This window comes from Telmatherina bonti (genome assembly GCF_933228915.1).
Source record: "Telmatherina bonti genome assembly, chromosome: 2".
Classification (NCBI taxonomy): Eukaryota; Metazoa; Chordata; class Actinopteri; order Atheriniformes; family Telmatherinidae; genus Telmatherina; species Telmatherina bonti.
Genome location: NC_136620.1, coordinates 35,894,238 through 36,038,416, shown reverse-complemented (window position 1 = coordinate 36,038,416; position 144,179 = coordinate 35,894,238). Strand labels below are relative to the sequence as shown.

Here is a 144,179-nt window from a genome sequence, read left to right as displayed (position 1 = left end):
CATCGACTCTGGCTCTCAGATAACCAGTATTACGCATAGTTACTGGCGCAACCACCCCATCCTTAGGAGACAAAAGCTCCAGCCCTCCAGAATTCCTATCGAGGGTGCAGCCGGCCAACGGGTGGGACATCATGGGGTCCTGCGCATTAACTTAAATGTGCTAGGGAAAGAGTTCAAGGATGTGCCAGTCTTTGTTGTGACTGACTCCGAGTACCGTGCCTCTGTCCCTCTACTGGTGGGTACTAATGTCCTCCGGGCCTCTAGGGGCCACCTCCAGGCAACCTATGGCCAGCAGTTTCTCCATCAAGTCAAGAAGAGTCATCCAGAGTGGTACGCATCTCTTTTGGAAATCGGAGACAAAGAACAATCTGACAGGGACGACATTGTGGGCCCCGCCATGTACGCCGGCCGTAAAATACACATTCCCGGAGGGAAAGAGATGGACCTCATGTGCAAAGTGAAAGCTGGCCCACAAAGAAAGACTTACACTGCCTTAATCGAGGGTGCCCCTTCCCTGCAGCTTCCCCAGGACCTCTTGGTGGCCAAGGTCCTTGCCAATGTAAAGGGAGGATGTGCCCCGGTGAGAGTGATGAACTTGTCCCAGCATGCTATTACAATCGAGCCTCACACACATCTGGCTAATGTTTCCCTGGTGAACACGGTGGTGGATTTTTCAAACAAATGGCAGAGCGAAGGCCACAGTGGCGTTGACAAAGACACATGCCTGAGCCTGAACCAGGTTGTGGCGAGCTGTGGAGTGGACTTGAGTGAGGCAGCAGTGGAGAACGAGCAGCAGCGCTCCCTCCTCAAAGATCTTGTGGAGAGAAACGTAGGTGTGTTTTCTCAACACTCCCTTGATTATGGACATACAAAGACTGTGCAACACGAAATCCCGCTGGTGGATTCGAGGCCCTTTCGGCTCCCCTATCGCAAGATCCCCCCCTCCCAGTGGCAAGATGTGAGACAGCTGTTGATCGAGATGGAGGCAGCAGGAGTCATCAGGGCCAGCAAGAGTCCATATGCTTCCCCTGTAGTCGTCGTGACCAAGAAAGACGGCTCTTTAAGGTTGTGTATCGACTACCGGAAACTCAATTCCTGCAGTACGAGAGATGCATTCCCCCTGCCCAGAATAGAGGAGGCCCTGGAAGCGCTTGGACAGGCCAAGTTCTTTTCTACACTCGACCTCACGTCAGGATATTGGCAAGTGGAGGTGGCGGAGCGCGATAAACCAAAGACGGCGTTCAGCACACCCATGGGACTGTTCGAGGCAAACCGAATGCCCTTTGGACTGCAGAATGCTCCCTCCACTTTCCAAAGACTCATGACCTGCTGTTTCGGAGACCTCAACTTCACTCATCTGCTGATATATCTGGATGATCTCATCATATTCTCCAAATCCTTTGACGAGCACCTGGAGAGACTGCAACTGGTGTTTGATAGACTCCAAGAGCACGGCTTGAAGCTGAAACCCTCCAAATGTCAGCTGATGAGGAGGGAAGTGCGATATTTGGGTCACTTGGTGTCTGCACAGGGCGTCCGGACGGACCCAGAGAAAATTAGCAAGGTCAGAGACTGGGCGAGACCTACAAACTGCAAGGAGGTGCTGCAGTTCCTGGGATTCGCCGGCTATTACAGGAGGTATGTGAATGGATACTCCGCGCTGGCTGCCCCCTTGTACCGCCTCACTACCGGTGACCCCAGAAGTAAGAAGCGAGGCAGAAAGAAGGGGTTGGCACCGGACCTGCCTTTTCTGTGGACTAATGATTGTGAGCATGCCTTCCAGACCTTGAAGGAGAGGCTCACAACTGCCCCAGTGCTGGGCTACCCAGACTATAGCCTGCCTTTTATCCTCCAGACCGATGCCTCAGGGGAGGGGCTTGGTGCTGTTCTGGTCCAGGTCCAAGGGGGTGCAGAGAGGGTCATTGCCTTCGCCAGCAGAGGTCTGAGTCCAGCTGAGACGAGATATCCAGCGCATAAGCTCGAATTCCTCGCTTTAAAGTGGGCGGTGACAGACAAGTTTTATGACCATCTCTACGGGCGTAAATTTTCAGTCCTGACTGACAATAACCCCCTGAAGTATGTCATGTCGTCTGCAAGGCTGGATGCTGCAGGGCAGCGGTGGGTGTCTCGGCTGGCCAGCTTTGAGTTTGATGTCCAGTATAGGAGAGGCCAGAACAACGCAAATGCCGATGCCCTCTCACGCATGTCCACCCAGGAGGTCACCAAGGCCCTGCACACATACCCCCATCGAGTGAGGTCCAGACAGTCCCGGCTTGACATGGGTCAGCCAACGCAGGGCCCAGTAGGCCCCACAGGCCAGAGCACAGCCTCCCCACGGGAACCCCTGTCTGAGCCCTTCGTATGCAATGAGCCCTATAGAGACGTGGGAATGGAGTCATTGCCTTCCTTGACGAAACAGGAGATCCGTGCAGGACAGAAAGAAGATCCTGTCGTTGGCCCCGTCTTACACTATAAGAGTCTGGACAGGAAGCCAAGTCGCAGTGAGAGGACCAGAGGGGGCGAACAGGTGTGTCTTCTCTTAAAAGAGTGGAGGAGGTTAGTAATAAGAGAGGGCATCCTGTACCGCCGCACCCGAGACAATCAGAGGGGGGTAGTGGAGCAGTTGGTCCTGCCAGAGAAGCTACGTGAATCGGTCAAGAGGGCCCTTCATGATGACTCAGGGCACCTGGGTTTTGACAGGACTGTGCAGCTAATAAGGGAGAGGTTTCACTGGCCACAGATGTTCCAGGAGGTTAAGGCCTGGTGTGAACAGTGTGAGAGGTGCTGTCTTAGAAAGACCCCAACCGCAGGTGCCAGAGCCCCCTTGGTCAGCATCCACAGCACTGCCCCCATGGAGCTAGTGTGTGTGGATTTTCTGACTCTGGAGAAGTCGAGGGGTGGCATAGAAAATGTCCTCATTGTCACTGACCACTTCTCACGCTATGCGCAAGCATACCCCACTAAAGACCAGAAGGCCAACACAGTCGCCAGAGTGCTGTGGAGAAACTTCTTCTGTCGGTTTGGTTTCCCAGCAAAATTGCACGCCGACCAGGGGCGCAATTTTGAAAGTGCCATCGTGAAGGAGTTGTGTAAATGTACTGGCATCACCAAGACCCACACAACCCCATATCACCCTCAGGGCAACGGGACCACGGAGAGGTTCAATCGCACCCTCATGAATATGCTTGGGACGTTGGAGCCTCACCTGAAGTCCCGGTGGCACGAGCATTTGGACGCAATGACGCATGCTTACAACTGCACACGCCATGATTCTACGGGATATGCACCATACTTCCTGATGTTCGGCAGGCACCCCAGGCTCCCGGTTGACCTGATCTTTGGGCTTCACACCACCAGTGAGGGAACGTGTGAATGCAAATATAGTGAGTACGTTCAGACTCTGCACGACTGTCTGTCACAGGCTTATTCTCAGGCTAACCAGGTCTCCCAGCAGGCTAAGGAACAACAAAGAAAATACTATGACCGGGGAGCACAGAGTCAAATCTTTAACCCAGGCGACAGAGTGTTGGTAAAAGTGTGTCACGTGGAGGGGCGGCAGAAACTGGGAGACAAATGGGAGTCTAGGCCATACATAGTAGTGAAGAAGCAGCCCGGCATACCGGTGTACGTGGTACGTTTGGAAGGGGCTGACACAGAGAGGGTGGTCCACCGCAACCTCCTTACCCAATGTATGTTTCTTCCGGTGGAGCAGGCTGGGAAGATTACAAGAGGAGAGGTTCAACAAGACGCAGAGAAGAGGATGGGGATGGAGGACGAGGAGGACATTGGAGAACCGGCCGTTGAAGTGACAACACAAAAGGACGAGTTTGACACAGGGGAAGACGACGTGGAGGAAAAGGTCGAGGAGTGTTTACTGGGAGCAACTGATGGACAGTTCAAATGGACAGAAGAGGGGCAGGGGGAGGCAGAAATGGGGCAAGCAGGTAAAGAAGGGGAGGCCTGGGTAGCAAGCAGGGGCGTAAAACCGCCTCGTACACCCGGTTCTCCAAGGAGGAATCCACTGAGAAATCGACGACTCCCTGAGAAACTCGCCTATGAGTCACGAGTGGTGGAATCTGAGGAGAACAGGCAGAAGATAGAACGAGGGTGGAGGTTGTGGCAGAGAGCCAAAGCAAGGAGAGCAGCCGGAAACCAGTAACTGATTGTCACGCCCTGCTACAGATGACAACACAGGTCCTACATTCACGCACGTCTATTTATTTTATTTCAAGTTTTTGGACTGCCTTTTCTTTTCCGTTGTCTTGTTTGCTTATGTCTAGTCTCTACTTAAATTGTTCTGATGGCGGGTACGCCATCCATTAAAGAAGGGGTGGATGTAGGGCAGTTGCCTAAGAAGGCCGGTAGATGGCGCGCTGATACTGTCTAGTCATTTGCCCTGACTGTTTAGTATGTTTCCGTAGCAGCGCCATCTTGAGTTAATGTGTATTGTGTCCCGTCATAAGGTGAGCAGCAGAAATAATGCTCTGTTAAAATGTGGATGTTTTGTGATGGGTAGCCTATCCTCCTGGCAGCCTGTTTGGCTGGGGTGTTTAAACACGCATATGCGATGTTCAGCGAGGTGTTCAGGGTTAAAAATGTTAATTTTATTTGTGTCCGCATAAATGTGTTAGCTGTGGATCTCGCTAGCTTCAGGTCGGCTACAACATTAGCTCTTGTAGGTTGCTGAGCTGCCGGCCCACTGTGAGTCTTTGTTATGATTACATTTTTGATCTTGAGTTAATGTGTATTGTGTCCCGTCATAAGGGTGAAGCCGCCGTTACGACGCGACGAATAAACGGCCCGGTCCGAGCCACAAATAGACAGCCGCCTGTGTCTGACTGGTCTCTCCGCCTTACGCCGCAACACCACAAACACAACGCAGAGTCACCGCGCGTGGAGAGGCGCGATTCCCACACAGGCGGGGTTACATAAACATTATAAATTTTTATGTGTGGTTTCTGTGTACGTGATTGCAGTAAAGAATTTGGGATCGGATCAGGGAAGAACCCATCATAAGCCATCATAATCAGCTGCTGTGCGGTTTCTTTGGGACAGATGAGCTCCTGACCCATGGCAGCCGCTGTGAAGATGAGAATCACATGAGGGTGAAATGTGATGTTTACCAGCCTCACTGCTTTCTGGATTAGATATTTTTAACTCTGCCTGAGACTGTGTAGACAATGCAAGCAGGTCAACATTGTTTGGAAAGTTTCTGACTTTTAAGGCAACTTAGACATTTTTTATTTTAGTTTTATTTCCAATAAATGCATGTTTTGTATTATGGAAATGTCCCCCTGGAAAACTTCATGAGATAAACGTAAAGTAATGGACACATTATAGCTCACACATTAAGACTAAATAAACACTGTAAACAAAATAGTTTCATATTTATTATGTGCTTCTTGGGCTGGGAACCATTTCATTTTTAGTGCCCAGCTCTTTATGTCCTGGCAAGATTTGTTGGCCTTCCAGTGTTGAGCGGGTCCAAGTATTTTAATTTAAAAAAAATAAAAAATAAAAAAATAATAATAGTGTAGTGATATTGATACACTGCAAATTTATGTATTATTTTTTAAGATAAAACACTGTCCCATTAGGATGCAACCACCAGACGACTGAGAGGCAAGTATATGGGAGCGGCTTTGACAAACCCTCTTAAAAGCCTCAGCCTTGTTTAAAAGGCTGCATTATTGATAGTACATCTGTGGGCTGAAATAGCGCCAGAGTGAGTGGAGTGGGACAAGGGGATAAATAATGCCAGAGCCTTTTTGCGTGCTTGTTTTATGTTTCAAATAAGAATGACTAAGAAATAGAAATGGCAAAATGCTGCATGTTAGAAACATGAAGTCTTCATTTGTGTTCAGTTGCAGGTAAAATGAAAAAGTAAACATTGGCTGCACTTTTTCAACCTTAAACAAACCAAATGTGCACATTGTTGGGTTCTTTTTGTGCACTGCAACATCAGAGCATTGAAAGCCCTGGAATGCCATTACAGATATGCTGTCAGACCACTCTAACGATGGAGTGAATCAATATCAAGCTACATCAAAGTCTTAGTAAATCCCACCGACCCGTCATTAAGTATCCTGAGTCATTAGGCGCGGGGCGGCTGGCCTGACGTATCATCTTGGGCACAGAAGAAATGAGTCAAATCCTTGGCTTGCAGCTTCTCATCAGAGCAAGCTGTACAGGGACAAACTCAATTACCATCCCTAACACACTGGACCCTGGCAAGACTAATACTTCTTGTCTAATGACCAACCCCTCTCTCTCTCTCTGCTCTCCTTCATTTCAACTTCCTCTTCCATTTGCCTTTTCATGTCCTCATTCTGACCTTCTCAATTAAAACAGGTAAAATATCTGAGGAAAATATTTGTTGCTTGCTATTGCTGAGGAGCAGAAACTCTCCTACGTCTTTGGTGTTCATTGAACAATTAAAGTAGTTCATTCATTCTGCGACCTCTGAGTCCTGGGGGGGGGGTGCAAATCCATGCTTGACAGCGAAGCAGCATTAAGGCAATTAGCATGGGCTTTGCATTTGGTTTGGCTGGCAAGGCTGCTTCTGTACACAACAAGCAGGATTGGGTGATTAGTTTCTGTGAAGATGAGCGCTTCGCCTCCTCTGGTACCTGTCCAAGAGAGGATTACCCTTTCCACATATTGCACCTTTCACATACTCTTGCACACATTTACCCCAGCTGAGCAGGAATGACGGCTGCAATGGAAGAAAGACAACTGCGGGGAAATCAAAGAGTGTATACACCTGAAGGGGCTGATGACTCATGGGGTTAAGCCATGTTTGTGAAATGGCAGAGATGGAATAATATCTATTTCACACATTAACTTCTAACTTCTGCTTCAAATCACCTTTACGTGCTCAGTCACTCGGGAAAACGATCCTTTGCTGTCTATTCTTTTATCCTCCATTTCAAAAAGAGACTCATTGAACTCAGCTTCATTTAATGAGCAGCTTTCCAGGTATGTAATGATGTAAGGTTCAATATCAAGGGGTCTCGAGTCAAGGCTTTGAAATTAATTGTGACAAATAGGCAATACTTTATACAGGCGAATTGAGACTGATTATATTTGTTCATGCGGGCACTTCCCTGTAGAAGTAACTTGAAGTCCATTATGTCGTTTATGCACATAGACAGGAATTTTACCTGAGAGGCTGCTAAATCAAATGTGGGTTCGTGTCAATGAGCATGCAGTAAAAACTGAGGATTCAACTGGCGGTGTCTTGAATGTGTCAGTCTAATCTAAAAAGAACTGCAGATCGCAACCTTCCAGCCAGAGTGACAGACATTTAACTGGTATTTTCCCTCACTTCATTATGCTTGGCAATGCGGGCTCCTGGAAGCATGTTACTTTTATATAAAGTCATGGTGGATCAGTGTAAAGATCAAACATAAAGGCTCAGCCTCTGTCTACAGCTGTAGAAGTTGTTGTTCTCCTCAACTTCTTATTCTGCTTCTTTTTCTTCTTTTTAATTCACAATTTCTTTGTCATATTATTCCTGTTCTTGCTCTTCTCTGTTTTGTCCTTTCCTCTGCCCATTTCCAGTGCTATTGCTCCGTTTTCTACTCCAAGTGACAGATAGTTTAACCCTTTCAGAACGGACCAAATAATGGATCCACAAGATGGACAAAACATCTTGTTTTGTCCATCTGGACAAATCTGTCCATCTGTTGGCGTATCCATATTCAGTGTTGAGCATAAATGGACCTTAAGCTTGTAAAACATCTCCATGACTTATATATGGCACATCACCCTCTCAGTTTAGTCTGGAAAAATAGACCGTCACACTGATATCAGTAATACATACCGCTATAGATCTATGGGGAAAGGAAATTTCAGCCACAGAACTCCAAATATATCAGAAAAAGGCTTATTTCATGAGCCAGGACAGCCTGCATGTTAGTCCCTGGGTTACAGTAGACCCCTGACTTACTGAACAAGCCAAATTCACTGGTTTTGTAATAGAAAGAATAAAGATTTCCTCTGCTGGTTTCCATAATCCTACAGATTAGTTCTAATGCTGCAGATGAATGCAAGAACACAAACAGTAAGATGTGTTCAGCTGATTTTTACACTTGCTTATGTTAGACACGGAAGAGAAAACATCTGAGCCACTGCAAAGTCTAAGTCGATTCAAAATGACTCATCTCCTGATGATTACATATTTGAAAAGAATGTAAAAAATGCATCTGATTACAGGTACAGGATCCAAATCTGCAGGATGAAATTGGGACAATCAACTGGATAATTAAACTGCTTGAGATAAATAAGGATTGCAAAACAACTACCAGGCTTAAGGTGCTTTTAAACAAAGATTTAGTTCTACAGAATTATCACCACAGGAATTTGGCTGCTGTTATGTGCAGTTCCCAGAAACAATTTTCATCGAGACTTTTTTCTGTGCCTGTTTCATTTGTGGCTTAAAAATGTGATAAATACATTTGTAAAACTCATTTCATTACTTTACTTTTCAATTTTTCCCTGAGAAAAATCAGCATCTAATTAAATAATAATAGGATTTTGTTACTGAAAAAGTAGCAGCCTAAAATAAACATTTTGCCTACAAACCTAAACTTATAGAGGTCAGGGATGCATTGATATGAAAACATTGAGCTGATACATGTATCATTATTATCAGGGATGCACCGATACCAATACCGGTATCGGTTTTGGCTCAATACCAAGCATGTGTACTCGTTCTTGGTATTAATAAAAGTGTACCAATACCACAACCGATACCAAACTAGTCAAGCTAGCGCAGATGTGTTTGATGAAATGCTTCGGACATGTTTTAAAGAAATAAATGCCTTGAATGTTAAAATGTGACATTTTTTGTGACACTAAAACAGTGATCCTCACTGTTAATAGAACAAGAGCCGCACTCAGTATTACTAAGACAACAGGAGAGCCGCCACCCCCTCCAAAAAAACATACCCACGCTACGCCTTGGCTACGTTGCCAAATCAGTAACATTCAGCCTTTTAGTAAGGAATCGTTATCCTAAATATTGCACAGAGTAATGGCATTCTTATGCAACAGTATATGGTGAAAATACAATAATGCCTCCGGAATGTGGGTGTTTTTCTTTTTCCAATATATATACGGAGCTACCAACGGAGCAGCTCTTTGGTGGTGTTCGATGCAGCTGAAATTAGTCAAAACTGTCAACTCTGACCGGGTCAGTTAGGGTCGTTACGACAGCAAAGTTTTTGCAAGCAGCCTACAGCTCGTTTGTGGAGAGAACTGCATCGTTGAGGGTCATCATGACTTATTTAGATAGCATTTTCAGAAAACCAGTGGCTGCTTCATGAGCCGCAAGTCAAGAGTCAGCGAGCCACATGCGGCTCGCGAGCCGCACAATGCGGAACAGGGCACTAAAAGCTAGATCTTTGTTTAAAAAACCAGACATTTATAGTTGTATTTAGGTAAAATGTGCCAAATCAGAATAAAACTTGTTGAAATTGTTAGATCTGTATTGTTATTATATTTGTATTGGTGAGGTAAAGGATGGGTACTTTATTACAACCTAATGAAATCTTACACAGTTATAACAGCAATAACCATAGTCACAACAATGTTTACATAAACAGATTTGGTATCTGCAAATATCGGTATTGGCAGATATTCAAATTTCAGATATTGGTATCTGATTGGAACTCCCAAAAAGTGGATTGGTGCATCCCTAATTATTATCACTATGGACAACTTTTTGAAAAATGAAAAATAACACCAGCAGCGTTAGCTTCTTGCCCTCATTTTGTACTTCAGGATGGTGGTTTTTCAGATGACACATCAAATTGGTGATGTAAACTGATTTGATGCGACATCCTCTTCATATTACTTCCACTTTGCAAAGAGAGCACACCGCTAGCTATAGCAATAGCGTCACGCCTCAGCAAATACTGCATAGCACACACATACATAAACAGCGGGAAAAAAGAAATATCGGTTGTTAATCAGCCCAGTTTTACTAATTGGATCGATAATAATATGTCAAAAAGACTAACATCCCCCAACACCAATATTAACGCTGATATATTGTGCAAAGATTGTAGATGTAATTTATTTCTATAAAATCTAGAGATTAAAGTGATTAGAAATTCCTCTATCAACAAGCTAAACAAAATGATCAATGAGTGTGTGAGGATGTAAAAATAGTTCATTTTTCCGGTCAGTTTAAAGCTGATAACCATCTCAGGATGACGAGTGAAAAAACAAAGTAGAGAATATATAAAACAATGGTCACACCACGTGAAATTTTACCCAGTTCTCCAAACAAACTGTGAAATCAGCAGCCCTGATATACTATCCATGCTCCTCTCTGGGTTTTTGTTGACCTTTAAGGTAGCGTTTGTTTGGACTGACAGAGGGATGCTGGAATTTCAGTCCAAAATAGCCTGTCAGTGTCCACACTGGCTGCCACAGTGACTGCGAGCCACAGCACAGCAAATGACTGCAAACCACAGGGGACTGTGGGGGAGCCAGCTGTCAGCATGCCAGGGTCCATTCTGAGTATGATGGCAGGCAAAGAAAGACAGGGGGCATGAACAACAGGTCGCTCTCTTCTCAGACAGGGCACCTAGGATGAGGATTAAAGGGGGGAAACAGAGGTGCCCGCAGTGCAACACTGAGCTCCTGGTAGCTCCTGATAAAACAACTATAGCTGAGCTCTGATGAGAGTTTGGTTTCCTTTGAGGTGCAAGCTACATTTTGAGGTTAAATACATTATTACAGGTGAACTCTGTGAATAACAACACATTTAAAGAGTCAGAAAAGATTTGGCCAAAAGCCAACAAGAGAACAACAAACCATGCTACTGCACATGTCTTAGTTTTGTACTGTGCTGCCTGCAAAACGAGCGAAGAGACGTTTCCCCCAAATGCAAAAAAAAACAACAAGATAATGACTTTAACAGTTAAGTCTGTTGTAACTGCTCAGTTAAATGAGCCATTTATTGTTTGTTCATCTTATCTTTAATGTTATCTATGATGTATTGTATTGTTTTAATTGCTTTATTCTTTTACAAATTCTGATCTACAATTTTTATTGTAATCCCAATTTTTTTTTTTTTTTTTTTTTAACTTGTGTTGCCATCTTCACCTTGGCACCTTTGTAAAAGACATATACTTTCTTCCTCACTTGTTTTGTATCCCTGGTGAAATAAAGTTTAAATAAATAACTATTTTTTTAAAAAAAGTTATCATTAATCATAATATTATGTAAACAGAAACTCAGCATCTGTTGCAAATTTAGTGGGGTTTTTTTTGTTAATGGGGGTCAAACTGCTTATTACTGATGACTACGGGGAGTATTTCAGAATGTGGAAGTGAAGCGCACTTCACAAATTTAACAGTTAACCTCATGTTAACTTATCCAGAGTGCAGTAGAGCGCTGTGCACAATGTACTTGGCAAAGCCTTGGCCAAATGCTGCATTTGTTATGAGCCAGAGTGCTGAATTTTCTGCTCAATAAAAGTAAAACTGTAATGGCAGGGGTTCTTGAATCAACTCTCCCAAGTAGAGAAGCCAATTCATCCAAGGTTTGATCTCGACAGCAAAGCCTGTCAATATGAGGCAACCATCAGGGAATCAAAAAAACCTCTGCATGGCTGCATGGTAATCTACTAGAGATCAATCCATAATCAATATGTAATGAGCTGTCTGCCAACTTTTTCCAGTTCATTTTACGCTTCTCTGTTTCACTCTGTGTCCTTTGATCTGCATATACTGGTCTCCATGAAATATTTAACATCATGACTTATTGATCAGAGATGCCAAAAGAGACGGGTCAGAGTACAAACACAGAGTGGTTAAAGACCCCAGTGTGTACAAATGTTTTATTTGTGAAAGCTATTAAAACATACATAATGTGCAGCAATGTTAGCCTGATGAATGATGATGATGATCCCGCTTATGGTAGTTAAAGCTGCTCTGAAACTGAAGACTGAAATGTGACTCCGGTCATGTGGCTTTGTTTAACAACTATGGGAACTGAAGCCACACTGGCCCACCTCAATCCCTCTTCTTCTCAATAACATGCACTTAATGGCTGGACATCCATTAGCCTGAGCAAAACACGTTTCCCTTTCTGTCCGTTTTTTTTTTTTTGTTATCCTTCAAAGACATGCAAACATGAACACAAACACGCAGAGGCAGATGGGTCCAACTGGCTTGTCTCACCGAAGCCACAAAGCAGAAATAAAAAACTCAATAAGCTGAACACAATGTGACTCTGTTATCCTGTTCACTGAGAGAAATGACCTAAAAAGTCTGTCTCTGGTTATCTATGAAATCATCCAACCATCTGGGCTGTGTGTGTGGCCTCATAACGAAGGGCAAGCATGGGAACTTGCGCAAGTCACATTTACCAAGTGATATTTAACAAATACCACTGGTCTGATTCTCAGCTTCAGAGTGAGGTTTAGAAAAAATCCCTGAGCCAGAAACGCCCACCGTATGCTCAGTTCTGGGCTCTGCATGAGTATGAATGGATGAATGAAAAATCTATCTGGAGAAGCCATTTAGGTTAATTTGGTTCTTTAAAAGTAAGGTCCATTTAGTTGAACTTATTGACTCTGTGATCAGGTTGCTGTATAACTGGAATGCCAAAGTCCAATCTGAGTCCAACTGTCCTGCAACTTTTAGATGCATCTTCTCCCCAACACACCTGCATCAAATGGCCAAATACCTTCTTCTGCATTTCATTCGGCTCCAAGGCCGGCGCTAGAGATGCATACATGAGGGGGCAGGCAGAAATGTGAACGGGGTATCATGTGTGAACTTCATGCTTCAATTCTTTCTATTGTTATTGTTTATAAGTGTTTTCCAACACTCTGAAGAAATATATTGCACTTTGTCAAGCCTCCAACCAAAGACCTGTGCAGCTTTGGTGTCGCACCAAAAACTAAAGCTCCTGCTGGTATAGCTATTTGGGTCACTGAGGCACGCAAACCCCCTGACCACAATAAGGTGGCAATCCATCAGGGGGGAGAAACAGAATATAAAAATTATGAATACATTAAAATAATTTAAAAAAAAAAAACAAAAATCAATCATCAAAGTTTTAAAAACCAACACTTTAACAAATGTCTCATTAGACTGTCAAATAACAGTAAACTAAAATATTAAACTAAGCTGAAAAATGGCCAGGGGTGTCCAGCTTCGGTCGTTGAAAGTCACAATCCTGCAGGTTTTCCATGTATCCCTGTTCCAACACACCTGACTCAAGCTAATAGTCATTGTGCACAGCTTCATTGGCCTTTAGATCTGTTTAATGGAAGTCAGGTGTGTTGGAGCTGGGATACATGGAAAACTTGCTGGACAGTGGTCCTCAAGGACCGAGTTTGGACCCCATGAGTTCGGCCAATCACAAACAACAAAAGCAGAACGAAAAATCAAACTCCAGAACACCATACGGTGGTAGTCCCTCAAACAATAACTTCAAATCTATGTAAAAATCAAGAACAAACACAGAGTAGAACATTGTTTTTCTAAATTTTGTTGAAATTTTTTTCCTTTTTTTTTTTTTTTGTTTAGAAACTCATTCCCAACTCTACAATAACAGTCTCCTGCTTTTCTGGCCCAAAACTCTGCAGGTGTTTACACACAGTGGACAGGTCAGTTTCATTTGGACATTTGTTGAGCAACATTTGCTTTGCCACAAGAATTTCATTTTTCAGAGAAAATGGATGCAGAAGCACACATGAAGCTATGAGCCACAGAAACCTTGGGGGGAGTTGGGGGGATAACGGCTTGTTACATACTCCATGAGAAGCGAGAATTTGTTCTTGCTCTCGAGGGTGCAATAACAAGAAAAAAATTATTTTTCGTCAGGTCCATTCATCCTCCACTAGAAGCTTCATCTGCAGAGGGGAGGGATGTCTGGTTTTATGTGCAATGAAGCTGGTTGTTTCATATTTAGCGAGTAACTTCTTCCACAGCAGGGCGGTTTGTGCAAGGGTCTTGGTCTTTGTGTTTTAATGCCACATGATGTTAAAATGTTCGGACTTTCTCACCACCTCAACCAGCTGTTTTACCAAAACAATCAGTTTTACTTGCAAACAGAAAAATTCGGAAGCTGCAGCTGCCCGCCTCATGCTTTTTCGTGTTAACCACGCCCACCTCAAATGTCCGATCAAGAGAGAAACCTGACACACAACAATCAGGCGACTTGTCAACTCATTTGCATACTAAACACTGATTGGTTGTTGACTAGGAAGACGAAGAGGGGGTCCTGCAATGTAATGCTGTAAAACCAGCACATAACTTGGTGCGGAGGGGAGAGAGAGGGAGTTTATGTATTTTTTGGTGGATTTGATTTGAGGGGGCAAAGTGTTTGTTTGAGGGGGCGTGGCCACCTCTTGCCCTTGCCTAAAACCGGCCTCGTTCAGCTCTGCAAAACGCAGAACTTCGTCATTTGCACATTTGAAGAAGAAAAAAAAAAAAACATTTACACAACAACAAAATGAAAAAAATTACTGTGCATCAAAAAAATGCAAATAGGACCAGAAATAATGTGGCGCACATGCTAGACTTCTATTTGAAGTAAAGCTTCAATTACACACCCAGGTGTATCATTAAAGAAGCGTTGCATGCGGCTATTTTCTTTATGAAAAAGAAAAAAAAAAGAAGCATTGCAGTGCTAACCACCATGCAGCCCTAAGAGCGCGTATTGTTGTTGGGAATTTTTATTTGAAAAAATATCAATAAAAACTACAGAAATAAGTATGACAATATGTTTTCTGTTGCATTTATAATTAGACTTTCCTGAATAAAGAACTGTCTTGGGGAAATTCTGATTGGCTGGAATCAGTCGGCCACAATAAATGGTGATCAAAAAATGAATTCAGAGCTCTGACTCTATATTACAGTAATACCAGCACATACAAGGTCTGGTGTGATTCAACCTCTAAAACTAACTTAAATGAAGTTTTCCAAATCAAAATGTTCTGTTACTGGAGACCAATTTAAACCAACTGGGTGTTGTGGGAAAATACAAAAAATGACTCAATCTGTGTCGTAGTAAAGCAGAATTGTTTGGGAGAGATTTACTATGAGGTACACAGAAAATTACTATAAAATGAAGAAGACGTGAAACCCTTATCTTGTTGCTGCACATATTTGGCTGAATTAGGAGACATAAAGTGACAGATTTGCTTACAAGTTAAAAAAAAATCCAGCTATTTTCATTTGTAGTCAGATGGAAAAGCTAGAATTTATCAAGTAGCACAAAACCTTTTTTTCTGTTTAGCAAACAATCAATATTATCATCCAGATGCCTATTAAATCTGGTTTCAGGAGGAAAAAAAAGGCCTGGAGTGTATTAAAAAAAAAAAAAAAAAGATGATTTTGTGATCAAAATGAAAGAAAACTATGATTCTCTGCTACTTTAAACGCTCCTGCTTCACAGTATTATGTGGGATGAGTGAGCAGAAAATATATGGGCTGTAGAATTTTATATTAGTATGTATGTACAGAAAGTTTTTTTTAAGTAAATCAGAACTTTTTCAATTGAGTTTTAAGTGAGAATTTTCTTTACGAAAGCATTACTATATGATGTCTGTTGGAGTTTTTAAAAATAAAGAAAGTTACTTCAAACAAGAGAAAGTCGTGGACTCAACCTTGAATATTGCAGTCATGCTTCTTTAGTTCCCAGGGAACACTGGGAAAAATGTCAATAACCACTGAGAAAAAGTCTTTTTAAAACAGAAGGTTTTGATGATTGTAATGAAGCAGGTCTGTTCAATTTCTCTGGTGGACTACAGCTGTTGTAACCATTGCCAAATCCTGACCATCCTGCCAAATCATGACCAACGTATTATAGTGTTTATTGATCCACAATGACCACCCAGCACTGCTGTCATAGAGCTGTAAAAAATATCAAGACTATATCGTCCACAGCTCTCAAAAGCCCCTTATTCAATATATACAGCAGATCTCGTTTGGTCCTCACACAACTCTCAGAATATTTATAGCAGTAACATGACTATAATATGTTCAGAAGTCACAAGTTATGAAACAAATATTTGTGAGGAGTTTTCTTAATTTACATAAAAACTTGGTTGGACTTCAGCTCTGAATTGGATGGAGGGTTGGGGTTAAAAAAAACTCATCATCATGCATTAAGTGTTAGAAATTATTCCAATTCTGCAGTGCACATACAAATAAACACCACAAATTGTGCACTCGGCACACATCATTCATCTTGCAGATTTCAGTTTATTAGAAGTATTTTTAGCACAGGAAAGAAATGCTGCCAGAATGATTTTCAGTTCTCATTTCATCAAATGTCAGTGTTGTCATTAACATTTTAATGGATAGTGTCCTGCCCCCATTCCCCAAAAACATTTATTTTGAATTTGCAGACCTTTTTTGAAAAAAAAAAAAAAAAAAATATATATTTCTGGGCTCAGTGTCCACCAATTTACACCTCGTATTACTGTGAATGAGGAGGAAAGATTATAGAAAACACAGCTGCAGCTATAAAAATGCAAGAAAACTGTGAAGTTACTACAGAGTGGTAAAAGTGAAACTCAACTCTAACACATGAACTTCCCTGAAAAACAAGACAAGTCAAACTAACAAACACATAAACATGGTCCAACTACTATTTACTGGATATTATTGTCACTGTCATATTACAAGCTATTAAAACACTAAAAGCTGACATGTGTGTAATATTAGGGAAAATATACTATAATTACAATCAAATACTGCAATTTCATAGAAAATATTGAAATCACCCCCTAACAGGGGATTAAGCTCCTATTGCAGCTTTATTGTTTTAAGATTCAGTCAACCATGACAGAAGCAATTCCCAACATCACAGATCTGACAGCTAAAAGACTTTCCTCCACTGGTGTGGATTGATTAACCAACCTCGTGCAACAGCTCTTATCTGTCACATTTTTGAAACTGACTTATTAACACTACAAAGTGTTAGTTGTAAATATTGTTAGCATGTGAACAGTAGCTGCATCCACGATGCATCGGTAAACATGAGAGTCTCCACTTCCCAGAATTACATGCTAACTGGGTTTACCACTGAGCAGCTTGCAAAACACGACTGACATGATGTTTCCCAAAGAAAGGACTGAATAAATGTTCTCACTTGTGCTGACATATTTCAATCTAAAACACCACTGCAACTCTTGGAGACGTTCTCTTATATTGGAAAACTACTCGTGAAGATGTCTCTATAAAATCCTATCAGGTGAGACCGGCTGCTGCTGACTCCTGAAGGTGAGTTTAGTAGTTTTTTTTATTTTTTTAATGCATATGAAAAGTTCAGCCCAGCATTCAACTAATAGCTTTTTGTATGATCGATAAATAGAGGCATCAAGTGACATCCTAAGCACATGTCCAATAAGGCCCAACAACAATTCAGGTATTAAATCGTGTTTAAACACACGTTAACAATGGTCTTATCATTGAATTCCCAGAAAAACTACATACTTACTAAGAAAAATCAAATATCTCATAAAACATTTGATTAAAAAATGTTAGACAACTAGATTGTGTGCATGATTCCTGCACAAACCTTTTGACAGCTTCGGAAATGCCGTTTTTATCATAACAGCAGGTGTAAATTACAATTTCTGTCAGTCACAAATAAGACTAAGCAAGATAAGGAAATCAAATCTAACCTAAAAGGATGCATCAGGTTTGCTCCATGTAGAATATTCTCCATGTTTCAGTAACTAATCCTGTTGACTTTTCAACTATAATCTGCACCAGTTTGTTTTTTTTTTTCCTTTGAGAATTTAATAATTCCAGTCAATTTGGCCTAGATTCCGAAAACAAACACTTTAAAAGTTTACTTTTAAGATTTAATTCCAAAACACAGTCTTCAAGAGGAAATCTGATCTTATTAGCCCAACCTGCATCATCAGCATCATCATCCACGTAGATACGTGTTATTATTAAGACACGTTCATGTATCAACTCTAGTCGATTATATGCACAAAAATATTAATATAAACAGCAGCTTAGAGAACATTTACGCGTTTATAAGGAGTTAAATTCCAGTTGGCTAACAATAAGCTCCTGTACAATGTTCTTCACCAGGAACCAGCTGCCATGACAGGACTGGAGGATCCGATAGACATGTCAACACCTTCCCCTGTCAGCAACCTCTCGGTCCTAAAGTCACCAGCCTCATCCAAAACACAGCATGGAGGGTGTCTCCAGCAAAAACATTCACACTCCAAGGTGAAGGACACACACGCACACATACATACACACAGAGTTCAATGCATTCGACTTGCAAGGAAAAGTCTGAAACTGCTGCGAACATTCTCAATTTGCAGACAAAAAAAAGCCAATTCAGTCGATGGAAGTGGAAAGTCTGGTCACTTATTTTCACAGAAGTGGCTCCAATAAGTCTGAGCCAATTCGTCGAAGTAAAGAAGGGGGGAAAAAGCAGCCTAACAACACGCTGAGAAAGTCTTCAGCAGATTGAACGTCGCCCACCCCCTCTCGGCTCTTTCCCACCCGCACTGAAGCGTGTCCGCGCCGTGATAACATTAGTTTCCCTGCGCTTTTGGAAAACTTACCTACAGTTCTTGAGCCTGACCCCGAACCAAGCAGAAAGTACCAGATCCACATCATACGGTCGCCTTTTTTCCCCGCTCCCCTCCCGGCCTGCTCTTGTTGTCCTGCCCCGCCACGGGGCCAGAAAAGTGGGGTAAAAAAGGGGAAAAGTTCTCCGATGCAGCGGTTCCTGCCAGTTGCACTTTTCACGTCTCACTTTGCGTTTATTTTCCAGTAAAAGAAGAAGTGTGGGTGGCTTGAGAGGAGTGTGTTCGCGTTGGGACAGCCGTGTCAGGTCCAGTTTGTGGTGGTGGAGGGGGGGAAGAAGGGAACGTTTCCAAGCTGAGGCTGGAGGGGCTTCGGGGTTGCGGGCAGGCAGGCTCTGGAGTCGGTCGCTCGACTGTTGGAGCAGGGAGGGAGGCGGAGCCGGAGGCAGAGAACCGGAGAGCAGAGGTCGGCCAGTCCGGGGCAGAGAGGTACTCACACGACAACTTTTATTTATATAACTGCTTTACGACAAAACTCATAAAAACAGAGCATTAAAATATAAAACATACCTCAGATGAAAACATTTAAATACATAACATTCAAATAAAGAGATGGAAGGATGAACTCCAGCAACACAAGTTTACTCAAAGGCAAGAGTGTCCTTAAAGCTGCCAGCAGATCTAATGCTGGAGGGAAAAGAACTCCAGAGTTTAGAGGGACTAGAATCCAAACCTCTGTTCCAACAGGTCTTCCGGCAAGTCCATTATTAGACACATATGGAGGTTATATTATTCTAAGGTCTGAGCGAGGGGAAAATGGTGAGAAGTTGGATGAAGATGACGTCTGTAGATATGTCGGTGCTTGTCCGTAGAGCCCTGTGATGGTGAGTATTTTGAACTGATCCCCAACCCTGGCCCTCAGGGCCCATTACATTAGATGTTTCCATGCTGCAACACACCTGATTTAAATCAAATAAAACTCTGACGAGCTCTGCACGTCTTCTATTGGGCTATTCATTTGAGTCAGTTTATTTGCAGCGGGGAAACATTGAAAGTGTGTAGGACAGCAGGAGGGAAAAGATCCGACAGGTGATCTCCTGTAGGTCACCTGTAGTGGTGGCCAGGATGAGATGACAGCATGTATAAGCAACTCCATCAGAGACAATAATCCTCAGTTTTACTGATGCTATGTACGTAGGCGGAGAAAAGCCCGATTTTTTCCTGCGGTTTCATCTGTGTATTGAATGATGATGATTAAATGGCACCCCAAGTTTCCTAACAGCTGAAACTGTGGATGACAAGGAGAAAAAAAAGCTTGATTCAGGAAACATGAAGCTGTAATGAGAACCCCAGTCTTGTCAGGATTTAAGTGTGGAAAGTTATCAGCCATCCAGCCTTTTAATGCTTCAACACAGTAAAAGAGGGTAGTGAGTTGAGCTGTCTTTCTTTTCTTAAAAGAGAAGTGAAGCTGTATTCCATCCATGTGAAAGTGATACATGATATATAAATATTTAGGGGGAAGAATACAGGGTAAATGGTATTTGTCCCATGACTGACCCCTGTGGATTGCCACAAGCCTAAGGTGATGGATCAGAGAAAGTCTGGGACAGAAGCAGCAACAAATCCTTGAGGTTGGACATAAACAAGTTTAGGATCACACCTGATCCTAAAGTAAAAAGGTAGTTTCAGCTGAATGGTTTTTTTTTTCTAAAGTTAGGCTTTTCACAGCAGGTTGAATTACGGCAGGGATCACCAACTCCAGCTTTGCCATTTAGTGTTTCCCTGCAACAACACACCCGACCCCAATCAATGGCTCAATAACAGGCAGGTGCAGAGGATGACAACAAATATGTTGGATCATTTGAATCAGGTGTGTTGTAGCAGGGAAAAACTAAAAATTGCATCCTCGAGGACCGGAGTTGGTGACCCCTGAATTACGGCATGGTAGAAATTGGAGGCGACCCAACTTGTAGAAAAAGAAGCTGATGATTGCAACTATAACAAGAGAGACCACGGATTGTCAAGATTTAGACACCTTTACTTTACAGGAGCTTATAAAACAGACAACAGAATCCTGTTATGAGAGTGGCATATTATTAATAGCTATATAATGTATTTCTATTTCTTTGACGATATTGTTCATCCTTATGTTTTCATTGAGATTTTTTGCTAACAACAAAACTAAATGGAAAGACCAGATGGCACAGTGGAAAACCATTTGGCTCCATCTCATCACAGATGGTTGGCCTTGATGAAAGTTAAAAGAGGAAACTACTTGAGGAAAATCAAAGCATGGAAGAATCTGTGATGTTGGCACAGAAGCTGAGCAAAACAATCGTAGAAAGACATTTCTCTTCCTCTACTGTATCTCTGGTGTCCCTATACAAACTAGGCTCTGACTTCCACACATTTTCAGGGATTTAATATTTTACAACACAACCAGTGCACTGTGCAGGCACAGATCATAGCTGTATATAATGTATATAGTCTCGTGTATGCCGGCTCTACTCGGAGACACAAGGCAGGAAGTCAGAGAAAGTCTTGCAGGGCTTTAAACTGTAATTGTGTTTGCATGTAATTTAAAGTTGGATTCAATTAAAGGGAGACAGGAGGAAGGATGGAAGGACAGGAAGCTTTGCCTATCAGACCTCTTTCCTCTTTATCATAGCACTGCAGCTGTGTGCAGGCACACAACCTCGTTTCAAACAAACCCCTCCTTTTGATAGCATGCTAACCTGAAGGCATATGATTGGGATGAGTCCCAATATCAGACTCCTGCAGCTCACTTTGTATTCATCCTCACACTCCCTTATCAACCAAAAGCCTTCGTGCAGGCTCAAATTCTAAGGGAAGGGTCTTGGCATGTCAGTTGGATCCACTGAAACTTTGTCAAAGATCTCAGTTTGATACCTTCTGCAGGAGCCTGTTGTCCTCCTCTCCTGCCATTGTTGACTGCCGGGCATTATGTTTTTCATAATGTCAGCATGAGTGCTGATGCAAGATGGAAGTACAAATACACTGTTTAACCACTCTCGAGAAGTCTTACAGTTGGCAGGCATGAATATTTTAATGATTACCCCAGTTAACAAAGGCAGACACAAGTCTCCTCGGCACAAATCCTGGATACAATCAACAGTAATAAAACTAAATGCCTGCTGAGGAGAAAGAAGATTTGTCAGTCAATGTTAAATGGATTTTATTCTGGTCCCCTGGAGTTATCATTAATGTTAATGCTGAGCTGTCTCAGAAATTATAAAGCCTGATCCATGAACCAGAACAGTATAAACTGTTTTGGGGGTGGGGTGGAGGGATGAGAGGTCTGCATAAGAGGACTGCAAGCTAAAAGCAGTGATGTGTCCAAATACATTACCGATTGACACAAAGTGTTTCGGCAATGCCCATCAAATAGTTAGGCTATCTATAAAGAGCACAGACATAATTAGCCACTGGCCAACAAATGGACTCATTAAGGGACACCAAACTCTCATATGAATGGTGTTATTGAGTTAATCGCAGGAGAAACCCAATTAGTGGTCGAATTTGGAAAATTACTCTGAGGCTGTGTGATGTTCTGATTGGCCAAAATGGGGAGATGGAGGACAGAAACCTGGAATGACTTTGCCTGCAGGAGAGCGGTGGCACAGAGAGAAAGGCTGAACATCAGATTAAATGAGAGGTAAAGCAGAGCAACGAAACTGTACAGAGAGTCTTTCAAAGTGTGTGGACTTGATGTTGATAGAGACGACTGGCCTTTCAGAGCAGCAGGGTAAATATGATGGCAGGAGCAAGAAAGTAATAAGATGTGGTTAAAAATAAAAAAGTGAGATGGAGACAAGTTGACAAAGAAAGTATGATAATGTAGCAGAGTGAAAATACAAAAGGAGGCAGGGAATAGAAGAAGAATTGTGCTTGACTGAACTTTTCTTCATTATTTAAGACATTGCCTGTAAAGAGAATGAAATGCAAGCCGCAGGCTATTTCTGAAAGAAAATATACTTAAACTTTGCCAGCAAGTGCAGCTGAGCCCCCTGTCGCTGAGAGGTTTGCTAATAATACATAATTTCATCTAATGGGAATAAGAGCTGAGTGCAAGGGAGCAATTATACAGCTCATGTGAGCTTCGGGATGGCATACCCTTGTCATGCCAGACAGCTGTCAAGGTAGCTGTGAAATGCCAAGGCCACTCAAGGACTAGCAAAGGCAGGTTCATTCTCTGGTGAGAGCCTCCTGACATTTGTCATCTAATAACCAGCATATCGATGGGGAAGGGTGTTTTTGTTAGTTATTGAATGACGACAAGAGAGACAGGACACACTGCAGAACAGTGCGTTAATGATTACTGTGAATTCATTGCTATTTAAAAAGTTCATTAAAGTGGTATATATTCACAGCAAAATACACAGGCATGCCACACACACATACACGCACAAATATGCAGGGTCATTCAAATGAAATATGCACACATAGCTACATCATAGAATGCTTGATGGAAAAATACTCCCCAGTGCTCATTACTAAGTTATCATCTATTTATGTGATCAATTTCTTTGACGTCATTTACACCGACTTCCTGCGTTTTGGTGTGAGCTAAGTCTCCCTCAGCAGCTGAATCAAGAGCATACAAGGTAGCTTGTGTGTGTGTGTGTGTGTGTGCGTTTGTGTGCAGCTGTCAATCTTTAAGGTGCAAGCAGAGAATCAAATAATGAACAGATATTGATTTGAGATCTCAGATGCAGGAGCTGATAACAGATTGTGTGAGCAATGCCTGAAGCGTTGATGATTACTTTCTTAATTAATCTTGAAATGATGCACACTGGGATGGGTTATGTATGAATCTTCAAAATGAAGGATGATGATGTACATAATAAATATAATTATGTTATGCTAATGCTATAACATAAAATGCAAGTGTCTGTTAAATAAATAAGATCGATCCCTGGGCTATTTAAGTAAATGTAAATAATTGTATTTTCTGGTGCTGTCTCTCATAATGGCATGTGCTCATTAAAAGCAATTTGGATAAAACAGTGGAAAAATGGCTTGTTAGGCTAATCATACCACTAATGGAGGGATACAATTTCATCCTTTAAATATCCACAAAAATTTGTTTCTTTTACGGTAAAAAGGACAGAAAGATTTGAGAGTGTTTTCCTCATATAATGACTATATTGTGATGCATTGTGCGGTGAAAAAGCTCTCAAGGCCACAGCCCTCTCATGTGGTCTTCAGACAAAGAGGCAGGGACATTTCTAAATAACAGCCTTAAACAAGGTCAATTATAGCTGAGCAATGGCCAATCTTCTTCTGCTTATATATAATTAGTAGACAGTTAACTCTGATCAGTCATCAAGATTTTGTTCCGCACATTTTGCCCTTCATTTTCAGAAAAAGATATGAGCTGAACTGACTCTTCTCCAACCTTCTATGTCACCCTAAATGATTAAATTATTGACAATTGAGTTTAAATGAGGGTTGATTAAAGAGAAAGATACACCAGGGGCAGCTTGTCAGACTCCAAATGTCCTCTGTGAGCATCTATTTTGGCACAGTGCTGCCTCGAGCTGAATGTTGTGTACAGCTGAGCCTGCTGGGAGTGATTTCAGCTTCAGTTCAGAAAACAAAGCATTGGTCAAACCCATGTTCCAATCTGACTTGGGTATTCTTAAAGAAGGATGAAGCTTTTCTAGCAAACAAGACTGTCCTAGCTGAGATGCAGATAAATAGTACTGCTACATGAAAAGACCAGACCCCCCCCCCTCCCCAACCTAAAAGACTGTCAATTCTGATCTACTTGATGATGCCATTGTTGATTATCAGGAATCAAAGGAATCAGTTTCTTGGGAATGTATACAGCGTTGTTTCAGTTCTTTAGAAATGACATAAAGTGTTACTGGCAGAAATGTCAAGGAAATAAAGATTCATGCCAGGGATACTGTCTGTACTGAGTTTGTTCAATAATTCATCAAGATATTTCAGGCTAACAGCCGCGGGGACCTGCTGTTAGCATGACTGAAACAAACGTGGTAATGGTTTATACAAAGACTTATGACATCTATTTATTTCCAGTTTGTGTAATCTTTTTTCTTCTAAAGCAACACAACTGAACCTGGGAAGATTTTTTTTTCACTTTGTTTATTCAGTTGCTGGTTGGTGACGAAGTGCCATGAAGCAAAATGCAACGCGATGCTGTGAGCTGAGGAAAAAAAAAAGTGAAGTGCAGTTTTGTTAGCTATGGGATGCTGCAGGGCAACAACAGCCCTGCTAATATGTATTATTAGTGTCAGTGTGCTATCACAGTGACTCAGAAGCACCTGGTTATAAAATAAAAAACATATGTAGTGTTGCTCTAACATGAACTTCTTCCTCGTGAGGGAATTTTCTTTTGTTATCCTTTACGTCAGGGGTGTCCAGCTCCGGCTCTTGAAGGCCACAATCCTTAATGATTCATTATGTAGAATTTCTTAGGCTGTTGCATCCATTTAATTTGATTTTGGTGCGTTGAAGCAGGAATACACTGAATACCTGCAGCCCTTGAGGACTGACTTTGGACACCCTGCTTTACATTATCTTATTTTCTTTTTAAACCACCCCCCAATAGTTATGTGGAAACACTTAAATTATAAAAACTAAACCTTTTCTAATTTGTTTCACTCCCCAGTGCACATAAGCCAGGGCATATCTGACTAAATGACCAGACAAAATCTAATAAAATATAGAACAGAGGGAATGGTTTCACCAAAGAGAAAAAGCGAGAGAGTGAAGAAAACCAGGCAGACAGCAGCTTCAGGGCTACAAGGTCATGTGATGAAGTTAGGCCAAAATGAAAAGCGGCACCAGCACTCCCAGCAGGCTTGGCCTGTTTTATAGCCTTCATTTTGACTTGGCCCACTGCTCACACTCGCCAGCTGCCTTCATTTAGAAGGCCACCAATTGTTTCAGGTGTTTTTTCTTTCTTTCTTTTTTTTTTTATTGGCCAAAGTGGGCCACTCATTCCCTGCCTCCTTGTGACAGGACCCTGTTTTACATTAGTGTTGGATAAAGAGATCTACATTTGCAAAAGAGTTTAACTTCAGTGTAACCTTAAGAAAATTACGTAATGCTGTATGTCTACAAAATAATGGAAAGAAAAGACATTTAGACAACTTGGAAGCGAGTGACACATCTAAGCTGTTGACGACTGAATCAGAATAGAGGGAACAGTGAACAGTTGATGCAAAAGAAAGTTGGATCAAGAGTAGATTTATGCCGAACATTCAGTGGTTAACGTCTGACATACAGCTGCATGTAAAGAGAGGTTTGGAGAAAATTATATAGAAACTATCTTAATTATACAGAAATGTGTTGTTGCTGCAAAGAGAGATTTGGTGAAGAGAGTGATGAGTGGATTGTGTGTGAAGCTCACAAGACAAAACACAGGGGAGGTAAGCAGTGTAACAGGATTGTGGCGGCATAAAGTAATCTAAATAGACCTCAACTCAAATCAGTACTTTGCATCTGGGTGCAGTTACAGGATGCAGGTTGACAATGAGAGGAGGAAATTGGGTTTGAAGGGGTAAGACTTAGCACAGTGAGGGGTTACCCGACGGGATAAGTAAAGATCTGCTAGACTCTGGGATAATAAGCAGCACAGCCACAGGGTTATAACTCACGCCTGGCTGCTCTTCACTGTGATTGGAGTAGCCAGGAAAGGGGAGGGAAAGGAAAATAGAGGGGACTATGAAAGAGGGTGGTAAGGGAGCTTGCTGAGAAGCGGGTCTTTGATCATAGGGTGAAGAATTATCAACTCAATGCCCACTACTGCTGGGTCCCAGCCCCAAAGCACCATGGGAAATGTTCACATTCAAACATCAGCCTTTCTCCCAACACTGATTCATTTATGGGCAGACTACCCACACAAATGCTGCACTAAACACGCACAAACAAATAAATCCCTTTGTTCTTGAGACTTGCTGTCGGCCAGCTCTCATTAGAGTCATTGCTGTGATGCAACGGGTCTATGACACATTTACACAGTTTTTTGTTTTTTTTTTCATGCAGAAACACACAATCATTTTTTGAATCTATAATGACATGCTGAAGCATTTATGTGTGCCAGTTGTCCCTCTGCTTGTCTGTTTGACTGTCTGGAAAACAGCACTGAAATTAGCTTAGGATACAGTTTCTCTTGAGGTGTAGGAAGTCAAGCTGCTATTCCAGGTGGCAACTTTATTTTTGCTAAGCAGTGTATGAGATACTTGCAAAGTGTTCTTCACAATAGATGACCACCATATTACCACTGTTGATGCGTCAACATTTAAAACATTTACTTCTAAATATATGAATGAAAGTCATAGGGTTTGGTTCATAAAGGCTGTGGGAACTATCAGCAATGAAAGAGTCTCTGCCTGGGTCACTTTGAGTTACCCAAGACAGAAAAAAAAATTAAACATACCCTAGAGACCCTGTCCAACTTTCTGCTCATTTGCTGGCATGACAACAAATAAGAAACACCTTCATCTATTGGTTAATTCAGAACAAATCAGAATTGTTACAGTTCTATTGGGTTTGACAGCAAACTATTTCTCCTTAAGCTCCTTGTTCCACACTTGTGTATATTTAGTTGTGTTTCCCGACAGTGCCAAGGTGTGAACCAATTTTGTTTTGTAGATCCTTCCTGTATTTGGCTCACATTCACAGAATGAGTCTGCCTCTAAGGTCTATATCAGAATTCTTTGGCACATTAATAATTCACAAAATAAAGCAGATTTTTCCAATAAAACCAACTAGCATTCGAATAAAACATGCTGGTGTGAATGCACCATTAAGCTCTTGGATTTAGCATGTATTCCAATCAGGATATTCTGCTAGACTCAGTCCAACTGGGGACTTGGCTTACTTCCCACCAGGGGTTGCGCTGCACTAGTATTAAGCAAAAAGGAAGGACAAGACCAGCGTGAAAAAGAAAACTGTTTTGTCCACTTGCGAGACGTAACATGGAGATGAAACTATTGCTGTTTTGAGTTTTTTGTTGTGTCTTATGCAAGTATACTGCAGAAATACACTGCAACAAAGACCACAGTATGAACAACAGATGAGGCAGAGGACTCTTAATGGCATCATTATGTACTTATTCACAATGCAATGCTACATCAAATGCAGGAAGTGACATTTTTTGTTGTCCGCTTTCTGTATTTGGTCCACTTGAAACGGACCGAGATCTGTGTTTGTAGGCGGACGAGTCTGCTTCTTTCATGTGAAGCAGAAATCATTTGGCCCATTCACATTTCCCAAAGCAAAGCGGATTTTCCAAGTAAACAGACTTGGATTCAAATCAAAAGGCTGATGTGGATGTGCCCTTAGTAAATCATCAAGAAAATACTTAATAGTCAATTAAGCTTCATTCTTTCTCTACAGATCTTTCTTGTGAAGAAACTTCCAGTAGACTCACCTGTTATCACCTTCCCCTGTATGCTCTTCATCATTTCCCCATCCTGACTGAGCATCTGCAACTCCAGCTGATTTGTGATTTAAATAATCTTTTAAATAAATTCTTTCCAAAGCACCACCTAAATTCACATCTCTGCTTTTTAGGTCCTTCCTCCAATACCAGTACTCGTCCATTTATGGTTTTCAAAAAGAGAGACCATGTCACAGAAGTATTCACAAGATTTTCTTAGTGACAGAACTAATGCTGATGCTGACACTGCACGGGTATGAGACACCGTATAAACTTGTCTTTCAGTGATGCAGTTATAAAGCAGTGATTCATCTCAACCAATGAGATGAAAGTAAACACACACACTTTCACACACAAAGAAAATAATAACTAGAAAAACTGCTGTTCTGTGTAAATGCTTTCATGTGGAAACACTTAAACTGTAATGCAAAAGGAAGTTTGAACTGTAATGCTAAAGAAGGCTGAAATGAAAAGAAGCTTGAAAAAGTGTTTAAAGCTAAAACTGCTGTAGAAACATGGATAAAATGGCTTAAAGCTGAACTGCTTGCTGACCGAACAGCTGAAGAAGTTGTACAGCTGAGGTCAACAGTAGAAAGATTTAAAACTCAAAATGGTGTTTCAAAGTGTTGAAATTTGTTGAAGGTTGCAAAATGAGTGAAAGATAGTTGAATATGGTTTAATTTTCTTCTTGAAGCACTTTGCTGAAGTGATTATAAAGCTTAAGGAAGTAGTACAAGTGTTGACGCTTAAAATAGTGTTTAAATCTAGTAAAAAGGGTTGAAAGTTTAACTTCAATGAGTGAAAGACAGTTGAACATGGCGGAAATATACTTGTAGAAGCCTTTTGCTGAACTAATTATAAAGCTGAAGGAAGTAGTACAAGTGTTAAAGCTTAAAATGGTGTGTAAATGTTATAAAAATAGTTTAAAGTTGAACTTAAATGAGAGCAAGACAGTTGAAGATGGGTAAAATCTGCTTGTTTAAACCTCAGGGGAAATTATCCCAAGGTTGAAGTTGTTGATAGAAAGATTTAAAGATCAAATTGGTGTGGGCTTGGAATGGTTTAATGGTCTTGAGAAAGAAAGAGACAAAGAGGAAGAAAGAAACCTGGAGGATCTGACAAAGACAGAGAGAGAGAGACACACACCTGAAAACCCAAGAAAGACAGAAGGAGAGAAATATCTGGTAGAACTAAGTAAAAAGGAGTTTTAATTTAATATTCCAAAACACTTGGAAAGGCATGTTTACCACTGTTACATTACTTTTCCTTTTAACAACACTCCGAGGAACTGAGGATCCCAATAAAGTTTATCAGTTTGAACATGAAATATTTTACCATTGTATTGTATTCAGTGGAATATAAGTTGACAATACAATGATTTGCAAGTCATTGTATTGTTTTTATTTACATTTTACACAATGTTGCTACTTCATTAGAATTTTTGTTGTACATGCTGTTTGTTGCGCAGTTTAATAACTAAACTGCAAACACATTTGCAACAATTTTGATGACCTTACTGATCATTTTTTTCATTGTTTAACCAAAGAAAAGAAGGAAAAACAAGAACAAGTAGAAAGATCAGTTTGGGTTTTATGGGAAACTCCTCCTGCTGAGAGCAGAAAAGACCCCATCTTTGTTTCCCTGTGGATTATTTAATGGAGAAAATCTCCATTAAACACCAATATTAGCATCTGAACTCACACACAAAAAAAGAGTAGTGAACATGACTGGATGGATGTTTAATCAGACGACCATTTTATTGTCATTAGCCTAATGACAACTCGTATATCATAGCTTTAGTCCAAGTCCAAATGAGGGCTTTCAGTGTGGTGAAGTGGCCACAGGGTTAAATGAAGACCGTGACTTGCTACGACAGACACTTCAAATGTAATCCTAAAGCACCCACAGGATGTAGAATGTTGATGTTAAATACAAGGCAGGAGAAAGATTTTTGTTAAATCCACTATTATTCTACTGAGACATAGACCAAGCTTTCATGAGAAAAAGATTTAGTATATGGTGAAATTATGACTCAAGAGCAGTGTGGATAAACAGATTTTGGTTTTTAAAAACAAGCCGCTTATTCATTTTCCTCTGAATTATTATCTTGTACCCTTAGTGAGTTTATTTGCGTACACATTGTTGACATCTTTTGGTCTTTAATTTGCAATGAAAGCCATTGTGAAGGTTGCAGAACAGCCACGTTTGAAATGATCATGCATTGAATGGTTTAGATCTTTGGAAATGGAGATATGTTTGCTGAAATGAGATGAAACACACACGTGCAAAAATAAATAAATAAAGGTAGTTATTGATGTAGCTGTTTTTCTCCATTTATTGGTGTCTTTTGTATTCTGCCCAGAGGTAGAGATCCCAAAGCCACTATGAAACAGGCCAAGCCTCTTTGGGACAGCTCCAGCCTTCATGTCACAGTCTCCCTATACGGTGAGATGTAGCAGGGCTCTCAGAGGGGTGGTGAAAACTGGAACACATTCCTCTCAATAGCCTGCCTACCAGCACTAATAGATACTAGCCTGTTTTGGAGAGACAATGAAACTGAAAAAAGACAGGATTTTGGGCTCCTGAGGACATGAATAAAAAACACAAATAGCCGTAATCGCTGCTCATGCATGTATAATATACCTGATTTCAATTAAACAACAGCTCTTGAATGCATACTGTTATTTAGCCTTTTTTAAGTTCTGAAAGCCAGCTGGTCGTAATTAGTTTGGAGCACGGCATGGCTCTTTATTCCCATCTATCTTTTCATCCGTTCTCCTATTTGTTTGAGTCCCATGCCCTATCTCCCCCTCACAGCTAAATGATTAAAAATTTAAAAAATAAAGGATTATTGAATTGAGATGTCTAGTTTAGGATGGAATATGTATTCTTTCTTAGTGGTGTGGGACATCTATATGTGTGCATTGAGCTTTGACTACACATAATAAGATATTTTCTGTCTGCAGTCACATTTACAACCAGGTGCAGAATCTGCTGCATGCCTTGTATTCTGATTTTGTTTCTGCACTTTCTGTTTCAAAATGCACCTCAGTTCAAATGCTATTTGTTAGGTTTCCATCTACTTGTAATGTAGTTCTGTCCCTTCCTGCAAGAACACATCTCCCTTGAGACGACATTCGGTCTCTTTCAAATAAGAAGCAAAATAAGAAAGTTTCAGATGTCAGTATCCGTTTTGCCAATTTACAGTTTAGAAATCCAGCAAAGATTCGAAGAAACTTGTTTATCAACCACTCTGTCCCAAAACAGCATTAGAATGACAAGGAATCCAAGGATTCTTCTGAAAGTTTGCATCATCCAGATTCCAGGCATTTGTTATAAAATAATCTCACAGGTGAAACTGCAAACATTTTTTTCAGATTCTATGCAGAGGAAAAGTATTACGTTGTTCATGATGCTGCAAAAATAAAAAATATACTTTCCTCCACTGACAAGATGTCATTAGCACATCTGCGACTTACCTACAAGTATTTCCTTTTCTTATTTATTTATATTTAATGGATTACAAGTGTTACAGCGCCAAGTGACAGACACATCAACAGCTAGCAGAAGTCAGAGGGATGAAACAGAATGCACAGTCGTTCATCTTCCCTCATTCTATCTACAAGAATCTTCTTTCACCTAAAACCTCCTCCACGATAAGTGTGTCGAACAGAAAAAGAAAAAGTTTTATCACAATGAGAAGTGTTTAGAAATGTTATCCTCCTTCCTTCCTGTCACACACTTTTACTCCTTATTGTGACTGCTTGTAATTAGGACCTGCTGTTTAACTGCCTGCAATGGACTGACGACCCGTCCAGGGTGTTGTCTGCCTCATGTCTAGAAGCGAGAGGAATAGGTGGGTGTGTAGACAATGGATGGATAGATGAATGGACACTTATTTTAAAATATTTAGCATATACTGCTGAAGCATCCAAACAGTGCTCACCTCTCCTTCATCTACTACCCATCCATCCATCCATTGATGGCAAACAATTCTACACGCACACACAATGATACTGAGCTGATTTTCTTTTCATAGTCACCATGTTATTGAAGAGGTGCAGTGCAGAGACGCTTCTTTTTTTTCCTCTCAGGTGCGCTGCACATGTGTCTGCTGCCTCAGTCTGCCTGATCCTGTTTATGTGTGTGTGTGTTGCTTGTCCACTCTTGGATGGGTTGTAGTGGAAGGAGATGTCTTTGTGCTGGGACATCGGTTCAATGACAATAAAGTCTTTATTCATTCATTTTGCAGATGAGAGCTAAATGGATGCGCTCGTTCTTGCATCTGTGTTGTGTTAGTTTTGCCTTTTAAGATCTGTGGTCATTCAATAAGAGGACTTTAAAAACACTTATTGCAAAATGGTGCCAGAATGGCCATTTTAAACTCCTCCCTTGAGCTAAAACCTTTAATTTTGTTTCGCATGACTTTATCAGAGTTGGCCTATGCAGAGTTAATGTTCATACACTTAAAACCAAACATGCCAGGTGAGAATAAAATTCTGGAAACAGTTTTGTCCTCAATTCTGTGCTTTAAATTTACTGAGAACGTTTTTTTTTTATTTACTAAATTGGGGTCAACTAGGTTGCTCTTACTTCACCCTCATGGTTCAATTCGACTAGATCAGAAGGGGGAAAATGGAGCATCTGAATTGATTTTTTGTGCCATTTTAACTTAAATTATAGAAGCATGAGGCACTTAATTTAATGGGATCGTTACAATTACTTTTAAATTAGTACAATAACGCAAATTAGTTGGCTGATCCAACAAACAATAAAAGTTAAATGTATTTATCAGAAATGCAATTTAAGGATTTGTTTGTTCCTAAGCTGGTGTCAAGTTTGGAAAAAAAAAACAACACACAGGGGAAATAAGACTTGCTGGATCCAGTGGAGTTGCCTTTGTTTGTCTCCATAGTCCAGCTGTGATCAGGCAGGACACACCAAGGACAGGTCACCAGCTCAAACACAGAGAAACAACAACCATTCCCACTCCAACTTGTTCTTAGGGGCTGAGAGTCCCTAAGACACTATGGAGAATGTCAAATCACCAGATGACTTAACAAGCATGTTTAACAGATTGTTGGAGGAAGCTGGAGTACCCAGACAGAACCAATGGATGGGCTTTGAACCTGTGATAGTACTAACCACCGCACCATGGTGCAGCCTTGTGAAATAATGATGGTCAAACACTGCTTTTTAACAATGAGCAGCTTTAAGTAAAAATAAAGATGATTTTCTGACATAAATGTCAGATTGTATGTAAAGAATACATGTTCTTTATAAACATCTCATCAACATTTGAACATTACAGAAGTTTAAAAAGTCTTTGTTGGTTCTGGTTCAGCTGCTAAACAATCCCATGAGATGTTAGAGTGAGCATGCTCTGGACACAGCTAAAGCTTTATCACCACTTTAAAATCCATGTCACATCTTGAAAAATCCTTAAACCAGCATCAAATGGCAAAAGCAGCTGATGTGCGCTGTGATAACCACTGGAATCCTGCCACCATCATGATACACCGCTTTGAAATGCACAAAATATTCAAGATAAACAGTCTCTGACCGAAAGCAGGCTTCAGTGCAATGAATAAGCCTTTCCTTGCTCACCAGGGAGATTTCAGGGGAGGCTGAACAGGTACGTGTAAATTCTAACATGCTGCTTCAAACCGGAGCGCTGATAAAACTGAACAGCAGAGTGTGAAACATAACTAAATATTTCTCTCTAACCTGCTAGATATTTCATTTCAGAGCCAGATCATTGTTTCAACCTTATTTATAAAACAAGATTTATTGAAAATACAGTTTGTCATTAAAATACTTTTGAAATATTACATACCATCACATTAAAAGCTGCCAAAAATCTTCAGTCTTACCAGCAACAAATAAAACTTTCCACAGAAAAACCAAGCAACACCTGATGCTTATCCATCCCTCTGACTGGATTTCACCGTAATGTTTCACTTTCACTGAAAACGTCACACTCTTAACAACAGTAAACAATTGTGTAGCAGTACCAAGGTAACAAGCCAGTTTGCACTGACAAAATGTGTTCTGCAGACTGACAGAAGGGTTTTCAGGTCAGGGTCAGACCTGGGAGCTGTATGTGTTCAGGTGTCCATGCTAACTATTTATCCACGCCCCTCAGATTTTGGCATGTTCCATTAATCATATTACAGTTCCATCTTCTTACTGGATGCTTTACATTTTATTTTTAGAATGATAAAGTTCTCCTTCATCTTTCTCTGCAGGAATAAAATTTTACCTGTCTCCACTTGGCAGCAGCTCCTGAGACAAAAAAAACCAAAACATTCAATTCAGCCTGAATACATTTTTAGTCAGGTAAGCATATTTTAAAGTGCCAATCCTTCCTTTTCAATCAGTCGAGACAACCTCATTTCAGAAGTTTTATATATAAACAGCTTTAACTTGTTCCCTTTCAAATGCTGCTTTTGATTTAGGAGCATTACTACTGTAGAATATCCAATCTCTTCAAGGATGGCATGATGAATGGGGGGCACTGACAGTAAGCTACAAACTGAGGGAAAGCTATTTGTGCAACAGCCAGCATTTCAGTCTGCCGTTCTTGTGCATGTGGGTCTACACATTTTGCATTTAATCTTGTTGCATTAGACTGACGAGAAACAAATAAACTGAAAAGATAACACTGTGCCCCTGCTGTAATATAAAGGCCAACGCAATATATGAAGATTTACAGCTACTCTGCTTATACTGTATATGTAAATTACCTGCACTCTGGTCCAGCATGCAGAAGTAAATAATAATCTGTTTTTTTTCCCATCTTTAATCCATTTAGCATTTTCTTTTCAGCACTTTTATTTGTCTGGTTGCTTATATTACTAAATCAGAGACTTTTCTTTCTAAACTGTGAAAAAATAGCCCATTTTTCCTTTAAATTGTTCCAAAATGCTAAAGGACCAAGGTTTATCAAAGTGACATTTTACTATATTTTTAATATTTAATGACAAAGCGATGTTTTTATTTTTATATACTCCAGCAAAAACCACTGCGTTCGTCTGGTATATTGTAATTCTGATGAGCTTTACATGCCTGTAAGACTCCTTGGCTGAATTAACCAAACATTTGAGTGAGGATGAATGCTTGCTTGAATAAAGCAGATTAAGAATAAGCTGCATACTGTATGTGATTATGCGCTGATGACTACTGAGTGAGTGCTCAGAAAAAGAAAACATTTAAACACTTAAATTCATACATGTACAACTATAGCACTCAAACCCAGTTGAAAGTGTCTGAAAGTGGTAATTCATGACTGGATGGTGAATATTTGTGTTACAAGACAGTTGTATTTAGCTTTCATATACCTGATGGAAAGACGCACCATCATTCAGCACGTTCTGCTTGAACGTAGTCCACGCTGCATAGTCGAAAAAGCCTAATAAAGACAGCAGGACACTTCAGGCAGTCCCTGATAAAACTGCTAATGCTGTCTACCTCATCAAACATGGAGGAATGCATCTAATCTCGTAGCCTTAGGGCCAACCTGGAGGCCAGATGGCTGCACCCTTCCTCCCCGCAAGCCAGACTAGAGCAATTACTACCGCTGCTTCACTCAGACTTGTGTCACCAACGCAATTAACAAGCTCCGGAGGAGTCTGGGCAACCAGAAAGAGGCAGACTGTGTACACAGCATGAATGACGAGGGGTCTGAAGATGGATAGAAAATGAAGGAGGAAAACCTGAGTGGATCACGACAAGCTGCCAGGCTTTAGTGGAACAATGTGGGCTGATCTCAATCTAAAAGTAGACTCACATCTTGAAAAAAACCCCAAAACAAACAAACAAAAAAAAACCAGTTTTCATATTAAAATGTAGGATATAGTGTTTCAGTTTAAAAGTCCCTTTAGGCTCACATATTGTAAAGCGGGTCTGCAAATGCTGTATTTTGCCTCCCACTTCTCTTCATTCTGCATTCATGCTTGTTGTGAGGATGATTCATCACAGATGTGGCAGAAAGGGTATAATGTGTTACAGCTCCCAAAAGGAAAGGTACTAGGTGTTATCAAGGTGGAATGTTCATTTTATTCAGAGGCATGTTTCATTATCAGCTGGAGCCTGCAGGCTCCTTTCCACTGCAGCCACGCCATCTCGATCATCACCATCTGTGTTACCTCGTTAGTGACCAGTCGGATTGTTTTACCCAAACGGAGCTCAAAATGAAGCAATACAAACAAACAGACAAAATAAAAAAAAAAACAAGCTTCATTAATGCTGCTCTGTTTTGGGCTAAATGGCTTATGGCTTGCCATCTATCAGGCTATATTTTTAATTGGACAGTAATGTGAATGAGGATATATTTTATTAGATAATCCCAAATTCATATATTTAACCACAAAATTACAAGACACCCGTAACACAAAACACAATCATTTAAATTCAAGTCATTATTTGGGCAAGTTGAAGTCATCGACCCAGTTTACTTGCAGTGTCTCCAATCCATTTGAAACTTTCATTCTCATTCTAAACCCCACTATGAACCCTCTCATCTGTTGGTCTTTTGATCACAATATCCCTTTAGTTCCACTCTTTCTTTTCCTACTCTACAATTCCCTTACTTGTCCAAGAAAGATGGCAGAAGAGCCTGCAGGGAGGTTAAAGAAAGAAGCCTAAAGGTATCCTCTCTGACTCGGGTGTGAAAGAGCGATGGAGGCTGTCTAGAAGGGAGATGGATTCCTTGGCCTGTCTCGTCTCCACCTGGTCATTGTTCATGAGCCTGAGCTGTCAGACAGCTGTCTGTACGTGCCACCTCTGACAGATGCCTACTGTCAGTCACTCGAAAATGGTCTACAATCTGCATCACCTTTTCACAGGCTGCTCCTCACACAAAAAGACAACTTATAAATCATGGATTCGCTCCAGTTTGGAGACATTATTTAGCCTTTCACTAAAAACATATACCTTTTTATCTTGAATTGGGATGTGAAGTCATTTCAGGGAGAAAAAGGGAAAACCTTTACAAGTTAAGGTGAAAGCAGTTTTCATTCTTCACAATCAAGCATTAGAGTGTGACAGATTCAGTTGATGGACTCGGGGAAAGCAGTGGACTAAGTAAAAAAAAAATCTGTGCAACACTTCCTACTGTAATGCCCATTTAATTTGTTTTGTGTGTGTGTGTGTGTGTGTGTGTGGAGAGGCCAAAAGGAAAGATGAATAAAAATACGCATTTACTATGAGACAAGCTATAGATTTCCTTGAATGGTGCAAGAACATGCAATGTGTGCACGAGTGGAGGTGTGGATCTTTGGAAATAAACTGCCATTTTTCACAGCCCAGTGCACATCCTCAAAAATGCTTGAAAACGCACGGATGCAGCGCACACACCCACACAGGCGGCATCCTATTGCAGTGTGGTCTTTTATTACAGAGATTTCTTGTTTCTCTACCAGCTCTTTTATACTAATGAGCAGAATTATTAAGGCATGTCATAGTGGGTTGGTTGATCTGCTCCATTACTGTGAAACCACCGACTTCAACCGGCTTTAAAATGATGGGAGAGAAGCGCTCTCCATTAAAGTCAGCAATCAAAGCCGCATCACCACTAGCAGGCATGTCACGTTGCTAATTTAATCTCACAAGCCATGAAGCAATTAATTCATGTCAATACAAATACACAAAAGCGCTTTTTTTTTTTTTTTTTTCCCCCACTGGGAAAGCAGAGATCTTATGTCTGTTTGTTTGTGACTCTGCCTATTTCTAGCATCTTGGTGCCTCTGTGTGAGCGTGCTCAGTGATGTGGACCTGAAAGAGCAGGTGTAATTGGGTGTGGAAAAAAAGGGGAATCTTGTGGTCTCAACGCCCAAATAAAATCAGACAATCTTCTCCTCTTTATTTCCTCCCCTGACAGCAGAGATCCTGTCCCCTCCACAGATTTGTTATTATTGCTCCAGGACATCCGATATGCACATAAATGGGTAAAGATTATTGTCTATTTGATAGCACATGAGCCTCTATGTAGTTATGCTCATGCTCGGCTAACTTACATCACGAACGAGATGAGAAAATCTCCAAAGGAGTTAAAAGTGAAATGGGGCTCGTTGAGCAGGAAATGCTGCACAGAATTTCAAATCAGATGTTAGCATCTTGCTTGCAAAGACTGGTGATGAAATGAGCATCCCTGAATCAATCCAGTCTCTCAGGTGTGATGCTAATGGGTGCTGAATTGTGTTGTTTGTGTGTGTGTGTGTGTGTGTGTGTGTGTGTGTGTGTGTGTGTGTGTGTGTGTGTGAAGAGACATGAGAATGAAATGGAGCTGCAGAGAAACAAAGGGTTTCAGACTGAGGATATAAGCTGATGAAAGTTTGTTCTGGCTTGTCTGGGTCTGGAGGCAGAGACCCTAAAGAGTTTTCCTCCTCTGCCCTTCATTCCCAAACCTCCTATTCCCCGCTCCATCTAGATGCGTTCCTGCTTTGAATTTTAATGAAGGAAAACTTTCCACTTTCTAAATTCTTCTTTAAAGGCACTTCGTCACTTTTCCTGTCTGCATCAATAATAAAAAAAAAAGATCTCTTTCCGCTCCTGTAAGATTATCTGATGCTAACTGGGTTAACTGACTTTTTTCTTCTGTTTTCTAAGTTTTTCAAGCAGCAGATATTATAGTGGTTCTTTAAATAGAGACAAACATGCCATCCAATTTAAGAAACAGACTCTTTATTCTTAGACTTAAGACAAAAATAGACAAAGAATAACAAGCGGAAACATCAGACAGTCAGACTCCTGTCTGTTGTCGCGGTAGAATACAAACTAAGCTCTTGCTGTTTTTTCAATAAGCTGTTGACACACCAACAATCCCCTTGGGAAGTTACACAGCTTTAGTGTATCCTTGTGCAGTGCTACAGTGAAGTTCTGTTGTTCCACATTCTATTTGTGAGATGCTCCTAATTCTGGATTTAAGGCAATGGAATCAATCACAATTAACAGAAACTGCTGATATGTGGACAGACTGGAGGCCGTACATCATCGGTGAAAGCTGTGTCTGAGCAGGTCGAAGTAGAAAACGCACACGCTATTCTAGACCGCAATCCGTCATATGCAGCAGATTGGCTGGGAGTAATGAGCCTTTACCTGACTGTACAAGGAGAGCTGATAAATGTAGGAGTGTTGATTTGCACAATCAAATTACAATTTGATTCGTATATAAAACAAAATTAGCAACAATCACCAAATCAATGAGTGTCTAAATGTCCCCCGATTCGGATTACAGATCTAAAAAGCACACGAGGAATTAAAACAAACACAGAAAGATTCAAAGACTCAGCAGGTAGGGCTGAGTATGCGGGGAAAGGAGAGATGAAGGTCGCAGGGTGATGGAGAGTGCAAAAGACACTTCTTCTGTTTTTTTTTTGTTTTTTTTAACACAACAAATAAAACCATCAGAATGCCTTTAAAATATGTTCTCCTGACAATGTAAGGCAATGCGGCATCTCAGAAATGTTCCCTTTTAATGTCCAAAGCATCTAAACAGCAGAGCTAAGTCATACTGCCGCTAAATGAGCAGTGTCAAGCAACATGTCACAGACTTTTTTTTTTTTTTTTTTTTTACATCTGTAGGGTTTAACAGATGCTGTTAAATCTGGGTTGGCTGTGCGAACCCAGGCTCCTCTTCGAATCAGCCAGCCTCACCAGCAGCCAAGGATCTGACTGCCTGTGGAAATTGAGCCTGATGGTAATTGATTGCACATGACTTGCATGCTTCAATTATAAAAAGTTAGTAGCAAGAGAGGAATTAAAAAAGTTTGAGAGTAGAAAAGATGTGGCCATCCATATTTGTCACAGCAGCCTTCTTCAAGGTCAGTTCTCTAGGAGAAGGGAGGTGGGGGAGGAAGAGAGGGAGATGACTGACGGAAAGGGGGCCGGCCTGACAGCTCAACAGTGCTGACGGCTGTCCAAAGCAGATCGCGAAGGACAGATGGATGTACGAGGGGTCTGCTTGGTTCAGATCAGGGGGCGTGGTCCATGGATGGTCCAGAATCGTTGTCCTCAAAGTCCTGGGGGTCCATGGGGTGTGCCCTCGGCTCTGGCAGCCTGGAAGAGGAAACAAATAAAACACATATCATATAGAAGGCAGTTGTCTAGCTCGACTTCTCCTTGTTTCACAACAACCTGCATGCAAACTGACAAACACACTCCCACCCTCCAACACATTTATTTTAGAAACATAATAAACCTTGGTGAAATGTAATCAGCTTCAATCAATCTAAACCTTAAGCAGAAATCATCCATTCTGTCTGGTTTATATTAGCAGCAGGTGTGACAGAGACAAAGTGATCACTAAATTGCAGGGACCTGGAGTAATCTGAGCCCAGCTGATGTATTCCACTGGAGACAGTCTACACTAATCATATGCTCTAATTGGACAGCGTCATGAGGGTGACAGAGCTCTCCCTGGGAGTCAACTCTCTTGTAACTTCCCCACATCCTCCCTCCATCTTTGCCCACAAAATCCATCGAACCACAATCTATTTTTAAAAGGCAAGGCGGGTTTATTTGTGCAGCACTTTTCATATCAAGGTCTTCTACATAAAACATTAAAATTATTATAGATGGTGTAAAAAAACAAAACATAAAAGAATAGCAAAATCACAATAAAATCATAAATTATATTAAAATAATTCAAAGCAAAAGTAATTAAAAGTTGCTGTTCAGATTTCATGCATAAACGCATGAAAAAAGAAATGTTTTTAACTTGAATTTCAAAGTTTCTACATTTGATGAAAGTTTAATCTCCACTGGCAGATTATTCCACTTGTTTGCAGCGTAACAACTAAATGCTGCTTCTCCATGTTTAGCCTGGACTCTGGTCTGGACTAGTTGACCAGAGTCTTTGGATCGAAGAGCTCTACTTGGTTTATATTCTCTGAACGTATCACAGATGTATTCTGGTCCATAACCATTCTGGGATTTGTAAACAATAAACAGGGTTTTGAAATCTCTCCTGTTCCTGACTGGAAACCAGTATAAAGTTTTAAAAACTGGTGTGATGTTTTCAGACCTCTTAGTCCTAGTTAAAGCTCCAGCAGCAGCATCTGGATGAGTTGCAGATGTTTAATGCTCTTTTTAGGAAGTCCTGTTAAAAGACTATTACAGTAATCCAGTCTACTGGAGATGAATGCATGGATGAGTTTCTCCTGGTCTTTCTGGGAGACTAAACTTTTAATCCTGTTTCTGTTTCTCAGTTGGTAAAAAGCTTCTTAGAGACAGCTTTTGTGTGGCTGCTGAGAGTCAGATCTGAGTCGATCAACACTCCAAGGTTACAGACTTGATTGGTGGTTTTAGGAGCTCGAGTCTCCAGGTGTTTGCCAGCGCTGACCCTCTTCTCTTTGCTACCAAACAGAATAATATTTTTTCTTCATTTAATTGAGGAAAATTCTTTCTCATCCAGGTGTTTATTTGCTCCAAACACTGGCACAGTAAGTCTATTGGACTGTGGTCATCTGGTGACAAAGACACATAAAGCTGTGTATCATCTGCTACACAGTTGATAGAAGAGATGAATAATTTGTAAGACAAGCACAGAATGCAACAACAAAACCCAAACAAATAAACGGAGTATGACTGGATGGGAGTCTTCTGTAAACAGCATCAAGGCAGTGAGTCATTTCAGAGTCGAACCAGTGTTTTACAGAAAAAATAAGATTTCAGCATTGTTTTTATTTCTTTCTGCAGACAGACTAAGTGTTCAGAGCTCCAGCTTTCCTCCTGTCGGTGAACACAAACTTTCCGCCATATCAAGATGGGGTCTTCGTCTGGGGCTGTCGATCCCACCGTTTAGTTTTGTTAAACTTGTCTGTCAGAAGGACATGTTTGATTATAAAATGAACAAAACCCGTTCTTCACAGGCATTCTCCTTCTCCATTTCTGAGTGTACACCCCCCCCACCCCCCCATCCACACCCACACACACACACACCGCAGCAGGCATACAAAGGTTTCTATCATAAAGAAAAGTGTTGCAGTTTTTTATTTATTAAAAAATTAATAAAAAAAAAAAAGGATCATATCTTGATGTAAATTTCATTAATGTCATTAGCTGTGGAAATAAGATCATTGGAATATGTTGGGGTGGGGTGTTGGGGGGTGGGGGGTTGTGGTCGACAATGTGAGTTGATGGTATTGAGCTCAGAGCTCACCAGAACATAAATCGTCATGCAGTTGCAAGGTGGATTTTTCTTTAACACTAGTGTTAGATGGGACAAGATGCTGGCCCTGAAGCTGTTCCTTTTATTATTATTATTATTATTATTATTATTATTATTTATTATTTTTAAAAAAAAAACTATTTTAATATTTTCTTCCCAAATTTTAAATACACTTTAACACGAGTCATATTGTAGTAAAAGGCTAAATGGAGGCTGAGGATGTCTTTCAGTTAGAACTGCACACATTCAGTGACAGACAGGGACTATCTGTTCACACATAGCACAAGACCAGCCACTTCAAGCCTCATTTTAACTTTGAAAGATGTTTAAAAAATGTTTGAAGTTTTCCAAAATCACAGATAAAAAGTTGCAATTGTCAATGCCATAAGTGTGACAACTCTGCCTTTTCATAGAACTCCCACACTGCCCCAGCTGTTGCAGGATTACGCTGCACGAGCCAAAACCTGAGCAGTAAACAGCCTGCTGATCTATAATGCAATAGAGACTTATGACAGCTGAATATGTTTCAGGACAAATAGTTTTTTTTCCCCCCCCAAAAGCAGATAAATGAATAAATATCCAATAAACCTGAGTTATTTCATTTTATTCTTTTATCTCCATCTCCAATCTCTCTGACAAGGACACATTTGTAAGCATGTCACGCTGCAGCCTACATTTGCTTCAGCACCGTTCCACATGTGCATCCTCCTTCCTCCTGCCCTTGTCATAAGAGGCAATATTGTGGAAATAAACTTGTAAATAAGCCCTTCTGAGCACTGCTCCCCATATTCCTGTCTGACATACTTCTGTTGGTGAAAGCAAAGACACATTTCCTGTCTGCCTACACCTGTTCAAACAAATTCAAACATGTAACGTCAAAGAATGACACACACGAGAGCGCCCAGTATTGTGCATGTTGGCCTGCAAGCAGAGCCTTTCATATCTTAATTTGCTAATTTAAAAATACACAACAGTCAAGTTCTGCAACCATTTTATGTGTTAAAGCAGCAGCAATATGTATTGCTGGACGACTGGACGACGGTCAGGCGGAAGCGTAGCCCCAAACCAAAACCCACTGGCCACCACCGACCTGTTCACGTTTCTAACAGATTTTCCCCGCTCGGCGACACACCCGCTGAGGCAGAAACCCTGATTATAGGTAGTTCCATAGTCAGAAACGTGGCTCTAGAGACACCGGGGACCATAGTCAAATGCATTCCTGGGGCCAGAGCGGGCGACGTCGAATCGTATTTGAAACTGCTGGCTAAGGCTAAACGTAAATACCGTAAGATTGTAATTCACGTCGGCGGTAACGACACCCGGTTACGCCAATCGGAGGTCACTAAAATTAATGTTGCTTCGGTGTGTAACTTTGCCAAGAGCATGTCGGACTCCGTAGTTTTCTCTGGTCCCTTGCCAAATTTAATCAGCGATGACATGTTTAGCCGCATGTCATCCTTCAACCGCTGGTTGTCTAGGTGGTGTCCCGATAACAACGTGGGTGTAATAGATAATTGGAGCGCTTTTTGGGGAAAGCCTGGTCTTATTAGGAGAGATGGCATCCATCCCACGTTGGATGGAGCCGCTCTCTTATCTAGCAATATGGACTCTTTTATTAGTCAGCTAAATTGACAAATCAGGGTTGGGACCAGGAGGCAGAATTGTAGTCCTACACACTTTTCTGCAGCTTCCCACCTGCCGCCGCCCACCCAAAACCCCATTCTGACCTTATACAACTTCCCAGCAGTAAGAATTAAACAACACAAAAACACTTCTGGGGTTAATCGTGAAAACCTCATAAAAATAAAAACAATGGATCTAATAAAATCTGAAAATAAGACAATAAAGTGTGGCCTACTGAATATTAGATCCCTCCCGAATAAGTCTTTATTAGTCAATGACTTGATAGGTGATCACCACATTGATTTATTCTGTCTTACAGAAACCTGGTTACAGCAAGAGGATTATGTTAGTATTAATGAAGCTACGCCAGCTAACTATTTAAACTTTCACATTCCTAGAACTACAGGCAGAGGAGGAGGTGTTGCAGCTATCTTTAAGTCAGAATTTTTAATTAATCCTAAGCACAAAACTAACTATAAATCCTTTGAATTCCTGACATTAAATTTATCTCATCCAAAATGGAATTCAGAGAAACCGCTCCTTTTAGCATTAGTGTATCGCCCACCTGGACCTTACTCCGAGTTTCTGACCGAATTCTCTGATCTCTTGTCTGAGTTAGTGCTGACTACTGATAAGGTCATTGTACTAGGTGATTTTAATATTCATGTTGACGTTGAAAATGATAGTTTAAACATTTCCTTTAGCTCTATTCTAAACTCAATTGGGTTTTCACAAAATGTCAATGGAGCCACTCACTCTCATGGTCACACTCTTGATCTTGTTCTAACATATGGTATTGAGACTGATAAGCTCAAAGTATTTCCTCAAAACCCTGTCTTGTCCGATCACTTCTTATTAACCTTTGAATTCACTTTATTTGATTACTCACTGACCAAAAATAAATTCTACTATAGTAGATGTTTATCAGACAATAATATTACAAAATTTAAACAATCAATTGAATCAATTTTTTCACATCTACCATGTGTTAGCATGACTGAGAGTCCCCCTTTAAGCCTTACTCCTGCTCAGATTGATCAACATGCTGATACTATAACAGCTTCAATGCGTACAACCTTGGATAATGTTGCTCCCCTAAAGAAGAAGAAATTAGGTAAGATTATGAAGGCTCCCTGGTTTAATTCCCAGCTTCGAGCTCTAAAACAGGCATCAAGGCGTTTGGAAAACAGATGGCGTTCATCAGGACTAGAGGAGTCTCACTTAACCTGGAAAGAAAGTTTAAGCGTATACAAAAAAGCCTTACTTACAGCAAGAACAGCTTATTATTCATCATTGATAGAGGAAAACAAAAACAACCCTCGGTTTCTTTTCAGCACTGTAGCTAGGCTTACTAGGAGCCGGAGCGCTGTGGAGCCATGTATTCCTTTCTCACTTAGCTGTGATGATTTCATGTATTTTTTCAGGAATAAAATTGACACTATTAGAGATCAAATTCACAATACTCTTCCTTCTACCTATAATGTTGAGCCTGTTGTGGTCTCCGAAGCATCCTTAGAACCAGGATCTGACTTGTGTCTAAATAGTTTCTGTCCTGTCCAACCCTCTGAATTAACTAAAATAATAGCTTCATCTAAACCATCCACCTGTATCTTAGACCCTCTCCCAACGAGCCTCTTTAAGGACATTTTCCCTTTAATTAATACATCACTACTAAATCTTATCAATATGTCTTTAGTGACAGGATATGTACCACAATCATTTAAAACTGCTGTAATCAAGCCTTTACTTAAAAAGCAATCTCTGGATCCAGAGGTGATAGCAAATTATAGACCTATATCTAACCTCCCGTTTATGTCCAAAATTCTGGAGAAAATAGTTTCAGCTCAGCTACATGCCCACCTGAGCAGAAATAATTTATGCGAGGAGTTTCAGTCAGGATTTAGAGCTCATCATAGTACTGAGACAGCATTGGTGAAAGTTACTAATGACCTTCTTATGGCCTCAGACAAAGGACTTGTGTCCGTACTTATCTTGCTTGATCTTAGTGCTGCATTTGATACAGTCGATCATAACATTCTGTTACAAAGACTAGAACAGGTGATTGGAATTACAGGTACAGCGTTAAGCTGGTTTAAATCATATTTATCTGATAGACTTCAGTTTGTTCATGTAAATGACAAGTCCTCCTCCCAAACTACAGTAAGTCATAGAGTTCCTCAAGGTTCTGTACTTGGACCAATACTCTTCACGCTATATATGCTCCCTTTAGGCAAAATTATTAGACAGCATGGAATAAACTTTCATTGTTATGCAGATGATACTCAACTATACTTATCATTTAAACCAGATGAAACAAATCAGCCCAATAGGCTACAAAATTGTCTCATAGACATAAAGACTTGGATGTCTAGAAATTTTCTCCTCTTAAACTCAGATAAGACTGAAGTAATTCTCGTTGGATCTGAAAAACTCAGAGCTGAATTTTCCGGTTTTGTAATGAACCTGGATGGCATTACTTTAGCTTCCAGTGCTACAGTGAGAAACCTTGGAGTAATATTTGACCCTGACCTGTCCTTTGGCCCACATATTAAGCAGGTTACTAAAATAGCCTTCTTTCATTTACGTAATATAGCCAAAATTAGGGACATTCTGTCTCGGAGTGATGCAGAAAAACTGGTTCACGCTTTTGTTACTTCGAGACTAGATTACTGTAACTCTCTATTACTGGGCTGTCCTAAATATGCCCTGAAAAGCCTTCAGCTGATCCAGAATTCTGCAGCCAGAGTCCTGACCAGAACCAGCATGAGAGATCATATTTCTCCAGTTTTAGCCTCTCTTCATTGGCTGCCTGTTGAATCTAGAATAGAATTTAAAATCCTTCTCCTTACATATAAAGCCCTCCACAACCAGGCACCACTATATATCAAAGACCTCATTGTTCCTTATATACCAAGTAGAGTACTTCGTTCGCAGACTGCAGGCTTACTTGTGGTTCCTAGAGTCTCAAAGAGCCGAGCAGGAGGCAGAGCCTTTGGTTATCAGGCCCCTCTCTAATGGAATAAGCTCCCAGTTAGTGTTAGGGAAGCAGACACCCTCCCCACCTTTAAGACTAGGCTGAAGACTTATCTTTTTGATAAGTCCTATAGCTAGGGATGGTTAGCATCCCTTAGTTATGCTGCTATAGGTTTAGACTGCTGAGGGACATTTCCTGATACACTGAGCTTCTTTCTTTTTCTCTTTATCTTTCTTTTACCTCCCCATAACAGTGTTGCATCATTAACATGTATGTCTCCTGTCTCAGCAGGTCTCCCTGGCCGGGAGTAGCAGTTCCTGTTGTCTGTTGTCTTTCTGTCCTCTTCCCCCCACACAGCAGAGGCAGATGGCTGCCTGTCCTGAGCCGGGTTCTGCCGGAGGTTTCCTTCCTGTTAAAAGGGAGTTTTTTCCTTCCCACTGTTGCCAGTGTGCTTGCTCAGGATGGGAGATTGAGTTGGACTCAACTCAATCTGTTGGTTTCCTTATATAGGCTGTTATGAATTGGCCTTCATTATGTTTTCCCCTCTGTCTGTAAAGCGTCTTGAGATGGCATTGCCGTGATTTGACGCTATATAAATAAAGTTGAATTGAATTGAATTGAATTGAATACAGACACAATGCAGACTGCTTGGCATCAAGTCCTAAACAACAGTCTGCAAAAGAAAATGATGCTGAACACACACAGGGTCAATCGTTGTGTAGTTATACCATCTCTCCAAAGGATATAATTGAGACATTAATTATGCAACAAGGTTGTTAATTCAAAATCCTTGGCTAAGCTGCCACTTGTGTTTCCGTCCACTTTACCAGTTCTACTTTACACTGTCTGCAGGCTGCTTTCTCTCCTTTGCAGCACAGCACATATACTCATGTTCACACACAACCTCATCCCGTCTGAGTTGGAGTTTAGTGTTAAATGTTGGCCAGAGAAAAGCAATTTCATCTCAACACTCAAATCGACCGAAACAGTGACGGTGCTCTTTCAAAAGAATCTACATATAATTACAAACACACTGACATGACGAAAATGTGAGGTCTGTGGATGCAAGTGATCTATTTATATTCAGACGGTCTTCGCTAAGCTTGGGGACACGGGGAAGTAATAACTTATTTATGCCACCTACAGGAAAAAGGCCATTACATGAGAGAGTAGCAGCAGGTTGAATGAGTAACGGAAAGGAGGGGAAAAAAGCAGAGCTTTAACACCCAACTAAATGTCAGTGGGTGGTTGATAAATTCCCTTTAAGTTAAGGCCTTTGCTTTGTTCTCTTTTTCTGTCTGATAATCCTTCCTGGCCTAAGTAAAAGACTATTTCCTCTGTGTGTGTATGTGTGTGTGTGTGTGTGTGTGTGTCCTGACCACTGGGTTCTTTCAGTTCATGACTTATTCATAAGCTTTAATGCAGTTGATGTTTTATTGATCAGGAATGATCATTGCCTCTTCCACTTGATGTGACCATGGTCTGTGGAAAAGAGTACAGCTGATGGCTGGGAGGCTGGCCACAGATCTGGTCTGGGCCTCAGTGAAACACACCAGCTGTGCCTCCCGGTGATGGATGGACAACAGCCATGGTTTGTGGAAATCTGGAACATTGTGAGTGTGTGTGTGTGTGTGTGTGTATGTGAGGGAGAATGAGAGAGTGATAAGAGTTTAGATAGGACTGATTGAGTGGAACAAAGTTAATCTTACTAATATCTCTTTTCTGAGTGAAACGGAAAACTTTCTCCAATAGCCCTAAAATGAACCCATCACTCATGGGGAAAAACTGGCTCTTGTGAGGAAAACAGAGTGTGGGAGTGTGCATGATGCTGCCTAGACTTTGACTTTTGTCTCTCTCATTCTATTCCTGTTTTGGCCTCAACCCCATGGAGCTTACTGGGAGAAAGAGAAGGGAGGGGTCCTTGCCCTGATTAAGTTTGGATTCCCTGCTCTTGGCAGCAGAGCTGCAGGACTCCTAAGTCATCATCCGGAAACACTCCCATCACGCTGTGGCAGCCTTGCCAGCTTGATGCACCCTCACTGCCATATGAATATTCATTTTGAAGTAGCTTGGATATGTTGAATGAGCCTTAGAGCTGTGCGTTATGTGTGCAAGTAAAGATTGAGGGATATAAAAGGGAGGAGCTGAGAAGCAAACTAGGGGTTGCTGATTGGTAAGAGAGGTTCTTCGTGATTAAGTGAAAAGGTTGAATGAGAAGAAGGCCATACGTAAACCTCATGGCAATCATCCGGAGGGTAAATTAAGCATTCCAATTTACATTCCTAAACAGTGGTAATGCCATCTAAGCATACTCCATCAAACAGGACGGCAAAGCCCATTTCTCAAGCCTGGGGACCTTATGAAGTTCGGTCTAATGAAAGAGGATCCTTAATGGTTATTGATGGAGCCCAAGAGGAGCGACTCTTACCCTTACTTTGCAGCATGGCAGTCCACTTTGCCATTACTTAAGTAAGTAAAACCTGTTGCTTCCGTAAGATTATTTACTTCTACAAATAGCTCTCTGTCAAAAGATGGCTTTGGTTTGGAAAAGATATCAAATAGATACATAAAATGAGAATAAAAAGGGCCACATTCAACATCCTCTCTTTTCTTAGTAGTGCTATAGTCTTTCCTTTCATCGGCAGGTTTGCAAAGGAATGTCACTCTGATTATCTTCAGAGCAGGAATTTCAGATGTAGATTAAATTTCAAGTGGAGAAATGCCAAGCTAAAAAATACAGACAGCAAAGAGGTGAAAAGAGGTGCAGAAAATGTTAAGAAGGAGAAGACTGTTTCATTGACATTCTGGAGAGTGAAAATTGGGAGGACAGACAGTAATATTATCTTGATCGATAGTTGTTGCTGGGATATGAAACAGGGAGAGCTGATGTGTACATTTTAAAGCTGCAGATTATAGATCTTTGGAGAGTTTCTATTACAGTCCATTGTTGCACGTTATTCAGGCCATCATGAGAGGCAGTGGATTTTTCTCAGCACATCCCAACATTCTCATTAAACATGGTAAACGCATTGGAAATATGCCCAAGAAAGCTTGGTTTGCATTTTAGATTCTACTTTCAACATAAACACTGTTTCAAGGGAGATATGCCACACACACACATGCGCACGCACAGACACACAAGGAAGATTATGTGACTGCCACTGAAGAGTAGCAAAGTGATTGCACCAAACAGTGGTTATGAGATGTTAGCCAAGCTTTACACTGAGGATAAACTTTAATCATGTTTAAAAACGTAATGTTTCCAAGTTGTTTTTTTTTTTTTTTTTTTTTTTTAGAAGCTGAGAAGAAATATTTCAGTGTGTAGTTTGAAGAAAAGCATCAAGTTTCAAAAAGGCTTTTAATTTTTTTTTTTTTTTTTATTAAAATCAAGCCTTATGTTAGAAATATGCTAATGTAAAACCAAAAATGAAGCTTCGAGTTCACAGAGTGTGAACAAATAAGGTTTTACAGGACCACATACAGTGCCTTGCAAAAGTATTCACCCCCCTTGACATTTTTTGTGTTTCGTTACCCCACAGCCTGGAATCAAAATGGATTGTTCAAGGGTTTGCATCATTTAATTTACAGAACATGCCCACAACTTTGAAGACGTGATATGATTTTTTTTGTGAAGCAAATATTAAATGAGTCAGAAGAACATAAAACACAATTGTGCATAAGTATTCACCCCCCCAATGTCAGTACTGTGTAGAGCCACCTTTTGCGGCGATCACAGCTGCAAGTAGTTTTTGATAAGTTTCTACGAGTTTACCACATCTTGCCAATGGGATTTTTGCTCATTCTTCAAGGGAAAACTGCTCCAGCTCCTTAGGGTTCGATAGTTTGCGCTTATGAACAGCAATCTTTAAGTCTGACCACAGATTCTCAATTGGATTGAGGTCTGGACTTTGACTAGGCCCATCCATCCATCCATCTTCTGCCGCTTATCCGGGGTCGGGTCGCGGGGGCAGCAGCCTAAGCAGGGAAGCCCAGACTTCCCTCTCCCCAGCCACATTTGCCAACTCTGCGGGGGGGATCCCGAGGCGTTCCCAGGCCAGCCGAGAGATGTAATCCTTCCAGCGTGTCCTGGGTCTTCCCCGGGGTCTCCTCCCCGAGGGACGTGCCTGGAACACCTCACCAGGGAGGCGTCCAGGAGGCATCCTGACCAGATGCCCGAGCCACCTCAACTGGTTCCTCTCGAGGCGAAGGAGCAGCGGCTCTACTCTGAGCCCCTCCCGGATGACTGAGCTCCTCACCCTATCTCTAAGGGAGAGCCCGGCCACCCTGCGGAGGAAGCTCATTTCAGCCGCCTGTATACGAGATCTCGTTCTTTCGGTCACGACCCACAGCTCATGACCATAGGTGAGGGTAGGAACGTAGATCGACTGATAAATCGAGAGCTTCGCCTTCTGGCTCAGCTCCTTCTTCACCACGACAGACCGGCGCAGAGCCCGCATTACTGCAGACGCCACACCGATCCGTCTGTCGATCTCACGCTCCATCCTTCCCTCACTCGTGAACAAGACCCCGAGATATTTAAACTCCTCCACTTGAGGCAGGACCTCACTCCCGACCCGGAGAGGGCAATCCACCCTATTCCGGCTGAGGACCATGGTCTCAGATTTGGAGGTGCTGATTCCCATCCCAGCCGCTTCACACTCGGCTGCGAATCGCTCAAGTGAGAGCTGGAGATCACGACCAGACGAAGCCAACAGGACCACGTCATCTGCAAAAAGCAGAGACCCAATCCTGAGGCCACCAAGTCGGATCCCCTCAACCCCTCGGCTGCGCCTAGAAATTCTGTCCATATAAGTTATGAACAGAATCGGTGATAAAGGGCAGCCTTGGCGGAGTCCAACCCTCACCGGAAACGAATCCGACTTACTACCGGCAATGCGGACCAAGCTCTGACACCTGTTGTACAGGGACCGGACAGCTCGTACAAGGGGGTCCGGTACCCCATACTCCCGGAGTACCCCCCACAGGAGCCCCCGGGGGACACGGTCGAATGCCTTCTCCAGGTCCACAAAGCACATGTAGACTGGTTGGGCAAACTCCCATGCCCCCTCCAGGACCCCAGAGAGGGTATAGAGCTGGTCCACTGTTCCGCGACCAGGACGAAAACCACACTGCTCCTCCTCAATCCGGGATTCGACTATCCGGCGGACCCTCCTCTCCAGGACCCCTGAATAGACCTTACCAGGGAGGCTGAGGAGTGTGATTCCCCTGTAATTGGAACACACCCTCCGGTCCCCCTTCTTAAAAAGGGGGACCACCACCCCAGTCTGCCAATCCAGCGGTACTGCCCCCGATGTCCACGCGATGCTGCAGAGGCGTGTCAGCCAGGACAGCCCCACAGCATCCAGAGCCTTAAGGAACTCTGGGCGGATCTCATCCACCCAGATGAGATCCGCCTTGCCGCCAAGGAGCTTTTTGACCACCTCAGCGACTTCAGCCCCAGAGATAGGAGAGTCCACCCCCGAGTCCACCAGCTCTGCTCCCTCATGGGAAGCCGTGTTGGTAGGATTGAGGAGGTCTTCGAAGTATTCCCTCCACCGACCCACAACGTCCCGAGTTGAGGTCAGCAGCTCCCCATCTCCACTGTACACAGTATTGACGGAGCACTGCTTCCCCCCCCTGAGCCGCCGGATGGTGGACCAGAATCTCCTCGAAGCCGTCCGGAAGTCTTTCTCCATGGCCTCGCCGAACTCCTCCCACGCCCGAGTTTTTGCCTCGGCAACGGCCGAAGCCGCATGCCCCTTAGCCCGTCGGTACCCATCAGCTGCCTCCAGAGTCCCACAGGCCAAGAAGGCCCGATAGGACTCCTTCTTCAGCTTGACAGCATCCCTCACTGCTGTTGTCCACCAACGAGTCCTGGGATTACCGCCACGACAGGCACCAACGACCTTGCAGCCACAGCTCCGGCTGGCCGCCTCAGCAATAGAGGCACGGAACACAGCCCATTCGGACTCAATGTCCCCCGCCTCACCCGGGACATGTTCGAAGCTCTGCTGAAGGTGGGAGTTGAAGCTCGCTCTGACGGGGGGCTCAGCCAGACGTTCCCAGCAGACCCTCACAACACGTTTGGGCCTGCCAGCTCTGACCGGCTTCCTCCCCCACCATCTGAGCCAACTCACCACCAGGTGGTGATCAGTTGACAGCTCCGCCCCCCTCTTCACCCGAGTGTCCAAGGCATGTGGCTGCAGGTCCGACGATACGACTACAAAGTCGATCATTGAACTGCGGCCCAGGGAATCCTGATGCCAGGTGTACATATGGACACTCTTATGCTGGAACATGGTGTTCGTTATAGACAATCCATGACGAGCACAGAAGTCCAATAACAAAACACCATTTGGGTTCAGAGGGGGGGGACCATGCCTCCCAATCACTCCCCTCCAGGTCTCACTGTCATTGCCCACGTGAGCATTGAAGTCCCCCAGCAGAACAATGGAGTCCCCAGAAGGAGCACCCTCCAGCACTCCCTCCAAGGACCCCAGAAAGGGTGGGTACTCTGAACTGCTGTTCGGCGCATAAGCACAGACAACAGTCAGGACCCGTCCCCCCACCCGGAGGCGGAGGGAAACTACCCTTTCATCCACCGGGGTAAACCCCAACGTGCAGGCACCAAGCTGGGGGCTGATGAGAATGCCCACACCTGCTCGGCGCCTCTCACCATGAGCAACTCCAGAGTGGAAGAAGGTCCAGCCCCTCTCGAGGGTACTGGTTCCAGAGCCCAAGCCATGCGTCGAGGTGAGTCCAACTATATCTAGTCGGAACCGCTCAACCTCGCGCACAAGCTCAGGCTCCTTCCCCACCAGAGAGGTGACGTTCCACGTCCCTAGAGCCAGCTTCTGCAGCCGGGGATCGGACCGCCAGGGTCCCCGCCCCTTGCCGCCGCCCAGCTCACATTGCACCCGACCCCTACGGCTCCTCCCGCAGATGGTGAGCCCACGGGAGGTGGGGCCCATGTAACCCTTTCGGGCTGAGCCCGACCGGGCCCCATGGGCGAAGGCCCGGCCACCAGACGCTCGCTCTCGTACCCCGCCTCCAGGCCTGGCTCCAGAGGGGGGTCCCGGTAACCCGCGTCCGGGCAAGGGAACATTTATGCCCAGGTTTGTCATCGTCATAGGGGTCTATGAGCCGTGCTTGGTCTGGTCCCTCCCCTAGACACCTGTTTGCCATGGGTGACCCTACCAGGGGCATAAAGCCCCCGACAACATAGCTGCTAGGATCTTCGGGACGCACAAACCCCTCCACCACGATAAGGTGACGGCTCAGGGAGAGGACTAGGCCATTCCAACACATTTACATTTTTTTCCTTAAGCCACTCAAGTGTTGCTTTAGCAGTGTGCTTGAGGTCATTGTCCTGCTGGAAGGTGAACCTCCGTCCTAGTCTCAGATCTCTGACAGATTCATAGAGGTTTTGCTCAAGAATATTTCTGTATTTAGCACCATCCATCTTTCCCTCGACTCGGACCAGTTTCCCAGTGCCTGTTGCTGAAAAACATCCCCACAACATGATGCTGCCACCACCATGTTTCACTGTGGGGATGGTGTTCTTGGGATGATGGGATGTGTTAGGTGTGCGCTTTCCTTGATGGCCAAAAAGCTCCACTTTAGTCTCATCTGACCAGAGAACCTTCCTCCATACATTTTGACAATCTCCCACATGCCTTTGCGCAAAGTCAAAACATGCTTCTTATTTTTAGCAGAAAGTAATGGCTTTCTTCTGGCCACCCTTCCATAAAGCCCAGCTCTGTGGAGTGTACGGCTGATTGTGGTCCTATGGACAGATACTCCAGCCTCTGCTGTGGAACCCTGCAGCTCCTCCAGGGTTACCTTCGGTCTCTGGGCTGCCTCTCTGATTAATGCCCTCCCTGTCCGGTCTGTCAGTTTTGGTGGGCGGCCCTCTCTTGGCAGGTTTGTTGTGGTGCCATGTTCTTTCCATTTGATGATGATGGATTTTATGGTGCTCCTGGGGATCATCAAAGATTTAGATATTTTTTTTATAACCTAACCCAGACTTGTACTTCTCAACAACTTTGTCTCTGACTTGTTTGGAGAGTTCTTTGGTCTTCATAGTGGTGTTTGGTTAGCAGCGCCTCTTCATTAGATGTTGCAGCCTCTGAGACCTTTCAGAAGAGGTGTATATATACTGATAGATCATGTGACACTTAGATTGGACACAGGTGAACTTTGTTTCACTCATAGTGTGACTTCTGAAGGTAATTGGTTGAACCAGAGCATTTTAGGGCCTTTATAACAGAGGGAGTGAATACAGGCACATGGCAATTTTGAGTTATTTATTTTTAAATTAATTTTTTTATTTATATTTCTCATTTCACTTCAAAACTTGGACTGTTTTGCGCAGATCCATCAAATATAATTCTCATTTGAAAAAAATAGTCAAATTAGAGGTTGCAATGTAACAAATTAGGTAAAAGGCCAAGGGGGGTGAATACTTTTGCAAGGCACTGTATTTTAAAATGAGGTTAAATTTAGACCTAAGTCCAACCAACATCAGCGTTTACCACACATCATTAGCGTGTGGTCAAAGTAGCTCGTATTATCTGCATGTGCTTGCTTCTTTTCCAATCAGAGACTCTACCACGGTTGTACTGTTCTGTTTTGTTAAACATGAATTTGTGAGCGAGTCTGTTTCATCTGCTGCATCCATGAACTGTGCTGTGTCTGCTGTGGTGTTTGACTCTGCTCAGTAAAGAAAGACAAAGGATAACTGGATGAGAAAGCGTTGTAGAGTGTGAGGTGGTGCGGATCTGCTCTTATTACAGGGTGTGTGGTTGTGGATCCAAAAAAAAAAGGGAGGAAAAAAACGGATGCGATGCTACTCTTTGCAGAGGTGTTTCTTTTAAGTATATTTTTCCAGTAACAAAGACAAAGATGTGACAGCAGATGCTGTGCCAACTATGGATGTTATAGACCTACATGATGTGGACTGATGCTCATTTCGTCTCTGTAATACAGTCAGATTAGAAACAGTTTCTGTTCTTTGTTGACAAAACAGTGGAAATGTGTTTATGTCCACGCTCCTGACTTTGCATTTGCATCCTCAGCACTTTGTTGTTACGCTGACTTATTCAACATGCAACTGTTCAGATTTTGTTAACGGAGAGGCATGGGAATGCCTTTTGTATGCCCCATCTTTGCACTCATTATGAAGTATGAATATATATTCCCTATTTAGGCATTGAGGTTGCTCTCTGAAGAAATTCTACCTAAATTGTGCACTTAGGACTCTGAGATGTTAAAACACCGGTGTCCAACTCTGTTCCTCGAGGGTCACAATCCTGCAGGTTTCAATGTATCCCTGCTCCAACACACCTGACTCAAATTAATCAGTCAAAATTTAGGCTGTTGGATCCATTTAATTTGAGCCAGATGTATTGAAGCAGGGACACACTGAAAACCTGCAGGACTGTGCCCCTCTTTGGTCACCCCTGCTTTAAAGTCAGTGTATCAGGCGAGACAGGTTCGTATAAAGGCTCCACATCTCATCTCTATCTAAATGCATAAATATGCTAATGTTTTCATCCTGTAACTTGTTGATGTCTGATGATTTGGCATTTCTTTTCCCTTTCAGCTGTGCTCTCTTGCTTCGATTTTGAAATATAATGTATGATTCTCTCCTGCCAGGGCAGAAAGGGAAAACTGTTACTAGTACAGTGACTGTTATTGATGATTGAAGACTTCATTAAGATTCCACTATGAGAGGTGCCACCATCTGTGGAGGTACTGGAGCTGCATGGCTGACAGGGTGAGGCACAAGCCTGGGTTTCATAACACTTTAACTAGTATTGTCATTAAACCACTGACACACGGGATGTGCATGATACAGCTATACAGCATGAGGATGCCATGTGATTGCATTATATTATTTTTAAAAATGGTTTTACAAACAGACTGTCAGACTTCAGATTGATTTTTAACCATTTGATAAGCCTGCTATTTAAGACTGTTCAGATGCGGCTGAATCCATGTGTGAGGTTTTCTGATGAAATAAGAACTCACAAACAATCTGCAAAATGAGGCGCATTGGGATTCCTGATGATAGTGATTTGCCTCAAGGCTAAGAAAACAACCACATTGCTGTTCCTCCTCCAAGTAATGGGAGAAAAATCTACAAGGGAGGGGGTCAGAGCTCCCAGGGCATTTTAATGACAAATCTGTGAATTTCTTGATAATCTGCATATTCGAAGCAACACTTAGTGTTCTACACTTAAAAAGTATTTAATTCAACTACTAAAGTTTGTGTATTTCAATTCAATGACAAATTTCCATCAAACTGAATTACATTTCTGTAACCTTAACCAGAAAATAACGTTTATATCGTTCAATCTAATTTAACTAAAAATGAACATAGAATTATTGTAACACTGACAATAAAATTTACCCAATATATTAAATAAAGTAAGTGTGATGCTCTAAAAATGTGTGTAAAACTGTTAAAAGTTTATGTAAAACTGTAAATAAATGACGAATATTCCAGATATGTTGATGTATACTTTATACAGAAAAAAAAACTTCAGTAGTTGGACCAAATAATTTGTTTTAATGTATGGACAACTTGCAGAAGTTTGCATCTAAATATATGGGGCTGAAGAACATTTTTACCCCCAGGAAATACAACTTCTTACACTCACAACATCTACAGAAAAAGGGGCTCAATGTGGAATAAAAAGTACCGTTGTTGCATAACAGCTTAAATGACAGCCAAATCAAGTCAAGCATTACCTTGTAACTTATTCATTACAAACAAAGTACCCTAATTAAATCCCTGCGTCATCTTGATAATTGACTGTCAAAGAAAGAAAGAACTTACCATCACATAATAATGTTAAGAAAAAAACTGATTAATTGGTACAAACAGTGACAATCTGCTTCTTTCAAGGTCACTGGTCTATTCATGTTGTTCAAGGGACTGTGTTCCCCTTTAAGACAATGCAACACACTGTGCTGCTTTTCAAAAGACCTAATCAGTTCACAGAGAAGCTAAAGAGGCAAGGCACAACAACAGGCAATGCACCACAGCCCAACACAGAGCCCAGACTTCGGGGATGTTAATATGACCATGCCTGTGCGTCTTGTCTTCTTTCATCAGAACAAAGCAGGAGAGGCAAAGATAAACCCATTTCATTATCTGCAACATGTTTTACGTCAAGCAGAGTTCGTTCAAACTCACGTTCACATAGACGACTATTGTAAAGTGTAAAATCATGAAATGTGCTGTAGTGCAAAGCACTCTAATCGAGGATTACTTACAGGATGCTCGACGTATGACGCATGAGCCGGTGCACAGCCAAGCAGAAAAGGTCAGTGAAGCAGAACAAAGTAGTGAGCTGATGCTCAGCCAATCAGAATAATCTCAGTGTTTCAGCAGGTGAAAGGAATTGGATGAATAGCGGTTTTCTCTCCATAAAATAAAATCTTGTCTACCTTGACAATGTACGTGCCAATAATGAGACAGAGGAATTAATGCGAAGCTATTATATAAGAGCATTAAACAACGGTAAAGACTTTTATTGTCTCACTCAATGATTTCAGAATCATTACATGAGCAATTGAAGAATTAGTTGTGGATGACTTTAATCTTACCCATGATTAAGCTGCTCGATAATTAAACTGCTCAATATTGTAAATGTAATCTAAAAAATGTACCTGAACATGAGGAAAACATCCATTATTGTGACTTTAGGTATAGTTCATGGCTTTTCTGGACTAGCTTACATCATTAAAAGCCATTTCCCACTTAGAGGCTTTTATTCAGTCAAAAACCAACACTTTCTCTGAATATTGCTGCTTATAGGCACATCTCTACAGGAAAGTGACATGAAAACAATGGAATCACTTTCATGGTTTTAGTGAAGAGAAGACTAACAATACAATTCAACTTTATTTGTATCTTGCAAAGGTTTCTATTTTACTGACCAACCCAAGTCCAAATGAGGCTGGATGTAGTTGGTTAAAAAAGTTTAGGATCTTCATGAAAGTATATTTAGTGTTATATATGCTTAATAAGCAGCTTTTCTTTTTGTTCCCAAAACACAAAAACACAGGAACTCAAGGTAGGAGGGTATTGCAGATGGTAAGGGTAGGAGAAGAAAATTGTTTCACATAAAAATTAAGATTTTTTTGTTTTACAATTTTTAAATCTAAATTAAAATATCCCTTTTTTGGTCAAAAATCTATATTTCTTTATTTTAAATGTTTAAATGTGTTCATACCAGATGGAGAAGAAGTTACTGCTTTTCTCCAGCAGATGGCGTAATGTGAAGACAACGTTATATCAGTTTTGGAAAACACTTAAGACAGAGAATGCAGACAACCTGCAAAACCATGCGCAGATATATATCCTCCACCACCATATTTTAAGTTAAACGTGTGGACACATTTTGGATTTTTTTGGAAAAGCAGAGCTGGACATGTTGCTAGCCATTAGTAAAATCTGTATTGCATTTGTTGCGTACTGCAGTAACACAAGTAACGTTACTGCCCACTTAGCAAGATGCCTTCCTGAGGTAAATGCAGAGCTAACAACCAAACGTATGACAGCAGCAAGCAAACAGACACTCAAACCAGCACTTTTATGCACTTAAAGCTTTTGAAACAAGAGTATAAGTTCAAACAGCTGCTTCATATATTTTGCTGCTGAATAAATCTTAAAAAGTGGCACAATTGAGTTTTTCATTTGGGAAATCTGGCTCGTGAAATAGTTGGTAAACTTGGTCCTCATGCAACCTTTTCAAAAGGTCTGTAAAAATCGGCAATACTTAGGAATCGCCATTTAAATTGAATTGTCACCCAAAAAATGGTTACAAATCAAATTGTGAGAAAAGCATATCGTCCCAGACCAGTAAATGGCTCAAACAGTTTATCTTTTTCTGGTGATACAGAATAAATGGGATCAGTTTGCTGACTATTGGATGCCATCAACTGATAAACAGCCAAGAGGAAAAAGGAAATCTGCAAAAGAATCAATGAGAAAATAATTTTGGGAAGATGGAGCTAAAATAATTTGGTACAAGTAGTTTGGCCAGTCGTGTAAAAATATGCACAGACATGTGCACACATTTTCCTAAACAAGACTAAATAATAACAATTACATTTATATCGTCAGTCAGTTATGCAATCATCTGCAAATAGGTAATGGGTAAAATTCTATCTCTATTTTCTTTACGAATTATTTACTATCTAAAGTAAAGATAGTATTTACTATCTAAAGAAGAGTCAAACCTTGACAGAACTGCGATTGTTTCTGCAGGTGAATGAGAGAGGAAATGTTATTTAAAACATACCTTCATCAGAAGACATATAGCCTAGACTGAGCTTGCAGACAGCGCCGAGTCCGGGGATAAATGATATTTACCAAGAAAAGTGAAACCTTCTTTTCTTAGGTTTTAAAAAAATGCATGATCTGAATGCGGGCTATGTCTCTGGCATAAATTGAATTTTCTCGACTATGATACTCTTTTGAAGTTTTAATCTTAAGCTCACAAGAGTGATAAAGGGAGGGATAAACGTATTGAAAAGATAAAGTTTCTCTCTCGTTTCTATAGCAGCCAGCTTGAGAGTCCTCGCCGACCGTTTCTACCATTCACTTCTGTTTCTTTCCTGTGTACCAACTCAACTTTTAGTTTTATTTCGCTCACTCTTCAAACTTCAAATGTCCTGTGTCACTTTTCTTTTCTGTTTCCTAGTGTAACAATATCAGTTATAATCATAAATATTATCATTTACTTTATTAATTCCAATTGGAAAATTTGGTTCTCTATGCGATCCATCTACGGACCTACTAGAAAGCAGTGGGCTGCTATGTTTTGGGACAATGGGGAGTTGGTAGGAAGGGTTAAGGATAATTGATATTAATCATTCATATTCCAAACACCCCCCACTCTCCATCCTTGTCTGTTTAGGCACCAATGATCCAGGATTTGTGATGGACGCCCATGTTTCTTTCATCTGCCACGCGAGCTCTAAGCTGGCTCATTCTCAGGGTGGGCAGCTGTTATAAAGAGAGACTGGCCACAGTAGCGCCCACACATTTGGCAGCTTGGCAGATTTGTCCCCTGCTGTATGTCTCAAACAAACCCCCTCTTTTTTTCCGTCTTTAACAGCAGAGCAGAGTGCAGACGCCTATTTAATAAGAGACTGCTCAGGTGCCCTGACAAGTTGTCCTGGAAACAGGAATGCTGTGGAAAAATTTTTTTAAATTAAAAACCCTGTCGCCGCCTCCTCTGTGTGCAATCTCCCCCATTAAAGATGGGGCTGGATGTCACGGGCCCATGCGGCCAGAGAAGAGAAAGGAAAAAAGCAGGGGATATGTGTCTCTGCGACAGAAAAAAACAGACCTAGTTAGAGAACAGACTGGTTATTAGGCAAAGCCTTCTGTCACATGAAACCTTCCCCCTCCCCAGCATCCAAGGCCTGTCATCCAAGTTCTCAGTGTGAAGGACACCGAGACAGACAGCCCAGAAAAAGCTCAGCTCCAGACTGTCAAAACCCTTATCCTGCCAGATAAAAGTAGAGTAGAACTCATCCATCCTTTTCTACTCTTTCCTCTGTGGAATGATAATTGTGCAGCAATTAAGGGATTTATTTTCCCTCAGATCTGTGTAAATGACTTCAAACTACAACAAAGAAGGAGACTGGTGCATGTCAACCACAAAACATACAAAGATGGCTTCAATGCATGGGTAGCATTATTAGACTTTAAAGACGCTGCTCTACAAACTGAGTTTAGGGCTTTATTTCCTCAATCTGATATTTTCTTGTTATGCTCCTGTAGCAGCAGCATAGTTGGATCTAAAATTGCTGTAGAACAAAATTGAGTCATAGGGCTCAAAGGCTCCCTTGTGCTGCCTGACTAATATATTTTTATATGGACTAATGCATCCTGTAAAATATCAGTCATTAAAACTTGGCTTTTCCTGCAGGTGAGATGCCCTGACTGACTACTCCATCAGGAAATCTAAAGCTACATCACTGTTTGAAATCACTGTTTTTTTTGTCTTTTTTACAAAAAATGCAAAAAATTTTATAATATATAAAAAGTACAAACATCAACGAAGCAGCTGAGGAGGAAATAAAAACAGCAAATGAACGAATGGATGAAATCTCAGAAAAAACCATTCCTTTTTTGTCATTTGCATCCCTCCTCCCTCAGAAGGACGCTGGATAAAAGGTGAGTCTGGTGAAGTACATAAACCGGTAGCGAAATCTTCTCGTAGCTTTCTACCCGCTACTATAAATCTACACGGTGGCAGAGCTTGTCGTGAGACTGCTGAATTAAACATGCCAACCTTCGTACACGCCTGCTTCCTCCCACTTTGAGAATAACTGATTAGAAGGACGAAGTGGGGACAGGGAGGGGCCTTGAATGTGTTGTGGCATTGTTGCCTTGTTCAACCATGGAAAGGAGATTATTTCCAATGGTGTGTGTGTGTGTGTGTGAGAGAGAGAGAGAGAAAGAGGGTCTACTGTTTCTGCGTTGACAGTTCATACCTAGAACAAAAGTTTGATAAGCCTCTGATTCATGGCCTCGTGGTTCAGTCTGTCATTATCGTCCTTTTTGATCTGCAAGCTGAAATCAGACCTTCAGTTCCACTATAAGGCTAACACACTGTGGTACGCATACATATATGTCTGCATGTGTGGTTAACATGGTCATAGGTCAGGCTGTAAGAGGAAAGCATGTTGCATGACAGCTGTAAAAAAACAACAAAAAAAAACATTTTCCTTTTTGCCTCTTCTCTAATTATTGAGATTTTATGTATTTATTTTGTTTATGTGCTATTTTTAGAATGAATAATGAATGTTTACACACACAGTGACAAGTTTTGAGAGGTTTAAGTGTGTGTGTGAACACTAAATGCACAACAGGGTATAAAGGAAAGTCTCAACAGATTCAACATGACAATCTGCCTCGTGTATAAAGCAATAAGATGAAAAATGGGCTCGTTTTAGAGGAAATGCAAAGAAATGCCAGAGAATGTATTTTTTCCTTTTGTGAAAGAAAAACATCAGGAGAAGAGGAAGCTCTAATTGGCTTATCTACTTCCTGTGCAAGATGACATGTCAGTCATGCTCAGGCAAAATAATGTTGTTTTCAAAGCAAAGAGAATCCTCGGGCTCGGCAGGACGCCTGATGGTGTGTAACATGTCCAGAGGATCAATAATAAACTGGCTGGCTGCCACTTTCTTAAGGTAACCATATCTCATGACAACACTGGGATCTCCAGATGAGGAGCTGACTGAACAGTTCAGAAGTAGCAAATAAAATAATGCCAGACATAGATCGATTAAATGAGGACGTGGCTGTCTAAAAACATCACAACTCTTATTATTCCCTCTGTTTTTAAGGCTCAGTTAAAGTGTGGTTATAGTGTTGGTGATGCATAGCTATTGATTAATCTGTCGGTTGTTGTACATCATTGTCCTTGACTGATGGAACTCAGGTTTTTCAGGTTAATTTTCACAGATCCTCATGTTTCCACTTGGAAATGGAAGAGATATATTTTGGAAAAGGTTTTCCATAAAGACAGATTTTTTTTTCGAGAAATGTTTAGTAACATCACTGCGTATGCAGACTCAGGGAAACGTAGAGCTATGACATCATCTGCTCAGGAGTGATGTGAATGGGTTGTACACACAGAAACAAGACTGGCATTTTCAAGTTTATTCACTTTGGGACCCAGTTTTAACCCTCTGGGGACCAAGGGTATTTTAGAGGAATAAACCTGACTTTTTAAAAAAAAAAAAGCTAATAAACACCACCTTTCAATGCCCCATAATGTCCTATAACTTGTTTTTATTTTATTTTATTTTTTATTTTGAATTGAAATATCATAAACTGTTATGTAAATGAGGCTGCTTTGCTTGAAAAAAAAAAGAAGAGTATTGTAATTTCGAAGCATGACTAAAGGTACTAAAGGGGACTGAAGCACCGCAGCTTTCCGAAATCACTGTCAGCTGCACACACTGTATCTGTTACCAAGTTATACATCTGTTACGACACCGTCGTGTCATTTATGTTGAAATAAATTACTTGAGTAATGCAAATGTTTGTTTGAGCAATTATGCATGGTATGCGTGCGTAAAAGCTGTTTTCATAATTTATCGGCCTTGTAAATACAGAAGGCAGCTATCCGACTGCTAATGACACCGATGCATAGTGATTGACACTGTTTGGAGGCGTTTCTTGAGGCATCATCGGCTCTGATTGGACAAACATGTGTCATGCACCAAAGACAAAGGCTCTGATTGGAACGCCTATTTTGACACAACACTGTAACACTTATGAATGGGCTACAGTGATGCCGGAACTACCGTCTGAAAGCCCGGAGTCTCCCGATTAAGAGGGGAAAAAAGTAAGTTTCTACCTTTTATGGTTCAACAGCTATGCTCAATTAAACACAACATGGTCCCTGGCATCGCTGACGATGCCGACGTCCCCAGAGTGTTAAAACAGCGGTTAAAGAAACATCCCTGCGATGAAATATGTAGCTGAACTTGCTTCTGTGTGAGTTTTAGTCCATAATAAGCTTTCTGGAAAAAAAAAAAAACTGCAGAAACCTTCTGAGGATATTATCACATGATCTGTGCTGGACCTTTAAGACCTTGGCAACTCCAGCACAACTGAGGACTCTTCACTTCATTGTCTCTGGTAGCTTTAATTCCTTTACTTTCCTCATGTTTTACAGATAACTGATTAACACGCAGCACTTTGAAGGATGCCGTAATCTATTCTTAAACAGTTTTAATCCATCTGCTGTTGTACAAGCAAGATCAGACTTTACAGTCTGACAGCAGACAAAACATCATTTTTACTGCAAAGCATTTCTCATTAATAACAAAACCTAACGCAGAAGGTCGAGTCATTACTGCTGATGATGTAGATATGCATCTTTTGCAATAGTTTGTCACAAAATTACTTTCTTTCACTTTTTTTTCATCTCACATCCTTCTTTTTTAAATAATTACATAAATAAACCCAACACTACGAGACACACAAAGAAATCTGATTTCAGAAGTGTGAGAAGCGAGTTGTAATAAACACATTTTGATTAATTTTTATGATAATTTCTCACAAGCTTTTGTCTGAACAGAGCACACAAAAAGGCGTTAGCTTCTGTTGCAACGTGTCACCAGACAGAACAGTGAAAGATTTCTGGATGGGTAATTTAGTAAGTGCAAGCAGAGGGGAAAAAAAACAAAAAAATTGACAAGATGAGCTTGGAGGAAGGCGAGCAGCACCGTCTGAGCAGAGCAGATCATATCACATCAACACCTTTTTATGATGCGACATAAAAATGACATGTTTACAGTCATTTTACAGTCAATTTACAGTCTCAGCCAGGAAAAGACAGCTAGATCTAAACAACAACGACAAAACACATGACTGTGGTTTCTCATTTTAAGTGACTCGATATGATGTTCGGCTCTGCACTCGACATCACAAGGTTATCAGGAAAGTGTTTGTTGAATTAGATACAGCAAAATATGAACCAATGGAAGAGATAAAAAGTTCATACGAGAAAGCTTGAAGTTAACTGGACTAATCTATTGCTTCTGTCTTGTGCAACATAGCCGTCTGAAATATTACTTGCCATGCTTCCTTTCATTTATTGTGCCTTTCCCCCTCTGTGTTACCAATCTACCCAGAAGCTCGCCTTACTTTTTTCCGTTTTCGACTTCTCTTATTTTTCCTGTTTCTTCTTCAGCAGTTGCCTCACACCTGGCTCGTTGGGGTGGAAATACATTATCTTTAGGCTACACCGTACGTTCATCTCAGCCTCTACACAATCAACTTCTACTACATTTAACAATAATGCAAATATTTCCTTACAATTCTGCACCTGTAATCTTCACAAAATTCCTCCGAGGGATTTAGCCTGATTTGTAAAATCTGAATTGCCAAAGAGCCCAACAATCATTTTCAGTTAAATCTAGTCTTTTTTTCCACACTTAAAAGGCAAAGTTCAGCAAACATGTATATTTAAAGAGCCCTGTGCTTCTTGGTAAATGGTTGAATCTCTCTCATTTGCATTTTAGTGTCAGCAGAAAAAAAACGGAGTGAAACTGACTGAAAACTCTGTTCTGACAGAGATCTTTCAACTCTCTGAGACGGGCTGGATCATTTATATTATTGCTTTTTTTGTTATGCATGGAATAATTTGTAATAAAAATGAAAAACATGTTCAAACTGCTCCAGAACATAAACATCCGTGTGAACACCGATATGCTGGATGGGCATAAGTGTGCTTTTTCAGTGCCCTTTAGAAAAGATTTATACAACAGAATATAAATGAGAATAGACCTGCAAAGGGCATCATGTTAAACAATAAAAAAGAAAAAAAAAATAGCAGTGGAAAGGCAAGAAAATGTGTGGGAGAGAGATGTTGTGTACATGGATTACCTTTCCACCATTCCCAGGCATTAGAGGCTCAGAACATCACCGCAAACAGCAATAACCTGGTTCTGACACAACATAGTCTTGGATGCATCGCAGATACTTGATGCGGACTCTGTGCTCTCTGGGATCACGGACTAAACACACAACAGCAATAAAGTACTCATATCTAAGTATCTTTCACAGCAGATCATCAGCAGAAGTACACTTAAAAACTCTGCCCTAAGCCCTTATAAAGCTATAACACAGGATATGAACAACTAGACATCTGATGCTGCCAGTTTTCAGCTCCAAATAGTGAACGCCTTCATTCCCGACACTGCACAGATGATTCAGTTCAATTTTTTTTTTCCCTACTTGCTTTGGACTCATCTCCAGCAGGTTTGAAGTTTTGCAGGATTCAGACAAACTTTAAAGTTGAAGACTTCTCTGCTTTCTGAGACCGAGTTATCTGCAAAAAAATGTTTCAAAATGTTAACTATTCCAGACTGTTCTTGTGCTTATTTATACCATTCTGCCATGCTGAATGAATAATTCATCGCTCACTACTTGAGTTTCTTGTCTCTTTAACAGAAAAGAATCAAGAATGCGATGAGAAGTGTTGAATAATGTGGTTTGATTTTAAAAGTGCATGCAGAGAGCCTTCCTGATTCACTTTCCATTCAGGATGGAAAAATGGAGGCAGCAAGGTTAGTTTGTCTACAGAAAACTATCCGTTTCCAACATCAGAGCATTATGCCGCCACTGTTGTACTTTTAATAAAAGTCATTTTAGAAACAGGTGTACAGATTTGGCACATTCATAAAAAGGCACTTACGGCACAGCTATTTCACAGAATTCCCGCTCATCCCTGCCATGTCCCATGCATCTACCCACCACACTGCCATCTGTTAAGCTCTCACAAATGAGATGCTGACTGAACAATAAAGAAGAGAAACTATGCAGTGCAGCAATGTTGAAAGGCTAAATGTATGACCCTAACCAGAAATAGAAAGGAAGATTATGGGAGAGAAAAACCGATGGATTTCTGTCAGTTTAGTGGACTGCGGGGACACAGCCGGGTAAACTAGGCTTCGTGGTAATGGTCTTGGGTAATATGATCATATTCTGGAGCTACTGTGTTGTCTTTAATGCCAGGTGTAAAAATGTTTGTGTGATGAAGGCTGTAAATTATAAAAAGTAAAGAATGTTACAAATTGAAAGACAACATACATGTAAATGAACCACACCCAGAGAAAAGAAAGATTTGCTCCTTTCCTTATTCCTTCCATCTGAATAAAGAAAAATACTAAAGAAACTAACCACAAGATGAATCGACCAAACTAGAGAATAGCCAGTGGGGTCTTTGCAAAATAGGGGATTTGGAAAAATTGCTCGTTTTGATGCAATCTGGAGGTTCCAACATGCAAAAGAATGAATAAGTAATGCTAAACCCTCCCAAATAGGAGTATTTTCCCCACATAAATGAGCTAATTTATATCAGAGCAAAGCTAATAACTGCCATTAATTATCTCCAAAGGCAAAGCAAACAAAGGTATACACAGACACGCATTTCCCCCCTCTTTGAACAGATCACATACACCCCCCCCCCCCCTCAGCCAAACAATGCAAAATGCTGGTATTCATGAAACACGTGAGCAGACATGTGCGCACACTGAATGACAGACATCTTAAAAATCAAGGGAATAATGTGCTCTTGGGATAAATTAAAAATGCTTAAGTCTCTTATCATCTACATGCATGTCTCTCCATTTGTCAGTGGTTTGTCTGCGCTTTGCATTCATTTGGGACCTCTGGTCCCCCCCCCCCCCCCCCCCCCCCCCCCGTGGGATGGCGACGGTTTGATGAAGAGGAGTGACAAGATGACAGAAATAAAGAAAGATGGAGGGAAAAAGTGTCACACATGCAGATAGACAGGAAAATGGGAAAAGTATTGAAATCTTATTGAAATATTTAAACTCTGAATGAAGGAAATTAGTTCATTTCTCTTTTTTTTTTTTGGGCTATATTTGGAAGAATATTGATCAATATGAGGCATTTACAACCCTCTTACCTTCAACCTACATAATAGGATGACTTTAACTGGAACTAATCCTAATGTTTACTGTGATATCTTCTCCTCATTCAGCATTTAAAGATGCATTCTGTAACTTTTTTAACTTAAAACTCAACGTCCTGAACTTGTTCAAGGACACAGTGACATCTGTCATGTCCATTTAAACAGCTAAGAAACTGCACGATACAACTTTCACATCCAGAATGCGATGTGACATTTTGCTTCACGGAATAACTGGCTGTTTTGAACACGCAATGTCGGTGATTCAGCAAAGAAAAGCAAGAAGATTAAGAGAGAGAAAGAGACGAAACAAGAATGATCATAAGATTGGTCAAGGTAGGATGAAAGATGATTAATGCAGAATTGCTGTCGATAGGGGGCACATGACAGAAAATGGCAAAAGTTCTGTAGTGTGTTTAAAGGGTGTTAAAAGCATTAAAGATGGAGCAATAAAACTCAAACTGCATCTCACAAAAATAAACACACTGAAAATTAACGTGCTCTCATGTCAAATTGTAAAATATCTTTGTTTGGCTGAAAAATATGTAGCATTTTATAGTGGCAGGTTGGGGTGGTAGATGGAAAAATTTGTACTAGAGTCTCAACCGGCAATGGTTACAGTTGGCTCATATACAACAGGCTTGGAAAAACCAAATTGTCATGGAAGTTTTATACTGATTAGTTTTGTTTCTTGTCAGTTAATGTGACGCAATTTGGCATAAAACTTCAGGTATTAAACAAACCTGAAACACAGATGGAGATACCAATATGTATTGCTCTACTGGAAAACATTTATATTTAACTATATCTGCTGAGACTGGGCAGGAAAAAATCCATTAGAGCTGCACGGTCCTGCGGTGGCTCCTGTTGTGGGAGACCATGTAAATTTTTCATGAGAGTAAATGCAGCCCCTTCATCTCAGAGCTGCATCATATGTCCTCTGGCCTCTCTCTGCCATCACCTCCTTGCTTCGCCTAACACATCTACTTGACCCAAAGAAGGGCAAGCAGCTCAGATAGATAAGTTGCGTCCAAAAGAATCCGCTCTGCCTCCCTGTCAGCCTCCTTTTTTTTTTTTTTTTTTGTGCGTTCATGTGAATACAGGCCGTGGATGTGGGTGGTCTTCAGCCTTCACTCAGTGGGACAGAGAATGCTCTCATTGCCCTCCTCTGTCGATGAAGATGCCATGATGGCAGATCACAAGCAGGTGAGAATACAAAGGTGCAGGACAGGAAGTAGAGATACTGCAGGTTTTCAGCTCAACACTGATAAAACTGACTAGAACGACAAACTTTATTGACTTAGTGCTCAGTTGCACACATTAACCTGATGACATCAGACCCTGCAGAGCTCAATGACATCAGTTTAACTAAATAAATATATGTAAAAAAAAAAAGGTGGGGTTAATTTATTACTTAATCCACTTTTTGAAAAAAAGGTTGTGATAGATGTTATATGAGGGCTGCACAGTTAGAGGGTCGCTAGTTCAAGCCTCTGGTAGGGGAAGGTTCGAATGGGGGGCCTTTCTGTGTGGAGTTTGCATGCTCTCCCCATGCATGTACACGTTCTCACCAGCTAATCTCCCACTGTTCCTCCCCAATTCCTCCCACCATGCATTGAAGGTGAACTGATCACTATATGTGAGTGTGAGCGCGAGTGGTTGCTTGTGTGTGTGTTGACCCTGCGATGGACCGGTGACCTGTCAGGTGTCAAAATGTACCCCTAACTAGTCTAAGCAGCATGGAGAATGAATGAATGACGTTATACATCATAACGAAAAATACAAAATCAAGTATAAAACATCTTAATGATGCTTTATTGTTATCCTTTGCAGAGCTACGCAGAATGATGTGTGTTCATGTTATACTGATCCGAGTAGTTTGTGACCCGCTGAGTCACAATGTATTTATTATTAGAATTTCCTTATTTTACATTGCATCATATTTAAAGCTGCATCTCATGACCAGTTGTCTTCACAGTCAAAGGTATTCACACTGATAACTAATGTGAGCTCTGATACCCACATGAAATACATTTTAGGTTATTTAAAAAGAATCTTAGTAAATCCATGAAGACAACGACCACTACTGACGTAGTTACAAAACATTTAGAGCTTCAACTATAAAAGCATAAAGGCTGAAAAGTGAATTACTTCAAGCTTGCTGTTTAAGGAATCTTCCAGAGTTCCAATAGAAAGGACGGATTTAGACCTCCAGAGTGGAATTCCTTAGTTTGCACATCTTTTTATATCATAGTCTGTCTTCTGACATTTGTGCCTATTTCTCTTTTAAGCACAATACCTCTGGAGACAACATGAAAGTGGCTTTTACATATTAGATCTGCTGTAGCAGTAAAGGCTTTCCCCCCCTCCTTCGCTGTGTGTGCACATTTATGAGTTAGTAGATGCTTGAAAAGCTCTCCTCTCCTATACTTAACATTGGTATGGTGACTCCTGATATGTCATAGCTTTTCTGTGATTACTGAGGACTCAGGCAGTGATACGTTTAAGCAAATGAATGGCATTGGTGAGGAGGAGAAAAGATAAAATATTATACAAGAATATAATGTTACATTTAATAATTTCCCTGAAAATCTGATTTACATATCAAATGTATAAAATGACATAATATACAACATCTCGGGGGCATATGGTTTTATTAGATACATACATAGTATATACATATGTACTCAGCATGCCTGGCAAATTACGTATGAAGAGATTGCAGTAGCTCAACAAGACATTATGTTCCGCCTCGCACCGCATCAAGAATCATACGTACAAACATAAACAAACACAAACAGAGAGCTAAACACCTGAATACAAGTAATGCATAATGTATGAAAACAAAACAAACGTGCACAGAAACATATGTAAAATCCAAAATGTCAGGGAAAACAGCTGCACGGGAGGTGGGCAGATTAAAGCCAAAGAGTGAAAGTGAAATTTGCAATGCATTGCATTAAGAGGCACAAGTGAAATGGTCGGGCAGCTGGGAGTAAAGAAAGATTTATATTCAGAGGAGAACAAATCTTGGCAGGCATGGAGTACCTATGTTGACAGGCTTGGAGAGAGGCGGGGATTCGTATTGATGAGCGAGTCCAAGAAAGATGCGTGTGGGTGCAGGATTGAGGTCCTGTGGGGATGCTCTGTCTATGGCAGTGATATGGGGCTCAGACAGCGGATTAGTGTTTTTGCTCCATAATCAATTTGCTGTCTGGATCCCACTGCACATAACCCTAAACATCCACTTGTGGCTTTATCCTCTAAAACCTCTCCGTGCTTTCTCTTCATTTCTCCCTATGCCACATTTGATCACACCTTTTACTTCACCTTCAAACCTTTAGAAAACTTTAATCCTTTACTCAACATCCAGCCATCTAGAATACTTTTCTTTTTTTCCTCCTACTAACTACAAACTTTGCTTTTTTATTTATTTTTATTTTTTTTCACTTCTTCCCAAAGTGTTTCAACGCAAGCCACAGTAAAAACTCTGCTTAGATTGTGTTTTTGAGCGGTGTGAGGTACTCTGGGAGTAATTATATCAGGGTGCGTGTTTGTAAAAATGTAAAATTCAACCTTGTTAAAGGGCAAACTACAAGCTGCATTTCACCCTTGGGTCCAAGCTGGCTGCCATCTGCTCAGGAACTTAGAGGTCACAATACAGGCTGACCAATCAATAACATATTACATGCTGACACAGAGCAACACCCCCAATTACAACTTCACTGCTTATTAAAAGCAAAGCACATTAAATTTTCAGCATAGAAATGGAGCACATTTCCACCAAGCAATGTTGTGCTGCCAACATTAGCTGCACAAAATTAATCAACAAGTCTTTTTCTATTGTTGGAAACAAATATGTTGACAATAAAAAAGTGTATTACGCCGTGCAAAAGGGTGATTTTGTATTCAGACCTCGCTTCAACTGAAGTCTGGTGGAAAATATGGTTCCTTTCACTAAGAACAGATGCCCTGACATTTCCTGAGAGCGTCTGAGCCTCAGTTACGTATGTATATGTGTGTGTGTGTGTCTGTAGGCGGGAGAAGCCATTTGAGATGAAACCCCACGGAGACAGCTAATGGGGTAGGCAGAGATATCAGGTGGTGCTTAGAGTGTTTCAGTCTGGGTGGAGAAGTCAGGAAGGGTTTCCCATCAGCAGATCAATAACAGAAAACCATCCATTTCAAATTGTCCGACCCAGACATAGATAAAGGTCAAACACACAGACCAAGAACAAGGCAGCTCAAGGAAAAAAGGTTCCACACACTTTTACTTTGTTGGACCGCCTTTAGCTTTGATTACAGCAGCATTCACTGTGGTTTTGTTCCAGTGGCCACGTTTCCATGCGAGTTTTATTTCTTTAATTCCAGATAAGAGTTAATTCTGCTTTAAACTGGCAAAAAGAAGCAACGTAAACACCTAAGCCTGAATAAAAAAAGTCAATTCAGGATAAAACTTAAATCTGAAGTTAGTTCGCATTTTGAATCCAAACTGATTCATTCCTGTCATGTAAACCTTAGTTTTCTCTAAATTAATTCAGATTGTTCGGCACATGCTCCTTTCCTTGTCCCGTCCCGGTGACGCACATGTTCTGCATGCTGTTATGCCTCAACATAACGGCAAAACTGATGCCTATGAAGTAGTTTTCCATGTAAGTCACAAGATTGCTTGCACAGTATGCACTAGGCATGACAGCTACAACACTTCATCTTCCTCTCTTCTTATCCTGATGCTGCCATTACTCTGAGACAGGATACTTCTGGACTCCACCAGACCACACGACCTTCTCCCATCACTCCAGAGTCCAACTTTTATGCTCCTTAGAGACCTGAAACCTTTTTCTCTGCTTACCCTCACAGAATAGTGGTTTTCCTATGTCTACAAAACTGTTCTGTCCCAATCACTTGAGTTTTCTGTTTTTTTATCAACTTTATTTCACCAAGCATTTACGTGATCACCAATCACCATCATTTAGGAATTTTTTCAGCCATATTTACTCCTGGAAGACGATGGTTCCCCACTATCCTTCCTGTTTTTAATAATGCGTTGCACAAAGTTATAGCATTTTCTGCATCTCCTTAGATGTTTTATTCTGCTTGACACCAGTGATTTGACACTTCTTAAACAGACTGGCATGTTTGTGTCTTTTCACATGGTTGTTTCAGAAATGAGAAGCTACTAATTGCATCATTTGGGATTAAATAACTTCTCGTTGGCTGAAAGATAATCTCCCATGCAGTAATTATCCAATAGGAGGCTCCTCCCTATTTGCTTATTTTTTGTTGGCCAGACATTGTATATAGTATATGATACAAATAAACACATAGCAGCTCAACAATAATAAGGCTGCGTTAGTATTGTCTCTCATGACCATGCATGCCGGCACACCGAACCCAGTTTGTGATAGTAAAAATACAAAGACTATGTTGTATAAGACTGTGAGACTTGACCCCACTAATGACATAACAGCTTGTTGTACTACGGCTGCGTACACACACACACACACACACACACACACACACACACACACACACACACACACACACACACACACACACACACACACACACACACACACACACACACACACACACACACACACACACACACACACACACACACACACACAAAGTTACAGCTTTAAACTGTCAGCCACTGTTTTGCAATGCTTTCATCGGTTCAGGCAGATTGTCACCTCTACTGCACTGTTCTGATGTGCATGTGATCAGATTCGAGGCACGGCAGACCTTATGTGTCTGCAGTGAGTTTGTCAGATGCTTAAGAAGGAAACTGGCAGGTGGAAATATGAGGGGAAAGTCTTAAAAAAAGGGATCTTTTTATGCAAGATGAATATTTTATATAAAATAAATCCTCGTGGTGAATGGTGTTTCAACAAACTAAGGAAGGGTTCTCTGTGAAGAAAGTATGAACGAGTCTTACCTTGGCCTGGCGTCAATGTTGTGCTGAAAAAAGAAGAGAAAGAAGGAGAGATGAGAAGAAAAGAGAATTATAAATCTGAATTCTTTGCAGAGGTGTTACATTTAAAAACAAACATCATTATTTGCATTAACATGGGTCCACAGCTGATGTGGAACTAAATATGACCAATCAATTTTCTCTTTTGTTCAAGTACATTCATCAGCTTTTAAATAAACAATCTGGAGCGAAGCACCAAGAGAGCTGCAAACATTATTCATATGTTCACATAAATTTCCATCAAGTCTTAAAGAGATTCTTTAGCATTAGACTGCTGGATGCCCCTCTGTTGAGCAGCAAAGTCTGAATTAAACTTTCTGAAATCCTCAACAATCCAAAGACATCATTTTTAGCACTGGACCGTGACAACCAGCCCTAATTTAGCGGCACCAGAACAACTAACTAAAAGCATCAAAAGACTCTTTGAGCAGCGAAAAGCTGATGAGTGGAGGCAGCAGAGGGACGAGTGGCTGTTTGCCCCACTGATTACGCTTCGGCTTTACACCAAATTAGCTTCGAATCGCTGCAGTTAGATTTTTATTCATTCATGTTGTCAAGCCCTTCAACAGACCCCAACGCCAGTTTGCAAAAATCACAGCACAGAACAGTCATTCCTTAAAGAAGCATCTGCAAATTGTCTACATACAAATGTGCAAACCTCTTTATGTTTATAAATGAGTTTACATGCTAACAACAATCATTAGCAAAAAGAAAACTGGGGCAAATTGCACGATATTGCTAAAATATTGGGATATGTGGCACATCCCATACATAGGCCCATTTTCTGCAGATGCATAATAGCATGAACTCTTCTGCATGGGCTCCTTTCCACAAGGTTTAACTGTACTTTTAAGGGAATTTTGGATCGTTCTTTAAGATCCACATTTGTGAAATCAGGCGTTGATGTCTATTGAGAAAGTTTCTGCTCTCATTAATCCAAAAGGTGTTCCATGGAGTTGAAGTCAAGCTCTTCCACACCAAACTCACTCATCTGGGTTTTTATGAACACCGGAATTAAATGATTTTGAAATGTGTATTTATGAAACATGGTTTATTTCCACATGTGCAACCTACACAGACAATATGTTCAGTTTCCAGGGATGAAGACATAATGCTTAGATATAAATCCAGATTGTTTTTCTTTTTTCCTTCCATCCCCCCCCCCCCCCCCTTTTTATTTCCTTTTATTTTTTTTTAAATCAGAAAAACACTGAAAACCTTAAAAGAAATTATCTTGCAAGGAAAAGTATGTTAGGACACACATTTAGAGAGCTTTAACACGCAGCCAAGCTAATAAGCAGATTGCATGCAAGCTATTATATATCAAAACTGTCAAGTCCTTTTTTAAATGGAAAACTGCTTCAGTTTAGGAAAAGTTGGTGAAAATAGCACACAACACTAACGGTATACTAACATTTTGTTAATATAATTAATGAAAGGCTTGGTACCACCTTAATAACAGTCATAGCTTTGCAACTACAAGCAGAAAGAAAATAAACTTTGAGGACTTAAGACGTCAAAATTCATTCATTCATTCATTCATCTTCCTAACCATTTAGCCCAATGAAGGGTCGCAGGGAAGCTGGAGCCTATCCCAGTAGTCTTTGGGCGAAAGGCAGGGTACACCCTGGACAGCTCACCAGTCCGTCACAGGGCAATAAAATAAAATGCATTATTATTATAAATTGCGCCTTTTTGCTTTTGCTAAAAAGCAAAACTGCTCCCTAATATTTGTTCGCCGACACACAAATTAAGCAGATTTGAGTGACATCAGAGCCAACTTTGAAATACTGACGTAAAACTTCACATCTTCTCACTAATGGGGCATCTTGACTTTTCCATGTTTTAAATTCTTCATTAGAAGAACTGAATGTCCCCAAATACTTCACAGGAAATAGTCACAGATATAAAGAACATTACAAAACCTCCTTGGTAATAAATATGCAAATGTGGCATGAAAAAAGCAAATAATAAAAGAAAGATGAGGCAAACTACAGCAGGCTGGAATATGCAGATTACCACCAATTTAGCGGAACATATAAGTCAAACCCTCTCTCATCTGTAACTTTTAAAGGCTTTTAGGAACCGACTCAGATGTGAGGGACTCTCTGAAAATGGTGAGGAAGAGTTATAATAGTGACTGGACACATATTGAGCCAAAGCAATCTAGTATTCTCCCTCTGGCTTCTACTGATTGGTTAATTTTCAGAAAGCCATTTTCATTCCTGACCCCTTCATTGTGCACCTGTGTACCACTGCAGACGCCTTATTTATGTAGAATAATGCGTCTGTTTCAATTAAAGCTGGAAAGCTTGCCTTCATTATGTGATTTATGCTCTGGGATGCTGTTAAAGAGATGAGTTTTATGAGGTGATAAATGTTTTGATACATTCTACAAGCGTGCAGGATTTGAGCTTGACGTGCATACAAAAATCAAGAATGGCATGCAGCTGAAAACCCATGTTTTGTTGTAAAAACTGGTCATTTAAGGTCTGGAAGCTGCAGCTGTAGCTCAGGCTGCAAACAGGTTTATGATGTGCTTTACAGGGAGGAAAACTGAAGAAAAATATTTTAAATATTTAAATATATATTGGTAGGTCCTGAATTTGTTTCAATGCAGTACTATCTACTCCTCTTGTGTTGAGCCAGCTTATATGATGCTTCATTGATGGATGTTTAACATCCAAACACAACTTTGCATCATAACTTTAATAACAGATGGATCATTCAGCTTCAGATTTAGCAGGTAGCTTGTTGCAGTCTCCCTATAAGTGATGAATAAATTAAGAAGGCAATTTGATTGCTTTGGCATGTTATTATATATTAAAGTGAACTTTTTTTGCATTATTGACAAGACAACAGCTGCAAATCTGCAAAAAAAAACCCCAAAAAAACTGATTTTATTATTGCAATGACTAAAAAATATGACCAATCTGAAATTTACAGAGAAACTGGGGGAGGCAAAACTGACCCAGGTGAACCAAATCAAACAGCACAAGCTTCATGAAATGTGCTGCCCATTGGTAAAAAAAACATGTACCTGTCAGGTACATTAACAACTAGCATGTATCACTTCTAACATCCTGATGTGTCTGAGGGTGTGCTACAGGTATCAATTCTGGGTCTGCTTATGTTTTTTTTTTTTTAACTATTTACCACCTCTTGGACCAGCTAAGCAAACTGTATGTATCTTGTTGAAGGATGTCTCATCAGCACATAGACTTTGTCATCATCATGTTGTTATAAGTCTATTCTTGGAATGCGTCCTTCATTTCTCCACCAAAAACCATACAGGACATTTTTATCTTTGTGTGTAGGATTTATCTCTGAACCTGCTACTAGAAAAACATTTTTAGTCCACTGCACACAACATAACACACACTAACCGAGTCAGTGAGGTGGAAAGTGCATTTATGTATTTATTCTCCTTAACTGTGAAGTACCATACATCTAAATAAACAAAAACAAGAATGTGGTTGTGTATGTCCTGTGGATAACTTAGAATGACACTTCCTCTGATCAACTGTATTGGTGGCAGTTTAATCGAGTTTAATCCCAACTTCATATTGCACACTTTCACTGTACCCACATAGACCAAATCAGACACCTTAGGTTGACTGCTGTACCAGAAGCCTCTCAACTCCTACACTGCATTTGAATTTCCAAGTCTATTTCTCACTGCAGCAAAAATGAACGCATGCGAACAAACAGGGTAACCATCTGCATTCAATTAGAGCCTTAATGAACCTGGCCCTCCACGGATTAATTTCTCAGCGAAAAAGCAATCTGCACATCAGCCCCTGCCACTGCAGCAGCCTCTGCAGTCGTACACAGCATCTCCAGGGAACACTCCAGCTTCCTCTTTTGGCTGTGGTGACTAAAATAAGGCGAATGACAAGTGGACCAATGGGATACTTTAGCTTGGGGCCTATCAGTAGTTCAAGCCTTCTCTGCAAATTTCAAACGAGGCATACGGGAGTGATGCGCTGCAGAATTTGAGGAGCGTGAGAGGATGTGAGTTGCACTTCTGTCAGTATAAACATCCACAGAGATGTCTGCATCACACTGTGCAGCAGCTGTACATGTTTTAGAGAGGAATTGCTTTTTGATGTGATGTTTTGTTGGTCTTTCTTTGTCTTTAGCAGTTAACATGGTGCTTGATCAGTTTGGTTTGAGATTAGGGTGACTTACTCTGCAACTGTTCAACAATCTTCCATCTTTTAATCCTTCAAAAATCCTTAATTTTTCTTCCTTTTTCTTTCTTTTATGAAAAGAATGCTGCTTTAGAAGTGGTCCGACTTATCGGCTAATCTGGCCTTTTCATCTCGGAGGCTAATAACTACTTTGCCCATTAATGTGAACCCTGCATTGTGAAATTTCTTTTTTAAGAAAAGCAGGTGATCATGATCAGACGGAGGTTTTCTATGTTGCTAAGCTCACCATTGTGCTCTGTTTTTTCATCCAAATGCCCTAAACTATTGATTGAGCTACTTCTAATGTTCCAGCCATCTCTCTGATGGATTTGTTCTGTTTTTCCAGCCTAAAAATAGCCTGTTTTACTTGCATTGAGGGCTCCTTTGACCGCAGCAACAGCTTACAAGCTAAAATGACAGAAAGGAAACAAATTTATCTGCTCTACCGATGGGAAGCAAGTCTTTTAAAAAAATTGTTCACATTTGCCAAACAAACAGTTTGGTCTGCTGCACAACTACATTTCATCGACTCAAATAACTTTTATTTACATCTGGATGTCATTAATATCTTCTTCTACATCTACGAACATCATGCACATTAGCACTGTGGATAAATATTACAGGCAGTCTTACCTTTTATTTGGAGCAAAGCTAAGTTGAGCTGCTCCTGATCTCTATATCTATCTTATATATTTTATTCTTATCTTATTAACCTGTAATTCACAGCAGGTTCTGCAGTCAGTGTGAAGATAATCCTTTACATAAAAAGCTATTTTAGGGATTGAGCCTTTAAGCATTTTTGCAGTTTGAGTGTCATTCAGCAAGGGACAAATTCCTAACATACAAGGAAATGTTTTTTGGCCAAATGAGGCACATATGAAAGCTTGAGGAGTTATGACACTGAGTTGCCAACTCCTGATCAGAAACAAACCACTTTTGTGCTGGTTGGAGAACTGCCTGGAAGTGTTCAGGAGTGAAAGTAACACCATCTGTTTACCAAGGCTGCTTTTAGGAACATTTCTGGCTACAAACATCTGCACTTCAACTTGGTTATGCTTACTTTTGTTCTTTTAAAATGCATACAACAATTTCTTATGTTAAATTATCAGTTATTATATAAAATACAGAAGTTTTATCAATAATATGAAGTAATTTTATTTTGAAAGAAAAAAACCCAACAAAAAACTTGGTGACAAACTGTCATAATGACGCTATCTGGAGCATAATTATGAAGCAGGCTAATCCTCATGATCACCATTTGTAGTCTGTCAAAAATTAAATCCCAAACAAGCATTTTAACTTGTATATAATGCTTGCTTTTCAACCTTGTGCACATACCAACATGCTGAGACCATGCATATCACCCAGATGGGGCTGGGCGATACGACCAAAATCTCATATCACGATACCGTTCATTTTATATCCCCATAACGACATACATAACGACAAACTTTTTCGTGTAATTTTTGTGTCAGTCATCAGTGATTAGTCAGATGTGCTTGGCAACGGCAGCAGTGATCTCCTTCCATGTGCAGGAACTACGGCTGCATGGCGTTACACGGGTAAATGTCTGTTGCAGCGTTTGCGTCTGGAGTTTATCGTGAGCGCTTTCGCCTCCACTTGACGCTGTTTTTGTGGCTTCTGCTCATTGACTCGATTCTTTATTCTTTATCCTGATTCCTGCGCAGGTGATGAAAGGAGTTATTTATGTCAAAGTCTGTTGTTGGGACTGTGAGCTAGTCTGTTGTCAGTTCCATGTCTGTCTTTTTATATCCAAACCGCATCCATGCGACAGAAATTTCCCCTCTTTAATGAACAAGCTCATCGGTTTTGGTTGGCGGGTCATCGTTTAGTGAATAATCCTGCTCTGAAACACGTCTGCTACTGTCTTTCTCCATGTTTGTTTATGCAATGCAGCCTGCATGCCGTAAAGCGCATCGTGACATAAAATACTGCAGTGAAGCACCTTTTCGTGACATAAACAATAAAGCTTCATTTAAAACTAAAGACATTTTCTATCGTCCAAACGATCTATATCGTCATATCACCCAGCCCTACATCCAGATATGCAGAATGTAAACAGTCAACATAAAGGTTAGTATTTGGTTGAAGTTTAGATCATGACAGACAATGAGACAATGTTACTTAAGGATTCCAGATCAAGGACATCAGATATGTGGTCACGTGTGTCCCTGCACAGCTTCTCCGGGCAACCTTGATCACATTATTAGAAGTCATTCATTCATTTTCTATACCGCTTGATCCAATTAAAGGTTGACACACTTTTGTAAGTGTATCATACAATTCTGAAGAAAACAGTAATAACCCAAAGAAACACGAGATGAAAGGAAGTAAGCATAAACAGGCATATTCATAACCAAAAGCAAAAATGTCAGCTCACCTGGGATTAAAAAAAAAAAAAAAAGGTTTTAGCTTCCAGATTTCTGATACTAAGAAATATTTCTTTAACAAGTGTTTTATCTGGGTATGTAGGCGTAAAGATATATTTTCTTGTAAAGCTACATGTGCAGTTGAAATTTCATTATGCAGACAGTTAAAATGCAGAAAAGATATTCTCACCAGGGCTCTGTGTACTGGTCCAGGATCTGCTACAAGGACCCGTGCTGCTACGGAAGGAGCAACCGCCTGCGCCTCAGCCTGTTCCAAAAGGCACAGCTGGTGTGTGATGTTGTCCATCTCCTCCTGCAGCTTTTCCGTCTCTAACGTGATCTCAGCTATTTTCTCCGCGGCAGATGCTGTGAGGAACGCTTCCTTGAGGTCTACGAGGTGAAGGGTCCTCCTCTCCTCCAGACGCACCAAACGGCGAAGCTCATCAAACTGACTGTTCACGTATTCTTCCAGCTCCTCCGTAGACATCTGAAAAGATTTAGATTAAACACACGAAACGAACAGGGAAAGAGCAAGAATGACTCAGATGGACCATTTCCATTTAAAAAAAAAAAAAAAAAAAAATTTACGATTTACTTTCTGGCTAGCTGCATTGAGCTGAAAATGCACTGCGTTGGTGCAGGTATGAATCATGGAGATGAACGATGACTAAACAGATCCAATAAGCTCAAAGTGAGTTATAACAAAAGTTTAGACAAAACTTTTGTATTTTAATTTGACATGAATATTATTCCAGTAAGCCCACAAGTCTCTGTTATGCAGTAACTAATTGATAGCATATAGGAGATTCCCTGAAGGCAAACTCCCTGCACACCCTCTGTAGATAGAGAAGTCAGAGGCTCCCTTGACTAGAGAAAGCCATCTGTTTGGCTTTCAAGTCGGCTGAACTGCTCACGGAGATACTTTTTAAATTCCTTTCTCTGTTCCCCAGTGATGCCCTCTTTAGCTATGACTCATTACGTTAAAACACCTCAATAAACAGACTCCTCCTCGCAATCTTTCCCACTTGAAATGACTCCACCTTAAATGAAGATGCTGCCATGACGTAAAACAACCCAAAGCAGCTTGTCAGGATCTCTGCTCCTGAATAGTTATAATTGCTTCAATCTGTGAACATGAGTGCTCTGTCTCCACTCTTCCCTGGAGCAGAGCTTCACTTTCTTCCTCTCCATCTATTTCATCTAATTCTTTCAGCCTCCATCTCTCTAGTGAAGCAAAGGAATCATCAGTCTTCACAAAGGCTGGCAGAGCAACTGCCCCCCTTAGGAGCCAAAGTTTTATCATGTATTTGCCATTTCTGCACAAGCAATCAGATTCTGCAAATTGCCCATTAAATCAAGCACAAGAAGAACCATTTTTAATTAATTTTCTTTGCATGAGGACAGAGAAAGATGCACATCAGTAATTCGGGGTGAGATAGAAGGAGTTTGTTAACATCTAATTGGAAAGCAATGAATAGATTTCTTTTCTTGCCTCAATTAAATCAACACCTTGACAATGAGTCCAAGAGATGATATTGGACAAGTACTGTGCTCAGCTTCTCACACAGATGTTAGATGTAGATGTGAGTGTGGACGTTTTGGCAGAAAAGCATTTTTCCTAAATCTATTTTCCTCTGAGTAGTTATTCAACTTCACACTCAAACATGTCAACTCTCTGAAATGACAACATTAGCTGGTGAAATCTAGGAGCTGCATGGTTTTCAACATAAGGGCCAAGCATACATTAAAAAAGGTCAAATGAAATTTTGTAATCTTTATTATCTCACTTGGATGCTGAGCTTTGATGATTTTACTGCTCATGGCGTCCGTCTCTGTCTCTGAGATTAGATTGGTAGATTTACTGCAGTCAAACAGAACTAATTTACTTGAGTGTCAAATTACCTTGCTCATCTCTTAAAAAAAGGAAACAATTTTAATACTTATTACTAAAAGCTTTAACCTCAATAAGCTTTTGCATTAGGGCTGCAAAATAACATTGCAATATTAACATGCGCAATATTAATACAGCAAAAACATTTAGACTTGTAATAGAATGAGCGCAGGTGCATTAAAGAGAGCAGCGTTCCACTTAGAGCAAGGAAACCAAACTAGTCCTCAAGGGCTGCTGTGCTGCAGGTTGTTAATGTTTCCCTGCTTCAATCTAACATGATTGGAATTAAATGGATTGCCTTGAAAGATTGTTCAGCAATGCACAAGTCTGTTTATGTCCTGTTTATTAGAATTAGATGTGGTGAAAGAGAACTTCTAAAACCTGCAGGAAAGCAACAACCAAGGATTGGAGTTTGATACATATGCCTTCGAGGACGCTTGTCCTCTGTGTAATTTACCTAATAACAAGCATGCAGGGCTGCAGAAGTAGAATATAGATGTTGTTATTGTGCCTGATCCTCAAACAAAATATTGAAGTATTTGTTTATATGTAGCAAGTCATACTGTTGTGTTTTCTTAATAGTTCACAACCTTAATTTGCATTTATATTAAAATTCTGCAAAAGTAAATCTTACCGTTTTATATTTTATCATCCATGGATTCATTTAGAGCCAACAGTAATAATATGCACATCATTTAATGCAGAAGTTTTAATTGTACATTATTTTGGTTGCAAGTTTCTCTAAAGTAGCTCATCAAACTGACTTTAAATGAGCTACTTAGACTTGTATTTCTATCACATATACCAAGTTTAGAGATTTGGAAACAGTGAACCATGATGTATTACTGATTATGTCCATTTAACCTGCTTTAAGCTATCTTTATGTCTCTTTTGTACTTCTTATGTTTATTTTTATGAAAGCATCTCCCACAATCTAGTAATAGACTGTTGTGACTGATTTAAAGCCAGCATAAAAAACAGAACTAAAAAGAAAAAAAAACCCACTTTAAATATATGGGCAATATTTTAACAGAAGCACTAATAAACACTTCATTCATCAAAAGGTAAGGTTGGAAAAGATTCCACATTTTTATCCTAACCCTCCACAAAAACAAAGCCACAAAATGAAAAAAGATGGTAGAATTTTTACATCCAACGGTATTAAAATTTACTATTGGAAATTATCAATAAGGTGGTAAATTAGTGAATGGAAGACTTGTTCACAGTGATCTTTGCATCTGGTACAGCTGTGCATGCATTTAGGGGAGGTTCCAACAATCAGAGAATCCAGAAATCAATCTTTCAGACTAACAAATAGGAATTTACTCTTCTGTGCTAATTATCCACTTGACATTAGTGGCATGCATTACATTTTCAGCTGTAGTTGTTGTAGCATGAAACACATCCAATACTAGTGGAAGGATAAATGTCTAAAGGAAGAAATTCTACATTTGTTTGCAGAATTTCTGAAAAACTGTTATTAGTTAAGTTGAGGAAACATAAGGCTTGTGATGTGACTTGTCTAACTTGGAGTCATGATGCACCCGCTGTACCAAAACTTTTCCAGCTTTCCATTCTTTCATAATTTACACAACACCCAGCAGAGTTAGAGGCCATCACCCACAGATCTGGACAGTCCCATCACTGCTTTCTGTGGACACTAATTAGCTCAGGAAAGAAAATGTGCCCTTCGATTTCCTCACCGTTCAATCTGCAGGACCTTCACAAAGCCTTTTGCCCTTTAAACGAGTCTCCATGGCCTGCATGGCAGATGGAGTCTGTGATCTGGGATCTGTGTGTTTGTGGCGTAGGAACCCCCTGCTGCTGGACCTTTCACTCTGAAAAATTGTCCTAATAACAAGTAACAAGCATTTGTGCGTGCTAATCTTCATTTGGACTGCCGCAAGCTGAGACCACAGAATAAGGCCTCCAGAGAGACGGCGGCACACTGCTTACACTGGCAGAGTTGTTATGAAGACACAGGAGCAGATAGCAAACTGGAAACACATCAAGCAGATAGAAGGGAAAAAAAACTCTTTCCTATTTCCCATTTTCCAACAGAAATATAATTAAAAGTTCATGATATTTTATACTGATAATGTTAAAAGTATAACTAGACTGGCTGCACAAACGGTTCTGTTACTCATTAGTGATGATACAAAAATAACAACAAAAATATACTAATGAGGAAGAGTTGAAGCCCTTCCTCAGGAAAGATGATAATTTGTAAAAACAAAAATGACAGCAATTACAAAAATTACATGCACAATTCAGTGGATTTTCTGCAGGCATTGGAACTGGACCACTGTCATCGTCCCATTTACATCCAGATAAATGTACCCAGTTCCTGAAGTTTGCTTGATGTTGCAGCTCTGTGTGGGGATAATGTTGAGGACTTTCTGTGACTTATGACCTTTAATGTGGGAAATCATTTTTGTGTCTAAATACACACAAAAAAAACCCACAAGAGTTACTCAAATGATCACTTTTGTCAGCTGATGTTGTGCTTATAAAATCAGGACTTTATTCAAGTCTGGAAATGTCTGAGGTCACATCGAGTTGACTCAAAGTTTTAATGAGCTGTTTTTCAGTCACAATTTCTGACCCAGTTAGCCGTCTGATAAATGTAACAGAAAAACAACCTTATTGGAAATGCGGCAGTCTTAACATACACTAATGCAAAAAAAAAAAAAAAAAAAAAAATGTGCCCGAGTCCAGGATTGCAGGAGTTATTCCAGTTTTAACAGCTTAGAGTTCACACAATTTCTCTGCCAGTTTAACATATTTAAATACTATCAAACCAATTCAGGTTTGGCTACTAACAATGTTTTATCTTGTGTTCTGTAATATGCTGACTGTGTCGCCGTGTGTTTGAAGAGACATCAAGCGGATTTGTACAAATGCAATCTAAAAAGCAATGAAACTAAGTTGTGCGCTTTTGGTTGTCACCTTCCCAACCACACAGAAATTTCAAAGAGCACATCATAACATACATTTTTAAGGACCAAAAGGACTTTAATTTTTAGTCAAGTACAAAAATTACCCAACAGATCTGAAATGCACAGAGTTACTGGCTGCGTCACGGTGCAAACAAACACCGGCAGACTTACATACGACTCATTACTAACAACCTGAAGCATAATTAAGGGATTAGAATACAGAGAACTCTATTTCTTTTTTTTTTTTTAATATTATTTTTGAAAAGGGTTTTAATCAAATATCCGAAACAATACAGTGTAACTTAATATCTCTGAATGTTTTCCTAAATCCCAGCTTACTGTGCTGCCATTATTCAGAGTTTCTTGTATTTTGATACCTTTGTAGAAAGAACTAAAAGGCATTAATAATACATCAGACGTAAATGGATTTGAACTGCCCTTGCCCTAAGCATGAATGGCTCTCCTCCAAGGAAACACAACTCTCTTTCATGCTTTCTTTTGTCTCCCCAAGTATTAGACTTTCCAGCTTTGCTTCAAACACAACAATAAAAAAAGAGTTTATGTGAAAAAACCCAGAGTTGTCATCGAAGTAGTAGAGGAGACTGACGGTCAGTGGTTTTATAATAGTAGAGTTTCAATACTTGGCACCTTTGTATTGGTTTTAAGTGAAGCAATGTCAGCCAAGGATCTTTCTGGGTAATGGTACTAAGTAATTCAGTTAAAATGCAGAGAAGGAACAGTAGCGACAGCATTAAAAAGAAATGGAACAGGGTAGAGAGCTGCAGGAGAGAAAGAAAAGGATACGACAGGTAAGGAGCGGAAAAAGTAGAATGAATGAAGTCTTTTCATGCACTTCCTCTCTGTTGCACAGCCTTGGCTCTCAAAAATAGTTTCAATGTGTCTTCCTCTCAAATACATCTTATGAGTCCGATAAAATAGATTTATCTGATGAAGATGTATGCACATTTGGCTGGTGGCGCTGTGCTGCATTCAGGTCTCTTTCTCTGGCTCTGTAGGAAGCAGCTCCTTTTGGCCCTCACACCATACTTAATACTCTACGGAGTAATAATAAGTAAAAGGTAAATAATGTACACAATTAAATAAACTTAGTTATGTTCTGTTTACCTGGTGAGCAGCTGCAGTATGCTTTAAATGTCACAGGATGCGACCTGACAAAACTAATGCTTACTGATGGGATGAGTGGCAGGCAGCCATCTAAACCACTCCCGTCATGTCACACCTCTGGTACTCCATAAAATACTTGCAGCTACATTGTTTTTTTTGGGGTTTTTTTTCCTGCCTTCATTCTGCTCTCCAGTGGAGAATGACAACATGAGATCTGGGAGCTGACAATCCTGATGCCTGAACCAAAGGCTAGATAATAATAAGCAGCCACCTTGCAAGGGTTGAATGTCTTCATCCTCCCCTCACTCAGACCTCCTCTTCCCATAGTCCTTCAGGATGCCAATACCAGGTAATTCAACCGCTCTACCACTGCCATGCACATGACTTTCCTCACTAGTAGTCACTCTGAAGGCAGCCTGACAAACACTGACATTTGAGAGTGCAGAGAGGACATCCTGACAAATCCACATAATGTTCTCCGGTATAGAGAGAGCAGGTAAGAGCTTTTTATACCAGCACTTTGCGTCGCTGTAGCAGAACAGCAGCAGATTTGGGGAGCAGGAACTCCTTTGGGCAGCAGTGATATTTCTCTATTATAACGACATGAACTGAGGTGGGGTGCCAGTGACCAGAAAAAACTGATGTCGTTCACAGGCCAGCAAAATTAGCCTTTCGCACTATGCTACTGTGCCTGGGTCACGTCGCTGCAAATATTCAACTGTGCTCGAGTGCCACTAGTCTCAGATGGGTAGTGAAAAAAGGTATAAATGCAGAGTATAAGGCAGAACAAGGGCTGCAGGGGTGGTTGAGAGAGCAGGTGCTGCACACATTCAGAAGTAAATTGCAAAGCACACAGCTGTACTTCCCTGATCCTGCCTCTCACCGTTCCACCTCGCACTCCACAAACCCCGCAACTCTACGTGGTCTGGTTTTATTTTTACTGGCAGAACATGCCCCCACTATGGCATCTGTAATGGAAACATAGAAACTGCTTTCAAGGTTGACTTGTCATGAAAATTCACTTTGAGTAGCTTCTGTTTTGGCTGACATCAAGAGAAACGTGGCTGCATGTGAAATGCACAAGGTGCCTTTTTTTTTTTTGTTTATATTTTTTTTTAAATGGCAACCTCAAAGACTTTTGGCAAGAATTCTGAAATAAAGTTATAAACTTGACATGGTGATAGAGAGAATCGCTGTCACCTCCCCTCAATAACAACCCAGGGCATGTACTTTTGCACAAAGCACAACCACAAAGAAGCTACAAATCAGTATTCTATAAAAGTTCACCTATGTTCCTTGCAGTGATAAATGTTTTTTTAAATCAGAATTGTGATTTAGGATGTTGCAAACTGCAAAAAGTGTGATTAATTCACATTTTACACGGCGCCTGATCCAGGTTTCAAACGTGCAGCATTTACGGTTTTGCAAATCCAGAAGCTTCAGACGTATTTCCTGCCATGTTTCTTGTGCAACAGCAAGGTCTGCTCTTAGAGATTTGAAAAATACATCCGGCCATGAATCTGCTCTGAGACTGAAAAATGTTTATGACTTGTGTTATTTTATTCCCCACATTCGCTTCTAATCACCTCCTCTTCAACAAACGGGGAGAGGGAGGGAGGGGGAGGTGAGGAAATCGCACCACGGGGGCAGAGTAAAGGCCCCTTTATCCTCCATTTTGTAAATAAATGGGGATGTCTGTTTCAAACGTTGTCATATGTCGCTGCTGTCATACTTCCACACGTCCTTTATGAAGCTGTAATTGTTAAATCAGTTCATCCACTAGTGGGCAGTGTTGTGTTCAGAGTTCACTTCCATGTTTTAATAAGTTGGTAGCCATAATGTACCCTGATAAAGTCATTTACCTGCCAAAAACACCACAAGAAGTAGAAGAATAAAACAACAAAGTTTTTTACTGTTCCTAATTTCTACTTCTTCTTCATGTGCTTTTTATTTGGCAGTTTTCTTGGTCATCGTCTTCCTGTTCCTCTTCTTCTCTGGGGTGCTCCTTTGATGGAAAGGTGAGTAAGCTAAACAAGTTAACACAGCACCTGCAATTTCCTTTGGTATAGTGGCATTTTCTGTGTCAAGTGGCGGATAACCCCTTCAACACAGGCCAAATTATGTACACAACCGATGCAGGAGATAGATTAACCTAGCCGCCCACTTGCATATCCGTCTGCATTGAGCATAGACGAGCCATCACTGGTTGTTTGCAGCTGCACCCATAGGGTATGCAAAGCCTATCAAAAATTTCCTAATGAGAAGGTTCAACATCGGTACATTACGGTTAGCAACTGGTGTCAAAACATGGAAGTAAACTCTGAACGCAACACTGCCCACTAGTGGATGAACTGACTTAACAATTACGGCTTCGAAAAGGACTTGTGGAAGCATGAGACATGCTGGCGACATCTGACAGTGTTTGAAATGGACAGCCCTTATTTATGTACATAGGCTATGTGTAGGGCTGGGCAATATGGCCTAAAAATAAAATCTTTAATCTTTTTAAACCAAATGCAATTTCCAATTTTAATTAATTCCCTGTTAAATTCACTGATTCACTGTTAAAGAATAAAAAATAAATTAGAAATGTCGAAAATTAAAGTTTCATTTTTTGGGGGGAATGAGCTCTTCTTTGCTGGCTGCCATGCTGATGCAAGAGTGCGCAAATGGACTCGTTTTCCTTAAATGGCTGAAACGTTGAAACAAAAAGCACAACACCAAGAACAGAAAACAAACCCGAAGAAATATTGAATCCATTTTACGCCATAACACATCTCTGGAAATTCCTACGACAGCGGATTCAGCTTGTTCAGCTGTGCCTCTGTGATGGATATGAAATTCCCCGCATAACTGAGATGAATGAAGCTTCACATTATCTGATATGCATTTTCTGCTGGTTGGAGTGTGCACACCTGCTCATGCACGCTTGTGTCTGAGTGTGTGGAATCAGGGTGAAACTTGCTATGGAATTACAATACAGAAATCAAGTAGAAAGAAGGTGCTGTGGAGTAAATCATACAAACAACATCAGGCTTGTTGCTGTGGCCGTGTTCCAGAAAAACTCCAGTGTTTTGGCCACAGGTTGCATCATAGTTGGTAGTTGGTTAGTAAGGCTGTTCGTAACTCAACTTGTTGTCCTTGTTAGAACATAAAGCATTTCATATTGCGATGCCATGTGATGAGATCTTATAGAAATTATATTTCAACACGAACAATGAACAGAAGCTGACATTTTAAGATTAAATCCCAAACTAAATCACAGTTGCAATATTGGTCAGAAAAATCACAATCTGATTTTTTTTTTCCTTGTTCCTATTACCTGGGTAAGAATGTAGGGGGGGGGTAAATGAACATTTAATAATGGCCTGAACACTTGGAGAGAAACAGTGAAGCTGTGCACACAGTATTAGTTTAAGTAGTACTGCTAAAGTACACACTTGTAATTTTAGTACTAATTTGTCACTATCCCCATTTATTACCAAAAAAAAATTAATAAGGTCCCTTTTATTTATATTTGAACAGTACTTCCTCATTGAATATGGACTTTACTCCATTTCTTAAGGTGTTTTGAGTAATCTGGCAACAAGCTGTCTCTATCAGATCCTTGAAAGTTCTGCATGTTCCAAGTTTGTGCCTCCAGTGATGGAAAATCCTCAACTAGATTGCAATCTGGAGAATATGGAGGCCACGAGAACACCTTGAACCTGGTTCTTCAAACCATTTCTAAATCGGCACACTGATTATCTTGTCCTTCAATGCACCTTGGACCTCCATGACCCTGTTGTTGGTCCACCAGTCTTTTTTTCTGTGGACGACTTTAACAGGTCGACACCAATGCCGAAGCTCCCACAGCAGCTTCAGCAGTGGAGATGATAAGCTCCCCACTCTGCAGCTATCACAACTCAGCCCTTGTTAAAGTTGCTCAAATCCATATGATTGCCATTTTTTCTGCTTCCATGACGTCAGATTCAGGGACAGAACGTTCACAGGCTGCGTAATATATTCCTCCCACTGCCAGGTGCCTTTGTCAAGAGATAATGTTTTTCACTTCACCTGTCAGTGATCATAATCTTTTGGCTGATTGGTGTATACTGATATTTTGCTCATCTCATTCACTCATACAGAGACAGACAATTAGCAGAAAGTCATTAAAATTCAACAGTGTATAACACACAGTCCACAATCTAGTCTTTTTTTCTTCCAAGGATTGTTTTTACTTTGCTTGAATTTATGTCAATGGATGAAAATGCTACTTCTGACTTAAGACAGATGTGCTGACATCAGCTAAAACCTAAAGATGTCCAGACCCACACCATTTGTCACAAACAACATCTGATGAGCCCAGACCTACAGAACTGTGATATGTGAACAGAGCAGGATAGATGTAAATGCATTTAAATACTTGCCAAGAGCATTTGCTACCAAATGTCTTTATGACATAATCTCTTTCTAATCCCCAGTTTTTGCATCTCATTCTACACTGATGTATCTGCAACTGCACTGACTACATCATTCTGCTTCTTTCAGCTGTAATCAGGACATCAGAAATGCTTAATCAGTGGCTCATTGATTTTATTCATTGTTTTTCCGCCTGGTGTGTGAGGGCTTCCTATCGGAGATTGACCATTTTTATATCAAGATCCTTGTAAAAAGCACAATAGGTAATAAATCTCTCAAAGTCCTTTAGAGATAATTATCAACATTATCACTTGATACTGATATCATGTAAGAGTTCATGATAGCTCCATGAGGACTCATAAATGACTTAAAATAAATGTATTTGCTGTAATATCTGTTCTTGCGCAGCGATGCCTAAAATGCAAAGTTAATTTGACATTTGGGCACAACTGTATAATGAAAAGCAAAGCCGTTTGCACATGGAGGATGGCATTTCTAGCAAGGATATAAAATTCCCAGTTTATTGCTGCAAAGCAAAGAGCTGCACTCTATCCAATTCTGCGAGGGCTGCACTTCTTTAGCCTTCAGTACATCCCTGATCCAACACACCTGACTCAAATGAAATGGATCCAGCAGCCTATCAAGTTCTGCACAATGATGAGTTGGAGCAGGGAAATGGTGTAAACCTGCAGGGACCAAAGTGAGCAGCTCGGCTGTGAAGCCATTCCTACTAAATTTGATCAGTTGGTGGGAATTCACTGCGAGAGCAGAACAGCCTGGAGAGCATGCTCGGAGCGTGCGTTCTAAAATGGTCTTTCTATCTCATGTCAGCATTCAGCTCAAAGAGTTCTGTACACACGGGTTTGCACTCACCTCAGGATTTGTCCACTTGATCTTGATCCGTTCGGCCATCTGCTGTGTATAGCCCAGCAGGTCATAGCCCTGCCTGTTCTGCAAGGTAGAGAGCAGCAACAAGCAATAAAAACAACTGTGTCACAACACAAAAAGCAGCATGTTTTCTTTCTGTGCATCTCAAACGATAACACAAACATCCAGCCAAGAGTTTCTGAGGGTCATCTATCACAAAGAAGTCCACAAAACTGGCCTTGCGTGTTGATTTGTAAGTGAACAGACTGTGCTAACTTTGTTTTTGATTAGTTATACAAATATTAATAAATCAACAATATTTATAAGAGGATGCTTTGAAATGTTGACACAAAATAAAAAACATGCCATATCCTTTGCTGCAGCTTCACACGGAAAGCCTGTCATGCAAGATCTTGAGATGTGATGCTGTGATATCATATAGCAGAATGAACATATGAATGAACAGAAAATGAGCATAAATGCTGGAGTAGGTTTAGAATAAACAACACGCCTTTGGGCTGTATGTGTGACCTTCTTTGTCTTTCGTTAATCCATATGCGTCTGTGATGTAAGGGTAAGCCAGGGAATTGTGCTGCTCTACTTTTGTTTTCCAGATGTATAGCCACAGGACAGAGGACAGCACTGCTGCTTTAATCAGACAAAAACGATGAATCAATGTGGCAACATTCAAATTTCGGAGATTTTTCTTGTTTTGTTTGTTTCATTGCTCACAAACAAAAATGTTGGCTGTTCAAACTATTTACCCAAAGTTAAGACGTGGTTTCTGATTAAATAAATCAAATAACACCACTGTTAGCTGTTTGTGTCTGAATGCGCTCGGTTTGCTGAACATGGGCGTAAATGGCAGCTCAATTAACAGAAAATAAAAATTTCTTTAGTTTGTTTTCCCAAAAACCCCGCCCTGAGCCGTCACCTTATCGTGGCGGAGGGGTTTGTGGGTCCTGAAGATCCTAGCAGCTATGTTGTCAGGGGCTTTATGCCCCTGGTAGGGTCACCCATGGCAAACAGGTGTCTAGGGGAGGGACCAGACTCAGTGCAGCTTAAAGACCTCTATGATGAACACAACCACTGGCGGAAATGTTCCCAGAGCGAGCGTCTGGTGGTTGGGTCTTTGCCCGTGGGGCCCAGTCGGGTAATATGGGAACCATCTGCAGAAGGAGCCGTCGGGGTCAGGTGCAATGTGAGCTAGGCGGCAGCAAGAGGCAGGGACCCTGGCGGTCCGATTCCCGGCTGCAGAAACTGGCTCTACCGCAGTAGTATGGCAAATGTGGCTGGGGAGAGAGAAGTCTGGGCTTCCCTGCTTCGGCTGCTGCCCCCACGACCCGACCCCGGATAAGCGGTAGAAGATGGATGGATGGATGAATGCATGATTTCACAAGAAATGCAGTCTTCAAAAATGTGGCATTTTTACCACTTAGTTGCATCCCCGTTTCTTCTAACAGCAACTGTAAAGCATCTGAATTGCTCCCTGGTTTAAGTCTAAATTATTTCTGAACATTTTAGAGTGAGTGACAAGTTAAGTTACAATAGAACTACTGTGTTATAACAGGTGCAGCATATAGTTTGGTACCTCTCCGCTGAAACAGCCTGGGCTTGCTCTAAAAGAAGAAAATATACCTGAATGCCACAATTTACTGCTTCAAAACCTGGATGCCCTTCACCGTAAACGGTGCCTTCGCTTCTGAGCACACAAGCCATGTTGATCCCACTAATGCACCTCAATAAAAGAAGGACGAGGCTTTTAAGTTGTGTGCTGACAACAAGCTGAGTGGTTCCTCTCTTCAGAGGACAAAAACAATTCCTGATTTAGATCTTTTAAAGGGACAACTCTGATTTTATTTTGTCTCAGTTCACCTTGCACCCACATGCCGCTTTCAAATATACAACGGCTCTTACTTTCATTTGTGTTTCTACGGCTATTTAGACTTTAGTTAATTAAATTATTATGCAAATCTGATTCTGAAATTTTAAATATTTCTGCAAATGTAGCAAAAGCTTCTGAAATAAATGTTGGTTTGTGTTTGACAAATGATTACATCCTCAAATTCTTTAATCTTGCCCTGACTCAGCATCTTTAGGTGCTAATTTACTAATATTAGATTTATATGTTGTTATTCAGCTTTAAGAAGATCTATCCACTTTAAATACTATACATTTTTAGGAATTAAACATCTTTTGATTTTGTAACTCCCATTCAAACTGATTCAAAATATTTTTCATTCATTCATTTTCTTTACTGCTTAGTCCATTTGAGGGTTGCTGGGAAGCTGGAGCCTATTCCAGCAACCACTGGGCAGGAGGGAGGGTAAACCCTAGACAGGTTGCCAGTCCATCACAGGGCCAACACACAGATAGAGAGAGAAACAGCTATTCAAGCTCATTCCTACAGACGATTTAGAGTAACCAATCAACCCAACATGCATGTATTTTAACAGTGGGAGGAAACTGGAGTACTCAGAGAGAACCCACACACACACCATTCAAACCTCCCCCCAGCTGAGGCTCGAACCAGGGACGTTCTTGCAGAGAGGCCACAGTGCTCACTACCACACCATCATGCAGCCTTAAGGTGCCCTCAAGATGCATTAGTGATAAATATATCCACTAGTTTCAGCAACTTTTTTTTTCTGAAGCTGAATTAAATGCAGTCATTAAACAAATAGCAAATGAATATACGTCCTGTGTGTGTGCGTGTATGTAAACACTTTGCACAACTTCACAGATTTTGAAAAAAGATTTATACAAGTTTGAGAATATTTTAACTTGTAGTTTTGGCAGCATCACACTCCTCTGAACATCTGCTGACTCACACTGCTTATTGAATATGCTTAAAGAAAAAGCATCATCTTGCAAAACAAAGAAAGCATGAAAGCAAAACTGGCAGAAAGCCAGGTGTGAAATAAGGTAGATTCATCAGGTTTCATTTCCATGTTGCTGTTTTCATCAAATCGTTTTACATAAAACTGCATAATTTGCCCAATTTATTAATGAAGTCATGTGAGGAATCATGAAACGTTGCATAATAAATCCTTATCCAGTTACATAACCGGAGTGAGTTGACTAAAAAGACCTCCAGCTATTGAGATACTACTTGATACTGAATTAGAAATGCAAACTAGAAAGGTGATGCTCTGAATGCATTACGTTGCAGAGCTGTACATGTTGTGCAGGAAGCGCTACAGATTAAGTACAACAAAGAGCTGACGATAAATCACAAACCGCACATAAACCTGCCATGTTGGGAGTGTGCAACTCACCTTCTGCCACACATACGCCTCATGGAGAGTAATGATCTCATGCTCTTTGTGCTCGCCCTGCACAGCACACACCACACAGATTATCTTCTCATCTGGTTTACAGTAGAGGGAGCCTTCCTGCCCGTGCTCCTTGCAACGCAACCTCTCTACTGTCACTGTGTCTCTTTTTGCAGCCTCTCCAGCAGCGATGGCCTCAGGTCCAGCTTCTGCACCCTCAGCACCAGCCTCAGCTTCCTGAGGTGAACAGTTCTGGGCTCCTTCTCTTTCCTCAGCCTTCCCGTTCTCGCTGCCATTAGCCATCGCCACGTCAAGTGATGCCGCCCCCTGACATTCACCCATTTGAGCCTCATCCTCGGCTTTGCCTGCAACGTGGGAGTATTTGACTGTATCCAGACCACGAGCCTCTTCGTGGTCATAAGGCATTAGTGTATGCCGTGTGCTGCTGGTGTGCCTTTCGGCATGGATGGGGCAGAAGGCAAAGCTGCAGATGTGGCACACTTGTGTCGCTGGCTGGGCCTCATCAGGCTCACATGCATCGCATGAACCGTCCATCTGCGGCAGCTCCTCTTGTTTCAGCCCAATGGCTTCTTTCAGAGGCTCCTCTTTGTGATCCATAGTGGCTAAAAAAGGAAAAAAAAAAAGTGTGGATCAGAGAAGTAAGCTTTATATGGGGACATATGGACAGTAGGGAACAGTGTATAAATAACTGTGACCTTCTAGGAACACTTCTTATATTTGCAGAAGGGAAAATCCAAGACTCTCCAAACTAATCCCTCTAATATAATGTTCCCAGAGCAGATGGGGGGGGGGTGGACACCGTCCACAGGAAACAACGCCATAATCTAAGTGACACAATAAAGCATATGTAACGGAGTTAATTTGTGATGATTCCCACTTGCCATCCTTTGTATTTCTATAATTTAAGCCTTATGTGTAATTTGATTTATTATGAGTCTACCATTTTCAGTCAAGAGATTTTATTTATTTAAATTTATTGTGATGGGTACTTTAAGTTCCGATTTATTTTGAAGCACTTGAACGCCACCTGTCAAACCCCTGCAGACTTGACGCCCCCTCCGTCTAGCCTCAGTCTGATATCGGGAGGACTCGTGGAAAGTTGGCTTGCAGTGATCTCTACAGTGATCATTTTTATCATTGTGTTTTAAATATTTATTTTCCGATTGTATGTATTCTGTTAAGTTAACAACTGCTGACGTAATGTGGTTGTGCTTTGTAAAAAGCTATGTTACTCAGTAGCAACTTGTTAGCTTTGTGTGGCTAATGCTAGTAACTTGGCTGCGTAAAACAAGTGAGTTTTCTTTTTCAGTTGTGTTGATGCCGTGACTGTGGGAGCTGATGAGCCTATTTTTTTATGTTTTGAATCAGGTACCTATCCAGTATTTTAATACAAATGTTCCTTTATGCGTCTAGCCTCAGTCTGATAACGGGAGGACTCGTGAACCAGATGTGGTAATAAAGAAGCCGTGGATTTTGAGACTTGGTACCTTGGTCTTCATTTCACACAATGCAGAAAAGAATAACCTAGCTGCTACACATAGATGTGTTAAGAAGTACCTCGGTCTATTTCTCTAATATAATAATGTATAAATATTTGGCAATATTGCCGTCTCCAACTTATTTCTCCTTTTTTCCGCAGGTCTTCCTGAATAAATGTAGTTGTACATGTTGATCTGTCTTTCCTGTCCTCTCCACCCCAACCAGTTAAGGCAGATGGCTGATCTCCCTGAACCGGGTTCTGCCGGAGGTTTTCCTCCTGTTAAAAGGGAGTTTTTTCCTTCCCACTGTCGCCGCATGCATGCTCAGGATGGGGGATTGGATCCAAGTCATGACTCAATGCAATCAATTGGTTTCTATTATAGGCTATGTATAAATTGGCTTGAATGAAGTGTATGTTGATTCGTGTATGTAAAGTGCCCTGTGACAACACTGTTGTGAAGTGGTGCTATACAAATAAAGTTGAATTGAATTAAATCAGGTGCTCTAACCAGGAAGTTCCCACCTAACCTACAGTGTCTGCGCGTGCAAACATTGTTTACTGACTCACCACCTGAATCTGCTGAGTGTGTATACCTGCATCATCAGCATGTCCAAGCCCCCCCTCTCCACGCTCCCACGAGGCACTGACCTTACAACCTTTTGTTATTTAGTGCTGTGGGCTATCCCTGTTATTACTTCTTACTTTTCAGCTCTCCTGAAGCCATTCCCTGCTGGGCTCCGTCTGTCTACACTTCCTCACTGCTAACAGAAACACCAAGCAGAAAAGTGCTGTAATGCAGAGCTGTTTAGAGCCACATTTTAACCCCAAACCAGATATTTTTCCCTCCTCGTGCAGCAGGGCTATCTGGAAACTGGGCAGTGTGTACTTACTCAGCTGTGTCTCCGTGTTTTTCTGCGCCGTTTGGTGAAAATGTTCAGTCTGAGGAAGAATTAGCTTATCCGCTAATTATCTCAGCGCAGCTGTTAATTCTGTTACCGAGCACTTTGCTAATCTACTCTCACTTAAAGGAAGAAAAGAGGCTCCATGTTCAGTTCGACTGCGTTTACTTCCTTATTTTCATCAGCTGCTGCCTGCTTTTTTTTTCTACTTCCTGCTTGCAGGCTGCGGTGTGTGTGTGTGTGTGTGTGTGTGTGTGTGTGTGTGTGTGTGTGGAACCGACAGAGACACGCAGAGGCTGGGAGAGAAAACTCGTTTGACAAACAGGCTGAAGCAGCGAGAAAACAGCAACAGAATCCACTCAGGGTGTTTAAACATGAGCAGGAATGAAAAGCTGTTTGGTGTCTGATAAAATATAGGTTTAGGTTTTTGTCAGAAGCGTTTCGCCATGTTCTTTTTTCTGTCAAACCTATAAACAATGATTTGAAAATACCAGATGTCACTAATTTAATTTATTTATTGATTCATTCATTCATTTATTTTCATATTAACAAAACCTTATTTTATTCATATAACCTTTTTGAACAATGTTGCAAAGTGATTATAATATAAGATTATAAATAGCAAAATAAATAGGAAAAAAACAGCTGATTTTCATATTAAGATCATGTGGTCTCTTGTGCTGAAAACTTATTCCTTTTCACTTTTGCCCTTGACCTTTTTTAAAGCCATATTATTAACTTTGGCTAAAATAAGTGTGTGAAATGTAGGGACTTGGGAAATCATGAAATAACAGCTTCAAACCATTTCAGTCATAAAAAAAACAAAACAAACAGACTGTGTTCACAGGTTTATTTTTGCATAACAGCTTCAATAATTGAGTTGACTTTCTTTTCAAATAAAAGAAATTGCAGTCACACTTTAATTTATTTTAATTTAATTTAATTAATTTTAATACTTTAAAAATATATAAAAATTGAATAGGAGTTCATTTGAAAACACAGTCCATCATTTAGCATAAAAAGGTTTTAAACATGACATTTTATAGAGCAAATACACAGAAAGACCAGTGATCAACCAGGCAAATTGACTATTGTTGAAAGAAAAAATGTGTTCTATGTACTTACTTTGGCTCCCATGTCAATGAACTTGAGCAGCTACCAATCAAACCAAAGTTAAACCCAGCTAACCTTTAACATCTCAAGCAAAATGTCAAATAACTTCCATACTAAGCTGTTCAGAATGCAACAACACAGTCTGAATGTGTTTTGTGCGTTATAGTGCTACCAACGTAATCTTGAAAAGGTCCTGAAATTTAAACAGGCTAAATGTAAAATGGTCCAAATTTTACTTCCCATTCACATGTGGATCAATAATCTATATCTACACTGCAATAACAACATGTAGTAATGGTAGCAAATTAGTTTGAGCTCATATTTTTGCAGCACAAACCATTCACATTTAACTTTATCAGTCACTGAACGATCCCATATTGAAACAGTATTATAGTACCTGGTCAGTTAGAAGAACAGTTTTGCCTTTCAGTTCATTCAAAAGGATTTGTATGGAAATTTAGAAGATTTTAGCCTCATCTCCAAAAATAGTTAAAATGTGTGACACTGCGCGTGTCTTTGAAACTCAATTGTTGCCATGAACAGGAAGGTTTGTCTTGTGTTCTCATCTAATCAGTGCTGGAATGTAACCACATGCAGTCAAAATGCATAACACTAGTTTGGTGCTTGTTGGCTACATCAGTGCATCACTGCTTTGATACTGGTATATTTACCTCATAATGCTTGGAATTACTCCAGTGTAGTAGTAGTACTATTGGTAATTATTAATACAAAGGTCTCAAAAAGCAGCAGTGTTTCCTTTCAGGGCTTAAGAATGAGAGGGGACAAAACTCATTTCCATAGAGGATTAAGCAAAATGAGTATGCTTACATCATAGAATGTGGTGGTAATTTCCGGTTGTGTGCAATTCACTGAAAGTATAGCAAATGTGTTGTATTTTCTAATAATATATTTATAATGAATTACATCAAAATGAGCATGAGGCCAAGTGCATACTTGTGTATGAATAAAAAAGAAATGCAGGAAAGCAAAAGGCTCAGCAGGAAGGGTGAACTAGCAGCACTAATTCCAACACCAGTCTTAATGGGGAGTTTCTAATTATTATAGTGTCTTCCCCCTTCTGTTCACATCTTTGCCCTCCATAAAGCAGCAGTAGGAGACAATAGAGCAGGATTAAAGGTCTGCAGAGAAAGAGAGAGAGAGAAATGAGCAAAACCAAGCTGCTCTCTGTAGAGACATCTGAAAAGCTCCCAAACTGCTTCACACAAGCTGTATTTGACAAATACTTGTTGGCTTCCAGTCTTTTTTAAATGGCAAGCCGTGAATAACCATTCACCATTTTCCAAAAAAGCCTCTTGCATCCTCCTGATATGGATGATTAAGCTATTTGTGCTCTTGGTTTTGAAGCATTTTGACAAGGTCTTCTGTTATTAAGAGATTTTCACTCAAAATCATGAATCATAAGAGAAAAAAAACAAACTCAATGAGAACATAGTCATTATGATCAAGTTAATTTGCCTTGGCTTTAGAGTGTTAGCAGAGGGCATATTCTCCCAACAGATGACTTTGACTGGAGATGTAGTTAACTTGTAATTAAAAAACACAAATGGTCTTGTGTTTTGCACATGACGATGTGATCCCTCCCAGCCCTGCTTCCCTTTCCAATACTGCATGGTCAGTGTGCTTTAGTCATCTGGCTCATTTTGAAATCTCACACTGCATTACATTTTATTGCACAGCAAAAGAGAACATTATCTTGCATTCTGCATTAAACTGAAAACAATTAAAGGGCTCATTGATTTGCAGTTCGTTAAAATAAGCATTCAATATGAATGCAATATGTGTCTACTGATTCTCTGATCTGTTATTTCTTTTCTCTCTACTGGGAAAGTGTGGTGAGACTAAATGTCACACGCAGTGGGAAATACATTTGTTTACATAAATTGTGTTTCTGCAGCTCAGGAAAGGATGTGCATGAATGCTGGCAAAACAAAGAAAATCTGTATCTTAGAAATACCAGCCAAGAGTGAAGGAGCGAGCTTTGGCAGAGCAAACAGAAAAACACTGACTTTATGCCTCGGATTAAACATTGTGTGACTGGCACGAGGGCAGTTGTTGGTCTCAAGTTGAAATTTTCTGCAGTGGAAGAGCATTGGACTGTCAGAACAGGGCTTGTTGAAGCGAGATTACATTCGATTTTCAAGTAATAGCTGAAAACATGAAGAGTCAGATAGTGAGGTTGATTTAGATGCTTGAAACCGATCTTATGAAGCCAGCTACCCAAACTCTGAACTCTTCGTCTTCCTCTAAGCTGGTTTAGAACAAAGAGTAAACAAGTGTGAACTTTTCTCTGCTGCAGTTATCCTGCTATATTAGAGTTGTTGCTCCATTACAAGGTCCCTGTTGCGGCACTTTCTAAACAATGCTTGACTTGTGTGTGTGTGTTTGTGTGCATATGTGTCTGTGAGACATGTGGGAGTAGAAGCTATCAAGACTAATTATAGGCACTGAGGTCTGAGATACAGGTGAGAACAGAAAAAGCACAAGGGAAGAAGAAGTTAACCCTTTGATGGATGAATTGTTAATAAATCAATGCCATATTTCTTCACATACAATGTTTTACTTCTACAGACATAAACAGAGGCACTTTTCTTTGTCTTTAATAATATTTGAATTTTTATTTAGTTTTTTTTAAACATTTATTTACATTTATTTTAAAGAAATATCAGTAAAAGGATATATTTAGTCATATTTATAGAATATAAATATTCTCTAAAATGTCATTTTCTTTTCCTTTTATCACTGTGTAATCATGTTTCTTGAACATATAACATTTTTATACTATATTTGTTTATTCTTCAGTAAATGGGAATGTATGGGACTCTCATAATGTCCACTGAAGTGGTAAAATTTCCAATATACCATCCACAACTATTTTAAATAGGTGTCCTCTGTAGTGGGCATGACGTAACGAGGGGTTAAGATAAAACACAAACAAAGTTTTGCTATTTTTGCCTTAGAATTTAAATAAAATTGTTGAGAAAATGAAGCCCATGAATGAGGTTCAATTTGAAAAGGAAACCTGACATTATGATGTTTTAATCTGTTTTCAGCATTTTAATTGGCATGCTCTTATATATATTCTTGTATGAAATTATGATGCTACATCTTTTTTAAATAATAAATCCTTCAGTAATGAAGGTCCCTTTTAATTATTGTTATTAGCATTATTATTTATTTATTTTTTTTTATTGATGGAGAAGTAGCAAGGTTGTCAATTTAATGTGATGATCAGTTTTCAGACTAGAGTATTTTGGGAGTAACATGCCTTTTTATCAGGAGGTTAGATGGTTGGTTGTTGGCAGGATTATACACAAATTTAATTAAACTTGGTAGAAGGTTGATACATTGGCAGAAGAAAGGAGTCAATAAATGTTGATATGAAATATCAAAATCTCTGAACGTGCAAAATACAGCACTGACCTTGGCGGACAATGTGCTCTGCGAGCCCCGGGGTGCCACTCATGCATTTATTGTTTCACACTGAGAGATGTATTGAATAAGTGGTCCACTTTAGAGTTTAGGTGCTGGTAAAGAGCCTATTATTAACAAGTTAACTGATTCTATAACTATACAGTAAATCATGAATTGTGTGAAGATGAAATGACAGTAAATCAAATAATATTCATTAAGGTTAATCAAAAGTTGACTTATACATGAAGGCATCTCCACTGCAAAGCTTTAGTGATATGAATGTGCTGCATAGTTCCTGTGTTTTCCCTTCCCTACCAAAGCTAAACCTGTAATGTCAGTCTCAGAACTAAGGTCATCAATTTGAAATTGGTACATTGCAACCTCTATTTCACAGGCTTTTGAACAGACTTGTAGCACGCAAACCACAAACTCATTACTGTCTCCTGCCACGGGGTTATCTAAGCTAATCTTTTTTTTCCCTGAATCTTCTCCCCTTTTTTTTGTTTCCTTCCTTTATTCTCTTGGTCTCACCTTCAATATCTCTCACCAGTTGACTAATAGGAGACACATTTTTGGTGAAAATGAAAACAGAAATGCCATTTTAGAGAAAATTGAGTAACTTTAACCCTTAGTGCTTCTTTTGGAGTGGAGTGTGTGTACGTGTGCATAAAGCAGGTGATCTTTCACACCTATATTGGTGGAATTGACGTATCTTAGATGGAAAAAACATATTTTTATGCATTTCAATTGGGCTGTTCCTTGATTCTTGATCTGTTGTAAATAAAATGGCATTATTATGGCATGATGATGCATATTTTTAAGTGTTGTATTTGAGACTGATGCAGATAGCAAATCTGAGAAAAAAAACTATAAAATAGTTTTATGTTATTTAATGTTATCATGTCTTTCATTAAAAGGAGCTGGAGTGCAGAAGGAAAGACTTTAACTCCTTACATATAAAAGAACCATCTCACATGACCACTAGTATTAATGGTTGCCTGCTTCAGAGAAGAAGCATAAACAATACTCACTGCCTTGAAAAAAATCATGAACAAGTTCTAACTCACTGGCTGCCAAAGATATCTGCTATAACAATGGCTGGTCACCAGTGAGTTAAGATCTATCTTGATTTTTTCTCTCGTACGGAAAGAGATTTATGCATTAGGTTTTCTTTGTTCAAACTCAAGATATTGTTTTCAGTTGGTAAACAATGCTGTCTTCTATGTCAACAGTCTTCTTCCAGCTTCCTGCTACTTGCTCCAAGTGACGTATTGATGGAAAAAAGCTTATAATTCCAAACAGGCAGATTTTAATTGCTAGAATTGCTAATTGGAGCAATATACCTCAACAGAGGTGGTGGGGCAATTTTATTTCTTCTGAAATAACAAATGAATTCCCACCTCTCTTTAAAGTTCTATAAATATGTAAAAAAAACATATCCTTTAATTTTCCATTAGTTTGGACAGAGTGGAACTCAGAATATTAAAGACTCAACGTCACAATTCAGTGTTGCAAATAACCATTGAAAACACTGTCACAATTGTCATCACATGCACAACTGCAGGTATCTTAGATGATAGAGATAGAGAAGGACAAATTTATGTTTTCAGTCATTTATGTAACCTAAAAGAACATCATTTTATGACACAGAGATGGCAGATTTTCTCTTTTTTCTTTATTGCCTTACTTTTTATTTCACTAAAAGGGTGTGTGTAGCTCATGTGCTCATGCATTAAATCTATAAGACAGATAGATAGATAGATAGATAGATAGATAGATAGATAGATAGATAGATAGATAGATAGATAGATAGATAGATAGATAGATAATGTACATATATGAATATGCACATATACATTTACTATATATACATGTATTGACATGTATTTAGCATGTGCATTTATACATTTACTGCAATGAGATGGGCGTGTGCAAAAGGTGACAGAATTAGACCAGGCGTGTAATCGTGGCTCTAAAAGACGTAGATGTTTTATAAAGTCTGATTCGGAAGGTGGGAAGGATTTTTTTGGATTGTTCCTAAATAAATATACAAAGGATATGAACTGGCAATGAACTTTCAGTACCTTACAACATTCTCCAACCTTCTCCTGTTTAATTCATAAACTGCTTTTATCATGTGACCCCTGTAGCTGTCTTACATGACTAGAAATAGAGCTGTGACGTTCAGACTGTATCTTTCTATCGACTCTACTGTTGTTATGCTTGAACTTTGTTTGGAATCACACATCATTCATTTCTGAAGAAAATTAGCTGCATATCTTAAAGCATATTGAAATGTATAATTCACCAGTGTTGTCTTTGATAATCATACACAAGGGAGTAATTCAGGTAATAAACACTGATTTAATTTTTTTCTTTTTATCATTAGCTGAGTTGAGACAGCAGCTGAGAGTTGTTAAAAGCCAGGCAACAAGATACACCTGCACGTCCTCAGTCTCTCTTTCATCAAGTTCAAATCGTTTATGCAATCATAGAAAAGGTTTCTGAGCTTATGTAAAATGTTTTGCAAGCAATACCAGTACCCGTGTATCATGTGAATCATGTGCAGTCGTAAGGGTCACATGACCACAAACCGCTGTGGCCAGTGCTGCTTATGTGTGCTGCATGCAAACCAGTAACGGCGTAACATGAAAATGCTGAACAAGAAGCAAAGTTTCATGACAATTACAAAAACAAGCAAAGGTGTGGATACATCGACCCTTTTGCAAAAGCAGTGGCAGCTTGTGTTTATCATATCTTTGGAAAGAATTTCCTGCTTAAATCATGCTCATAAATCATCATCAGATTTAACATTTAATGAACACAAATCCACCTTTTATTCAATTTTTAAGTGGAACTAATTTACACCTTAGTCTTTTTCCTGCTATTTACTCAGCTAAAACAATTGTTGAAGTGTGCATTCGACGAGAGACCTTAGAATTGGGCCGTTGTTCCAGGACTTAATTAGATAAGTCTGTTTGCTAAAGATGGAGGGAGAAATTAAATTTATGAAGCTGAAAATTTCCTTAATTGGCTACATGATGTGGACACAACCATCTTTGAGGTTATTTTTAGAATTAGATTACTGGAAGTATTTTTGGAATGGGGTTTAAGAACGAGGCGTATTGTGGGGGAAAGAAACCATTCTCAATATATAGTAGAGAAATACAAATATGTAGTTCTTGGGAGTGTTAATGGTGCTCAGATAGGGAATGGCTCTCTGTAGAATTATGTTTTCTGTGTGTAATAATATGTGATGTATCTCTTGTCAGCAGGTAGAACAACAGAGGATATTGTTAAAACGTTGCTTATAATTATTGCAGTGCTGCAGTGCTTTCATCATATTCTGCACAAAATATAAGTACCAAAGAAAAGTGGTGAGTTGAAGAACAAAAATGCTTCCCCCCTCATAGGAAGACCTGTAAAATATAAATCCTGTTGTTTTAGTTTGAGGCTAAATGTTGGTTTGTGTTTTTGTCACACGGGTTTGTTTTAAACAGAGCTAATATTTCAGGACTGTTTTTTGCCTCTAAACTAATTTCTGTTCATTAAAGCAGCCTCATCCTAATGTAGTTAAAATACTTCTGATACACGGTCATTCGCTGTGCATCACCCCTCAGATCAAGGAGGAAAACAGTGAGTGAAATACAACGGCTAGTTTGTCCAATGTTGTTCAACTCACGCAACCTTTCTGCACATCTGTGCTTCATCATCAGGAAACGAGTGTGTACTTGCCTCTGAGTCAGAAAGCCAAGCAGAGAACACACCACTTGTATTTTTAGATCCCTACTGTCCAATACTTTGAGACTGAGGAAAGGTTTATGCAACACCAGATAGAAAATCTGAGCAAATGCTGAGATTAATGTCTTTATTCAGCAGACCTGCGTGCTTCGCCACAGCTGGATCACTTGTCTTCCATGACATCATGGGACACTGAGCAGGTCGCTGACACTGTAAAGTATAACAATGACATTCAGTGTTTTACTCTCAGCAAGCCTCTAAACGTGGGCGCCGGGTCACAATGCTCCTCTGTGCCTTCAGACGTATGGCATCCTGGCACCGATGTGGCCCTGGAAGGTTCTCAATGTGCATGCTCATGCCAAGGCTTCCAAATGTTCCAAATCCCTGGATGGCACCCACAGGGGCTCATGCTCTACTTCATGTGACTCAAGTTCCAAAGTGCTTGCACTGAAACGAAAAAGAAAATGAAAAGAGGACAGAAATGCTGTTTATTTGTTAAAAATGTGTTATTAAACACAGCTGCTGAAAGCCCTCGCTACAGTCATGTAAAGATTTCTGCACAATTCCTGTTAAGTGGAGGAAGTGAAAAACAGATTGATCTTTGAAACCTGACAACCACTCAGAGCCTTTCACATCACAGACCCCCCTAATTACCCCTCATATTGACACCAGCTTTCTTAGTCATGTGCAGTGTCCTCTAATAAGCCTCTGGCAGTGATTGCAGAGAACACAGCACCTGCCTGTCACAGCGCTGCTATTAGCTTTCTGTTTCTTCCCAACAAAGTGAGGAAACTCTGAGACGTGTACTGATGTAATTACATATTTAAAAGAGGTTCATACACAGTTCGTTAGAACGTCTATGCTCAAGAACATGAACCAGAGCCTTTTCTCTGTGTTGCTTTCATGACTCACAGAATAACAAGAACAAGTGAGGGGTGGGAAAGTGGGAGGATGGAAGCCGGAAAAACTTTAAGTGCTGGGTTTGTGGGGGGATGAGAGAAAAGAACAGTGGATAGAGATTGAATTTCGTCTTCACAGGCGAGAACACTCCCTGTACGCAAACAAAAGGATGAAAAGATGACCTGCTGCTGTTCTCTCAATGATGGTTGGACAGTAACCTGTCTTCCCCATGGCAGCCCCTCCCTATGACTCCTTTTCTTGATGCAAGTCTCTTTCTCCCGCTTCCCAATGTCAGCTTTTGACAATTACCGAAGCGCCAGAGGGTTGGTATGTGCAGAGTCAGCAAACAAACTCGGAAGTCTTCCTGTCAGAGAACGCTGGGACAGTTAAGGAAATGGACATAATGCAGGAAAGATTAAAAAGGGGAACACCGTGTAGAAAGAATGAATCATTCATGTTTAAAATGAAAATCTAACAAAAGTTAAGCTGCTTAATAATTTGGCTGATGCTGCAAAAGTGCATGTGCACATGTGTGCTGACTATTTATCCCCAATCTTTAGGGGGGATACAACAGTAGTCACAGCAAAAGAAGATTATGAGATTAAGTGGCGTGCTTCTGGAAAAAAAAAAAAAAAAGAGATCAACAATTGAATATAGAAATACAATGACACAACAAGGAGATCATTTCTAAGAGAATTGTTGTGTCACTACAGAGGAACTATGGGAGTAAAGTAGGAAAACAACAGATATATATTCCTACAGAATATCCTACAGTATGTAACATCATGTAACAATGATTAGGGCCAGAGAGGTTACCTTCCCTTTGTCACGGCTTTACTGCATCCATTGCTAAATCAGTAGGACTGATAATCGGCTCTGCAGAGAAGTAATCTGCAGAGAATCACAATAACTTTGTCTCTTATGCTTTTTCTTTATCTCCTGTGCTGATAAAGTTGCCCAGGATTGCTTTTGCAAGTGCACCGCATAATCCCGTGAGATTAAATATTTTTACATGTAGCATGTGTTGCAGTGCAGCACATGAATCCTAAAAGATGGAAAGTATCAAATCAAGGCTTTGATGTTAAAACACTGCAGGGCTTATACTTTCTTTCTACTTACTATGTTTCTCTCTCTGCATCCCTCCCCCTCCCCCGTCCAGTTCCTTCTCTGTGTTTAGAAATAGGATCTTATAGGCCAAATTGAAAATGGTGCTGCTTTGCAAAGCTCAACACATGGCAGCAGATGCGTAGCAATATGCAAGGTGGGGGGGGGGGGGGGGGGGGGGGGGATTACCAAGGGAAGGAGAGACTGAGGGAAAAAACACAAAAAGGGAGTGTTAGCAGGAAGAGCAAGATTACAAAAGTAAAAAGCAAGAGAAAGGATGGTTATTGGCTGACAGGAGTACAGAAGAGTAAGAGACATGAGAGGGAGAAGAGAGGGAAGAGGAATGGAGAGGAGTTTAAAGGCTCTCAAACACTTTGCACTCCCAGCACAGCAGATGCCACATTCTGTCTGGCACAGTGATCTGTGGGCCTGCTCTATTTATACCCTCGCTGTGTCACTTCAGGGCCAGCACAACACTCACAACACGCTCGCATCAAGCATCAGACTTTTGCAGCTTCCATGCCTGGATAAAGTATGTTGGAGAAGCTCTCTGCATGGGGTAGAATTTGAAAACAGCATGAAGGCAAAGACGCTAAAAGGACCCACAATACACAAACACACACAATCAAACCCCAAATTAAAAATAGTAGGATGGTTTAAAAAACATGAATAAAAAATATCTGCTGATATTGAATTGAAGATACAGAGAAACAGCATGCTTAATTATTTTGCCACCTTATTCCCTCAAACGCATTTTAAGGTTTGCATCTAAATCATATCCACAATGCGATGATCCATCCAGGATGCCTCCAAGCCCAGATGGGTCAATGAATGACTCGAGGATTTGACTTAAAGTGGAACAATTATGTGTATTTCAGGCTAATTTATTCTTATTTCTGAGACCAGAAGGGATTGATGGAGTTATTGTCACAAATCGCTTTATTTACTTCAGACCGACCCTCTCCGTAGGCTGTCAGATCAGCCTGTGGGCAAAACGAGTGGATTGAGACTCTTCCGGATTAAGCCCCGCCCCCCGCCACTGCACTACATCGGGAGCGCGCACCGCAACTGCTTTCGCCGTCATTGTAACGTCTCATAAACAGAAGGATTAGGCTAATATGAACTCAATAAAAAAAAAAACAAAATACAATGTCAACACATAGCATCCAGCCCTACATGTTGGAACCTGAATCAGAGCCTGAAAACGAAGTGGAAAACAGCAACCCACAGCAACGAATGCAGCAGGATGTCTCTCTTTGGTAAACTCACCAGCCATCGTTGGAAATAACTTTATCCCACGTTTTCCACCCGCCTGATGCATTTGTACATGCCCTTGTTAACCAGTAGAAGGTAACCAATCACCGAACCTTATCCCCCGGGACGTCACAAGGATTTCCAAGTAGAAAAAACTCTCTAAAACGACGCGTTTTTCGTCGCTATGGAAACCGAACGCAGAGCGTGCTGGAACTCAAACTCAAACTCAAACATGCGTTTAGGTGATAAAAAACAGTGTCATTCACATGTCTGATGAGAATTCAACACTGTAACACTGTAGAAAGCTCAGAAAACTGCAAATACCATCATAGCGCCCTTTTAAGTCTGACCACAGTAGCCCCTTTGCTCTTGTACTTTTTTTTTTATCAGATATTGATGAAAGATGGTCTTCATGCAAGGTCTTTTGAGGGGCTGGGGATCAGGGATGTTCAATTTAAGCCCTTCACACACTCACATTTATCCAGATTCTTTATATTGTTTAGTGATATTGTGCATTGTTGAGAGACAAACAGACAAATCCCTTCAAATCGCTCACAAATAAGTTCTGTCCTGACTATCACTGCTCTTTAAAGACTCAGTCTCTTATGGATACTGCTTTTGTGAGAGAAAATGTTCAGAATCTTTGGGAAAGGAGGCCTAAAATGCCAACATTGATGGATTCTAATGAAGTTGGAAAAGGGAAGACATGGACGATCATGAATGAATACTTTGTTTGGAATCAAATATCAGTCACAATGACTTTTTAAATCTTCATAGTATTCTGATTTGGAGTCAGATATCTGTAGATATAATCATGCAGAATGCAGATCCCCACTTTGCAAGCAAAACCAAAGCTTTTCTACTTTCAGTTGGCAGGTCAGACCATGAAAAACAAGAAGAACCAGTGGGAGAACTGAGCCTTTTGAATCACCACGGTTACTGGGATTAACAGCCATAAATTACATCAGCTTTGCAGCTTGCAATGGGTAGTGTTGGGAAAACTCAGAGGAAATTGTGTGAGGGTTTACATTTAACAGAGAGGAAAAAGATAAAGGATAATTTGAACTTTAAAAGCTAGAAAAAAAGCATTTTTCCTTTCATCAAACTGGATTTCAAGAACTGGAATATAAATATAATGTGGTTCATGAATCTTCACATGACTTCATTCTCATCCTGGTAGGTTCCTCTCATGTGGGTGGAAGGAAAGCTTGATAACGCCACAGATTGCATTTAAAAAGCAGCAAGCTGTGGACAAAAGGAGGGTGTCTTTACTCAGGCTAAATGTGTAATCTTATTGATGAAGCTATGTTACATTGTTAAAAGACAGCACCCCTGCATGTTAAATGGCCTTTGTTTGTCATCAATCAGCTCAAATGTTACTGAAGCAAAGCAGGCTTCATTACACATCCGCTCAGAGAAGCAGCTCTACGCCACACATCCATCAACTTCACACACCGCGGGTTCGTGCAATGTAATGCTAGCTGGGTGGGAATGGCTGGGCCGCTCACACACAAACACAAACACGCTCACACATCAGTTTGTGACCTATTAAGTTATATGAAAGTCACACAGACTCATTCTAATGGGGTGGAGCGTGGTGGCTTTTAAGGAGAGGAATATTTTATGCAATTGCAATATAAAAGCAATCTTTGAAGGGTCACCTTTGATATTACAAAAGATAGAAGACTAAATTATGTTTATGTGGCTGCCAGTGTTAAAGAGATGGAGGATATTATAGGATATTTTTTAATCTAACGAAACAGTAAGTCAAATGCATGCATGCATACGCTGTGTGTTTATCAGTGACTAAGTACTCCAGCTGTTAGAGGTACAAAGGGAAAGAGAGCCAGGGTTATGTGTGCACCACATATGTGCAGGAGGGAACAACAAAAGCTTCCTCCTCTTTGAAGTGGACTATCACCCTCCCAGCCCCACTCCGCGACCCCTCCACTGTCCATCAGCGAGCCATAAATCTCGGCTCTCATCTGCCGATGTGCCTCTGAAGTTCAGGAATTTGAAACCAAGTGAATTATGGGAACACCTGGGAGGGGTGAAGGGGATGGGAGACAGAGGGAGGGGAGCGTTCAGACATGCTTACACCTATGAAGGGCAACATGTTGACAAGCAAAGAGGCTGATGGATTAGATCTGGTGGACAACTATCTTAGGTGTGGGTAATATGCCTTTGAATGAAGAAATAAGCATCGAAGACAAACCTGCTGACGGGACGCACATACCCACACACACTTACTGTTTTGACTAGGTGGCTTGAATGTTTGTCAGTTACTTCAGATTGAAAAAAGCTGCAGAAAAATAAGGGATGACAGAAAGAGGGAGGGTTTTCTTTTTTAAAAGGCAGAGGGTTATAAAAGCAAACATGGCAGGGGTCACGGGACCTGGATTCATTGTCGGTCTGGTGCAACAAGTTCACATTCCTTGCACTTGGATGCCTTAAAGTCCCACATTGGTGTGTCCTTTATTTATGTCACTGTGAATCTGTTTACCAGGTGAGCTGTCTTGAGCTCTGCTTCGCTGTCCTGCTGTACATTGTGCACATATGCATTATGGGTAAACACGTGTTATATCATAGTGTTAAAGTTTTTTAATTTGACATGCTTTTACTTTTTCCATTCTTCCTTTGAAAAACTACAATCATAACTCACTTTTTAACAAAGGGTATGACTTCAGTGAGACAAAAGCCTCTTTAAACTTTTCTCACTGTGGTCCTTAATGTTCAACAATTGATCTTTGTGTAAGATCTAAGTTGCTAACAGAATATTCATTCATTGAAAATTTTTAAGCAAGAACGATCTAAATCCTAAGAAGGATGACTGATTATTAATTTACCAGCCAAATAAAGTGTTGAAGTATGAGCCACATGCCACTCAGCAGCTGATGATCCCCTCAGAAAACAAGTGAATATGAAAACCACATTCTTTTATTTCAGTGAAGTTTACATTAGAAAATGCTAATCAGAAAAAGGACTGACCGATGTTTTGATTTGATGCTTGTAATCACATCTTGTGATTGAATGCAAACAACCTTTAATCCAGTTATGTGCTTCATAAAGGACTGATTATTGATTGCTGAATTTGTTAAAGACAAAAATAGTTGCCAAGTATCCTTTAGCTGATAAGCAAGTAAGATAATCTTTTGCCATTTCACAGCATGTCTACTTCTATGTGTTGATGGAAGAACCATATTGTTTGCTGTTACCTCCACACCAGCAGTATAAAACAAGGTGAATATAAAAGTCCAAACACATAAAAATAAATCACTCTGCTGCACTTCACTTCCCCTTCCTGCATAAGCAGGTTTTTTCTGCCTTATTATATCTAATACCTCATCTCTGTTCTTTTCAACTGCTACATTTACATGGGAATTTTAATTCCTTTTTAATTCAGAATAAAAGTTAATTCCACTTTAAACTGATGAAAAACGACCATGTAAACACTTAATTCCTAATGCACATTTCTCTTCAGAATTAAACTTAATTCCAATGTAAGTGTCTGGTTTATTCGCATTTTAATTCCGAACTAATTTATTCCTCTGTCATGTAAACCTTCATTCCGCTCTAAGTGAATTCTGGTCGTTCTGAGCATGCTCGTTACCTTGTCCTGTCCCGATGACGCGTGTTGTTTTGCCTCCTGTGTTTGGTGGTATATCTTTCTTCTTCTTCTCAGTTGCTGCAAAAAGTGAAGTAGTATGCTGGTGTTGAGCTGCTACTTCACATTTATTATAAAAATAGTAATAATTAAGTAAGGACGTGTTTCATGTAAACCTCCGTTTGAAATTATTGTTTTCATGTAAACCCGTGGGAGAATACGTCAATTCCGAATTATTTAGTTCCAAATTATTCATTCCGAAATAAAAAACATCATGTAACCGTACCCAATGGGATGTGATCATTTGTACCTTTAAAACTGACTTGTATGCAGCAGCCGATCTCAATACATTTCAACCCCCCTCTGCCCATGATCCCCCCCACCCCTCTTTTTTTTTATCTCAGAAAAGATCAATGGCATAGAATTAATGAGGTGGTTCAAAAATCGAAGGTCTCTGGGAAAAATGAACAGAGTCAAAATGAGAGAAAATAGATGTCCCCATATGGTCGACAGTGCCATACGACTCAGGGATGTGGAACCCAACAAAGATTTAGTTTCCATCGCAGCTGCATTGATTGTCCGGAAGATGTCTTTGTAAGTAGCCCAGATGATTAGCCCCCACCGTGCAGTCAAACAATGCTCCTAGGATCTGATAATTACAATATTTGCACAGAGCAAATGGATGTGAAGAAAGAGATTTAGGAGGAAGGGAAGAGAAATTTATAATAATAATAAAAAAAAGAGTGCGAAATGAAACAACAAGGACTTATTTTAAGCCTCACAGTCAACAAAATGTTCGGGTGGTCGAAATTTTTATGTAACCTGCTTGACTGTCGAGCTCTGTCTTTGACTGAGAGGATATTGAAACCTCTCGCTGATAGTTTAGGTTGTGCTGCCGAAGGAAGCATATTGTACAGAGTATGGTGGAAAGGTTTGCAGCTTGGATTGCTTCTCAGCGTGGAAGGAAGTGAACCACTACACCTCATATTGTCTCCACTTTGGTTAGAGTAATTTGAGGATGTCATGCAGTGCTAGACACAAAGCTCCACCCTGCAGTTGTGTCAGAGGATAATTGGTGTTGCTCCTGGCATGGGAGGCCGGATGCCACTCTCTTATTACTTGAAATGAGTCAGGTTACCAGTGTGACACGAAAGCGGTACCTTTGTGTGCATTTTTTTTTTCCAGTGCAACGCGTTAAAATATTTATATGCCTTTTCTGTCCAGTTCATGTCCTGACTAAAGCATTTTTTAAAAAAAAAGCCTAAAATATATTCAAAATTAGAGTGAAACAATGTGAGATGTTTTGTTTACACCTGTTGGTCCATACAACCAACCAATTCATTGACAGGTGGGCTGGTAGCAGACAATCGTTTACATCAAATAAGCTCATATGCTGAGAAACCTTTGTTTTCCAACCTGGCAACCCATTTATTTTAGTCACAGTTGCTGAAAAAGATAATTTTATAAAAAATATATGTAGATCTTTGCAGACGTTTTCATTTCTGTTGTTACTTTGCTAAGCTCCTTATGTGTGTATGGCTGGTTGGGATCACTCAGAGGAAAACAAGGTGGCAATGTGGATGTCATGAAAATAATTGTAATTAAAGAGATCCTACTTAATTTCCTTTTTGGCTTTCACCATTTTACCTAAATGCACCTCGAGCAGGTTTCCATCTGCTCTTTTCTTACATCTGGATTGAAATCAAGTTGTGGACATTGTAATGCTGAGGTGTCTGCTGGTAATCAATATCATTGTCAATATATGCTCATCAGAATGCAGCTGGTGTGATGTTAAAGGTTAAGTGAATTGTGCCGCTAAGCAACAGCACAAGAAAAAACATTTTACAAGCAAATAGTGTCAAATTATTATTTTAAGACAGTTTCATTTTTTATTATGAAGATTATGCAAATGTGTTGCAGTCAGCTAAAATAACAGTAAAATAGCTCTAAATAGTCACATCTGGCTTCTCTGCTTGTTCTTTCTTAATTGACTTTACATAGCACTTTCCTAGTCTTACTAACATACTCATGCTGAGTAGTGTACAAGCCACTCAAGTCATCCATTTACATAAACACACACACACTCACACACACATCACTTCTTAGTAATATACAGTATAATCTGCACTATGTTTCTGTTATCATATACTCAACCATGAACCAATAAACACATTAGGGGCAAAGTTGGGGTTTGATGTCTGGCTTGGCATGTTTTCCTTGGCATGTTGACTGGGGAAGCGAGTGATTAAACCCACCAAACATCCGACTGGCAGCTCTTGTTCCAGAACAACAGCCACAGGCTGCAGGCACCCAACCGACTTGCAGCTTTGACTCTCAAGACAAGTTTTGCAGCATTAGCTGGGATTTGACTGTCAGCTTCACAAAGACGTAAATAAGAAAAAAAGTGAATGGAGACTACTGAAAAAACAAAACAAAAACAGCAACAACAACAACAACAACAATAATAATAATAATAATAATAATAATAATAATAATAATCATAATAATAATAATAATAATAATAATAACAGAGATAATAAAGATTTTCATATGCTTGCTTAAAGTGGTATAGCTTGGTTTAGAGAAGACTAGATGTACAACAGAGCTAAAAGACATAAATTTACAAATAATATCTGTAAAGATTGAATTGACTGGATTCTGCTGTGCTGAAGCTTTTTAGCAGATTGCTTCAGATTTTCTTTGCTAGAAATTGGAAACCCAGCTACAAAATGGCCACTAATGGCTTCATCAATCTGCAAGAGTGAAGCCACTCAGTGATTCAGATATTGGTCATACAATCTAAGAAAAACGTCAATAGAAAAATTTATTGTGTCCCGGCAGAAAATTGCCAGTAAATTTATCTCCTGTGTTAATCCAAATATGAAACCTGCACAATGTGTTTCATGTTACATTCACTAAATGATGCCTCACTAAAAAAAAAAAAAAAAAAAAAAAAGAAAAAAAAAAAGACAGGTTAAAGATTTGCTTACGTTAATAAAAAATGACTGGCTTAAATTTATCGAGGGTCCGGTAATACTTGTGTTCTTATGCAGACACATTTCTAAAAGCGGAACACATTGGATTTACTGGTGTTTCACTGTACAGTCTACTCTTGTGCCAGAACCAATCAGTCCAACAACATTTTGAAAATGTAAACAACACAAATGACTTACATAGACTAACTTTATAAAGTAACAATCACAAAAGGTTAAAGGTTAAATGTGTTTCCCATGAGTCTTTGCACTCTGTACACATTTGGTTGATTTGTGAATCTGGAGCGACTCCAGAGGCCTCCTACTATGAAGCTGGATTTTCTCTTACGAAGTTATCCCTGGGTTTTCCATAGACACTGATTCGCTTCTTACAAGGGTAAATCACCATGGTAACTTACACTGAACAGCTAACCTGCTTCAGAAATGGTTATCTTCTGCATCAACAAGTATAAAATCAGCACCTCCTGACCAGTCAGTTCTCTTCGAAAACAGCCCGTATTGCTTTTGGCCTGGATGACGTGTTGGAATTTTTAGCATTTAGTAATTGTCTGCTCCTATATGGGGAAACAGGATGCTCCTCAGGGGTGCACCATGTTTGTATGAGTGTGCACTGATCAAGATTGTAAAACCTAGGTGGAATTACAGAGTTAAAACTCCAGCTTTGTAGAACTGCTCATCAGGATTGCCTGTGTCTGTGTACGTCAGCCCAGGTAACCAGAGACATATCCCAGATATGTTAATCGGGCTTCGTGGTACAGGCTTCACAACACAGAACTCCACAAATGTTTAGTTTCGAGAAGAGTTGATGCACAAATGAAAAACACAGGTACAGGCAGTCTTCGGCTTACGTTGTTTCGACTTAAAGATGCTCATTAAAAAAATGTAAATTAAAAAAAATAGAGCAAGTTTTGAAGTTACGAGGGTCTGTATAAGCTCTTATTACACGTGACATGGAGGCTAAGATGACACCTCAATGTGTGTATGTTTATTTAATTTTAATTGAAAAATCTATTTAATTGCCTGTACTGTTTTTTCCATTAATATGATGTATAATATATATATTTAGATTGTTATTTAGCAATTAAGGGGGTCTTTTGGGGGTATTTAAGGGTAAAAATCCAAATTATTGCAGAATTTTGGGTTACGCCATGGCGTAGGAACGGAAGTCGAGGACCGCCTGTAATACAACAGTGAAAACCTCCAGCAGAAAATTCCTTCCATGTCTGAAAATGACCAGTTGGCATTTCTCATGGTTTCATTCTGCCCTTGAAACTAAAGGAGAGAGCCATTGTGCACACACAGTATTTTACACTTGGACAGTGAGGAATAGGTTTTGTAATGCAGTTTTTTTTCCCAGCAGCACGTCATATAATCAAACCAATTCATATAAACTTTCCAAACTTACTGCATTAGTCTGAAACATGTTAACTTCTGCAGATATCACTGAATTATTGAACACTTGGTGTTCCAAGAATCTCTACTGTACTCTTTTTGAGTTTAATAACACAACTATTACACTATATTTGTTATCAAGTCAAGACATCTGATCCTTATTTCACATGAACACACAGTCTGCACCATCCCTACTGTGGGTGAGATAAATAGCTGCACCTCGGCTCAGAACACTACAACCTAATGTGCAATTTGGCAACATTTTCTTTCATAACATCCAGTCAGTTTGTCATAAATATTATGACTGGCTTCACAAAATGTAGTTAAGTGAAACCACTGGATTTGAGCAGTTGACATTTTAGTCTTTCTGCATAATCAGACAAAGCGCTGAAGCTGCAGCTCACACTAATTAAAGTTTTTGCTCATTTTCATTTACATTTTGCAGCTAATGATTAGCTGTAGAAAAGTTTAGAAAGCACCAATAATGAGAAATTAAAGCACTACTGCTAAGTGTGTGTGAGTCTATTCATTAATGTCACACCATGCAGCAGCTCGGTTATGCTGTGATGAAATTGATATATAAAGCTGACTATGCCCAACCAAGCAAAAGTGTCTTACCCAAATGTTACTGAAGTACCTCAGTGTTTACTGAAACATGAACTCTGCTCTGGTCAGGAGTCCTTAATTGAAATTTGCCTCAAGGCCTGAACCAGCAGCAAATCTGTTCTACCCAGATGTGCTTATCCTTCTTGTCAGACACTCAGCTTCTTGACTAGATAACAAATGTATGTCCCTTCTTTAACAGGAAGCTCTCAGGTCTAGAGACACCTTTACTCTTTCTGCACCTTCAGCATTAAAACAAGAGCAAGCTGAGAGAAACGGATTTTCTCAGAATATTGTAAGAGCAATATTATCAAGCGACATTCCTGTCAAGGACACAGAAGGGAAAATAAAGCCTTATGAGAACTGAGATTGCCTGCCTTGCAGTACTGCCAACAAACCGAGTCTGAGTTTATAAACCTCAAAGTAGAAGAGCCATGAAATCACAGAAGTTTCATTAGGTTATATATACGGGTATGCAGCTGTGTCTGTTTTTGTTTCCAACTGTGCTTCTGTATCCTACAGTAAGTAATTCCACCTCACCTCCAGTAAGGCATGTCCAATCTTGCGCAAATGGCAATCGTACTGCAGAGTCAGCTATAACCCCTCCATTTGTTTGGAGTGAGCTCTTCTTTCATTTAAAAGGGAGAAGCCCGCACCTTGACGCCTCCATACCTGTCTTTATCACCACATGCTTGAATAACCTCCTTTCAGGCTATACTTCTGTCTGACAACATATCTGCTTAACTGATCGACTGTCGCCACATTTTCTCACAGTTAGCAATTCAGTAATCAATTCAGTGTAATGGTGCACCATTACAGGATGATGAAAGCCGGTGTACTTGTGCTGTATTAACAGCATACTATAGCAGCACAAAGCACAATTAACATAGAAATGACCATATTACTGAGCGCTGGCCAAGCCATTGGGTGCTATAATTCAGAGTGACTATTGTGAGTAACCACACGCAGGTCTCTGACAGGGTACAGCCTCCAGCCAACACTAACATTCAGAGAGCAAGCGGTCAGCTTGCAGGAAGGAATGTGCTGTTTCAGCAGATTGTAGGTATTTTGTCATCAAGTATCACACGTCCTCTTGCCCTTCTGTCTATCGATTCTTACTGCACTTCTGGCAAGGAGAGGATGAAACTCTTGACATCAAACCACAGAAAAAGAAATGATAATAAAACAAGAGATGCCAAGTAGGAAGATATATTTTAATGAATAAGAGAAAATTTTTATACAGGAAAATTTAGAATCTCAGAGGATATCGCTGGGCTTGGCGAGCGGTGCTGCATTAGCATACACCTACATCCCCCTCAGTTACAGCTATACGTCGAGCTAGCTCATTTGGACCAATCAACTCTCCTCCTACTCCTGGAGTTGTTTCACAACCACCCGCCCCTTCATCCCAACATCAGTCATTTGCATAGAAATATCTTAATTACGGCCGCAGCCTGAGCTAGGTGCAGATGGCCACGAGAAAGATGCGTTCAGGAGTAAAATGATAGATTATCTCCTCATGAATGTGATCAGTTATTCTTTCTAGCGAAAGACCAAGAAAAAGTCATTTCCATAAGCACACTGATTCACATTTACATAGAAATGAATCCAAATGCAAAACAGCATGTACTTGAAGCAGGTTCCCTGGGTGTACTGAGGTACCAACAGGCATTACCAAGACAACAACAACAGAAAAAAGTATCCATCAATCATCTCAATCTCACTTGCTGCCTGGTGGCACAGTGGTCAGCACTGTGGTCTCACAGCAAGAAGGGGATGCTGGTTCAATCCTCAGCTGGGGCGGGGTTTGGGCAGTGGCCCTTCTGTGCAATAATCCTGCATGGTTTGACATTCATTGGGTGTGGATGGATATCAAATAGACAGGTTGGATGTCAAATGGGTGTGGTTAGAGTTAGCATTAATCCAATCAAAATGTTGAGTATATCCAGCCCTGCCTCATTCTCCAGGCTGCAGCCAAGACCCCCTCTTTCTGTGTGGAGTTTGCATGTTTTCCCCGTGTATGCGTTCTCTGCAGGTAGTCCGGCTTCCTCCCACCGTCCAAAAACATGCATCTTAGGTTGATTGGTTCCAGGGTGTACCCTGCCTTTTGCTCAAAGACTACTGGGATAGGCTCCAGCTTCCCCCGCGACCCTTAATCGGTCTAGGCGGTTAGGATAATAAATGAATAAAAAGAATCTCAATTGAACAATCACAACGTTTCAATGAACATAAGGATGAAAGCGAGCAGCAAACTATTTCAACTGGTTGCTGCATGGTCTGATGGTGGAGCTAATTAATGGATTAAATAAACAAAACAGAAACCTAGGCTATATATATGTTATTTAAGCCATAGGTATCCTGAATTTACCGGCAAAAAAAGCCTGAGTGTGCTTTTGGCCATCATTTCACACACTATATCCTTACTGCTTTGCTTGATGAAAGTGTATTTAAAAGAATGAAAGTTTTTATTCTAACAAAACGCAATGAACCTATTATCTTTTGTGAATAACATGCTAATCCTAATCATAAAAAAAAAAAAAAGCGCGTAAAGGTTATTAGTTTCTGCAGGCTATGGTTCTGACATTTTATACGCAGAGCCTGGGAGGCGAAGCATGACAAACAGGATGGCATTAAGTAGTGAAATTAATCAGGATTTATTTCATGCATCCTGTGCCTAGCATGACGCAAATCATATTAAGGGAAACACAGAGAATCTAAAACAAGTTAAAACAGTTCTTGTTTCTAAAAAAGTTTAATGGATAATATGTAGGAGACTTTATATTATTACTTCACATCATAGAATAGTAGAATAGAGTGTTATCATACATTTCTGGCTCCATCAAAGAGTTGACTCACAGTAGAACTAATAAAGTTATGCAGCAGAAATAAAGATAAGGTTGTAATCTCACAAGCATGATGACACTTTACAATAGCTAGAGAGGTACACTTAAGTGTTACCCCACATTTTATTTGCATAAACCAATTCCATACTCAAGGATCCAAGGTTATTGGCTGAAGACGCTGGAAATAAAGAGAAATAACTGTTCAAGAAAGAAAATCCTATCAAAGGCTTTTACATGACTGTCAGCAGAGATATTTTCATTGACTCATCACAGTGACACACAACCTTCACTGAATCCCTGCTTCACATGTAGAAGGTAGATAGAAGGGAGGCTGAATATAAACAAGAAAGACTGAGAAAACTTTTTATGATGTGTAAAGAAAAGTTATATTCTCTCTTGAGATGCTTTTTTATCTGCTTCGAAGAAGTCTTCTGAATACTCATCCTTCTTGAATCATGTCTGGCTTGAATTATGTCAGACGAACCAGCTGTTCCCAGTCTGGGCTGCCCGACAACAAAGCAACCAACTGGTTTCTTCTCAGCTGTCATATCTAAAATATTCCAGAAGATTAAACAGAAATCTGACATCAGACTTACATATGAAATCAGATTATCAAAGATCAGTGTTTTCTGTGATGTTTTCAGATGTTACATCCACAGCCGGTGATAAAATCTGACTACAGATCCCAAATGCAAAAGTCACACCTTTACATGAGACGGTTCATTGTGGAAACTAAAATCTTTGCTTTTTATTTAATATGGACATTTTAAACTCTCATTTTTAATGTTTGTCTCCAAATTTCATTAACTTTTCATCTTCAGAAGGAATATACAGGGTTACGTTCGGTTTGGACAAAGGTGGGCTTTGTATCCCCTCTGCAGGCACACTAAAGCCTGGATGTCCAGTTGTTAGCCTGACAAAGCCCCAGTCGTTGGATCCATTCAGCTGTGACTGAGTGACTCTCCCCATGTTTCATAAAGAAATCATTCAGTCATGCGCAGGAAGTTCTTCAGCCTGTGTAGCCACGAAAGAATGCTAGTTATGTCTGTTCACTTGCACTAGCCCTTTAGTATTAGTTACTATGTCACCTCATGTCTGGCAAAAACCACCCAAAACACTGAAAATGAGTTGGTAAATTTGTGTTTTTACATACAGGCCTTTGGTTCAATTGTTTACCTGCTCCACTGATGAGAGTTAAACGATCTCTTGAATGAATACAAGGCAATAGCCGGGAGGCTTTCAGCTGAGCTTACCACTGAGACAGGAAACAGAGAAAAAACAGCTCAAGAAATAATTAGAAAAAGTATTTCTTAAAGCACCTACAAAATTCAGACATCAACAGGTTGCAAAGTAAGTGGAACAACAAGACAAACATGTACCTGCAGGACAAGTGTGGGCTGACTTGTGGGGTAATCAAGGCATGAGCTCATACTTAATGAAGCATGCAATTGTGTATGTTGCCACAGGATATACTAAGACAGGTTGAGTATTGATTATTATATGAGAAAGAGTTCAGCTCTAAAACTTCCAGCTACAGTAGGATGGAAGTTTTTTTCCCTTACTCCATCAAACTAGATGAAGCAGAATGGGTTCAGTGGTGTTCTGTAGAGTTTGGATGCATGTTTACTGTATTTCACAGCTAATCTTATTTTAACTAATCTAATCAGGTGCTTGTTTTGACTGGACAATGATAATAATCCCTGAGAGATTTTCTTTCCTAGCCAAAATGTTGCATTCATTTAAACAAAATTCTTTGAACATGACCGACCGAGGATCCTGACTTTTCCTTTTCCTATTTTACTCTTTAAGAAAGGGGGGGGGGGGGGGGGGGGTTACAATAGTTTATGTACACAGCTGGGACTCTTTCACTTGCCTGCCTGGCAGTGTCTGTGTGTGTCGGCGTGTCCATGGAGATGATCCTCCCTCAGCTCCTCTGGAATGTTTGCAATGCGCACAAAGAAGAGGAAGATCAGCTCGGATACCTGGGGTCTGTGCTCGGGCCTGCCTTGGGCCCCTGGCTGTCTGACTATCTGAGCCTCAGTCTTTTCTGCAAATCAGCATATCTGGGAGGAACGGCAGAACATTGACATTTAAAGGAATGGCAAAACTAATTTGTTGTATTCTGCGTAACAGCCCGCTGCCGCTGGTGCCACATGAGGTTGCCAGACAGTTTACAAAGTGTAGTGAGGGTTTTCTTGCTGTTGGGTGGGAATGAGGGGGGTGAATAATGCAGGAAGAGTGAGGGAAGAACATATGTGAACAGTTAGAGAGTGATTGAACCACCTCTTTGATTCCCCCCCCACCCCATTAGTGTGATTACTGCTTGCATGGTCCCAGGTTAAGACTTTCTGGTGTAGAAGAATTCACAAAAACAGCTAATTAGCAAAATGAAACTTTCATTCTCTATTTAAGTAATAGAGAAGTTGACAGTGATGCTAACCACAAAGACAGATGCACAGCAGGACATGTAAAATGCAGATGAAATACAGATCGAGGAAATTGCTCAGGACAGGAAGGAAGAAAGGTTTAAGAATGCAGACCTCATTTTGACATTGTTTTTAATCCCTGGTGTCTGCAGCTAGTTGTAAATCTCTGCGCAGTGCATAAACAGACATGCTTAGAGCCATGCCCAGCTGCAAATGCAGCTTTTGCACCCCTCCTGAGACCCAAATGTTCCTATATAACCCAACCCTACACCCAAATCATTAACAAAACCTTTGCCAACACAACAGTGAGTGAACATATTGATCCCAAAGTCCCCTTAACCACTGAGGGTGGAAAAAAAAGCCTTCCAGTTATACCTACTTACACCTCTGTTGTGGAAGAAGCACAAATCACCGACACATGTGCTGTTAGCTAGGGAATATACCACAAGGACAAAAATCAAGAAGCTATTTGCAGAAGATGCACTGATTGGATGGAACTGTAAAGGGGTTTGTTTTCTGGCTTCGTGTATAAAACGGTAAAAGAAACCATATGAGGTGTCGGTTAGTAAAAGGCTGGAAAGAATTTGGTCTTCAAAGTTTAATAATTCCTCTCTGATGTGCTTGTAATTTTAGGAATCAGACACAGGACTGAGCCGTATGTGGAACGAATAAAGAAAGGATGTGCCTATCAGAGTCTTGTGAGAGTTTGGTGGTGATGAAACATGCACATGAATTACAGAAACCTACACTTGCATTATACGTGCATGTTTTGTCTTTTTCCGGAAGCTTCTCACTGAAAAACTGCAAAAGCTCACAGTATCCGAGGTATTGGCCTCTTATCATTACCTGCATCTGCTGTGGGAGTTCTTAGATCTTAACTCAACAAATTAAGCCCAAAAAGCCACCCATCATTGACCATATGATCACCATTTAAAATGTTTGACAAATACACTGCAGTGTGGAGAGTAGGGGGGTTATGATATAAGCACTTAGGGAACTGTAAAACCCTTCTCAAATCATGTCAAATAATCTCAGTTGTCTCCTTTAGTTCATCATTCTGCATGAGAATTTAAAGGGGATTAGAGAGATTCATGCTGTAGCATGCCTGTGGCCAATAGTGAGGCTTTTAGGGAACAGTGTGCCTGCACATGATATTCCTACAAAACAAAGCGAGCACTGTATGGGCAAATACTGAGGCTATGGGGCTTCACCCCCTCAAGAATTCACATAACAAATGCAAACACTGAATTGAATAATTTCATGCCCTCTAACTTAGAAACAGTTATAAAACACAGTCTAAACAACAGCTGAGTTAAATTATGGTGTATTTATCAAAAAAAGGACAAGATTTTGGAATGTTACAGTGTACATTAAATTAGTTTAGCATCAAAATTTTAAGTACAACTTACAAATGTACAATAGATATGACACACTTGTGACTTTAAGGCTGATTATGCAATCTCAACACGTTTACAAGAGTGCTTATTACAATGTGTGCAAATTACTGTCTAGAAAAAGCGCTGGGGAAATTAACAGAAAACATGGTACTCAAGAAAAGTCAACTTAGGTTAAGGCTTAAGAGTGCATGGGAGAACACAAGGCAAGAATCCAAACACATTAAAGGTTACATTTTGGTACCTAAGTCACAAATCAGCCAAATCAGGTGAGCATCAGTGGAGCGAAGTTAGAAAAGACAAACTGGCCACAGTTCTCCTCACAGTGAGGCATAGTGTGAAAAAAATCTCAGTGGAAAGCTTAAAAAGATGTCAAATTTACTAATTCATAAGTTGGTAACACATTCTATTCACAAGAGGTAGTTCAGCTGGATATTAAAGAGAGTTTAGTGTGATGCGCAGCAGTTTTGCACAGGTGCACAAAGCTCGTTGTGTGATGCAGACAACACACTCCATCAGCGGTGCGTGCAGAATGTTCACAGCTGACTGTACTTTCCTTTGCAATGCAAAATGTGTCTGTGTAATCTGTCTATCCTGTCCTGGAGAACTTCAGCGTGCTCTTCTGAGAGAAAGCCTAATTCCTGGGACAAAGGCTCGCTGTCTCTGTAGAGCTCCAGCAGCCTCTGCCTGGAGTCTTTGCGCCTGTGCAGCTCCGCCACGCGCTGCGTGGTCCTTTTTCTGAAAACGCACACAGAACCCAGGACTGAATTGTGATATTTCTCCCACATGTTTAGCACGCGGAAGCCGTGCACGAGCCCGGCTTCATTGTCAATGAATACAAGGTCACCACGAGGTGTTCTGAGGAGGTTGCTTGTGTCCCTTTCCATCACGCGCGAGTCCCACTGCAGACTGAACAGATTGCTGACCAGCCTGTCGAAGTTTGCGGTCAGGTAGTCGAATATGATCAGGTCGGTCCACTGCATCAGCTCCAGCAGCTCGGTGGTCGTTTTGTTCCCGAGCCCCTCCAGCAAAGGATGCAGCCCGCTGCTCTCCTGCCTGAGCGGCGCAGGTGTCACAACCCCCGTCAGGTTTGAGATCCACTCTGTGAGAGAAACCACGGCGCGATCGCTCCACTGCAAACTATCCACGCGCGTTCTCACAGCCGCCCACTGTTCACTGTCACCGTCAAGCTGGGACAGTGTGAGAGGAGGCAGATTCGTGATGCCCAGCAAACTGGCAAGGTAATAAGTCAAAGTTTCTCCTTGCACCTGGTCCGGGTTTATTCCATAACGCACGCACGCTTTTGTCCCATCTGCAAATGTGGCGAGCTGATTGGATATCCTGCCGCATCCTGGCTCCAGGTTCACCACGCGAGATGCCCTCGTCTTCTTCATCCAAGCACGAGCGTATTCGTCTGTGAAACCTACAGGAATGAGATCCTCCAGCCAGTCACTCCAAAAAATCCCGTTGTCCAGAGGGGAGCCTGACTTGACCGGATCCACCCGCTGCGTTGACCTCTTCTTATCCCCATTCACATGGAAATGTTGACTTCCTGCAGAGACAGGTTGATTGGTGAGGTTGTGAGCCTCAAGTCTGCCCCCCGAACGGGGTCTTTGTGGAGCTGGAACAGCAAGCAGTGCTCGGAAAGTTTTAGCTGAGAGGTCCTCTGACAGAGCTTGGTAAAACGAGCCTCCAGCCGGGACCGAGAATCCCCGTTTGGGTCTCTCCAAACGGTCCTCCAACGCGCTCCACACGTAGAAAACGCTCGCGAGGGCGCACAGGAGCAGCACGGCGAACAAGTTTGCAGAGACAACCCTCATAGTGGAAGTCACCTTTTCATTCAGACAAGAGAATCCCAGCAGAATTCAGAAATGACACAGAGAGAAGCAGCTGCCCCCCCCTTTTCCACAGCTGAGTTGTGCGCTGCGCCCCGCGTCCCGCACACCCCGACGCACCGCGGCAGACACAGACGGACTGCTGGAGATCACAAGGAAGGAAGCTTCGGTTCTGCTTGAATCTCATCTCCTGTCTCTATGAGATGCACCTGGAAACAGGAAAACCATTCGGATAAGCACAGTGGATTTCATCTATTTTTATATGTTCTCCGTTCCAACCAGCTGGCGTGGTGGGGGCTTTCTGGTCGTACACCCCTCTCGGTCTCTCATCTTCCCACCCTCTCTCTTTCTCTCTCTCTCTCCTTCTCTCTCTCTGCCGGGCGCTGACTGAGTGTGATTTGTGGTGATGTAGATTCTCCTAGAGACACGTGACTTCAGTCCCGAGGTGGTGGGCGGATCGTGGGAAGGAGGGTTCAGAGAGGAGCGGAGCAAGTGCACCGTGTGTGTGTGTGTATTTGTGTGTGAAAGAGAGGGAGAGAGATGTGAGAGGATTGTGTGGCACTGGACCACGCAACCATTATGATAATTAATACCCAGAGCAGAGTCAGCCTACTCTGGAATTAATCTCACCATTTTAAGTAAATTATGTTTGGCGCTTGTGTACGAGGCATCAGTGTGAAAGAAGCAAAGCCAGGGGAGGAGAATCCTGCCCGAAATCACTTTGTCCAAATTAATTTAAGCATCCTGCAGTTTTTTTTAAAAGGCTACAACCGACCCAGTGTAAGGTCGCTGTGATTCACAGAAAGCAGTCACCCTGTAATTTATTTACTCTTTTTTTTTTTATTTTTCTGTCTGCATCTTCTTCTTGCAGATTAGCTTTGGCATATCCAGTAAACTTTTAGCTACAGTTACAGAGCAAAGGAAATGAAGTGCTTAATAGTAGGATGAATCAACAGAAAAGCATCTTAGATCAGACAATGAAAAAAAATAAAAAAATAAAAAAATAAAAATGATATCTATGAGTTGGAGACTTTTTGCTTTAAGTGGAACTGATAGAAAAAAGCTGATGTGGACTTTATGTTTCCTTTCAGAAAATATGATCTTCCTGTAAATCTTTTATTGTAAGCCACACCGATGTGCAAAGTCATTTTTATCCAATTTTACATTAAGCACCCTCAGTTTTATTCCAAAGTAGCCGATAAGATCAGACCCACTTAGTAGCTCTCAACTAGCTTTTCAGTGATTCCTCATTAACACCCCCCACACACACTATACAATTCCAATCATGTTTTGACACTCTCTATCCTGAATCATAGTTTCCTAATCAAATTAACAGAGTCATTTTATAGCAACATGTTGGCATGCTATATAGCCTGAGTCAAACAGGCAGCAGCAGACAAGAATACACGATAAGACGGAATAAACTACAGGTCCACTAATACATGCTCTAAGTGCCTCGAGCTTGGAAAGTCTTATCTCCATGCTGAGACTTTCATAGCACCATGACACACACTTTCAACTACACAAAAAGCAACTGTACAGTTTCGTTGTTTATAATCCACACACAGGGGAAAAAAAAAAAAAAAAAAATCACACAAACAGGCAGTAATTCCTCTGTGGTCATATTACTAACGGAGGCTTCTCGTAGGCTTTTACCAGATGAGATGTTTTGGGTTTTTATCGGAAGAATGATTTGCTCTGTTAAAGCTTGTGTGTTAGTCTGCATTGCAGATTGACAGTAGAGGCAGCAGTGCAGAGGGAGTAAAAGAAAATCCCCGGCTTGTGTGTGAGAAGAGGAGCATGTAAAAGTGTTACAATCTTAAGCAGTGCTTTGTGAAGTGGTGTATGTGCATGTTTTTCTGAATATGCAGACAAAACGACTTGGTCTCTGTGGAGGTGGAGATTTTCAGTACTCTTTAAAACAAATGAGCCTTTTTTAATTTCACTCTGCTGTTTTATCAGAAATCCAGGAACAGAACTACTATATGCTTGTGTACTAGTACTAAATAAGTATTTTACCATCATTACTCAGTTGAAGACAAAGTAAAATAGAAGACTTATGATTGTTGGAGTCTAGACTTGGTTACTGAAGACGGCTTAAGTGCATTGCTGGAATTCTGTCTGATGTGTGTTGCTTTTCAGGCGGGTGGGGTAACGGGCTGGTTTAGTCTACGGCACCATGGTCCTCGGTGTCCCTTTCCTTAAGCACAAGTGTGGGCATGTTCACATATCAAACCTATCTGTTTCACGACCTGTGTTTTCGACAGGTCATCCAACCTCTGAGCGGCCCCTCAGCACTGCAGCAGCCCCTCCTGTCGCATTCCTCCTACAGCAGCCCCAAGAGGGCCATAACATGGGGAAAGTTTCTCTGTACCAATCATGGCCGACAGTGGTCAAGCGCCATAGCGGCACAAGAGAGCTCAGACTGTCTGTCATTCTGTCTGCAGCGACACAGTACACCCCATCACTGGCTGTCTGACAACGCCACAGCTGTGATACAATCTCGCCTTCTCTGTGTGGTTCCTGTCTGCCAGCACAGATGGACACAGGGAGGGGCCGCACACATAAAGGGATGGAGACAGAGGAGGAGAAAGTGCAGTGGGCTTGTGTCACCTCATAGTCTAAGGTTAGTTCCTGCTGAGTAATAACTCAAAGGTCCCTCGACATTTTGCGGCACTCTGTTTTCTGGACTGAATAATGAATGTGCAGGGCTTCCATTAGCGTTGAAAGCTACGATCATTTCACAGGGCCTGATGATTACTCATGCTCTGGGATTCAGGGAGAGGTGGGGGGAAAGATCCGTTGGGAGGAATTTCTGTCTCCTGGTTTATGCTAGCAAAGTATCAGATTGTGAATGTGTATTCTTTGGATGTGTGTGTTTCCTTGTATGTGTTTATTCTAAAAACAAAAAAAAAAAAAAAGTCAGATGATTCAATAAGAAGAGGGAGGAATGTCAGTTTGATTGAGTATTCTCATAGCATCTACCGCGTATGGACAGTAAATATGGCCGATGAACTGTCAGTATCTATATTGAATCCAGGAAGTGAGAATTTTTCATCTCTTCAAGACATCCAGCATGTCTTTCTCTCCTCTTATGGTGATAAAATTTCAAAAGGAAAATGGGAAAGGGAATTGTGTTATTACCATGAATGTCACAGACAGATCATTTTAGTAACTAATGATAAAAGAGGTACAGTTTTGTAGCACTAATAGTTTAGCATGTTGCTTTCCGGGTCAATTATGTTGCTAATGTTAAATTTGAGAGGTCATGCACTAGGTCATGGTGTTCCTATATGATGCGGTTTCTCTCCTGGCCTCATCATGGCAGAGATGTAGGTAGTGAGCAGAGCAGACATAAGCAGCCTGTGCAAATCACACCAAATCTGTTGCTGCTACAAGAGATACACTGCACTGCTGAGACCTGAGCATGGCACACCGCCACCAAACTGCTGCCTTTTTTTCCCCCACTATTCACTCTAGTTTTACTCGAGTGCCTTTGCCAATTTCACAGGCTCGAGCTTTTAAGAAGCATGTCCAGTTGCTGTTTACTAATGAATGAGTTATTGTTAATAAATACCTAATTTCTCTCCTAGTTATGGAAGAAAATCAGAAGGCTTGGGTTTATTGATACACTCTGCTCCCCATCTCCATCTGGTTTCAATGCAGCAGAGGAGTGGAGGGTGTGTGTGTGTGTGTGTGTGTTTGGGGAGGTGTTGAATCAGGAGAGTGGCGGGCCATTGAAATTCAGTGCTACACAAGGGGGACTCTCCTGCAAGAGTGAAATTGGGAGGGGAAGAAGGAGACGTACTGTGGAGCCACTCGATTAAAGAATCAGTGTCCAATCTCCTGGATTACACCCGCTGACCTGTCATGCCAAATCCCCTATTAAATAAGTCTGGAATTGAATTCTTTTCCTCTCCTTTCTGCTAACTGGCTTATTGACAGGAACATACCCAGAGCTCTGTGATGACACCCCCCCCACCCTGTAGATTTGAAAAAAATACAGAAGAGTTCATAAACATCTAATCAGTGTGTGACTTAGTGGAAAGTCATGAGATCCAGAAACTGCTCAGCTCTGCGGGGATCATACGGTCAGTTAAGATTAGAGATGGAGGTTAAATGTCTTTCTAATATTTCAGTGAAAAATTTAACGGTTTCAGGTTTAATAGGAGAGCAGCATGTAGCGCTCGCTCTCGTATCGCGTTGGAATGAGCATACTGTAGGCTATGTGCAAGCAGAGAACGCTGCGGTTTACATGCATCTTCTTGCTCAACCTCTCCCGCCTCCACCCTCTCCATGTTTCTAACCAGTTTAAGTAACCACTAATGAAAAGCATGGAGCCTTTCTCCGGATTCGGGCCCAGCTTATGGAGAGAAAACAGGGAATTCAATCACATCTTGAACAGATGTATGAGAATGAGCTTATCAGTAAGATTCTTTATAACTGGGGCAAATGACTTTGTGGGTTTGATGGGAAGAATAAATACAGAAAAGAAAACCACCAGTCCTTATTTCAAACGACTAATTTAGCTGCCTAAAGGCAGATTAACAGGCCTTTGGAGTGTTGTATTAATATTTATTTGCCATATGGGGCAAAATGGAAGCACATGCTCGCCAAAAATAACGGCTTCAGCAGTGGTCTTAGGCATTCATTTGATTTTGGCTTTTTAAATTAGTCTGTAAATGTGAAAGGAAGACATTAAACAGAGAAATGTTGATGCGCTGACAGAGGACAGCTCAGCGTTTGGCAGCTCTATCAGTGGTAATTATCATTTGTCATTGATCTGTTTATAGTGAAACACAATAGTAATCAGTATCATCATTTACACTGGCTACGTTTCAACCTTGCCTGCTTCAGCCCAGATTTATGTTTCCCAGTGGCATCTCGTTTTGTGGTTCAGCAGGAGGAATAGTTGCATTGTGGTGTAAAGGGAGGGGAAAAGCCAAAGGACCAAACACAAGATTGACCCTTTGGCATCCTGACCTTTTTCCACCCATGAGACTGGTAGTGTTGACAGGACTCCTTGAGGGGGAAGGGTGAGCAAACAAGTCACATGGAAAACTACTTCCTAGCGAATGCTGCAAGATCAACAAAAATACATGCCTTACTCAAAACCTTTTTTTTTTTATTCAGGTTGACATGAAATACAAACTGTTTGTGGGAATCAGGAGCAAAATATTTACTGTTATGTTACATTGCATCTCATCCAAACTGTACTGTTTTTTTTTTAGCTGGACATAAGTACAAAAGGGTTCACATTTTTATCACTCTAAACTTCTCATTCAGTTCATATCTGATATGTTTTAAGCTACAGGAAGTTAGCCAGAGATTCTGAGCTGACTTTTACAGCTCGAGGCTTTTCGGGTTGTTAATGGCAGCATGCACGATCTGCGTTGGTGCTTCACACTGCTTACTCTATCCCCTTATCTCATTTCCCAATTTGCACACACTCAGTTCTCCCACTTGACTCCCCTATTTGTGTCTCAGTTCCTCCCCCCGGACGGGCGAGCAGAGGAGGTGAAGACAGACATGAGGAGAGAGGAGTGAAGCGACAAACATTAAATAAAACAAGATGTCCTTGTTTCAAAGCCAAACCGATGTTAATTAAATATCCTCCAGGTGCATTTAAGGAAATGAGACATCTTTCAAAATATTTGGCTGCTAGGATGGAGGAGACAAGGAGGCTAGCATTAGACAAATGGAATGATCCTAATTAATCCCAGCATTTTGCTGCCACTTTGCAGAAGTCTTAATTGGTGCGCTATTTTTTTAGAGTTTATTATGATTAATCTCTTTTTTTTTAATCTATCCTGTTATAAGTGAAGCTAACTGTCAACTACTCACCATTAAACATTGGGTAGTGTAATATCCAAGGGCCATGTGGTGTTAGCTTCTGAAGCTAATGCTAATGATGAGTTAGCTCCAGAATTGGCTGACTATGTGGACCGTGGATGATGGAGAAAAAAACTTTATGCTACCATGAACGATCCCATGTGAAGGGACCCTGTTTCGTCAGCCTTGAGGCTAAGTGTATTTTACTTGTCTATGCCTCACTGGTGCCTGGAATTACTAATGTAGCAGATAGGCGCCCACCACTGATAGATTTGTGTCCCACCGGACAGGTTTGTATCACAGTTGGCTGTCAGCACACACATTACACCATTTAAGCAAGAATGATCACCGCTATTAACAACAAAGCAGGCCCAACTGAATAATTTAAAGTGCTGGATAGTAGTGGCAGTGACTGATAAAAGAGCCAGAGAGCTGATCAAAACGTGTAGACCTCACCCAGCTGTGGGGATATAAATAATAGAAAAGGATCAAAGTGATTAGTTGTAGTGGATGCCTCCTACCTGCCCTCTTCCTCCACTGAGATTGTAACAGGGGTCATTTTGATTTCACTTTTCTGTTTGCAATGGCAAATCAATGTGTTCCACAAGCGATGGAGAAGAGAGGGAAGAGGCGTGTTTTATTTGGATTTCTCAAGATGAAATGTTGCTGCAGTGCATTTATTTTCTCTTCTTACTTTGATTTCTACACAATTTTGTGACTTGGCTGTAGACATTACAAGAAAAAAAAAAAAAGGCAATTTATTTCTTCTACATAAGTCTTCATATGTGTCCTCCTGGGCCTACTCACGCACTTGAAGTAATTAAATGTATTTTTAGGCTACAACTCCCTCTAGAGGGAAACAGGATTAACAACAAAACACCTGTAGTTATTAAGTCATTCATTCATTTTTACAAACACATTGTAAAATCCTCTCTTATTGGAAATTTCCGTGATGAAATGAGACGATTACCGCTAAGGAATGCTAAGAGTTGTTTTATTAATATGAGTTGCAAGCTCGCCTGCTGATATCAACATCAAACTTGGTGATCCAAATGAGGTTATTGGCTCACATGTTAATTATGCAACCGTTGCTGTGTGAGCATCAATTTTTTAAGAAGAATTTTCAAGAACTGGTTGCTGAAATGTAAATACTTTATCCCACCTTAACTCCTCTCACATTAAACGATTCTGTTTGCTGGATTTAAACAGCATGCATGGATTTTGTTCATGCTTCGATACTCTTAATGGAAAATTAATCCATTTTTTACCTGCAGTCACAGCTGTCTTACATTTGAAACTGTCTTCAGAAAGCACAACGCATCCATGTGGCACACTACAGCATGTTCTGCTCTTCAACCGGTTGTTTTATCAGGTTAGACAACAGCACGAACAACGTGTAAAACAACAGCTTTGTGAAACAACACACACTTCCACAGCTATCGGGAGGATTTATTTGTTTCTGAAGATTGTGACCCTATTTCTGGTGAATATTAAATATTTTCCAATAACACGTTTTTTTTTTATCTTAGATCAGATAAGTCTTTGAAATTTCACTAATTTAGTTCAGGCCTTTCAACATCATCAGAGCCTTTTGCTTTGGAAGGTTTGGAATGAAAGGCATACATCTGATCAAAGCGATCTTCAAGTGAACTTATGAAATGGTAAAATGATATTGGAAATTATAAATGCACAGGCATGGATGTTGCTAGTGGTGTGGTGGTGTTTTGACTTTTCATGACTTATCTTTGTATTACAGTGATCGGTGTTCTTGTTTTTTTCAGTCTTGAGAATATTTGTTTTTCATTTACATGTTTTGTTTTTCCTCCCATTTTATGCATTGGCTCTGTTGTTAAAGGTATACTAACATAGTTAGATCTACTTAACAAGGTTTTCCTGAATCTTCTAAAGGCAGACTGAAAAACTTGGTTTTATGGTAGCGTTTAATGCTTTTAAAGTCACTCCGTGATATTTAATTTCTTGACTTTGAATGGGAAATTGCATAAACTTGTTTTTTTTTTAAACACTTTTTTTGTGGTTGTGCTCGGGATTTGTCCAATTCAATCAAGCTTTGGCTGATGGGCAGCAGGCTTCACATTTGTAATTGTAAGATGACTATAGAGAGTGTCATTTCTTTCTTTATTTGCAGAAGAATCTTTTGAAGTCAGTCATGAGAAAGACATAGAGGTAGTGGTTACAGAAGCACAAGATGATGTGCAAAAAATGTGTCGCACACCAACCAAGCCGGTGTTCGAAGCTGACCCTGAGATAGATGCAGAAAGGTGCAGTCCACACTGATTGCCATAGCCAAGTGGTTTTGACAACATACAGAACATCTGTGCTGATTATATGTTGGAAGTTTCCAACCTGGGAAATAACTTCAAAGATGGAGGAGAACAACTGAACTGAGATCCTGTGGGACACCATAAAGACTGATAGCAATGGCGAACCAACTGGACAATCCAGCAGCCAATGATCTGCAGAAGAAGTGATAGATGTTGCAATACTGAGCACCAGCAGCATCAATAAGAGGGCAGAGGAGAAGCTTGAAAGACACCACAGACAGAAAGAAGAACTGGGATAGGGAAATAATAGGGGGAAAAAATTGCCTTTCAAAATCATACCTCTGATCCCCAAACCGGATATCATAGAAATGCTGTAAATAACAGACTTTCAGCCTAGGTTGCTAAAAGGATAGCTGCCCACATGGGCGGCAAATAGGGACTATGTTTATGATTGTTTCTTTGCATACAATGAATCATCCATCCATCTTCTGCCGCTTATCCGGGGTCGGGTCGCGGGGGCAGCAGCCTAAGCAGGGAAGCCCAGACTTCCCTCTCCCCAGCCACATTTGCCAACTCTGCGGGGGGGATCCCGAGGCGTTCCCAGGCCAGCCGAGAGATGTAATCCCTCCAGCGTGTCCTGGGTCTTCCCCGGGGTCTCCTCCCCGAAGGACGTGCCTGGAACACCTCACCAGGGAGGCGTCCAGGAGGCATCCTAACCAGATGCCCGAGCCACCTCAACTGGTTCCTCTCGATGCGAAGGAGCAGCGGCTCTACTCTGAGCCCCTCCCGGATGACTGAGCTCCTCACCCTATCTCTAAGGGAGAGCCCGGCCACCCTGCGGAGGAAACTCATTTCAGCCGCCTGTATACGAGATCTCGTTCTTTCGGTCACGACCCACAGCTGATGACCATAGGTGAGGGTAGGAACGTAGATCGACTGATAAATCGAGAGCTTAGCCTTCTGGCTCAGCTCCTTCTTCACCACGACAGACCGGCGCAGAGCCCGCATTACTGCAGACGCCGCACCGATCCGTCTGTCGATCTCACGCTCCATCCTTCCCTCACTCGTGAACAAGACCCCGAGATATTTAAACTCCTCCACTTGAGGCAGGACCTGACTCCCGACCCGGAGAGGGCAATCCATCCTATTCCGGCTGAGGACCATGGTCTCAGATTTTGAGGTGCTGATTCTCATCCCAGCCGCTTCACACTCGGCCGCGAATCGCTCAAGCGAGAGCTGGAGATCACGACCAGACGAAGCCAACAGGACCACGTCATCCGCAAAAAGCAGGGACCCAATCCTGAGGCCACCAAGTCGGATCCCCTCAACCCCTCGGCTGCGCCTAGAAATTCTGTCCATATAAGTTATGAACAGAATCGGTGATAAAGGGCAGCCTTGGCGGAGTCCAACCCTCACCGGAAACGAATCCGACTTACTACCGGCAATGCGGACCAAGCTCTGACACCTGTCGTACAGGGACCGGACAGCTCGTACAAGGGGGTCCGGTACCCCATACTCCCGGAGTACCCCCCACAGGAGCCCCCGGGGGACACGGTCGAATGCCTTCTCCAGGTCCACAAAGCACATGTAGACTGGTTGGGCAAACTCCCATGCCCCCCCCCAGGACCCCAGAGAGGGTATAGAGCTGGTCCACTGTTCCGCGACCAGGACGAAAACCACACTGCTCCTCCTCAATCCGGGATTCGACTATCCGGCGGACCCTCCTCTCCAGGACCCCTGAATAGACCTTACCAGGGAGGCTGAGGAGTGTGATTCCCCTGTAATTGGAACACACCCTCTGGTCCCCCTTCTTAAAAAGGGGGACCACTACCCCAGTCTGCCAATCCAGCGGTACTGCCCCCGATGTCCGCAGGTCCGACGATACGACTACAAAGTCGATCATTGAACTGCGGCCCAGGGAATCCTGATGCCAGGTGTACATATGGACACTCTTATGCTGGAACATGGTGTTCGTTATAGACAATCCATGACGAGCACAGAAGTCCAATAACAAAACACCATTTGGGTTCAGAGGGGGGGGACCATGCCTCCCAATCACTCCCCTCCAGGTCTCACTGTCATTGCCCACGTGAGCATTGAAGTCCTCCAGCAGAACAATGGAGTCCCCAGAAGGAGCACCCTCCAGCACTCCCTCCAAGGACTCCAGAAAGGGTGGGTACTCTGAACTGCTGTTCGGCGCATAAGCACAGACAACAGTCAGGACCCGTCCCCCCACCCGGAGGCGGAGGGAAACTACCCTTTCATCCACCGGGGTAAACCCCAACGTGCAGGCACCAAGCTGGGGGCTGATGAGAATGCCCACACCTGCTCGGCGCCTCTCACCATGAGCAACTCCAGAGTGGAAGAAGGTCCAGCCCCTCTCGAGGGTACTGGTTCCAGAGCCCAAGCCATGCGTCGAGGTGAGTCCAACTATATCTAGTCGGAACCGCTCAACCTCGCGCACAAGCTCAGGCTCCTTCCCCACCAGAGAGGTGACGTTCCACGTCCCTAGAGCCAGCTTCTGCAGCCGGGGATCGGACCGCCAGGGTCCCCGCCCCTTGCTGCCGCCCAGCTCACATTGCACCCGACCCCTACGGCTCCTCCCGCAGATGGTGAGCCCACGGGAGGTACAATGAATCAATCAAAGTTTATTTCTATAGCATCTTTCAACAACACTCAAGTTGACTAAAATGCTTTACATCATTAAAACAAACAATTAAAAACACATTAAACAGAAAAAGCATAAAAAGTACAAAACTGATAACAACAAAAAAGTATTCAAAAAAAGTACTAAAGATAGAAAATATATTAAAACAAAATATCAAAGCAAGTCTTTTTAAAATAAATGCATCTTAAGTTTGGATTTGAATATAAATGAGTGTATAAATGTAAATATGTACAGTAGATCTTATTTTTAGCTTTATCATAAGCAAACTTTTATTTAATGTTTAAAATTCTTCATACACATGCTGCCTTTTCCAAAAGCTGTGTGCATTTCCATATGTTTCCACAAGAGGCTGCTGTCCACTTTGCACATGGAGCTTCACTCAAACACTTCTTTAATGTTGCCTTTCACTATTTTCTAACTGTTTATATGCAAAATGATAATGTTATACATCGATAATTAAATTGATTTAAATTAAATTAATAATTAAATTATTTTATTGTGCTTTTGAACACAAAATTACAGTCTTAATATTTAGCTGTACAGAAACCTATACCACCCTGGTTTGCTGTTACAGTAGCGGTAGCTGAGCAACATACCCACCCATAAAACTAAATACAACATTAAGATGACTATAAATATGCCCAGCACACTAAGTGTTGTGTGGGTGGAGCTCAACATCCACACCCCACATCCTGAGAGCCAGAACAATCACAGAGATCCTTCTCCTGTTTGTTTTCCATGTTACACTTTATCAAGAGCCTCTGTTGTTTAAAAGCTGCCCAAAATGGCACTTATGTCACTGAGTAGACGCTGAGATCACTGCTCTCCTGCTGGCTATAAGGTGCTATAACCAACAGCAACCAATAACAAAACACAAGAGATCAGAGGATGAAACTGCTTCTCATCAGCAAACTTGAAGCAGAAAAATTGGAGCAAAGCTATAAAATGTCAGGTTTCTCCTAATAGGCTTCAAGTAGCTGCATTCTGCCTTTGAGGAACTTTGTGGGGGTGGCTTTGTGGTCTCTAATACTGACCTCATTCAGACTCACTTTTTCACTTTTATTTTTCTTGCCCTTGCCTCTTTTATATCTCTCCCTGAACAAGTTATTTCCACCACGAAGGCACAGCCTTGGTTCTCCTCTAAGTGCAATGACAGGAAGGGGATAGAGAAGAAAGCTGTCCCTAAACAGAAACCCTGTTTCCATGATACACCCAAACAAACTCTCAGCACAAGGCAGCTGTCTGGTTCATTGCCCCTTTGGCTATTTTTTAGTGGCAATGACACAGGAGCAGCCACTCTATGAAAACACAGATGAAAGGAAGGAAATGCAATCATATTACTAAAGAAGTAGAAGTCCTGCAGGATGTTGGGTTTCACGTCAGAAGATTTCATGACTCCCTTTTGGAACCAGAACCTGGTCCTTCCTCCTGCATACCACACTTCTCTTTCAGTCTTCTTCCATGTCCTTCTGAGCTTTCCATTATATAAGAGATAGATTTTTTCCATTTAGCCACTGCTACCAGCCCCAGTTGTTCTTTCCCATTCAGCAGTTTGAATGTCAGAGTTTCTCATCAGGCCATGTCTTAGATTTCACAGCTCTATAATTTTTCCATACATTTGGATGGACTGGATAAGATTTAGGATCTTGACAAGCACTGTGGTGGTTCTGAGACAAATCATATTGTGTTGAAAGAGAAGGCGACCTTGTTGTGGCATATTCATTTTCAAAAAGGGATCTTTGTCAATAGGATATTGTTTAAAAAAAGGATGAAAAAGAAATAAAAAAAAATTATGTATAAAGCAAAAAACAGTTGTTTTTGGTTTCCCACAATGGGTTCATTTAAAGAAAAAGTAAAAAATATTAAACCTTATGACTGTTTCCCCTGTTTGATTTATATTCCATTATCCTTATGCATTTGAACCATCAGAGGGGATTCAGAGAATGATGGAAATCCCTGATGATATTCTATAAAATTCAGAGGTTTTGACTTATAGTATTTATGGTTTTACCTGAGTTATTATGGACATTTGAGTTTTATATGCAGTTAATTTAAAGGGACATTATGTGACATTTCTGTTGTTTACATGCAAAAATTAATGTCTGCATTTATATAAATGTTATGACTGGTGTATTATTATCTCTGCTAATAATCAGACACATTATCATAAGTCAAGAATTTTGGGTTTATTTATACATATGATAGGTAAGCTGGTAAGAAAGAAACATAACAGTCTGCCATCTTGAAACTACAGCTGCCAGTAAGGGACAAATAGCACCAAAATGAAATAATGACAACATGAAAACATGTCTTCCCCACAAACCAACACACACTGGATGGCTAGAAGGAGGAGGAGAAGATGAGCAGGAGAGCCCTACCACACAAAAAACAAAAATCTATTCTAGTCATTGCAAGTCAATGCAGAACCATTCGTACGAAGCAACAGGAAAGGAGCTGTTTTCACATCCACCAAGAGAGCCAAAAACTTAAAAGGCAGCATGACTGAAGCCTCTCCCTGTCTCCCTCCCTTTTTCTCTGAGTCCTGTTGGAAATGTTGGAATCACTTGACAATGAGCTCTGATGATGTATGCATATGCAAGAATGTAAATAGATAACATGACCGGAGGATTGCAGGAGGATTTTAGCGTGTTGTAGAGAAATATTAGCACTTTGATAACATTAATTTGTGTCTGTTATCAAATTGTAGCTACACTGTAGCTGCTACACAGTAGCAACTCTTTTATTTTACCTATATACACTAACACGAATGCTCGAGTGTGTTCTTCACCTGAGTGAACACTCAGTGAATATCAGATGATGTATATTCTTCAGTGTTATTGAGGCATTTTGACACATGGGGGCTACCGTTGTTGCAATGAGTGTTAAAAATTGTGAGGTGTTTGAATGCGATACACAAGTTCAGCGTTAGATGGGAGTAATTCTTACACATTGTCCCTTGGATGTTGTTGTTCCCTATGGTAACAAGCTGTTTCCTATCAAAGTTTTAGCAGTTTTAGAGGAAGGGTTCACTTTTCACTTTAAAGTTCCAGATTACAGTTGTTCAGAAGGTTTGCATTAATCTTTAACAGCGACCTTCGGTTGTAGAGACTAACTGACATATTTTTTCCAGCTACATGATGGATGTTATATGGATGTGGAGCTCACCACTTATCCAAACCTGTGCACATACTCAAATAAATGCATCAAACCTCTTGGTAGCCTTGTGGGTGCTTTGGTGGTCTTATATCCTTGTGGTTCTCCACTTCTGTGGCCATTTGCCGTGGGATTAAAAACGCACAAAGGGATAGAAAATCCAAGTCTATTATTGTGAACCAGAACTACCCGAGCTGCATAGTTTCAGTGAGTGTAGACACAGGAAAACAGATTTAGAGCTTCATCAGTAACGTGTAAAACACACTGCTCAAAAAAAAAAAAAAAAAAAAATAAAGGGAACACTTAAACAACACAATGTAACTCCAAGTCCACCACTCTTCTGTGAAATCAAACTGTCCACTTAGGAAGCAACACTTACTGACAATCAATTTCACATGCAGGTGGAAATTATAGGCAATTGGCAAGACACACCCAATAAAGGAGTGGTTCTGCAGGTGGTGACCACAGACCACTTCTCAGTTCCGATGCTTTCTGGCTGATGTTTTGGTCATTTTTGAATGCTGGTGGTGCTTTCACTCTAGTGGTAGCATGAGACGGAGTCTACAACCCACACAAGTGGCTCAGGTAGTGCAGCTCATCCAGGATGGCACATCGATGTGAGCTGTGGCAAGAAGGTTTGCTGTGTCTGTCAGCGTAGTGTCTGAAGCATGGAGGTGCTACCAGGAGACAGGCCAGTACATCCAGAGACATGGAGGAGGCGGAGGAAGGGCAACAACCCAGCAGCAGAACCGTTACCTCCTTCTTTGTGTAAGGAGGAACAGGAGGAGCACTACCAGAGCCCTGCAAAATGAGCTCCAGCAGGCCACAAATGAGGATGTGTCTGCTCAAACAGTCAGAAACAGAGTCCATGAGGGTGGTATGAGGGCTTACAGCCCAACAGCGTGCAGGACTTTTGGCATTTGCCAGAGACCACCAAGATTGGCAAATTCTCCACTGGCGCCCTGTGCTCTTCACATGAAAGCAGGTTCACACTGAGTACATGTGACAGACGTGACAGAATCTGGAGACGCCGTAGAGAACGTTCTGCTGCCTGCAACATCCTCCAGCATGACTGGTTTGGCAGTGGGTCAGTAATGGTGTGGGGTGGCATTTCTTTGGAGGGCTGCAAAGCCTTCCATGTGCTCACCAGAGGTAACCTGACTGCCATTAGGTACCGAGATGAGATCCTCGGACCCCTTGTGGGACCATCTGTTGGTGCGGTTGGCCCTGGGTTCCTCCTAATGCAAGACAATGCTAGACCTCATGTGCCTGGAGTGTGTCAGCAGTTCCTGCAACACGAAGGCATTGATGTTATGGACTGGCCCGCCCATTCCACAGACCTGAATCCAGTTGTGCACATCTGGGACATCATGTCTCGCTCCATTCACAAACAGCAAGTTGCACCACAGACTGTCCAGGAGTTGGCAGATGCTTTAGTCCAGGTCTGGGAGGAGATCCCTCAGGAAAACATCCGCCGCCTCATCAGGAGCATGCCCAGGTGTTGTAGGGAGGTCATACAGGCACGTGGAGGCCACACACACTACTGAGCCTCATTTTGACTTGTTTAAAGGACATTACATCAAAGTTGAATCAGCCTGTAGTGTGTTTTTCCACTTTCATTTAGAGTTTAACTCCAAATCCAGACCTCCATGGGTTGATACATTTAATTTTCATTGATCATTTTTGTGTGATTTTGTTGTCGGCAGATTCAGCTATGGAAAGGACAATGTATTTAATTAGAACATTTCACTCATTCAGATCCACAACGTGTTACTTTAGTGTTCCCTTTATTTTTTTGAGCAGTGTATTTGACCTGACTTATGAATTATGGTAAATCAAAGACAAGCAAGGACAATTTGTAGTGTGACTTAAAAGCAAAAGCAAACACTCAATACAATGTAAATCTGTGGTCAGAACGCCTGAACATAATATGTATTTCAATCACTGAAAAGGCTTTGAAGTATCCAGGTCTTCATGGATCGGCAAAGGAAATAATGTGACATTTAATTAATAATTTCTCATTTAATTTCGTATGACATGTCTGCAGGCATATTTAAAGAGGATTTTAACATGCAAGGGATTCATGGGCTTCATTAACGGGATGTGTTTCTGTCCTTTAGCATTTTAGACGCGTGTACAGCCATTGTCTTTTTAAATGCTAACTTCTATTTAATATTGTACCATTCACTTGTAGTATCATGGTATTATCCCCACATCTTTCTTATATGTTTTCTTCTCATCCTTATGTGGACAATGGAAAAAAATACTGGTGAAGTGAAGTAGTGGACACGGTTGTCCTCTTTATAGATAAACACAGGGAGAATATGGAGAAGACACATAGTTAATAAAAAGGTTTTCCTCTTGCTGTTTTCTATACTGGAGCACATAAATAAGAGCAAAGCTGGCATCCAGTTGGAGACTGTTTTCCCTTATTAAAGTACTAAAACTGCCCCCTCGTCATGGCGCTGCTCTCCTGGCAGCAGATGTTCTTGGCTTTGCTAAAAAAGCTGCTGTGGGCATCTTTTATACCATTAAAGTGGACCGTAGAGTTTCCGGCAGCAACATCTGATCTAATGGAAACTCTCCTGCTACAGTACGGAAATGTTAAATAGGGAAAGAAAAATAGATATTTTGATTTTTTTTCTTGTGTTCATTGTGTGATCACAAACTTACAATCCAATGCCAAGATTAGATTCCCTCCTATTAAAACCACATGGCTCCAAAGTAACACTATTTCATTTTTTTCCCCTAATCTATGGGGAACCCTGGGATCTCAAACACAATATAAACACATGAAAGCTATGTTTAATAAGCTGATTGGCTTCAAGTTTTAAATTGTACTTATACTTTAACGAACACGCTTTTTTCCCTTGCTTGTTAAGGAAAATAGCCCTTGGTAATGTTTTTGCCCACCACTCTCTTTATGAGCTAGTAATGAGATTTCACCATGCACTGTGGGCAGGAGGCCCATTTACTTTGACCAATCATCTTTCTGCCAACTGAGGAGCTTCCACGATGCAGTTCAGAATCAACAGGATCTCTGGGTCATAAAATGTTTTCCTCATCAGTAAATATGTTTTTATTGCTGTGATGGATGAAGAAATCAGCAGGTTACGGTTTTCCAGGAGAACAAATAGACAGTCGTCTATGACCTGGCAGGTAAAACAGACTGATATCAGTAACTACCAGACATCATTCTGGAAACATAAAGATCCAGCCCTAATACTGGGATTTCCTGGTGAACTGAAGGTGGAACATCTACAGAAACTGTTGCCTCCCAGTTTTGTTGTGCAACAACATCAAATGGAAACTCAAGACAAACCAATGCTAAACTTCCTAGCAACACACTAAACACACTATAAGCAGTAAGAGTGATGACCTCACAGCAAACACCTGGCAAGCATTATATACACACCTTTACAGGTGGAACCAATGAAGACAAAAACAGTTTAACCCACGCAGTACCTAAAGACTTTGCCACTGCAAGCCCAATGACGGGTGGAGAGGGGCATAACACAAACACATTGGAACCAAGAAAAGCTACTGTGTGTTAGCAAGAATGATGCTGGTTGACATAAAAGAAAAAAAAAAAATCACAGTTTTGATATTTTAACTCAATTTTAAATGCATGTGATGTTTGTTCATTGAAGACTCAGATGGCCTCAGATGATAGAAATCCACAAAGAAACACGCAACACAGCTTTCTTGACTTCAGAGCTACCAATTTATCACCACCAGCTCACAATGATAAAATGATGTGGGACTAGTTTTTATTAAGAAATTGTGTAATAGACGGTCCATATGGATTCTTTTTCTTGTTGCCATGTGTTCATGTGACATGACTGTCACAGCGAATACAGGGCCAAAACTGATGCTAATCAAAGGAAGACATTAACATGAGATGCATGCAAACAGGATCACTTTCACAT

General features: G+C 40.9%; 3 protein-coding genes across 4 annotated transcripts in view; all 3 read right to left on the bottom strand.

Annotated features, from left to right (window-relative positions):
• Nucleotides 1–18,844, bottom strand: part of ldlrad3 (low density lipoprotein receptor class A domain containing 3) — a 95,124-nt gene extending 76,280 nt beyond the window's left edge. Inside the window, exon 1 of the mRNA XM_079248254.1 lies at nucleotides 18,572–18,844. Within this exon, the coding sequence (XP_079104380.1) occupies nucleotides 18,572–18,626 (55 nt within the window). The 5' untranslated portion in view covers nucleotides 18,627–18,844. The remainder of the gene's footprint in view (nucleotides 1–18,571) is intronic.
• Nucleotides 18,845–38,990: 20,146 nt separating this feature from the next.
• On the bottom strand, nucleotides 38,991–97,839 carry trim44 (tripartite motif containing 44). Of its 2 annotated transcripts, XM_079259321.1 has the most exons (7): nucleotides 97,673–97,839; nucleotides 97,485–97,540; nucleotides 95,285–95,904; nucleotides 92,013–92,090; nucleotides 80,974–81,270; nucleotides 74,165–74,187; nucleotides 38,991–40,028 (listed from the first exon to the last, which is right to left on the bottom strand). In XM_079259321.1, the coding sequence occupies exons 2-7, from the start codon at nucleotides 97,504–97,506 to the stop codon at nucleotides 39,944–39,946; spliced, it is 1,125 nt and encodes a 374-aa protein (XP_079115447.1). In that variant the 5' UTR covers nucleotides 97,507–97,540; nucleotides 97,673–97,839; the 3' UTR covers nucleotides 38,991–39,943. The 2 variants fall into 2 exon arrangements, with proteins under 2 accessions (XP_079115447.1, XP_079115448.1); XM_079259322.1 differs by lacking the exon at nucleotides 97,485–97,540.
• Nucleotides 97,840–124,431: 26,592 nt separating this feature from the next.
• On the bottom strand, nucleotides 124,432–126,659 carry fjx1 (four-jointed box kinase 1). The gene has a single exon (XM_079255075.1). The coding sequence runs from the start codon at nucleotides 126,298–126,300 to the stop codon at nucleotides 125,017–125,019; it is 1,284 nt and encodes a 427-aa protein (XP_079111201.1). The 5' UTR covers nucleotides 126,301–126,659; the 3' UTR covers nucleotides 124,432–125,016.
• Between the last annotated feature and the right edge of the window lie 17,520 nt (nucleotides 126,660–144,179).

What these genes read in the sequence shown, in the direction of transcription:
- trim44 (XM_079259321.1), bottom strand. Translation starts at nt 97,506, where the DNA reads ATGGCTTCAGGAGAGCTGAAAA. An exon ending in TCAAGTGGACAAATCCTGAG is followed by an intron (nt 81,271 to 92,012) that starts GTGAGTGCAAAC and finishes AAATCTTTTCAG; the next exon opens with ATGTCTACGGAGGAGCTGGA. An exon ending in GACCAGTACACAGAGCCCTG is followed by an intron (nt 74,188 to 80,973) that starts GTGAGAATATCT and finishes TTCTTTTTTCAG; the next exon opens with CACAACATTGACGCCAGGCC.
- fjx1 (XM_079255075.1), bottom strand. Translation starts at nt 126,300, where the DNA reads ATGAGGGTTGTCTCTGCAAACTTGTTCGCCGTGCTGCTCCTGTGCGCC.